The sequence below is a fragment of the Anopheles ziemanni genome, chromosome 3 (genome assembly GCF_943734765.1).
Source record: "Anopheles ziemanni chromosome 3, idAnoZiCoDA_A2_x.2, whole genome shotgun sequence".
Lineage (NCBI taxonomy): Eukaryota > Metazoa > Arthropoda > Insecta > Diptera > Culicidae > Anopheles > Anopheles ziemanni.
This window is the reverse complement of record NC_080706.1, coordinates 61487686-61595498: the sequence shown is the minus strand read 5'-3', so window position 1 is coordinate 61595498 and position 107813 is coordinate 61487686. Positions and strand designations below refer to the sequence as shown.

At 42.6% G+C, this 107813-nt stretch overlaps 7 protein-coding genes across 7 annotated transcripts; 5 read left to right on the top strand and 2 right to left on the bottom strand.

Moving 5' to 3' along the window:
• Positions 1–217: 217 nt before the first annotated feature.
• Positions 218–6825, top strand: LOC131285187 (zinc finger protein 383-like). The gene is made up of 5 exons (XM_058314048.1): positions 218–380; positions 449–565; positions 5903–6484; positions 6552–6692; positions 6769–6825. Exons 1-5 carry the CDS (start codon positions 279–281, stop codon positions 6823–6825), a joined length of 999 nt encoding a protein of 332 aa, XP_058170031.1. The 5' UTR covers positions 218–278.
• LOC131288707 (zinc finger and BTB domain-containing protein 17-like) lies at positions 1185–2800 on the top strand. Its single transcript, XM_058317877.1, has 3 exons — positions 1185–1914; positions 1981–2221; positions 2293–2800. Exons 1-3 carry the CDS (start codon positions 1207–1209, stop codon positions 2538–2540), a joined length of 1197 nt encoding a protein of 398 aa, XP_058173860.1. The 5' UTR covers positions 1185–1206; the 3' UTR covers positions 2541–2800.
• A 110-nt stretch (positions 6826–6935) lies between the features above and the next one.
• Positions 6936–16309, top strand: LOC131285186 (zinc finger protein 845-like). Its single transcript, XM_058314047.1, has 7 exons — positions 6936–7274; positions 7328–7568; positions 7638–7870; positions 14365–14625; positions 14896–15630; positions 15708–15948; positions 16018–16309. Exons 1-7 carry the CDS (start codon positions 7056–7058, stop codon positions 16263–16265), a joined length of 2178 nt encoding a protein of 725 aa, XP_058170030.1. The 5' UTR covers positions 6936–7055; the 3' UTR covers positions 16266–16309.
• A 1841-nt stretch (positions 16310–18150) lies between these two features.
• On the bottom strand, positions 18151–21810 carry LOC131289890 (kinesin-like protein costa). Its single transcript, XM_058319229.1, has 2 exons — positions 21762–21810; positions 18151–21699 (listed from the first exon to the last, which is right to left on the bottom strand). Exon 2 carries the CDS (start codon positions 21683–21685, stop codon positions 18374–18376), a length of 3312 nt encoding a protein of 1103 aa, XP_058175212.1. The 5' UTR covers positions 21686–21699; positions 21762–21810; the 3' UTR covers positions 18151–18373.
• A 3091-nt stretch (positions 21811–24901) lies between these two features.
• LOC131285185 (uncharacterized protein K02A2.6-like) lies at positions 24902–29041 on the bottom strand. Its single transcript, XM_058314046.1, has 2 exons — positions 28761–29041; positions 24902–28154 (listed from the first exon to the last, which is right to left on the bottom strand). Exons 1-2 carry the CDS (start codon positions 29039–29041, stop codon positions 24902–24904), a joined length of 3534 nt encoding a protein of 1177 aa, XP_058170029.1.
• A 13859-nt stretch (positions 29042–42900) lies between these two features.
• Positions 42901–99167, top strand: LOC131289530 (cell adhesion molecule Dscam2). The gene is made up of 22 exons (XM_058318809.1): positions 42901–42985; positions 43495–43824; positions 49314–49484; positions 56369–56518; positions 59614–59737; positions 69495–69931; positions 70014–70421; positions 70492–70653; positions 80910–81194; positions 81769–82053; positions 85285–85404; positions 85481–87839; positions 87915–88081; positions 90852–91049; positions 91319–91492; positions 94787–94909; positions 95430–95632; positions 95738–95839; positions 95917–96232; positions 96533–96544; positions 97618–97675; positions 98615–99167. The coding sequence occupies exons 1-22, from the start codon at positions 42901–42903 to the stop codon at positions 98697–98699; spliced, it is 6354 nt and encodes a 2117-aa protein (XP_058174792.1). The 3' UTR covers positions 98700–99167.
• A 5248-nt stretch (positions 99168–104415) lies between these two features.
• LOC131286543 (rab proteins geranylgeranyltransferase component A) lies at positions 104416–106486 on the top strand. Its single transcript, XM_058315508.1, has 3 exons — positions 104416–104582; positions 104664–105845; positions 105921–106486. Exons 1-3 carry the CDS (start codon positions 104534–104536, stop codon positions 106469–106471), a joined length of 1782 nt encoding a protein of 593 aa, XP_058171491.1. The 5' UTR covers positions 104416–104533; the 3' UTR covers positions 106472–106486.
• The last annotated feature ends 1327 nt before the right edge of the window (positions 106487–107813 follow it).

Below are 107813 nucleotides of genomic sequence, written 5' to 3'. Positions count from 1 at the left end.
ACACGGTAAGCTCCAGCCGCTCGAAAAAAACGATCTTTCGGTGTAAAAATCTTCACGTGTGGCACCTCGGTTTACTGAACGGATGCTATTCAGAACTGACAGCGAAGATGAAAAATTGTGTACTGAATTAAGTAGCATGCAGTGTAGTTTAGCCGCCGAAATGTCACAGTTTGACAGATGTGCATTGCAAGAATTTGTTTTCGTGAAACCGTAAACATTGTATAGTTTTCCAGTTCTAAGCTAAAGAAGCATAATTATATTATTTAAAGCTTGCGAAAATGGATTCTTTTTGTGTAATATGCGAAGAGAAGTGTAAGGTCGATCGGTTAAGCGATTTAGCAGATCTTGCGACCGTGTTCTACAACCTTACATCATTTCAGGTAGAGCCTTCTTTAATACAAACAAATGTATGAACAGCTAATAAGAGCTTGATTAATGTTTCCCATAGCTATCGGAAAGAAAAGACAAACATTCGCTGAAAATATGCAGCTTATGCAAAGAAAAACTGTTGCAGTGTGATGTTTTCCGAGAACTCTGCATAAAAGCTTGCACCAAGCTGACCCAGGTGAGTCGCAAAACATTTTGAGAAATTTCGTAAAATATAATATTTTGTACTTTCAACAGCATTTCTCACAGTCGTCGGTAAAACTGGAAGACAGCTCCCAATTACTTTCTGATGATGAATTGCTTTACGAATCGAAATCTACGGTGTATTGCAAGTTAGAGAATCCTTCCGGTATTTCGGATGTGATCGAAGACAGTTTCTTAAATGACCAAGGCTCTGGTGATGATCGTTCTTCCGACTTGACTAAAACTAGAAACGATCGATATGAACATCAACAAATTCGAACCAGGAAAACCCCGCTTGAATGTCATGTATGTGGAAAAAAGTTTCTCAGTCCAATTCGTTTCGAAGGTCACGTCAGGACTCATGAAGTCCCAAAGTCTGAAGAATTTTCATGCGACTTTCAAGAATGCAAATTGTCATTTGCTACGAAGCAAGGGTTGATAGTTCACCGAAAGATACATAATCCGGAATATGTTGCTTCTGAACAAATTCCAGTTGTTTGTGAAACATGTGGGAGAAAGTTCTCTTCTAAAGGAGCATTGAAGGTATGTGCAAACGTTGTGATTTTCTTGAACACAGTTTTCACCGTTTTTTAAAATCGTTTTTCTTAGAAACACTCCTACATCCACATCGGGAATATGCCGTTTCACTGTGCAGTATGCAATAAGGGATATCCTACTGCTTTCAAGTTGAAGCAGCATACCAGTCGACAAAATTGTAATCCCAATGTTCAAGCTGAATCAGAATTGTTCGTAAAGCTTGAACAAAGTGTAAACGATTCTCACTTCTCCGGAAATGAATCGTCCGATGATCCAAAACTGACCGTAGAATGCAAGCTTGAAAGCTCATACAGCAAATCAGATGCATTTGAAGAACATGTCTTAAACGATGACGAGACCGGCGAAGAAGATTACGGTTCTGATGTGGATTATTTCAACAATTCGACTGAATCTGAGGATGACTCACACCCTGGAAAGCAACACAGTGCAAAAGAAGGAATAGTAGAATCCCTTGAATGCCAGTTGTGTGGAAAAAGATTCCGTAATCCGATTCGTTTCGAAGGCCACCTAAGGACGCATCAAGGTCTAAAGCCAGGCCTATGCAAACTGTGTGGAAAGGAGTTCAGCACGTATCACAACCTCAAAATGCATATGCTTCATAAACATACCGAGATCCCTAGGAAGAAATTTCCTTGCGATTTTGAAGGCTGCGAATCACTATTTGCAACAAAACAAGGGCTGGTACTCCATCGAAGAAGGCACGATCCAACATATACTACACCTGAACCAAAAAAATTTGTCTGCGAAACGTGTGGCAAAACATTTTCTACCAGTGGAGCTTTAAAGGTAAAAATTGCTTGATTCGATTTGCTTCTTTGAAAGTGTAACATGTTATTGTTGTTGATATTTTAGAAACATTCCTACATCCACACTGGGAATATGCCGTTTCACTGTGGGGTGTGCGATAAGAGATATCCTACATCTCATAAGTTAAAAGAGCATACCATGCGGCACCAAGGAATAAAAAATCACACATGTCCTCAATGTGGACTCAAGAAGACGACAATGCATGAGTTGAGAGTCCACATGAACTATCACACGAAGGACAAACAATTTCCCTGTGAATTTTGCGAGCATGTCTTCTTAAATCAAGGTACATTACTATTTGCTAAAAAAAAAGTTATTTAAAAGTACTAACTTTTTGTGTAATTCCTCAACAAACAGGCAATCTGAAAAGGCACATCAGAATCGTTCATCGGAAAATTAAATCGTACAACTGTACACACTGTAGTCAATCATTCGGAAAGGCAGAGACACTAAAACATCACATCATGACTCATACCGGTGAAAAGCCGCACGCTTGTACGGTGTGTGGGAAGCGGTTCATTCAGCTAGTGGCCCTTCGTAAACATGCAAATGTACATGTTAAGAATGAGCGGCGTAAAATGAATCGCAGCTCCTGCACTGAATAGATTAGAGCGATAGTGTAATATCTTTCACAGAATAGGCAAACTTATCAAAACATATTTGTATGGTTTCAGAAGTTGGTACTTGATAATTGGTTGGTTGAAAATCATAGTTTTATGCCGGATTTTTCTTCGTGTAGCATTTCTAGTTTGGAAATTCTTTAATGTGACATTAGTTAAGAAACATTTCATAAAACAGGATATCCATGAATTTTCCAAATTAGTTGACCACACGAAGTTAATCCTTTGATTGTTTTGGTCAAAACCTTTTGGTTTCGTATATTTAGTCGTTAGTTTATTTTTGCCTAAGCCGCGTCAACTAATTATTCGATTCGATTGAAACCACCATGATACCGCTGCACGCGTTATGATTCAATGCAAACGTCTGTTGTATTTCACCCAGATGGATTTTACGTATTTAAGCTGCGATGTGCTTTATATTTTGAGTATAGAAATTTTATTTATTGCATTTCATTTCCTTCTCAATTCTTGAATAATTATATAGTGAAAATAAGGTCACTACTAGTTCAAGGATTGAACAAAAAACAAGTGCTGGCCATGGCAAATCAAATATTTATGTTGTTGCGGATTTTTTTCATTTCTCCGGTTATAATTGTTGTTGAACAAATACATTTTTTTGTGAAGCGGCTTTGGGTCATATTTGTGGTATTCGAACGACAAAAAATCTATAAAAGAAACACCAAATTAAAACATTTTTATGAACATATTAGACAGATAAAGCCAACGTACAAATCCCGTGTTTCAAATAAATTACAGGAAATTATCACGAGGAGAAATTTTTTAGCAAAAAACGCAATCAATTTGATTGATTTTAAATTTATAAACAACTGGTTGTAAAGATAAAAAAGAGGATTGGTTAATTTTTAGTTTTAATGCAAATAATATTTAAAAAAATGTCTGCTCGGATAATTGTATGCGGTGCATTACGAATTTCCGTTGTCCCTTCGCTCACTTGGTTTTGCTGGCTTAACTGTTGCATATAATTTATTCGTAGAAAGACCTAAAATGAAAGAGAAGTCTAGAAAATGATTAATGAATACTAGCAACTTTACACCTAATTTTTATGATATATAATAACAAGCATATACAAATCATGCTTGTAGGGGAAAGTGGGGCAACAGGCTCCTGTGGGGTAAGATGCATCGGCCTATTTTTAGCTGAATTAAGCCAATTAAAAATAATATAGAATATGTTCATCAACGTTTCTAATACAGCCTATGTAAATTTCACTGCACGGCATAACCATCTTATAAAGAAAACGAGAACTGGATGCCCATAACGCAGCGGTAGCGCGAGGAAACTCCACACCAGGTGTGGGATCGAATCTCGAGTCTGGCACCCCCCGGTATTACGAACGGCTGACCACCGATCTTTAATATACCGTTTTTCGGTCACTGAAAACTCTCTTCGGAGAGAGGCCTTGCCCCACTTGGGGATGTCGTGCCACATTAAAAAAAAAACTGAGGAATATCTAAGTTGACTCTAAATGATCTAATATTTTGTTACCATTATGTAAGGTATGGCATGTTTTGATATTATATTTTTAAATCATTCAGGCCTTCTGATAATGGTATTTAACGAATACTGAAGAGAAACTGTTTGAATATTTTCAAAATTTTAAATAAATATCAAAAAAGAATGGTCCTCAGATTGGGGCAAGGTCCACCGACCCAGGTGGGGTAAGACGCTCTAGCATTCAAAATGTAAACAATGGGGCAAGATGCACCATCAAAACAAGAGTAAATCAAAGTTCGGTAAACGGATCTACGCATTCTTGATTTATGTCTTATGTTGAACATGTAATGTGTGTTTCATAGTAATGAATATTTATTAGGTCTGAATACGAAATTTAGATACATTTATTGTGATTTTCATCTGTGTTTTCATATCACAAAATCATCTGGATTACAAAACGTTAAAATTTGACTCTGTCAGAGGCGCTACCTGCAAGGTCGATGTAAGGTTATACCAAGGCGAATTGTATAAAAGGCTATAAACAAATCCGTAAAAATATTCGTCTTGCCCCATGTTTACATTGGGGTGCATTCTGCCCCACCGTTCGAGCCATCTTGCCCCACTATTGTCAACGGAGTCAAAACCAAAAGGTCCTTCGAAAATCTTATTTAACAAGAAATTGGTAAGTTTGAAATGGTTTTTCTTATTTTTCGTACATAAAAAAGACGTTTGAGAATTGAATTAGGAAAAAAACGAATGGTTTTAATGAATGGAGGAGAAAAGAAAAATGTTTTTCGATTAAGGGGGGCGTGCTGCCCCACTTTACCTTATATAGACATTTATTTTACAATTTAAATAATGCTTAATTACATAGCCAGCAGTGTAAATGTGTTTTGATTCGACAAATGTCACTGGGCTGGAGGAAAATATATGAGGGTATTATGATCCAGTTCCGCGTTATTGCTCGAAAGTTTCCGCATATTTGCTCGAATAGCAACCTGGGTATTTATACAAGTATTTCAAGGTATATAAATATATAGTTTTTAACAAGTTTCGAGCACTTTGATTTTTAATCAATTTTCAAAACGATCGAGTTATTGGTGTGTTTTATACTATGGCTAAATGGCTAAATAAATCAAAGTGACTTGTCTAAACACAACGTTGATATGAAAAGTGCATCCCGAATTATCATGTTCTTGGTAAATACCAAGATCCATAGAACCCACATATGCTTCGGACACATACGGTCTATAGAGATCCATCGACCAGGAGGTGCTTGAAACTGCTCGACGATAACGACGCGCGTCGTTTCGTATCCGCGCATCGTCTCGACACGCAGGTGGCGTCGTTTTGGATCGTCGAGACGCCCAGCCATTTTTTCGCTTTTTTCAAAGTGTTGTTTACCTTTTGTATGGGCCAGCGTCGAGAAGTTTATCGTTTCCGCGCTCCCAATCATAATACCCTCAATAGTTCTACACATTTTGGAATCATAAGCTTTGAATAAATGACTGAAGTAGTGCAAATATTTTAATGGAAACTCGTGAAAATGGATTCTTTTTGTGCAATATGCGAAGAGAAGTGCAAAGTTGATCTGTTACGCGATTTAGCGGATCTTGCGGCCGTGTTCTACAACCTTACATCATTTCAGGTAGAGCCTTCTTTAAGAACAAACAAATGTATGAACAGCTAATAAGAGCTTCATTAATGTTTCGCATAGATATTGGAAATAAAAGACAAACATTTGCTGAAAATATGCAGCTTATGCAAAGAGAAGCTGTTGGAATGCGATATTTTCCGAGAACTCTGCATGAGAGCGTGCACCAAGCTGACCCAGGTGAGTCGCATACATTTTGAGAAATTTCATAATATATAATATTTTGTACTTTCAACAGCATTTTTCACTGTCGCCGATAAAACTGGAAGACAACCCCGAGGGTGAAATACTTTCCAATGATGAATCACTTCACGAATCAAAATGTACGGTGTATTGCAAGTTAGAGAATCCTTCCGGTATTTCGGATGTGATCGAAGACAGTTTCTTAAATGACCAAGCTTCTGACGGTGAAGGTAACAGTATAATGGTCGAAGCTGAAAATGATCCATTTGCACATCCACAAATTCGAACCAGGAAAAATGCACTTGAATGTCATGTATGCGGAAAAAAGTTTCTCAGTTCGTTTCGGTTCGAAGGACACATCAGGACTCATGAAGGTCTTAAGCCTGCTCAGTGTAAAATCTGCGGGAAGGAGTTTAGCACGTATCGCAACCACAAAATGCATATGCTTCATAAGCATACGGATATTCCCAGGGCAACATTCCCATGCGACTTTCAAGAATGCAAATCGTCATTTGCTACTAAGCAAGGGTTGATAATGCACCGAAAGAAACATGATCCGGAATATACTGGTCCCGAACCAACCCCAGTTGTTTGTGAAACATGTGGGAGAAAGTTCTCTTCTAATGGAGCATTGAAGGTATGTACAAACGTTGTATTTTGCTATCAGCTATGATTCATTTGGATAACCTTTTTTTCTTTCATAGAAACACACCTACATTCACACCGGCAATATGCCATTTCACTGTGCAGTATGCAATAAGGGATATCCTACTGCTTACAAGCTGAAGCAGCATACCAGTCGGCAAAATTGTAAACCCAATCATCAAACTGAATCGGAAACGATGGTAAAGCTTGGAGATAATGCCAACGATCCACACTTCTCCGGTAATGAATCGTCCGATGACCCAAAACTGACCGTAGAATGCAAGCTTGAAAGTTCAGAGTGCAAATCAGATGTATTTGAAGGACATGTCTTAAACGATGATGTTTCTTACGGTTCAGATGTGGAAAATTTCAATAATTCGACTAAAACTGAAGACTACTCACGTCCTCGAAGGCGACAAATTGCAAAAGAGGGTTTAGTTGATTCTCTTGAATGTAAATTGTGTGAGAAAAGATTCCGTAATCCGATTCGTTTCGAAGGTCACCTAAGAACGCATCAAGGTCTAAAGCCGGGTCTATGCAAAGTATGTGGAAAGGAGTTTATCATGTATCGCAACCTCAAACTGCATATGCTTCATAAACATACCGACATCCCTAGGAAGAAATTTCCTTGCGATTTTGAAGGTTGCGAATCACTATTTGCAACGAAACAAGGGCTGGTAAAGCACCAAAAGCGACACGATCCAGGCTATACTACGCCTGAACCAACAACATTTGTCTGCGAAACGTGTGGCAAAACATTTTCTACCAGTGGAGCTTTAAAGGTAAGAAACTCTCGAGTTGGAAGTATAACATGTTATTGTTGTTGATATTTTAGAAACATTCCTACATCCACACTGGGAATATGCCGTTTCACTGTGGGGTGTGCGATAAGAAGTATCCAACATCTTATAAGTTGAAAGAGCATACCATGCGGCACCAAGGAATAAAAAATCACACGTGTCCTCAATGTGGACTCAAGAAGACGACAATGCATGAGCTGAGAGCTCATATGAAGTATCACACGAAGGACAAACAATTTCCCTGTGAATTTTGCGAGCATGTCTTCTTAAATCAAGGTACATTACTATTTGCTAAAAAAAGTAATTTAAAAGTACTAACTTTTTGTGTAATTCTCCAACAAACAGGCAATCTGAAAAGGCACATCAGAATCGTTCATCGGAAAATTAAATCGTACAACTGTACACACTGTAGTCAATCATTCGGAAAGGCAGAGACACTAAAAAATCACATCATGACTCATACTGGTGAAAAGCCGCACGCCTGTACGGTGTGTGGGAAGCGGTTCATTCAGCTAGTGGCCCTTCGTAAACATGCAAATGTACATGTCAAGAATGCAAGCCGTAAGATGAACCGCATCGCCTGCACTGAATAGACTAGAAATTGTCATAATATGATTCACGGAACAGTTAATCTTATTTTAGGATAGAATATTACAGAACAGTTATATTATAACATTTTCAAAATTTTAATAACACGAAGTCTATCCTTTTGTTCTATATATTTTGATTTCATTCGCAAGGTAATTTTTCCTAAAGCCACACTAGCGAATACTGGTGCAAGCGTGTAGACGATTTTTGTCTTTCACCCAGCAGGATTTTATGTACATATTTAAGCTGCGATATGCTTATTCGATAACCGTGAAAATAAATGTATTACTACAAAATTGTTTAAAATGATCAAGTGGTCGGTCTTGGTGATGGTTTTATTTCATAGTCATATCATGATCCTGTTTCTTGGTTATAAACACCAAAAAGTTTGGTTGTAGATTTCGAAGCTGATGCTTTCGAACAAATATACACTTGTTTCCACTTAGGGTCGAATCTTCACTACGGCGGACAATGTAACTGCGGCTGAAACAGGTATATTTTCTGGTAAAATCCCAAATGATCCACCCTCCTCGTCGCATTCGCCATATTTTTCCACGTTTGCGCCAGAAGGTTGTTATAGAACTAGACAAGATGGTCAGCATAGACCAATCAGTTCGTCTGAAGAAATGAGTATGAAACGGCGTCGCGCCCGCAGCGAGCGGACTGCACTAGGTCTACCGAAAATGAAAATTTGATATAAATTTGTGGAATACTGCACCCCTAGGATGATTGCGTAACCGAATTTTCTTAAACTAATGCAAGTAATGCATGAGCGAGTTCATTTTGTACATACTGTCCAGCATAACCGTAATCTTTCATTTAACGGCATATTCAATTCAAACGTTTCACACAACGGCATTTGTATCACCCATTGCATACTTTTAGGTACATCCGCTTCCAAATGGTGTAGCCACGACAGCGATTTCGGCTAGGACTTCATTCGGATTTTTACGGTAAAAGAGTAAATGAGGCCCCGGGCTAGATTCTCCTCTTCCTACTGGTTCGCATTAAGCGCCTGAAGCTATGCAAAGCGCGACACATGCATTCGTTTCGAAATTTTGAACGCGAACGGTTCGCTTAAAAGACCATAACGGTTTAAACTAATCACGCTGTGGAGGTTGAATGCGGGTTAATATACTTTTACATGTTAAGTTACGGTGAAAGAGTAAATGAGGCCCCGGCCGCTCTTGTGGACGTTTAAACTGCATGTATGCAATAGGTGGTACATAAATTCGTTATTTCGATCAACGAGTATTTAAACCGTTGTGTGTACCGTTAATTTCGGTTACGCAATCAACCTAAGGGGCGCGGTATGAGCGGGGCCCACGGGCCCTCCTTATATCACAAAAGTATAACAAACTCCCTTTTTCGGTAGACCTAGCGCAGTCCGCTCGCTGCGCTCGCTGTTTCATTTCTTCGGCTAAACTAATTGTTACATGCTGTCCATCATGTGTGGTATAATTTACAAAGTAACTTAATATGTAATAGTATATTAATCTGCATTTAACCTCCACTGCGTGATTAGATCAAACCGTTATGTGTTTTTAAGCGAACCGTTAGTGATCAAATATTCGAAAAGAAAGCATGCGTCGCGCTTTGCATAACTTCAGGCGCTTAATGTGAACCAGTAGGAAGTGGAGAATCTAGCCCGGGGCCAAGGTGTATAAATATAGAAGGTGACTTAATGTCGCTTTGGAAGGGTTGGCATATTTGAGAAGACCCAGCGAACGGCGGTACACTGAAAATCGAGCAGTTTTTTGCCTTTTTCTTTCGGACCCCCCGATTTCCGCTTAACGGGCATAGCATCAATAGCAGCTATCTCGATCTTGTCCACAGTAGCGGGTCGTGGCGATGGGATTCTCCCAACCCCTCGCCTGTAAAATGAACTGATTCGAGCAACACCGTTCACAGGGAGGGTTCCCATCAAGATAAATACACACTATATAAGGTAGCGGAATCTAGAGCATTTTGACGTCTAGACTGCAAAAAATCAAAAAATAGCTTTTGACAGTATGCTGATACTCAAATTTGGCAGGAATCGTCCTTAGAAGATAAACAAACAACAACGCTTGAGAACCAAACAAACCGATTCTTCGGTAAAATCCCAAATGAAGCCCCCCCAGCCAAAATCGCTGTCGTGGCTACACCATTTGTGAGCAGATGTACCTTAAAGGTATGCAATTGGTGAAACAAATGCCGTTGTGTGAACCGTTTGAATTGAAATCTCGTTAAATTAAAGATGATTATTATACTGGAAAGGATGTACAACATAAACTCCCTCATGCATAACTTGCATGAGTGTATGAAAATTCGGCTACGCCATCAACCTAGGGGTGCGGTATGAGGGGGGCCCACGGGCCCCCCTTATTTCACAAATTTATAACAAACGCCCTTTTTCGGTAGACCTAGCGCAGTCCGCTCGCTACGCTCGCTGCGGGCGCGCTGCCGTTTCATACTCATTTTTTCACTCCGACTCATTGGTTTATGATGTCCATCTTGCTCAGTTTAACCGATTAGTTCAAATCATTACAGCTTCTAACGGAACATCAACGGTTCAAATATTCAAACTGAATTGATGTGCCACCTATTGCATAACTTTCAGGTGCAAACGTGGAAAAAATGATGACGATGCGGCGCCGGGGGGGCTTCATTTGGGATTTTACCGATTCTTCAATTGCTTTCATTTTGTTCGCATGGCAAATGTTTAAGAAGCCGTCGGCTATAGTGGGTCACCGATTTTTCGACCAAATGTGTCGAAGTTTTACCTTCTTCTTCTTCTTTCGCTATGCGAGTCGGGGTATATCCTCCTACGCTAAGTCGAACGTTTGTTCCCTTACTCGTAATCAGAGGCGTACCAACTCTGTCCGAACTCCTATGAAGGGGCTCGTCCGTTAGGACCGGCTATAAAAGCCATATGTCCACCCGCCGTCCACGGGAGGGATAATTCCTTCCGTTGTCAGGACACAAGAACTCGTGGTCCGCTTGATTGACTCAAACAGCACGAGATGTGCGGCAGCTAGGATTTGTCTGACCTGAGCTCCAGCTCGGCGTGACCACGCGGTCGTGCCGTAACCTTACTTTTCCGCTAACCCTTTCAGGAAACTTGTGCACTGCTAACCTCCGCTCTGATGCGACGCCGAACTGGAACTCGAAGTTTTACCTCACGTACCTTCTGCTTACTTGCATAGTTGTTTACATTCGATGCTGTTTATCACCATGCTGTCAAAAGCCACGGTCGCCATTTTCTAAAAAGATATCTCCTAAAAAGTCACCTATTCAGTATTTAATCATCTTGGTTCCCATACAAAACTGCTCGATGTTTGTTTCATTTTAGAACGTTTTTAGCACGATTGCTCGAAATCGCCTAGCGGGCGGTATCAGAAAAATTGGTTTCTGCCACCTAACCGGTGCAGTATTTGGTGTGGCGCGTTTCACTACACTACAGCAGTAGTCGGACCGGCTTGGGATTAATAACTGAAGTAGTGCACAATTTCCTATAGAAACTTACTAAAATGGATCCTTTTTGTGTAATATGCGAAGTGAAGTGCAAGATCGAACGGTTAAGCGATTTAGCAGATCTTGCACCCGCGTTCTACAACCTCACTTCGTTTCAGGTAGCGCCTTTTTAAACACGCTAACACGTCAAGTGCTGCGTCGGTCCCTTGGGGCCGACAGATTTCTTCCCATTGGCCGGCGTTGGTCTGCTCGGACCGGCAGAGCCCGTTAGATAGGCTGGCGTTTCTACGAATCGCCGGCAGAACGGAAAGCAGTGCGTTTGCGCGTAGCGCCTAACTGCTTTCCGTTCTGCCGGCGATTCGTAGAAACCCGATGGGACCCACGTAGCGCTTAATGAGTTAGCGACAAACAAATGTATGAACAGCTAATCAAAGCTTCATTAATGTTTCCCATAGATATCGGAAAGAAAAGACAAACATTTGTTGAAAATATGCAACTTATGCAAAGAGAAACTGTTGCAGAGTGATGTTTTCCGAGAACTCTGCATAAAAGCTTGCACCAAGCTGGCACAGGTGAGTCGCATAAATTTTGAGAAATTTCATTACATATTTATAATATTTTGTACTTCCAACAGCATGTCTCAGCATCGCCGGTAACACTTGAAAACGACTCGCGAGGTGCAATGCGTTCGGATGATGAATCACTTCTCGAATCCAATCCTTCTGGTATTTCGAATACGAACGACGTCGGTTTCTCAAATGACCAAGCTTCTGACGATGAAGGTAACATGAAAATGCCCGAGCATAAGAATGACCATCTTGCTCAAAACTATAGTCGGCCAGACATTGAGATGAAAAATTCCCATGAATGTCTTGTATGTGGCAAAAGATTTATAAATCCTATTCGTCTTGAGGGTCATATCAAGACTCATAGGCCTGCCCGGTGTAAAATTTGTAGTAGGGAGTTCAGCACTTACCACAACCTTAAAATTCACACGCTGTATAAGCATACGGATGTTCCAAGAAAAACATTTTTATGCGACTTTCAAGATTGCAAATCGTCATTTGCTACGAAGCAAGGATTGGCAGTTCACCGAAGGAGACATGCCCCGAAATATGCAGTTGCTGAACCAACGCCAGCTGTTTGTGAAACATGTGGAAAGAAGTTCTCTTCCAAAGGAGCTTTAAAGGTCAGTACAAACGTTGTGATTTGCTTATATTCAGCTTTCATCTTAATAATCGTTTTTTCTTTCATAGAAACATTCCTACATTCACACCTCCAATCATCCTTTTCAGTGTGCAGTTTGCAATAAGGGATATACTACTGCTTACAAGTTAAAGCAGCATACAAGTCGGCAAAATTGTCTACTCGATGGTCAAAATGAAGGTTATGGTTCATACTACACACTTTTATTCCCATGTGATTATTGCGATCGTCTCTTCTCGTATATAGGTACATTCATATCAGCTAAAGAAATTAATTTATAAGTACTAACTTTCTGTGTAATCCCCCTTTGAACAGGCAATGCGAAAAGGCACATGAGAATGGTTCATTAAATCTTACAACTTTACACACGGTAGCCAGTCATTCGGGAAGGCCTCACACCAGTGAAAACCCGTACCGTGTGCAGTAAGTGGTTCATACAGCTAGTGGCCTTCGACAACATGCAAATGTTCATGTCAAGAATTGAGCGGCGTAAGATGAATCGCAGCTCCTGCTCTGATTAGACTAGAACTAGAAGGATGGTGGAATATTATTCAGGGAACAGGTGGTTGGTTGACCATTATTGTTTTACACTGTTTTTCTTCGTGTAGCATTTAGGGATTTGGAACTCTTAAATATGAAATTAGTTATGAAACATTTTATATAACAGGATGTAATTGAATTTTCGAGATTGCTTAATCATACGAAGTTATTCTTATGCTTTTTTTTTTGTTAAAAGCCTTCTGTTTCGTATATTTTGATTTTAGTCGCAAGTTTTTTTTTTCCAAAACCACATCAGCCTAAACGTTGGATTCCATGGAAACCGTCACTATACCGATGGTTATTTCAGATTTGTGGTATACGAACAACAAACACACTTTAAACACTTATGAACTTATCAGAGAGATATAGCAGTAGCTTTCATCATGACATGTTCCAAATAAATTACAAGAAATTGTCATGACAAGGAATTTATAGCAAAAAAGCAACCAATTTGATTGATTTTCAACTTCGTAACGATTGGATGTACTGATAAAAAGAGAGGATCGGTTAATTTTTAGCTTTAATTTAAATAACAGTCGAAAAAAATGTTACCGCGTGACTACATTAGGCGTACCATACCAAAAACTTGGTACGGTCGAGCTCCAGCGTACCATACCAAATGCAACCCAGCACTTCTGGGTTGGCTGGTTTGACACTTGGAGCGTACCAGTTTTTTTGGTATGGTACGCCTAATGTAGTCACGCGGTTAGCTCAGATAATTGAAAGCGATGGATTACTGAATTTGAAATAAAGGTTTAATTCACCAACCCCAAAAACATGCCTATGCTCAATTATATAGCCAGCAGTGCAAATGTGTTTTGAGTCGACAAATGTCACTTGGTTGGATTGTAAAGTTGTTGCATTTCAGAATCGTAAACATTGGACCGGCTTAGAATTAATAACTGAAGTAGTGTAAATATTTTAATGGAAACTTGCGAAAATGGATTCTTTTTGTGTAATATGTGAAGAGAAGTGTAAGGTCGATCGGTTAAGAGATTTAGCAGATCTTGCGACCGTGTTCTACAACCTTACATCATTTCAGGTAGACCGATCTTTATGGACAAACAAATGTATTAACATCTAATAAGAGCTACATTGATGTTTTCCATAGATATCGGAAAGAAAAGACAAACATTTGCTGAAAATATGCAACTTATGCAAAGAAAAACTGTTGCAGTGTGATGTTTTCCGAGAACTCTGCATGAGAGCGTGCACCAAGCTAACCCAGGTGAGACACATAAATTTTGAGAAATTTCATAATATACTTTTGTACTTTCAACAGCATTTTTCACTGTCGCCGATAAAACTCGAAGACAACCCCGAGGGTGAATTACGTTCTGACGATGAATCACTTCACGGATCTACCATAAAGTGCAAGCTGGAGAATCCTTCCGGTATTTCGGGTGTGATCAAAGAAAGTTTCTCAAATAACCAAGCTTCTGAAAATGAAGGTGACAACAAAATGGTAGAAAATGAGAGTGACCCATTTGCTCAAACCTATAGTCGAGCAGATGTGCAGATGAAAAACTCCCATGAATATCATGTATGTGGCAAAATGTTTCATAAGGAGGATGCACCAAAGGGAGAATTTCCATGCGACTTTCAAAATTGCAAATCGTCATTTGCTACGAAGCAAGGATCAATAGTTTACCGAAAGAAACATGATCCGGAATATACTGGTCCCGAACCGATGCCAGTTGTTTGTGAAACATGTGGAAGAACGTTTTCTTCTAAAGGAGCATTGAAGGTATGTGTAAACGTTGTGGTTTGCTAGCCACCAAGATTGATTTTGATAATCTTTTTTCTATCTTAGAAACACACCTACATTCACAACGGCAATATGCCATTCCGCTGTGCAGTATGCAATAAGGGATATCCTACTGCTTACAAGCTGAAGCAACATACCAGTCGGCAAAATTGTAAACCCAATAATCAAACTGAATCGGAAACGATGGTAAAGCTTGGAGATAATGCCAACGATCCACACTTCTCCGGTAATGAATCGTCCGATGACCCAAAACTGACCGTAGAATGCAAGCTTGAAAGTCCAGAGTGCAAATCAGATGCATTTGAAGAACATGTCTTAAACGAGAACGTGTCCGGCGAAGAAGACTACGGTTCTGATGTGGATTATTTCAACAATTCGACAGAAACTGAGGATGACTCACACCCTGGAAAGCAAAATAGTGCAAAAGAAGGAATAGTAGAATCTCTTGAATGCCAGTTGTGTGGGAAAAGATTCCGTAATCCGATTCGTTTCGAAGGCCACCTAAGGACGCATCAAGGTCTAAAGCCAGGCCTATGCAAACTGTGTGGAAAGGAGTTTACCACGTATCACAATCTCAAAATGCATATGCTTCATAAACATACCGAGATCCCTAGGAAGAAATATCCTTGCGATTTTGATGGTTGCGAATCACTATTTGCAACGAAGCAAGGACTGATAATGCACCGAAGAAGGCACGATCCAGGCTATACTACGCCCGAACCAAAAACATTTGTCTGCGAAACGTGTGGCAAAATATTTTCCTCCAGTGGATCATTAAAGGTAAGTAAAACGATTGTTTTAACTGTCAAATGATTGTTCCCTGATTTGATGAAATTAATTAATTTATAACGTTTCAGACTCATTTATACACACACAACGGCAACATGCCGTTTCCTTGTACTATATGCGATAAAAAATATCCTACAGCCCACACACTAAAGGAGCATACTATGCGACACAAAGGCATAAAAATGCATACATGTCCACAATGTGGACTCAAGAAAACGACAATGCATGAGCTGAGAGTCCATATGAACTATCATACGAAGGAAAAACAATTTCCATGTGAATTTTGTGAGCATGTCTTCTTAAATAAAGGTATATTTATGTTCGTTAAAAAAAAGCCAGATACTAACCATTCAAATAAGTTCTGTTTTTGTACCACAGGCAATCTACAGAGACACATCAGAATCGTGCATCAGAAAATGAAGTCATACAACTGTACACACTGTAGTCAATCGTTCGGTAAGGCAGAGACCCTCAAACATCACATCATGACACACACCGGTGAAAAGCCGCACGCTTGTACGGTATGCGGTAAGCGCTTCATTCAGCTAGTGGCCCTTCGAAAGCATGCAAATGTACATGCAAAGAACGAAAGACGCATGACGAATCAAAGTCCCAGCACCGAATAGGAGGCAGCCATACAGTAGACAGATAAATGTAGATAATAATAATTAGGGAGAAATCAAGCAACAGCTTAGTTAATTTATTGAGTAGGTACATTGTATTCTTAAGACCACTTTTTATGTAAAATATTGTTTTTTTTGTGGTGTTTAAAGCGTGATTTTACAATTAAGAACACAGAAAATCCATCAGTTTTGGTACAGTGATTGTTACTGTCTTCTTATGAAGACAAAGCACACGCGAGAACATCAAGATCAATCACACGATTGTTGTTTCTAACGATGTGGATGCTATAGTTGGCGAAGTAACGAAGTATCATGATGGGCGTGCTGGTGCTCATTCCAGTCAGTGTTGGCCAGTATAGCCCCGTAAATGTGAACGATCCTCTGGCATGGATAGTTGGACGGAGCATTCACCCAATCCGGGGGGTTTCCAGCGCTTGCTGATGTGCTGCTCTCCCAGCCGCTGGCAACTTGTGTCGGTGACGTATCTGCTTGATGAATGCTGGTAATGACACTGCTGGTATGAGTAGTCCAATCGCGCTGAGGTCGAAGCGCCATTTGACTCAGCGGCACACGCAGGCCCCCGGCGCCGCTCCAGAGAAGGGAACTCATCAGGTGAAACACCTTTGCTATGTCCAGCGCTCGGACGCCACAAACGGAAGAGACGTACCAGAGCTTCGGTAGCAGCAAGGTGTTTAGAGGAACTACTACCAATGGCTACTACCAGTGTGATATAAAGCGAAAAAGTACATCAAAAGTATCAATATATAAAATATCGTCTATAAATAATATATAAAATACCGTCAAATAATGCAAGAAATCATTAGAATAATGTTGAATAAAGTATTTTTGTTAACTTTAGATTATTTACTTATTATGTTTTTAAAACCATAGTTCGTGAACCAAAAAATTCACAAGATATGGGTTTTATAAGCATTTGATCATTCAACTTTTTGACAAAAAAAGGCAAAGTGCAGCTTGGTGCTTGGAGTGCAACACGGAATGCTCTCAGTTTGAGGTAGCTTGTCTTACAGATGTCTTTCAAGGAAAAAAACTGACGACATGTGGCAAGTTCAATCCATCAGCTTACGCGTTATCGAACCACTAAAGACTTCAAAGTCCTTGCCGAGTTTATAATTCCTACCAGTCATTAGTTTTAAGGGAACAAAGGTTTGGGCTGCCTTCACAGGCCAAAGAATATGGATGACCGGACAATTCCAGCTACCATTCTTGAGAAATGGCTCTTTCATGTCGTTGCCACACGAGATAACATAACTCTAAGGGCATGGCGAATCCCCCAAATTATTAAAGATCGATTCTCTATCCTCTCTTCTACTACCAAAAAATAATAACACGACGTTAAATCTCTCAGTTATTAAAACGAAGATTTTAAGGAGTATTCTTTTCCAAGCGACATTTTAAATTGTATGGAAAAATGGCCAGGATAATGGAGCACGACGAACCCCGTAGATAATGTTAAATTAAAGCTATCTACGGTGGTATGATATTTTTAGTGTCCATAATTCCATGGCAATGGAAAGTTTTCCTAGAAATTTAGTCAAATGTGCTTCCAACACTTGTTACAGCTTAAACTATCGGAAAGCTTTCGTGATTTCATGCGTAAATAATAATGAGCTTTATCCTTTTTTCTTGTTTAAACCTTTTGCAGAGCCGTGCAATTCACATAGGATGCATTATATCATCATATCCTGTTACTTATAGTTTTTTTTTAAACTGCCTAATTCTACCAAAAACATGTCTGTACATTTTTCCGGGCATCTTGCCACATATGTTTCCCCTATATCTTCCAAAATATCATATTGTGTTTCTTTCTCCATTTTTTGTACCCCACATAATTGATTGAATTAAACTATGATTTTATTTTCACTTAACTCACTCTATTTGCCATTAAGTAAATGCATCAGTTTGTCAATGTGTGGTGCATGAAGAATTTCTGGTGAATATACTGTATAACGTGTTTTTACCGTGTGTATATTCTACACCGTATTTAAACGTAGGGTCCTAACATTTGCACAAACTAACACAGAAACGATGACACCGTTCTCCGGTACTTGTAAAATATTCCTGTTTTAGAGAGTCCGTCGATGTAAGATTCACTTGTTACCACCATCGCTTTGGATGATAATTTTGTTCTTTTCACGCGTTACTTTCGTCAGCGAGGGCCTCGATGCGCCCTGCAGCTGTTTGAGATTCTGCTGCGGAATGTCCGCCTGGAAAATTTTTCGCTTATCACTGCCATGGTAGCGCGACAGTACCTGCAGCTTGGAAAACAGTTTACTCTTTGGCCGGTGGTCCTTTTCCACAAGCGGTACCACGATCGGTGCTGTCGTTCCGCCAATGCCGTGATGGTGATGATGGGTAAGGAGGGCCGATGTCGTACCGGCCCCTGCCCCCGATACGGGAACTGTTGCTGCGCTGTGCTGTGCCTTGTAGTGTGCGAGCTGCTTGGAAGTGTGCCCGGCTAGCAGTGGCTCACTGCTGCTACCGCCGTCCGATTCGTACTGCACCGTGTGATGGTGATGGTAACGGGTGGATCCAGATCCCAGCACTAACTCGGCAGTTTGCGTGTGGTACGGCGGAAGCGCATTATCCGGGATCGTGCTCGAAATCGATGCTGATGTGTCGGCTGCGAAATGGCGCAGCATCAGGTTCAGTTTAGTCTCGTGTTGCTTCTGGAGAGCCACGATCGATCGCTCCTTCTCCAGGCGCGTTTGACGAATAGTGTTGGTGAGTATCTTCTCCTGCCACTCCCAGGCGTCCTTTTCCCGTTCGAGTGCGATGAACTGTAGCTCCAGCTTGCGGCTAGCCTCCTTCAAATCCACCACCTTCTGGAAGTACTTGTACAGCAGTGTGCGCATTTCATCCGGTGACAGCTTGTTAAGCCGTGCCATTAGCATCTGTTCACCCTTTTCACGCTGCAGGCTCTCGTCCGTGTCGATACTGCGACGGCCACAGATCAGCTCGTTCTTCATCTCGATCGCCGCGTCGATCGCTTCGATAGCCTCGTCACACTCAACCAGTTTCCGCTCCTCATCAAACGAGGGCATTTTCTCTTCGCGCAGCTTCCGATCTAGCTGGCACCGCTGCTCGACCAGATGGTCGCGCGTTCGGCGCAGATTACGAATTTCGCACCGCAGCGATTCCTTCTCCGAGCTCTTTTTGTTGACGTACTTCTTGAGATTGCTCGACTTTTCCTTCAACACGTGCTCGATGTGCGAGATGCGTTCGTTCATGTTGCGAATTTTGCTCTTGCTCTCTGTCGTAAGCTCCTGCAACGCCCCCGCACTGGTGTTGTTGCTATTCGAGCGAGCCACACGCGACTCCTTCTGAGCTGCTTCCAGCTCTCGTTCAAGCGTCTCCTTGCGGTCGAGTTCCTTTTTCAGCATGCGCTGCAGCACGTCCAGCTGCTTCTGCGAGTCCTTGATCGATTGCTGCAGCTTCTTCTTTTTGTGGCCCGATTCGCCCGCTATGAACCCGATCGACTCCAGGTCCTTCAAACGCTGCTCGAGGTGAGACGTTTGGCTTTTCAGTCGGTTGATTTCTTCCTTATCCGTCCCATTGACGACTGCCTTACGGAGCTGCTTTTTAGCCTTCTCGTAATCCGCCTCCAGCTTGTGCTTTTTCTTGCTAAATCGTGACTTTGCCACCGAGCGCGTCTCGCTGTTTTCGATCAGATCGGTGATGTACTTTTGCTTGAGCGCGATCGTTCGGCGGATTTCTTCGATCTGCGCGTGCAACGATTCGATGCTCGCCTGGCAGATGCGCAAATTGCTGCTAAGCGTGTCGATCTTTTTATCCATGGCCGTCGCCACGGCCGGTTGTGATTCCGCTTTCAATGGCAGCATAAGAGCCAGCTCGGTGCTGCTGACTGTTTCACTGTCGAAAATAGATTTTCTGCGGGCTGGATTGTGGAATGCGCCCGCACCGGCACCATTCCCGACCGTCGTACCATCAGCTGGACGATCGTTCTGCACTTGCTCTTCCGCTGTCGCCACCGCAAGTGGATGTGTTTGAAAAAAATCCTGATACTTTTCCATGATCAAGGTGTTCGTTTTCATTTGGAACGCTTTGATGTAGCCCTGGATACGGTCACTGACGTCGGTCAGATGCGTACCGATATCGGAATCACTTTCATTATCCGACGGAAAGGCGTGTTCCTTGCCGCTGCCGTGCAGCGTGTTACTCGTGTCTTCGACCTCGTCGATTTCCTCGATGGGGCCAAGACAGGCGCGGGCCGGTTGCGTACCAGCCGGAATACTGATGTCGGTAGAGCTGAAACAATCGTCACACTCCGCCTTCAGGTAGAGCCACTCCTCGATCTGACTTCGCTCCGTTTGGTTCAGCTCGCACGTGCTGAACAGCTTGGTGAATAAACATTCGGCATTTTTCAACAGTTTCGCCCACTGCTGGGAGGCAAAATAGAGTCCGTCCAGGTTGGCGTTCGTGCCACCGATCTCCTCGTTGAGAGATACAATCGGCACGTTGTTGTCGGAAAACGTGTTCATCACGACATGGTTTACGATTTCCTCCGCACGCTCGCCAAATTCGAAATCCCGCAGTGTGCTTTCCGATTCGGCGATGGTAGACGATGTAGCGCACAGCAGGAGTAGGGTTTGCGCCCGACCACCAAACGAGTCCTTCAAAAAGGCCGTTAGTACGGAATCGTTATACTGCTCGTTACGATGAATAACGATGTCCTCTAGCTTGCGCAAGCCGTTATCTGCCGGTACCAGTTCCCCATCGATCATTTCTCGATCCGTGCCGCACAGATCGCAAAAGCTGACCGTCGACTGGCGATGTTGGTTAAGGCCTCCTACGGAGGTCCACTGTTGTTCCAGCACGAGGCTGAGAATACTATGGTTTTCCTCATTACGGCGCTGTAAACCGAACCCCAGCAGTGCGTAGGTGTCTTCCGCCGAGAAACACTGTACCATGGCCGCGTTTTCCAGCACGTCGATTACGTCCCCCTCGGCGGTAATCTCGCTCCATGCGATGCTTATCGAAAACATTCGCTCCGGATGTGCCTTCAGACGGCAGAACAGATCGCGCACAAACCAAAGCACAATACCGTCGTTCGTTGCTGTGCGATTGTCATTCATACAACCGTAAAGGGTGAACGTTTTGCCCGTCCCTCTGGCACCGTAAGTGACGACAGAGAAGTCATATCCTTCGAGAACCGATTCCTTCAAACCAGCTATCGATTCAAAGTACAAGTCCTGATTGCTGATCGGTTCGTGGAAGATGTGTGAAAAGCGAAACGTTCGCCCTCCGGCGCATTTGAGACAGTTTTCATCTTCTTCCTGGTTTTGCGCGTGGTGGTTTATCGTTTGGGTGGACGTTTTGTTGTCCGCCTGGCCGAGCGTTGCTGGTGCAATTCGCACCAACACCTTTATCGGTATGTTCATGCTGTTGCTGAAATCTATCGGCAAACATTAGTAAGTTGAGTGAAACATTAAACTATTGCCTTAAAATGCTATTTACCATTAGATTGCCCTCTGCGTTCTACAAGAAGTGTGTTGTTTATTTTCTCTGATCCTTTCTAGTGTTGGCAGAATCGGGACTCGGAAGATTCGAAGATTCGATCCCTAGAGGGGTTCTAAAGATTCGAATCCCATTTGACGGATTCGAATCCCAATTGACGGATTCTAAAGATTCGAATCCCTTTTGACGGATTCTAAAGATTTGATTCGATTAGGACTCGAATCAGATTTGATTTGTTTGGGATTCGAATCTGTTTTGATTTGTTTGGGATTCGAATCTGATTTGATTTGTTTAGGACTCGAATCTGTTTTGATTTGTTTGGTACTCGATTTGATTCGATTCTCAGTTCCAGTTCGGTAGTGCATCAGAGCGGATGTTAGCAGTGCATAAGTTTCCTGAAGTAGTTAGCGGAAAAGTAAGGTTACGGCACGACCGCGTGGTGACGCCGAGCTGGAGCTCAGGTCAGAAAAATCCTAGCTGCCGCACATCTCGTGCTGTTTGAGTCAATCAAGCGGACCACGAGTTCTTGTGTCCTGACAACGGAAGGAATTATCCCTCCCGTGGACGGCGGGTGGACATATGGCTATTATAGCCGGTCCTAAAGGACGAGCCCCTTCATAGGAGTTCGGACAGAGTCGGTACGCCTCTGATTACGTGTAAGGGAACAAATTGTTCGACTTAGCGTAGGAGGATATACCCCGACTCGCATATCGAAAGAAGAAGAAGAAGATTCGATTCTGACTTGATCCTAAACTGTTTGAATCGACTCACAATGATTTGAGTCGAATTAGTCACATAACTAGTCGATCTAGAGACAATGTAATTGATTTAAATTTACTCAAATCGAACGCTGGGTAGAATGTCCAATGGACATAGATTGAGTTTTTAGCGCGATTTGCAAGTTTTGCTGTAAAAAAATTCCTGGAACCTATTTTTTACAAAGAAATACAGTAGAATGTCTATTATCCGAGTTGTTCTACCCAACCAAACCCATTTCATCAGGACCAGACCATTTTTACCGAATTCTAAATCGGATTCTGGGGATTCAGATTAGGATAAACAATTTCCAGACCAACATTGATTTGTTTACATGAAGATGATGATGAGTCCCACCGCTTACCCCTACATAGGATTGAGAGGCACGAAAGTATATTTGTGTTCCTTCCCATGGACGAAAGGTAAATTGCCGAGTCCCCCAAGGTTTACGAGGCACCACTTTCCGGAGTGTAAGAGGATATTTCTGCTCTGTTTGTAGTTCCCCCCGCCAATTACCATTAGTTTATAATGTGGTGCGACTATCAAGAACAGAAAGGGACCCAACTACAGCGAGATGTGTAGATACTATTAGTTCTTTTCGTACAGCCATGACCACCAATTGTCCTCGTTTACGCGCGCGTGTCTCAAAATTATGTAGACTCATTCATTCTATTCAGTTAAATTAAATAATAAAAATAAAAAGTCCCTGTTCATTTTTTTACTCATCATCATCATCGTCAAAGACCATGTTGACAAATGCAATACTACGGGCTCAAAAACTACAACATTTACTAAATGCATTGCAAGCACATCGTCAGACTACCCGCTTCACGCATACGGCACATAGGCGTTTGAACTCCCTAAGATTTCACGCTTGTTTAATCTTTCTTGGCATCCTGTTGTACCATTGTCCTCCTAAAAACAACGAACTTCGAGCGTTCCCAGACAGATAGCCGGGAAGTCTTGGCTCACCGACATTAGGAGTGTGAGTCCTAACTACTATCCTTTCCCCCAAATACGCTGGTACCAGGCATTTCAAAATTTTGCACACAAAGACCACAGTTCCAAAGGAACACTATCCGCTGCTTGGACCGACTGTTTCTTGGATTGGGATTCGGATTTGGAGATTCGGTTTACCCACCACTAGCATAAAGCTGCGCGCGCCATGTTGGCTTCAAAAACTTGGTCGCAGCTTGAAATAATAACTGAAATAGCCAAATTGCTAATAACTTTTTAGTGCCTAGGTCAATTTCAGCAACATACACCTCAAATGAAAGGTCTTTTGAAGGCAAACAACTTGATACAACAAATATTTTACCTCGATTCTTATTTTATGAAATAAACATTTGAATGGAATTTAGACACAGATACCTTCAAGGTATTTTCTGCTGAAATAACAAATTTGTAAATAATTTTTGATTCTTTCCACCGATTTGTACATGTACAGTGCCCGGCAGGAAAAAGTGCCCACTTCGAATTTTCTTGATTTTCGCTCAATATTTTTTTCTCAATCCAACTAAATATACTGCAAGTATTTTTCGTATATTGATTAACATATTTCATATAAGATCCACTAATGAGTAAGCGAAAACAAACATATTTTGATTTTGAGAAAAAAATAATAAAAAAAGTATCTAAAAAAACCGTGACAAGAAAAAGTGCCCACTTCAGTTATTCATTATTATACATAAAAATAAGAAATAATAAATGCATTTTGATATTTTATGTGTTCTCTTTTAGCTTTTAGAACCTGCTGCGCTTTGGCATGCTTTCTACTAGGATTTTTAGTTTTTGGGGATTTTATTCTTCTCAAGCGCGCATTAGAGCTTCAAAATTGTCGTTTTTATTCGATACATCAGTTTTGTCCACCCTGGCATCGAGAACTGCCCACAAATTCTTAATCTCCGGGCTCTGAGGAGGCCATTTCAACAGTTTTGTCCGACAAGATGGGAAGAAAGACTTCGTCTTCTTGGCAGTATGTCGAACTTGGCCCCGCCGGGCTGCGTGAAACTTGCCCCAACCGGGAGAACGAACTTCTCTTCTTTTATGTTCTTTCGTGTAGCTCTGGTCTTTTCAATCAGCACACATAAATTACATAATTAACCATTAGAACTATATTTACTATGACGATCACGTACACTTTAAAAACAGAGGTCCTTGGCCTAAAACTTAACGGTAATTGACGATACATAAAACGGACGCCTCGCGCGGCTCGTCCGTGCCCGATGCTCTAGCGATCCCCAGTCGAAGGCAACTGATCGACGGACGCTGCGCATTGACCCCGATGGATAGCAGGAACCCACATCAGCTGATAACGGCGAGTTATCAGTGAGTGGCCCAAAGCTTATCCATCGGGTCAGGTCCTATCACAACATCTCCCCCTTTTAATTGAGACGATACTCGTCGAGCCTACGTGGGGGTCTTCTAGGCCTAGAAGACCGGCGTGGCTCTTGTATCGGCTGCCGTCGTCTGCTAGTCACGAAAGGGACTGGACGTGGAGATGCAACCGTACCCGATGTGTTGATTTGCTGCCCTGCAGGAGAAATCGGCCTTGTTTCCTGCGGCGCCGGATCGATGAGCAAATCCAACGGCAATCGGTTCGGCTCTACGGTATTACTAGGTGCATTAATTGGCGTGGCAGCACCGCGCTCTCTAAGCTGATTCAGGTGACGTCGATGCACCTTGCGATCCTCGGTCTCCACCTCGAACATCACCGTACCTAGTTCTCGTACAATCCGTGCTGGAACCCACCGCCAAGAGTTTCTAGCATACATCTTGGTATAAACGGCGTCACCGCTACCGAACCGTTTATCGCCCACTGGCGGTGCTTCCTTTTCTGCGGAGGGAGGTTTCAATAGTTCTAGGGCGGTCCGAACCTTTCGCCCCAGCATAGCCTCCGCCGGAGTTTGGCCATTTCTTACAACCGGGTTGGGAGTCATCCGATAAGATGCAAGGAAAATATCGAGTGATTCCTCTCGTGTGGCTCCACCTTCGTGGATCTTTTGCATTTTTCTTTTTAGCGTGTCCACGAAACGCTCAGCTTGCCCATTCGATTGAGGATGAAACGGCGCGGTTTTCACGTGGTCTATGCCGTTTCTACAACAGTAATCCTCAAACTCGGACGATACGAACTGGGGCCCATTATCGCTGACCAACGTTTCGGGATAGCCAAATCTTGCGAAGATGCCCCGCATCATCGCAATAGTAGCCTTTGTCGTAGTGCTACGCGTCCTTACCACCTCTGGCCACTTTGTATGCGCATCAACCATTACCAAAAAGTAATCACCGTCAACTGGACCGGCATAATCGATGTGGATGCGCTCCCAGGGCTTCTTGGTAGCTGGCCAGGAAACGGGTTTCTCACGCGGGGAGGACTTCGATGCTACTGCACAGGCGTGGCATGTTTTCACGTACTCGGCAATGTCTCTATCGATGCTTGGCCAGTACACATAACTGCGAGCCACCGCCTTCATCCTTTGGATCCCTGGATGTCCTTCGTGCAGCTGCTCCAAGCAACGCCGCTGTAGCTTTCTTGGGATGACCACCCTCTCCCCGAACAAAATACTTCCCCGGAACGTGGATAAGGCCTCGCTTCTGTGGAAAAAGCGAGCCAAATCTTCGCCGTATGATTTGTCTCGCGGCCAACCTTCCATAATGTATTTTGTTACTTGCCGCAGTACCGGGTCGGATTCCGTTGCCTTCGCGACATCTCTAAAATGAAGCGGAAATAGGTTAATACAGTTTATTACAACGGAACTCACGTCCTCTTCCAACTCAGCGCTTGCAATGATGTACTCTGGATCTGGTTTTGCGTGCTCCCTTATTAGCCTTGAGAGCACGTCCGCGTTGCCAAATTGATCCGTTTTAACATATTCGATGCTAAAATCGTACAGTTGAAGCTGCAGAGCAAAACGCTGTAACCTGTTGGCTGTGTAAACAGGTATACCCTTGTTGGAGCCGAAAATGCGCAACAGTGGTCGATGATCCGTCTGCAACCGGAAATGGCGTCCGTACAGCATTTTATGGAATTTCTTAACGGCAAAAATGATCGCTAGACCTTCACGATCGATCTGACTGTACCCTGCTTCTGCCTTCGTTAGGGCTCGTGAAGCATGCTGCACCACCTTCATCGATCCATCAGCAAATTTATGGCTGATCGTTGCGCCTAGACCAACCGACGAAGCATCCGCAGAAACCACTATTTCCGCGTTGGGGTCGTAATGCGTCAGGAGCAGGTCGGAGGCCAGTATCTCTTTAAATTTCCGAAAGGCATCTTCGCACTCGCGTGTCCATTCAAATTGTGACTCGTTTTTCAGCAGCACATCCAGAGGGTACCGAAGGTCTCTCATCTTTGGAACGAACTTCCCGTAATAATTCACGGCTCCTAAAAAGGATCGTACTTCACTCACATTCCTTGGCGCCGGCAACTCGTGAATTACTGCTATCTTTTCGGGATTCGGTCTGAGACCCTGGCTATCAACGATGAACCCCAAATACTCAATTTGAGTCATTTTGAATGCACACTTTTCCGCGCGGATGGTAAATCCGTAATCTTCGATGCGCCGGAAAAGGTTTAGCAGGTTCTCATCGTGCTCACGCTCCGTTCTTCCTCCCACGACTACGTCGTCCATGTACCCGGATGTACGATTCAATCCGGCGAGCATTGCATCCATCAGCTGCTGGAATGCCGCTGGTGCAATCTTTATCCCGGGTGGCAGGCGGTTGTAATGGTATAGTCCGCGATGCGTATTTATCGTAAGTAACGGACGATACTGCTCATTTATTTCCACCTGCAGGAACGCGTCCGAAAGGTCAATTTTGCTGAAAAACTGGCACTGAGCAAGTGTTGCAAAAATATCCTCTGGAAGTGGTAGTGGATACTCATGGGACTGGAGAGCTGAGTTCAGGCCAGTTGAATAATCTCCACATATTCTTATACTGCCGTTCTGTTTCCTCACTACCACGATTGGGGCTGCCCAATCCGAATAGTCCGTTCTGGTGATAACACCCAAGTCTTGCAGGCGGTCTAGCTCTTTTTCCACAATAGCTTGCATCGCGTATGCAACCGGACGTTTGGGACAAAATACTGAACGGTGATTATCCTTCAGCCGCAGCTGAATATTTGCCTTAGTGCACAATCCACTTTCACTGAACATTTTAGGGAACTTGCTTTCCCATTTTAGCGCTTCTGTGCTTATCGCGTTACAAAAGTGGTCCATTGGCACCGACCCGAGCTGGAACTGCTCGATCGCATCTGCTCCCAGAAGCTGCAAGTCTGCTGGTATGACGCGAATAACGATGACCTTTGTCCTGTCGCCAATCGTTACCCTTGCCGTAAATTCCCCATCCAGCTGAAGCTGCGAGCCAGACGCTGTCCTCGCGCATACTCCTACCGGCTTCAATGTTGGCCTACCCAACTGGTCCCATGCACTCCGTCCGACCACCGTGATGTCCGAACCGGTGTCGAGCTGCATGCGCACCTTCTCGTTGCCGATCAGAAGGTCGACGAATTTTCTTGTTTGCGTCACCTTGCAGACGTTGATCGTTACAAACCGTGTCTCAACCGGAGTGCGCCTGTTCCATTTCTTGGATTTTCGCCGCTGGCGCCTACCGTTTTGTTGGTTGCAGAAACCCTCTCTATGGCCCGTTTTGTTACAGTCACGGCACTTATGTTGGGCATAAGAACAGTTTCTTGCCCAATGGGTACCTCCACACAACCAACAAGGCCCAGCCGGCTTGTCGCGAGTTTCTCGATACACGCCACGTTCTTGCCGCCATTTTCCTCCTTGATCTTGACCAGGCGACTGGTATCGCGGTCCTCTGGCCCTTAGCGCCAGGACGCGATCATTAGTTTTTGCTGCAATCATCGCGCTGTCGACTTTAAGACTCGCGATCCGTTGACATTCCGCGGAAAGCTGCTCCAATGTCACGTCGTTTCGCTCCTCGATTCGAGACAGAAGCCTCGTTCGCACTTCAGCGTCGGCTTCATCTTTCAAGCCGCAAACGAGCATTAAACATTTAAACTGCTCTTCGCTCATTGCGGCAAGTTGAAAGTTCACGCAGGAGCGGTTCACTCTGCAGACAAATGAAACCAAATCCTCGTTCCGCGACTTTGTAAGCTGCAAACACGTGTATCGCTTACTAACGAGCGACTCTGCTTTCCCGAAAAGAGCTGTTAACCTTTTCGTAGTATCGACGAACGACAAGTCACGAGGGACACTCGGCAAGATAAAACTAGTGTACCGCGCGTACTCGGCGGGTCCCAGCTTGCGTATCAGCAAACGCACTTTAGCTGCATCGTCGAGGCGAGAGGCATCCTGCGCAAACAGATCCTCGTATCGTGCAAACCATGCACCGAAAGTTACGTCCGATTCCGCCTCGTAACGAAACTCCGTGATGCTACTCGATAAAGCATCCATAATCACCTCGGGATTGCTGGGAACACTATTTGTCGGCTGGGAAGGCTGTGATGCGGATTTCGGCTGCTGCAGCAATTGGGCGAATAACTGATGCTGTTGTTGCATCTGCTGCTGCTGTTGTTGCATCTGCTGCTGCATCTGCTGCTGCTGTTGCTGCATTTGCTGCTGCATCATCTGCATCATTTGGGCCAGCATCGCAAAATCAAAATTCTGCCCAGGCGCTCCGGATGACGCGGCAAAATTATTCTGCAATGGCTGCGCGGATGCACTTTGCGATGGAGGCTGCGTCCATGGCGCTTGGTTTTCGTTGGCGGGCTGCGCGGATGCGCTTTGCAATGGAGCCTGTGGCCATGGCGCTTGGTTTTCGTTGGCGGGCTGCAAATGATGTTGCCCGGGAACAAAACCACCAGAGCGGATCGCGGATGATCGACGCTCGTCCCCTTCCACTGGAAACTCGGATGCACCGCTTCCGTTAACGCTCATCCTTCGCCTTTTTGCCCGTGGACGCGGAATTTTGTCTTCACTGTGCACGCTCGTACCAAAAGTCTTGTGTCTTTAATGCACACGTTCACAAAAAGCGATTTTTTTTTTCACTCGTCGCCACTTTTATGTTCTTTCGTGTAGCTCTGGTCTTTTCAATCAGCACACATAAATTACATAATTAACCATTAGAACTATATTTACTATGACGATCACGTACACTTTAAAAACAGAGGTCCTTGGCCTAAAACTTAACGGTAATTGACGATACATAAAACGGACGCCTCGCGCGGCTCGTCCGTGCCCGATGCTCTAGCGATCCCCAGCCGAAGGCAACTGATCGACGGACGCTGCGCATTGACCCCGATGGATAGCAGGAACCCACATCAGCTGATAACGGCGAGTTATCAGTGAGTGGCCCAAAGCTTATCCATCGGGTCAGGTCCTATCACAACATCTTCAAGGCCCGTCAGGATCAGTGAAATCTCCAGATTTTGTTGCAGGATGTTTATGTTTATGTTGTAATCTGCAATCTTAACACCGTTAATGTTCCCAAGGCTCCCCACTCCACTGGACGAAAAACAACCCCAGACCACCATATTGCCTCCTTCATGGCATACTGTGCCCTGGATGTGGCGAACCTGCAGCATTGCCTCCTTCGATCTGCACTGTATACGTTCATGCCATCTTCGATTAAAAAGTTCAAATTTTGATTCTTATGACCACAGAACCGTTATCCAGTAGTCTAGAGGCACAGCAGCATGTTCCTCAGCGAGCTTAAGACGCTTGGCCTTATTGGCCTTGCTGATATAAGGGCGCCTCCTATCAAATCTGCTCTTGAACTCGTATGCAACAAGCCGACGACGGATAGTTCTTTCGAAAACTGATGAGTGAAGTGTTTCCATGACCTCTCTGACAGTTACTTTTGGATTTTTTTGATCTCACGAATGATCTTAGTGTCCATGCGTGCATCTGTTTTGCACATGTCTCCCCTACCAGGGCGATCCGCCTACGTTTCTTTCATTGTGATTTTTCCTACCGCTGCCTTGTGGATTTCGTGCTTTGAATGAATTACTTCAATGAAAATGAGTGTCATAAAACATATTTTATGCAAGGTAATTTCTTGTAACACTCAAATTAATGAGATACCAAAACCTGATATTAACAAATTGTATATCTACAACCAAATATGAATTAAACACGTGATCATACATGTATAAATATCAGAAATGGTGCTAACAAACCTAAAAAATATTAAAACACAATAAATTGGTTAGCCCTCAATGGAAAAGTTTATGCAAAGCTCTAATTTTAAAAGTGGGCACTTTTTCTTGTCACTGTTTTTTTAGATACTTTTTTTTATTATTTTTTTCTCAAAATCAAAATATGTTTGTTTTCGCTTTCTCATTAGTGTATCTTATATGAAATATGTTAATCAATATACGAAAAATTCTTGCAGTATATTTAGTTGGATTGAGAAAAAAAATATTGAGCGAAAATCAAGAAAATTCGAAGTGGGCACTTTTTCCTGCCGGTCACTGTAACTCCATAAATGAAAAGGATGAACAATCGGAACATTAGGCTGATGTGCATTTTTTCCATACTTACTGGCCTGGCAGCAATGGCAGTTAACATCTAAAGAACGATGACATGCGGCAGCCTCCGGCGAGCATTTTCGGGCCCATAGATTCATCAAATAGATGATATGAAAGATCATCTAGGCGACCATGTAAGTAAAAACAATGTATTGAAGAACAGTGCAATTAGAACAGTGAGCTAATCCTTAATTATTTCTGTATCATACTTACCGGCATGGCAGCGATGGCAGTTGAACAACACAGTATGACTATGAGGAGCGTGTATGTAGGAAGGACTTCGCGGGTAGCAAGCGGCAGTAACTGGTAAACTTTTAGGGGCAAGAGGATCCATCTATTTTGGGTACAATTCAATCATGAACATGGTGTTAGGATAGTTTGTTTTTTTTCCCCGGTACCCGAACTAGTTAGCAAACACGTTGGTGCGATTGTTGCGTGTATTCTACGACAGCTAGTTTGATTTTTTTTGTTAAAGCCAAGAAAAATGCATTTTACGCACTCCGTGGGCACCCAAAGAGGCGGGCGGTTCCTAAGAACAGACTCGAAGGTGTCATAAGAGCATCCCTCACTACTCCCTAAAAAACTCGGCAAAAAGCTGTTTCTTACACCACCAACCTCGCATGTTACCTGTCCTAACTAAGATATTAGCCACGCAACAGCTACTGTTGATTCCGTTCAATGATAGTGGTCTTAATAGATCCTGACATCCCTGGCGAAACATTCCCTAATCAAAATTTGGAGTGGCCTGTCGCTAAGCATGAAAAGGTGGTGGTGGTACATTTTTACTATTCCTATCTCCGTATGCTCCGTACCTGACCAAGGAAAAAATAGGCGGCATACCAAAATTGACTATGTAAAACTCTTTGAAGTAACTAAAAGAGCTCGAAAATGCTCGAACCTCCTAACTAACCTATTCCTAACGAAATACATAGTACACTATCCTTGCCTAAGTAGCCATAATTACGCATCTCCTACACTTCATCTAGTGCCGCATCCCTGACTAACTATGCCCTATAACAGGGATTGGCACACGTTTTTCAAAAAGGGCCAGATGATTAAAGAGAAACCGAAGGCGCGGGCCGGATACTTTAAACGATGCTTCAATGTTTTCAAAGTAAAACAATTTGTAATGGAGAGTGGAACTTTCTAAAAAGTAAAGTTGCATAAAAAGTGGTAAAAGATAAAACATTTAAAATGTTATCGATAAACATATAACAGGAACACCTGGTTAAACAATTATCATCTTCATTTTTAGGAAGAAAATAAACCTGACATCGTGAACAAATCCTATAAAAATTTGGAATGGGTTTTTAGTATGTAGCACCTAAATATTCTTACGGGCCGGATAAAATCATTTGGCGGGCCGGATTTGGCCCGCGGGCCACACTTTGCCGACCCCTGCCCTATAATGACACACGGACGTTGGCTGGCTGGGTGACTGGCTGACTGGCTGGCTGGTACTGCAGACGTCCCTACGAAGTCATCTTATGTAGTGTCTCCTGGCTAGGCTGAAATAGATACTGAGTGAATGCAATTGTAAAATATAGTATAGGATTGCACGAGGAAGGAGTACCAACCGTGTTTCAGCCGTGGGACGTTTCGAAGATGGGCTCAACTATAAACATTTCATAGTGTTGTTTGGGGCATTAAATTATGCAGACATAAAGAAGTCATATTCTCAAACGATACATCAACAGGTCATCTAACAGACAGTCACCACTGTAGCCACGAATACTACTGAACGTGCCAGGACTGAATATCTCAATATGTTTCTTGCAAGAAAAGACACTCCAACAGAAATATTGGCACCTCATTAAAGGAAGAAAGACACCAGAGTAGCGAATGTTTATCAACAAGCCTTCGACAAGTGATGGAAGTCAAGACACCAGATACCGCAGATTGCAAATCATAAAATGGCAATAGAATATTAGTTATAGGAATTAGAGCTTGAAGTTACTGTTACTTTATACTGAACTTATTGAAAAGAAACTACGTTGGATTGAAAATTTTGAACGAATAATTCTCCAACTCTTTCGCCTCTTTGTAGGCGCTCATCTTCAGTGATAATGTGGCGCTCATCATCGGGAAAATTAACGTCTTCTAGAGTTGAAATATTATAGATAAATTCTGTTAACCGGTCTGCGTGGAACTTGCATTTACCGGCCGCAATTAAAAAGTTATGTAAAACAACACAAGTTGTTACAATGGGAATTTTTTTTTCTGCTGGTAAATTTTTGTCGCTCATTTTCATAATTCGGAATCGGTTGGTGATTTGGCCGAACGTACGCTCCACCACTTGCCGCGCCCGAGAAAGCCTCTTGTTAAACATACGCCGTTCTGGTGTGTCCTCAACTTTAAATGGGACCAGCATTTGTTCTGATCCTTGGAATGCTTTGTCTCCAACAAGAACATACTTAGAAATTCCCTCTGGTCCTGGCACGTTAACAGGTGGCATTCGTTTCACAGCAGTTTCCAAACTACTGGATCGATAGACCCGACCGTCCGCCATCCGACCTGGAGCACCGACATTTGAAAACAGAACTTCACAGTCTGCATTCACTAATGCCAGCCAAACAATACTATGAAATTTTTTATAATTCTCCAGCATCTTCTCTTCTCCTTTCCGGCCAGCCACTGGTACGTGTATTCCATCGATGGCTCTCACGCAGCATGGAAAGTCCCACTTTTCTTCAAACTTCGCTGCAATTGTGTCTTGTTGAGTTTGTGGGAACTGAAAAATGTGTGCATTAATAAATTTGGCATGCAATACAACAGACTCGAAATGAGCACTTACGCGCAGAAATTTGTCCATTAGGGCCGTTTGGATTGCTTTGCAGCAGCTGACGATAACTTGGTGCAGCATGCGTCTTTCAATGAATGTGGACGTCTCCAAGTCCGGTACCGTTCGCCCGGTTATTAGATAACGCAAAGTAGCTGCTAATTGTTCCTGTGTGGACAATTGTATTCCACCTGATGTTTTTCGTGGAATATAAGGCGCGCAAAGATTGCACAGCAAGGCGAACACAGATGGCGACATCTTCAGATAGCTTAAAAATGTTTTCGGATAAAGACGAGCCGCCAGCTCCACGTACCGCATGTGGGACAGATGCGGCACTCTCGGGGTAGCTTGGCTTAACGTTATTTTTAGCGGAAGCGCCCGTCAACCAAGCGTTAAGTCATGAACAATTTTGAATATGATAATTGTCGTCGAGGGAAGCGAAACCGTAGACGAGGCGCAGCGCCAGTAGTTCGGTCAGTAGGGATCGCGAAGCGGTTACCCGGGAAAAAAACGATAAACAAGTAAGTAACCTAGTTACAGGTTTATAATTTGTAAAAAAGCGTATCGAACGAAAAATAAAGTTAGTATTCTACAAGCGACAACTCGCCTCTTAGCTCCTACATCGATGGAAGTGCCACCTGGGAGCGCATCGTGCGCAGATTATCCTATGGGTGGAGTTGGCGGCCGCTAGGGGCCTCGCCGGTCAGAGAACCCCTTTAAACATACTACATAATTGAGACTTAACCAAGATCGTGTGTGCAAACGACCGATAGAAGTGAAGAGTTCTTGCAATTCTTACTAGAAATTCTATATTACTATGTTCAATTTGGAAATTATTAGCGACATACAAGTTAATTAACCACTATAAAATTACGCAAAACAAGCGACTTAAATGAAGCGGTTTGAAAGTGGAGCAGTAAACCGTTGAAAATTAAAAAAGAAGAAGAATTTATTCATTTTCAAGAAAATGGTTTGGGTAAATTTATAAGATTTAAAATGGTTCGAACTTGGTTGACAATGAAAATGCAGACTCCTCAACCGTCTCTAGGAGCACCGGAGATCCTGGAGCCAGAAACAACTACCATGTCTTAAAGCCAACAAGAAACTGAAATAATTGTTTCAACTTCAAATTTTGATTTTGAAACTGTTGCAACATGAAAACTAATCTTTTCCGATGTTTTCATTGACCACGTAATGAAAAAAACCTGCAGATTATGGCAATATCGAGAGTTCTAAAACCTCTTTATAAAGATGAGGATGACGTTTACTGCAGAAAGTTCAATACAGAACATTTTTGACGAAAAAAACCAACGGAGCATGAGAAGAAAGCACTTGGTTGTTATTTTCGGAAACTACCAAAGGTGTTAATTATTACCCATGGATCAAAAGAACACATCACATCTATATGTAACTTGTACAAAAGGTTTAGTATATCGTATTTTATCGAGTATGGTGCGCAGACGAGTATAGTGCGCACCTAAACTAAAACAAAAGTATTGAGAAGTTCATCTTGGTTACTTGCTAATGGGTAACTTCCGAATATAGTGCGCAGATAGTATTTGATCGATCTTTTATTTGAGAAAAAATGCGCACTATATTCGATATAATACGGTAACCCAAACTAAAGACACAAAGTTAATAAATGAAAGGGGAAAGAAACACAATTATTGGAGAGAAGTACTAAGATCTTATAAAAAACTGAAAACAAGAAGTAAAAACACAATAATTATGGATATTGCAAACTGTAGAGCACAGTCATTTGACGTTGCAATATGTCTGCTAAATATTTGAGCCTTCGCGCAAGCATTAAGCGGAACAGTGCAGGTGCTATGAGTGGAATATACCATGTGCAAATCACTCATAAAATTCAATATTTAATTTTACAGCTACAAATTATAAGGCAGCAGTGCAATTTTTTCAGCTAAAACGCATTTTTACCTCTTCAACACATCGTTGGAAAATTGTAACAAAAAAAAATGAAAAGGAAAACAATCATTCAATGACTCGGTGGTCAACTAGAGTCGACGCAGTCTTAGCTTTAAAACCCGGGTTGGGAGAAATCAAAAATGCATTGCTAAAAATTTGTAACGGTAAAGATAAAAAAGCAATAACAATAGATGAAACAAACACGCACGCCGTAATTTGGAACACGCTGCTTCAGAAAATAAATGCTACAAGCAAGACGCCTCAAACAGTTGAATGTGAACTATTGCAAGGACCAGTGTTGTTGCAATCGTTAGTAACATTCATCAAGAGTTTTCCCGCAGATTTTGCAAATGTAGGAATACCAGCTAACGAGTCATCTTATAGTTCAGTTCAGAAGAAAATCGTGTGCGTAAGCGAGACGAACACAAATTTTCTATCAATTAAGAATTTGTAATTAATACATTCTATGTCATTTGTGATAATGTAAAATCTCTAACATTACAAAGGTATATCATACAGTAGATATTTAATGCTGGTTAATATAATGTTATATACTAAGGTACCTTGTAAATTATACTACACAGGATGGGCAGCATGAACCAATGAGTTTGGCCGAAAAAATGAGTTTGAAACGGCGGCGCGCCCGCAGCGAGCGCAGCGAGCGGACTGCGCTAGGTCTACCGAAAAAGGGAGTTTGTTATAAATTTGTGAAATAAGGGGGGCCCGTGGGCCCCCCTCATACCGCACCCCTAGGTTGATTGCGTTGCCTAACTAATATATCACCAATTGCATAAATTTAGGTATATCATCGCACAAGAAAACGAAGGCAGGGGTCTCATTTATTCTTTCATCGATAAAAGTTTGACACGACACCTAATACAAACAATTCACATAACGGTATTTATATCACCCATTGTATACCCTTCGTCGCAGAATAGGTGTAGCTACAATCTAAACCAAACCAAATCTGCCAAATGCTCCAAATGCAAAGAAAATTATCTCACCAATTAACTCCAGCATTCAAATGCAGCTTCTGCAAAAACGAGTGTCGCGAGGTTACCACTTGAGCATTCTACCGGGTAAAAAACTCCGGGGAAAATAAAAAATTCCAATATGCTCGAGCTACAAGGAGCATTCACTAGCCAATTCGAGCTCCTGGAAAATAATACAGTTGCCCCCTCACATATTACACCTTCCTATCACTAGAAAAATTATGTATGGAAACACATACCAACCTTATTTCAGACCCAAAACCGACAAACTAACTACTACTATCACTCTACTACCATCAAAACAGACAAACTAACTACTACTATATATCTCCCAAAGGACGAACCCCTATATAGGAGTTTGGACAGAGTCGATACGCCTCTGAATACGTGAAAGTGAACATAGTGTTCGAATCAACGTAAGAGGATATACCCCGAAATCGCAAAACAGAAGAAGAAGAAGAAGTATATGTGGCAGCCTTACAATTTCGTACAGCACTGCACGATTTAGATAAATGTGCGTCACCTCAAATCGAGAGAAATAATATTGAATTTTAACTTTGAAGAACACGTTAAATATATAATTACGTGAGGCACACATGCAGAGGCGGATCATAGGGTAAGCAGCAAACTAAGCAGCTGCTTAGGGCCCCGAGTTATCGAGGGCCCCATCATTTACCCACCTTATTTTTTTGAAATTTTAAAGTTGAAATAATTTTATTATTTTTCAAAAAAAGTTGCATGTCTTATCAAATGTGTGATGAATTTGCGAATGAATTGGGCTTTGATTACGAAAAGGTGATCAAACGTTGCATTTTTGAGTTTTTTAAAGTTAACATAAAAAATACTGATGAACTAACATATATAAAAGCGAACAGTGTAAAGATCATTTTGCAAAAGAGGATAATCCTCAGAATAGTTTGAAGATAATGCACATGGGACCGGCAGTACATTGAGTTTCTTAAAAGAATATGGTCGGTTCGCGTTATTTAAACCTTTTGTTAAGGAGGCGTCGGGACATGAACAAAAAATTGACAAAAGGGATTATTTTACCACTTGGTCGATGGTCTATGACGAATTAACGACTTAACGGAAAGTAGTGAAAATGAACGGAATTTAATTAATTCGGAATGTCCAGTTAGTTCACAACATAGATCAAAAGGCGTTAGAGACAACCTTTGACGAGAAAAACGAATCGTTCGATTGCATGAGTCTACCAACGAGATAGCAAAACTTGTGGCCAGACCTCGTTTTAAAGCTCAATCGGCAATTGATCGATTCTTCGTTACAAAAACATTCGACAGTAAGCAACGAAAAGGTGGAGCCACGAGCTTTAACCACATAAAAAATGCAATACTGAGATGCAAACAAAGAATCTTATTTCAACGGTGAAATATGGTGAAAGTTCCGACAAGGTTTGGAGATGCATTAGTGCAGCAGGAGTGGGGCAGCTGCACTTCATTGATGGGATAAAGGATCACAAAACCTACGTTCAAATTTTGAAAGACAGTTGTATAAAAAGCGCCGAGAAGTTAGGATTTCAAGTAAGATTCCTATTCCAACAAGATAACGAGCCTAAGCACACAGCCGTAAACAACTCCATTCGCTTCCCACAGAGTCCAGATATGAACCTGGTAAAACACCTATGGAAGATTTTAGATGATTTCCTTCGTAAACGGACAATCTCTAAACACGCATGCAAGATGATTGGAACAGAATACAACCCACCGGCGGCACCGCGTGGCAAATTGTTAATAACTATTGATTCTTTCAACCGATTGTCACGATTGACCCCTTAAATGAAAGGTCTTTTCAAGTTAGTTGTTAAAAGCTGATCTATTCGAAAATCCTCCTTTTGGAATTTTAGGTTCCTGTCGTTTTTATTTAAAGTATATTTGTGCCTATCGCGCTTCAATTGTAGCCTTTTTTCGTAGGAGGGCAGTTTTTTTTATACAAATACTAGCTGATTAACCCGATTTCATCTGGGTAGAAAGAAATTAAAAAACGAAAGAGTGTTTTCATTCAGTATCTTGAGTTTTGCAATCTTAAATTTAGCGTTTTGGGGATAGTGGTATTTTTTAGTATTACCTTTAGTCGACGAAACCATGTTAATATACATTTTGCATTCGCTATCTAATTGTGCTTCCACCTTGGTTCAACCATTTAAAATTAATCAATTGAAGCAAGTATGAGAAATACCCCAGTAAAACCGTCACTCCACGATATGTACGCTTTTTTTAAATCCGTCGCTTCCGTAGTAATGTGGCATTATATTGTTTTACTTAATTTCTATCGTCCAGGTGATAGAAATCTGGGATGTCTGGGTTCGATTTAGTTCGAGAAAATGAGTTACACTCCAGCCAAGTTTGGCACAGATACACTTAGTAGATTTTGCGTTGCATACTTGTGATAAGAATTAACACTTTTCATTTTGAGCTATGCTTTTGATTTGCTGAAGAAGAGGAGGAGGGAAGAGGGAGTTTGGGCTAAGATTGAACATTAATAGTGAGGTCATTCGATTTAGAAACCATAAATACTGCGAAATTGATACCCATATTGCATTTTAACCATTTTTAAGGTAGGGAGTAGTAGGGAGCCCCCCTTTCCCTTTCCTCTAGAAAGATGAAATTTTAAACCATGGTATGTCCCTATGTGAGCAGTATGTGTACTAATTTTTGTGAAAACTCGTTCAATAATTGTTGAACTATAATTGTTTTTCATTAATTTTAGAGGGGAGGTGTTCGGGAGGGGTAGGGTTATATATACACAGACAACGGTGACTTTTATATATTAGATTAATGTTTCTATTGATATGACCACATATTACAGTAAGCAATATAGATTAATTATATACGTTTTCCAAACGTTTTTCATACAAAAAAAAACGAAAACTTAAACATTCCACACTTACCACAGGTTCCGAGAATGTGACTGTTGGTGCATCTTGGCACAATATCCCGTCTGGCACACTGCTTTCACTATTGTTACAATTGCATTGCAAAGCATTCACCATTTGAGACATATTTACACCAATTAAACTTCACTTTGCTTTGAAAACGATTTACGTTACGAAACGTTAACGTTCGTCTGGCTACCACAATGGTTCGATTCTTAGAATGGCCTTTAAGGCGACAATTTTACGCTGTCACAGATGGTTTTGTCAACGTGATAAAGTTGGCAGCTGGTGATTCGTCATTGTCGTGAAATTCATTCAGAAATCAAAGATTTCAAATTGAAACAACCAAGCTGCCTTATGATGTGACCCCTTAAATGAAAGGTCTGCTCAAGACACACAACTTTGTGTAACGAAAGATCGTTCAATATTGTCTAGTTTTTGAGAAAGTTTATTTTTCGAAAAGCTTCGGAAATCTCCGGAACAAGGTACTCAATATTTCGAATAGCCATTTAGGCAAAAATTTGCCAATTTGTTAATAACTTTTGATTCTTTGAACCGATTTTCACGATTGACCCCTCAAATGAAAGGTCTGCTCAAGACACACAACTTTAACGATAGTTAGATTTTCCAGGCTACTTAGTTTTTGCGAAATGATTTTGTATGGGAAAATGGCCGAAACAGCCAATTTGCCTATAACTTTTGATTCTGTGGACCGATTTTTACGACAGACCCCTCAAACGAAAGGTCTTTTGCAGACCAACAACTTTGTCGAAGTAAAGACCTATCCATCGTTTCCAGTTTTGGAGAAATTAATTCTGCGACACATTGTAAACATGGCCCGGTCGACCGAAACTCTTCGAAAACCTCCAAATGTCATTTTCATATAATCCCAGGCCGGCAGAGTTCGAAAGGTCCCGATGCGCAATCTCTCTCTTCGAAAGAGAGATTTTGCGATGTTGCGAGAGCATTTTCAATTCTCTTTTCTCTCTCAAATTGTGCGCATAGTGGTGGGTAGTTTCCTCGGAACTGAAATGAAACAGCTCCCTCTGGGAGCGGATAGCGATAGCGATCCAGATGGTACTGGGGACCATTCAAAAGCTCGATTTAGCCTTTAGATCAATTCAACCATTGATTGTACAATTGTTAAAGTAACACATCATATGAAAAATCGGTAAATTAGGTAAGCACGCATGATATGACGGATTGGGATTCGGATTCAAAGATCCGGATCTCGGAATGGATTTGAATCGAAAGATTCGAATCCCTGTAGGGATTCAGTTTCCCCATCACTAATCCTTTCCAATAGTTGTCAAATGTAGTGATGGTGTTAACCAGGGTGCTAGGTTCAAGCCGTTCCGTACAAACAAATGCAGAACCCGCTGGGTTCGTCACAACCACAGATCACTTTTTCATGCTTTTTCATTTTATGCATCTATCTATTCATTTGTTATGCTTCTTAAAACAACGGTAAACCAAAATTCTTTAAGGTCATTGAGGTCATAATACATTAAACGTCCGTTTAGTTAACATTTTTCCAAACGTGGCTATCTCCGGCCCGTTCACAAACCCTGCATGTTGCGGAGTTCCAAAACATATGTCGCACGACAGCTGCACTCGTTTTGGGTCGTTTTTGGATTTTTGGAACACAATCTGACAGCTGTCCGCGCTGCGGACACAAAAGTAGTGTTGGGAAAATTCATTACCGGTTGGGATCCAATCTTTCGATTGAAATTCATTTGGAGATCCGGGAGCTCCGAATCCGAATCCCAATCCGTCATATAATACATGTACATCAAACTTGCGAATTTTTCATATGATTTGTTTAACTCATTCAATGATTTACGTAAGAATATAAGCATATTTTGCAGGTAAGGAAACTGGTACTTTGTGTCAATTTTTAAGGATATTACATTTAACGTATTTGAGACATTCAAATCCTAAAGCCGATGAGCCATGACCCCATGAGAGCTGTTTTATTCACAGGTTCAGGTTTGCATGACCCGCCACTAGCTCACCCTTTTCGCCGATCGTTTTTGGCGCGAAAAGGCGAATTCTCTCCCAAATTTTGGAGAAAATCCGGGCGAAATTGCTGCCGATCGAAGCGATACCGCGGTCTGTTCTACGAACCGGTAAACCGAACCGGGAGAGCATTGTGTCTGTACACAGATGCACATGTGTTGGTGCGCATAGTGCAAATGTGTTCGTGACCCGGTTCGTTCTCTCGGAGAGGAAATTGTCTGCTCTTCGCTCGGCGAGAGCTGATAGAAAAACTAGAAAAGATGGTCAAAATATAATATGCTGCTTGAAACAAAGTTACGCGTCTTGAAAAGACCTTTCGTTTGAGGGGTTATTTGTAAAAATTGGTCAAGAAACTAAAAAGTTATGCGAGAATTGGCTTTTGCAACCTAAATTGGAAATACTACTGATTTACCTTTTCGCCCCCTTCGAGCGAACACGTTCCCACCGCAGGCTTTTAGAAAAAAACATGAAACCGTAGCGGTAAAATCTACCGTCAACAAAGTTGACAGCGCTCTGCGTCAAACACAACACAAAAGTCCGTGACGGACTCGGGAGGGTTTTCTTGTCTTGTGCTAGGCGTGAAATTTTCCACATTGGGAAAATTGGTATTTGTCCTACGGCAGTGTTTGACCAGGCTCATCCCAAAGAAGCAACGTGCAGGATTATCAGCATTAAGGTGAAATATTGAATCGAACAAGCTGTGCGGGCAAGTAAACGCAGGAAAAACAATCGCAAATCTCCATTTTCACATCCGACACATCCTTTTTTTTCTTTTTTTTGCTCGTGTGTTTTTCCACCCATTAGCCGTCGCGTTGATGGCGAACGTGAAAATTTTCTTTTCTTCACCCTATTCCGTCCGCTCATGAGGTGTGCGTTGTAAAGTTGCGTTTTAAGCGTAGAATGTATGCTTGTATGGATGAATTGCCTGGAAAAAATGTGTTTTGTCCCGCGAGTTTGCTCGCCAACTAATCGATTATATTTCCCATACGTCAACCCGTATCCTTGTTTTACATTGCAGGCGTATCCTTCGCTGACAGCGGAGCGTAAGGAAGCCTCCGTACACAGTTGGCCCTCGAGGCGGTAGGGCTGCTCCTGGTTTAAATCTTACCGTAAACCGAGAAAAACGCAGTGTGCAGTGTGTAGAGCGTACGATTACTTGTGCAGTGTGCCATTTTACCGCGTGCGTAAAGGACGAAATTTATCATATTTAGTGTCGGATTCGGCGAACGGTGCGTGATTTCGGAGCTGTGCGAAAGCAGAAAAGCACAGGAAAAAAAAGCATGATGCTGATTCGCGACACATCGCGTTCCGCGGTGATTGCATTCGCGTTATTCTGCCTACTAAGTGGATTCAATTGTCTCAATGGTGAGTAACATTTGGTTTGCCAGATTGTCGTCCGTTGTTTTATGCGTAAATTGATTGACGGAGACCTTTTCGACAAGAGATAGCGAGCATTTCGGACAGAACTAATTGATCAACTGCTTCAATTTCCAGACCCTTCGGTCGTGGAGAAAGTCCACAGTTTAGGGTCACCTGTTCTAAAGTGCTTCAGTCCAGTTCAATAAGATAAATTATTCACTTCGTAAATACGTAAAGATATTTCGTGTGTCGGCGCAACTAGAAATACACGAAGCGAAAGCTACAACAAGTATCACGCACATGTGCACTGGTTGCCACCGTCATTATGTGAGACAAAAGTCTAGTTCTCAATTCTTGTTCTATAATTAAATCAAAATGATGTAAAAGAAATATTATTTCGATCATGCTCAGATTTTTGCTTTGGTGCCATTATTTTTCACCAACTATGCAATACGCGTACCAATTCTAACCAATTCGCTCTCTCCTCCTTTTCCCTTTTTCGTTTTCCAACAAAGGCGCCATGGCCGCCGGCAAGGTAGACGACTCGAAAGGGCCCGTCTTCCTGAAGGAACCGACGAACCGCATCGATTTCTCCAACTCGACCGGAGCCGTGGTAGAGTGCAGCGCGACCGGCAATCCACCACCGGAAATGATCTGGATCCGCAGCGATGGCACGGCCGTCGGCGATGTACCCGGGCTGCGTCAGATCCTGCCGAACGGAAACCTTGTGTTTCCGCCGTTCCGCGCCGAGGACTACCGGCAGGAGGTACACGCCCAGGTGTACGCCTGCATGGCCAAGAACCAATTTGGATCGGTCATTTCGCGCGATGTCAACGTTCGAGCCGGTAAGTTTACGGTGCTTCTCCTTTGAATGTTGCCAGTACGAAACATCTGCCTGCGACGAGTCGGTCTGCGGTTGCCATCACGCACCTATACCACTATACCACAGGCCAGAGAAAAAATACGCGAAGGATAATCCCGATGCTCGTCCTGTTCTTCGTCGAGGCATCCATCAGTGTTTTTTTTGTTCGGTCCTTCGTACTGTAGCTTGTGCAGTTTTCCGTTGTATGCAGTGCATTTTCGTTCGGGTTTGGGAATGCCTATGGCAATGTGTTTGTGTTTCAATCATCTTTCCCCGGAAGAGTGTGTATGTGACCAGAGTTTGGGAAGTGCATGTACGAAGCGAATGGCTCGGCCGCAGAAGGTCAATGTGGAAAAGCAGAGTAAGAAGAGGAAAGGCGGAAGAGTGCAATGGGGAAAAAGGGGAATAAAATGGTTCGGTATTAGAGTGTACGCCAAAGAATGCGAGAAGCTGTTGAAAGAAGTATGGAAATTGCTTCGATGTGGTCTGTCTGTCGCTACGTTTGAAGTGCATTCAAGTGTGCATTGTCATCGGCGGTGAGGGTGTGCATGTTCGTACGATGGAGATGGTACCTATGATGAAGGAAGTAACAAATTGTGAAAGAGTGAAATGGCCTGACAAGGCACGATCGCAGCATGTGTGTGAAGAAATGCAATGCAAATTGAATGTTGATAGCCGTCTACATCGAGTATGGCCCCTCGGCAGCTGTGTTTATTTTGTATAGTGGTTGTATGAGAAAATAAGCCTTATTTATAAATCCAAAATATCAAGAAGGCCAAGGAATGTAACGCAAAAATAAGGCAAATGATGGGTGTGCAAAAGCGTAGTATCGAGCTCATCCGGGAAATCGCTAACAAAGGCCAATACAATGTGTTCCGTGCACGTGATGATAAGGATATCAAGCGGATTAACGACCGAAGCATCACGAGCGCCCCCTTTCGTCGGGGAAAAGGAGAACGTATCATCCGTCCTCATCGACCATCAAAGTTAGCTCATCCTCTAAAGATTCGTCGATCGATTGTGGTGCAGTGCTTGTTTACATGCGTTTCCCATACTGTACTTCCGACTCAGCAGATGTTTCGTACCGGCTATTTACACATTCAAATGATACCCAAATTTCAGCAATGGTCTTCTACGAAAACTGAAACAGGGCGGGTTGATTGAGAAAAGAGGGCTGCTCCTTGCCAAACACGGTAGTCGTTTCGTCAGTTTGAATGGTTCAGTCCAGTTTTCACTTTGTGTCCCAGTCTCCCCTTCATAACTGTTATGCGATTGCGTTTTCCACTCAGTCGTGTCCCAGTACTACGAGGTCGATGTCAACAAGGAGCACGTGATCCTGGGAAACTCCGCCATCTTCAAGTGCCTGATCCCGTCGTTCGTGGCTGATTTTGTCGATGTCGTTTCGTGGACCACCGGTGGCGAACAGGACGAAACTTTCGTGTATTCAGCAGACTCTTATGGTGAAGATACGAAGCTAGCGACCGTGATGACATGGCTCGTTTCAGAACTTGTTTACTGTAGGATAAGCTGCTCCCGGGATCCTCTGCCTTTGCATCCTACGTCCATTTGTGCACCTTGAAGGATTAGTTTTCCACTTTTTAGATTACCTCCTGTAACAGCCACGACAGATTCTCCTGAAGCGCTTTGTTAGAAATATTTGAAAAAAGTTATCTGAGGTTATTGCCTACCATCTGTTTCGTTTTGGAATTGAAAGACAGCGTTATTTTTTCCTTTAGTGTGAAGGCATTAGTTAGGAATACTAAAATTCTTGTGTCACCGCCCCTTCAGTGATTGCTCAGTACTATGACGTGGACGTAAACAAGGAGTATGCCATTCGCGGTAATGCGGTCCTGATGAAGTGTCAAATACCGTCTTACGTGGCCGATTTCGTGAAGATCGTGTCCTGGCATACGGACACTAACGATAGCTTCTATTCCAATTCCACGGATGAGGGTTCGTTCTGTCTGGTGTTGTTAGTTGGATTAAATTTTCTTTTCCTCCAGTTTCCATCCATATTATGATTTGTTCCTTTTGCCACTTCAGATGAACTTTCTCTTCCTTGTTAATTACGATTAGTTATTGAATTATGTTGGTCCGTTCGGTTTCATCAGTGGTCCAGCAGTACTACGACTCGGAGGTAAACAATGCTTACGTTATTCGCGGCAATTCAGCCATCCTCAAGTGCTCCATACCGTCGTTTGTGGCCGATTTTGTATCCGTTGTGTCCTGGAACGATGATGCCGGCAATGTCTATCAGCATATGGAAAATCGGTCCAGTCATGTCGATCAGCAGGATTTTGAAATCGGTTTGTCTCCCCTAGAGCTTTCTACTTCTCGAGTCAATCAAATTCCCTATTCCTTAGTGATCCTTCCGATAACTACCTTACTCAATGCTCACTCCGATTGTAAATTTCGTTTCGATAAGCATTACAAAAAATTAAAACATACCTGTATTTAAAGTCCCACTTGTCTTCAGTTATACGATGGATGTTAATTTTCCTTCATTTGCTCTTAGTTGTCAACCAGTATTACGAGGCGGAAGTTGTGTCCGAGTATGTTATTCGGGGCAACACGGCTGTGCTGAAGTGTAATATTCCCAGCTTCGTGACAGATTTCGTGAAGGTGGAATCGTGGATCGGTAGCGATGGTAGCATTTACAATGCGTCCACATTCGAAACTGGTACATTTTGCTTTATCAAAGACCGTGCGGCGTCCCACGTCCCGTCCCCAGATTCTTTTCCTTGTTCCTGTTAAAACGGGCTTTATTTTAGTTATCGACTGAGTTCGTCTTGCAGAGAATTAGGGGTAAACTTGTTTGACAAATTATGTAGCTCATATTTAATTTCACCTGGCTTACCGGTTTCCCATTCGACAGTCATAAATCAACATTACGGTGCAGACATTCTGATGGAGTACGTCATACGTGGAAACAGTGCTATTCTTAAATGCTCGATACCCTCATTCGTATCCGATTTCGTACGAGTTGAAGCATGGATAGATGAGGAAAATAATGAGCTGCTTCCATCGGAAAACTACGGTAGTGTCCACCGATCCCCGTTCAACGATCACTCCACCAACTTTCCTTAATCCTCCATGTTTCGCAAACGGGTGCATCGAATTTTTGTACCTAACTCTGGATGATTTAGTCTTTGATTAATTAAGTTTTCTTTCATTTTTGGTTCCACAAACTCTTGACATTAGGTTGCAATTATCTTCTCCACTTTGCCTTCTTCAGTTATCAATCAGCACTACCAGCCGGAAATCCTTACTGAGTACGTCATACGGGGGAATTCCGCCATTCTCAAATGCTCGATACCATCGTTTGTGGCCGATTTTGTTCGCGTGGAATCTTGGATCGACGAGAAAGGCGTCGAATTGGTGCAATCTGAAAGTTATGGTTAGGACAGAGGGGGAGCGAATACGTTGTCTAGTAGAGTTATGTTCCTCATCCTATCCCTTGTTCCTAAAAAAACTTCAGGGACCTGTAATCTGATATCTTCTCGTCTATCGTTTTAGATTTTTATTTTGTAACTCTTGATTAGGCTCATACGTTTTTTGTTTTACGATCAATTCGGTTTATTTTGCTAGAATTCAAATACAATTGCATAATCGTGTTTGTCTAAAATTTTCCCCTTCGTTTTTCTCATAATTTCTTTCGATTTACTTCCACAGTGGTCAACCAGTACTATCAAACGGGCTCGGAAGATGAATACATTATTCGGGGCAATTCAGCCATCTTAAAGTGTAAAATTCCCTCGTTCATCACGGATTTCGTTTTCGTCGAGACGTGGTTAGATAGCGATGGCAATGAGTACCACTATCACACAGATCACGAATCCAATGGTGAATGTTCTCTCAGGGCTGACAGCTAACTGATACATCTACTCCTTCTCCTTCTACACATTTGTCCTGTTGGCTTCTACTCTTCTCATCGGGTCTGTTCGGTTTTAAATCATAGATTAGCTTTCACTTCCAGATTATTTTATTTAAAAACAATTTTATTTCTTATTTTTATTACAACCTTTTATTGACCACTTGTTGTTTCTCGGTTCGCCTGGTGTAAAATTATTTCAGTGGTAAATCAGTTCTATCAAACGGACGGCGAAACCGATTACGCCATTCGGGGGAATTCGGCGATCCTGAAGTGCAAAGTGCCATCGTTTATTGCCGATTTCGTTCAGGTTGAGGCATGGATTGATAATGATGGCAACGAGTATCACGGCGACGAACAAGACTACGGTTGCTATAATCCTAATGAGATGTTTCTTTTCTGCTGAGAATTTTGTCCCTTTCATTTTCCCATCCATGCGCCCGGCGACCTTTTGTCCTTATTCTGGTGGTCTTGTTCGAACAAAATGATGTGCGAATGTGTTTTTTGATTTGCATGGTTTTCTGGTTTTTGAAGAGTTTCTAAAATTTCAATTAAACGTGTACTTCTCTACATTTTTATCCTTTGTCATGGTACGACATCAATCACTTGTCCGCAATATTTACCATTTTTCTCTTGCGTTCTTCTTCATATCTTACTTTATAATCAGTTTTGTGGCGATAGATTTTTGAAGGATATAGTTGCAGGTTTCTAGATTTTTCTTGTAAGGTTCGATTTTCCTATTGTGAAACTATTAAAAAGGCTTATATTTAATTAATGTGTGCTTTGTTCTTGTGAAACAATAGTTGTCAATCAATATTACGTCACCGAAGCCGAAAATGAGTACATTATCCGAGGTAATTCGGCCATCTTAAAGTGCAAAATTCCTTCCTTCATTGCGGATTTCGTGACCATCGATTCTTGGATCAACGATTCTGGCAACGAGTACAGTCTGTCCACTAACAGTGATGCTTCGGGTACCAGTTGAAGATAATTTGATTGGGGAAACATTCTTGAAAAACGTGCTTAGTTATTAGCTTCCCAAAGTACATCCCAACAATCCAGTGTTTCACCTCCTTTCGCTGAACGGGAATGGTTTTTTTTTGTTTGGTTATATCCGTTTATTTAATGGTCACAATAGATCGTACGCGCACTTGTGATTGGTAGAATATTCACCTTCAGAGACAGTTTGAGGATCTTCTCTACATTCTTTCGTAATTTCGTGCAGTGGTCATCCAAAGCTACGAAGCGGAAGCGGATAACGAGTACGTCATACGGGGCAACTCAGCCATCATGAAGTGCGAGATTCCTTCGTTCGTGTCCGACTTTGTGATCGTCGATCAGTGGTCCGATTCTGACGGCGGTGAATTTTATCCGGGAGAAAACGAACATTACGGTGAATGATAGTAGAGCATCGTTTTTGCGCTCCACGTTTTCCTTGTTCCATGGTTTTCTCTTCGTTACTTCTATTCTATATAATGTGTATACAGTTGTTTTATTTACTAAACAGAACAAGACTAGCATGGCATATTTTTGAGTCGGTATTAATCTCATTATTGTCTATAGTATTAATTTAATTTATTTTGTTCGTTGGTCACATGCAGTCGTTCATCAGTACTACCAGATTCGGGTTAACGATGAGTTCGTACTGAACGGAAATGCCGCCATCCTGAAGTGTCTCGTGCCATCCTTTCTGCAGGACTTTATAACAATAGACTCCTGGGACATTGACGACCAAACGATCAGTATGAATGCCGATGAGGCAAACGGATTCGGTTCGTTAGGGAATTTACATTCACCTCGAAGCACTATAGTATTATCCCTTCCCTTCGTTCAATAAGTTCCCACCCCTTGACTTTATTACCCACAAATAGAGAAACGGTTCGCCACAGGAATCATCATTTAAGTTTCACGCGTTCCGATTAGTAAAAAGTCTCACTCGGTGCCAGTTGTTATTATTTTGATGCTGCAAAGGTTTTATTTATGTTTACCAGTTCGGGTAATCTGATTTACTTGTTTGTTCCTTCCGTAGTTGTTCACCAGTACTACCAGACCCGGTTGACGGACGAGTTTGTGTTGAATGGCAATGCGGCGATTCTGAAGTGTCTGATTCCGTCCTTCATCTCCGACTTCGTGTTCGTGGACGCCTGGGTGGCGGACGATGGCGAAGAATACCATCACGTTACGGATGGTGCCTTTGGTAAATTGACCGATGATACTTTTTCACCGGTCACTGTGAACTCTCTACCAATGAGTTTCTTCCACTATCCTTCAAAACAATCCTGTTTAACCCCCTCTTTCGTATGTCCCGGCGTTTCGCTTCATTGGTCTTATGTGTTTACAATGTCGAGTAGATCATATGCTCTCCCTAAAATTTGTTGGAAAATTTAGTATTTTAAAGGCAACGATTGTTTTCCTTCTCGCCAAACCATCTGAAATTTAGTCATACATCAGTTCTACAAAACGCGCGTCATCGACGAGTACGTTCTGAACGGCAATGCTGCCATACTGAAGTGTCTCATACCGTCATTCATCGCGGATTTCATAAGTGTCACATCGTGGGTAGCGGACGATGGCACAGAAATCGAACTGAATGCGTCAACCGGTGAGGAAACGGGAAATCATTACCTTCTGCCGCTGATAATTGAGTCCGCTGATGTCCCAGTCCACTCTGCCCTTCTTTTTTCTTGTGACTGGCAAAAGATCCTCTATCGTGCCAGTCCATCAATCAACCATTGGCTTTGCTATTCTTTTATTATTCTACCAGCAGTACTGAACGGTTGCAACTCATTATTTCCTGCTAAATCTATCGTGAGGAATTCCGGTTTTGCTTCAGATTAGTTTGTGCTAATTTTACGTTTGTTTGGTTGTTTTTGTCCAATATGATTCCGGTTTCAAAATTTGTCTCCCCGCTTCTTTACAGTCGTAAATCAATACTACGAGGCGCAAGTGTACGATGTATTTGTGATCCGCGGAAACACGGCCCTGTTCAAATGCCAGATTCCGTCGTTCGTTGCCGACCATGTCGAGATAATCGAATGGACCGCAACCGATGGCACCAGCTTCAAGAAGGACGAATTGTTCGGTAACGAAACAACGCCAAATTTCTCTCAGTTACTTTTGTGGACTTCCGCTAGCGTTCCCTCGCCAAGAATCTCTTCGAATATTCTTCGGTTTCCTTTTCCATTTTCGCTTTTCAGACGTTTGAAATTAATTATAGTACAGAATTTTTTGGCTAGCCTTTGGTACATCTTTCTTCTAGAATCGTTGAGCGCGAAACATTCGAAATTTGCTGCAGCATCTCTAAATAGCATAGGTGGATCTGTTGTCGACTGTTTTCAGCGATTATGTCTTTTGGGTTTAGCTTTTTGTTGTTAACAGGATTTTACTATCATTCATTGTGTTTCCTGTTCTTTTTAATTTGGTTTTTACGGTTTTCACTTATACCTCTTTTACTCAGTATGATTGATTTGATTGGTTTTAGCATTATGAAAATTCGATTCGCACTTTTCCGTTCGGTTCTGATGACCTTATCCTTCTCCAAACTTCCATGGGCTTCACGGCCTACCTTTTCCCGAACAATCCTCCTTCCCGCTAGTTTGTAAGTTAATCACAAGGAAATTCATTTACTCTAGCGTAAATCATCCGCTCGCATACAGGATATCCAATCCTGAAACGTGAAGATAGAAAAACATAAACAAACAGGTGAAACGTTTTGGTTTTCTGTTAAAGCGAACAGATGGTGGTTATGTTCGTTTTGATCCGGTTCGAAGCAAGAACCAGTTCAAAGGTCTGCTGGAAAAAAAGGTGGCAATGGCGGCAGGTGTTTTTGTGTGTTGGTCCGTTTTGTCTTGCTTTCGTAGCGTTTTTGGTCCATACAGTGAAGATTTGTGAATTTTCTTCCGAGACCGGCAGCGATCGCGTGTGGATGCATAAGGTAGACGCAGAAAGTTGTGATGGGTGTTGATCGCAGTTCCCGCAGTCTTGCGTTGGTGATCTTCCCACTGATGGCCTCGTTTATTCAATCTACGCAATCATCGCAGCTGTTACTCTTATTTTGGCTTGGTGATCTCGGCCCAAACTACTATGCTTGTCCACCCAGCATGATGCGCTGCGCGAGATGGGTGCAGAAAAAACATCACTTTCCTAAAACATCGTTGGTGCAAAAGATTAACCGTCATTTTTGAAAGAAGGACAACATCAAGCTCAAAAATGACTTTATCAGATGGAGTCGAACAAAAAAAAATGCTTCCGATTTGTAGCGAAATGGTTGGCACATTTGGCTAACACATGTGAGGAATTGTTTGACCTGATGCCGCCTCAGTGTCACCCATTCGTCCGTTAGTAAATATGTTTCATGCGCTTTCGAGAGATTGGAGTGATAATGTGTGTGCCTTTTTTCGTTAGCTTCAATAGAAAACAGCGTGCATAAAGAAACAAAAATACTTGGAGGAGATGGAAACATCAAGACTTAATTTATGTGTAGCGTTTGCGTGCTGAAATTTCAATATACCAATCCTTTGTGTTGGTGTGGACACAAATATGAACTTCGTTAGAAGATTCCGAATGGTCGTTAGAAGATTCCGTCCGTTGAATAAATTTAAAATCGGTAGCATTTTCAGTTGGTGGATTTAGCGTATACATGTGTTTGCACGAAAATTAGCTTTAATTAATTGAATTTGTGTAAACTTGATGCCTTGTAGTATTCATGTTAGTATTTTTGCGATTTATTTGTTTCCATAACTTCTATAATTTGTGTTTACAAACCTTAACACGTTGACTGCCATGGCTATCAATTTTGATAGCCAGCTGTCATTAGTTCTAAAAAGTTTTTCCCCATAAATAAATGAAAATGCAACATAAAAATTATAGTAATATTTAATATCAATTCTTTGGGAAGCTAAGTTTTTGCTTAGCCTTCAACAATCGTTGGTTTAATAAATGTTACAAAAGAATTTTATTAAAAAATATTTTACTAAAAAAGTGTGCTAAAACGCTTGACACTCAACGTGTTAAATGATTTTATTTTTTAGGGGAATTTAGTACAATCATTATTAAGTATTTATTATAAAAGATTTCCCGTAGCTTGCATTCTGCACTCGGTGTCAGAATAGCAGGCGGTATATGCAAATGTGAAGTTTACATTTAAAACAGGTTCACAATTTTGACAGAAACTTTACTGTACGAAAAAAAAATTTTTAGAAAATAATTGTGGACAATCAATGGAATCAAAAAGAAAGTTTTAAGCATTTCAAACCTTCAAAATAATATAAGCACTACTTGTATAACGGTATATGTTTTTACTGTATTTGAAAATTTGTTGTTTTACAATACCGCTTCAATTTCGAGTGAGAAAAGTAAAACGTCGCTTGATTGCGCAACGTTGCCTGCATCCTTGTTGTGCTACAGTGTTTGCAAATTTTGACAGCTGGAAGTCGTGTTCCAAACGCCTGCTTTGGACTATTAGCCATCCCCACCATGGAGCACCTGCACCCCATTCATAACCACCCTTATTCGCGATCATGAGAGGGGTTACTTCCATGAATCGGCGTGGATGGCGGGAGCGATTTATTTACTGGTGGGTGAGGCCGTTGAGGAGTTTTCGCGCGTAAACCTGCACCGTTTGCGCATGTCCAGAGGGGGTGGGAGTAGCTGAAGGTAGCCATTCCGACCTCGGTTTTGTTTTATGTACAACCGTGTGTACTGGAAAGGACTCTATGTGCGTTTCTTTCAATACCTTGTGGAAAAGAAAGTGTTCAGAAGGTGGCGGTGGTGGTTCGGTAACTCACGTTGGTAAGAACACGTGGTTGCCATGGTATCCAGCTGTTGAGAGTATCTCCCGTTCAAACCAAAACACCGTCAGTCCTACCTCTTATCTAACGTCCTTGCCGCCTCCGAGCAGGTTGATGTCGTTCAACAGGTTGTGAAATGCTCACTACTATTTGATAGTGCTCTCGTGGAGAGCGAAAAATGTGGTAAGGCAGGATGTGCTGCGCCAGGTTGCTCGTAGTTTCTGTACCACCAACCGGTCCCTTTTACCTCACATTTGAACCACTTTCGTTCTCGGTGTCTGCACATGCTCGGGACTGTGTTTGGAGTCGATTCTCGACATCCGGCTAGCGATGACGGGCGCGGTAAATGCGTAGGAAAGGCGGTGGTGTTTTCGTTGGAGTCGCCGATTGTGTGACGCCACGCTCGTAAAAGCACGTGCTTCTCGCCACCGTGGCATTCTTTGAACACTCGGACCACGCGGTTCTCGACGCTATGTGTGTGCCGGTTGCAGTTCATTGAACGAAAATGGTTTCCGTGCCGAAATGAACTGCACCGGATGGCGATGATGTATGTAAGCTAGTGTGGGTACGGATCAAAAAATAAATAACCCCTCCTCGTCGCGTCACAAGCGAAACTCGAACTGCCATGATGGTCGACCCACGCGACCTCTTTAATCTCGAGACGACTAAACTTATAGGGTGATAATTCAACGCCGTTAGAAAAATTGTTCGGTACTTTCGTAGCGTGAAAAAAGACACCAACGCCACCTAGAATTGCCACTTTGTTTACTAACAACGAGGTGTCACTGACACACGAATAAATGCAGCTGTTGTGACAACAAATCGAAGCGCTTTTAATGTTGTATGATGGAACAATTTCTTTACCATCTTTGGTTATACAAAAATTGTGAAAAACAACCAAGCCAACTTCCACTGTTTGTTTATGTGTTATAGATTTACGCTAGAAATAATAAATGAAAATCCTTACGTTAGGACTAAGAGAGGGTACACCGAACCCCTACCGCTTTCGTTATTCTCGAAAATATTGACCCGATTACTAATAGAGCCCAAATCAAGCAAACTATTTTTAAATTTTCTCCTCCAAAAAACACCATCCCGTTTGCGTGACGCAACGATTGCATTGTTTTATATCTATTTCGGGACAGCGGGCGGTTTGGGTTTGGGTCCACCCAACACTAGGGCAGTTATGTCGATACGAATCGAATGGAGCAAATTGTGTGTAAATTGCGATTACTCGACCCGCTGGGAATTTAGAGTGAATCATATTATCGATATCGTCTGGTTTGTAATCTGTCCGATTCGTATCGAGTCCATCGAGTTTATGTAACTAAGGCATATAAGTTTCGATGCACTACTTCTTATTGCATTTCTGCTGCTGATGTGGTGTGAAAAAGATTTCCATTAAATAGCAATGAATTGCGTTAAGACATATCTGAATGATGAAAACATTGATATCAACACTGTCTTATAGTTAATTGGAACTACAAAAAACTTGAAATAGATTATTGTTTTATAAAGTACTGCGAATGCATAAAAATAAATATCATACAAGCTTTTATAAGAAAAGAATTCGATTGTCGATGTGTTGCAAACCTTTGTAGGTTTCCTTTGTTTCCTTGAAATTGTATTGAAATTATCAATATTGCAGGACAAAATTTAGAAACAGATAGGTATCTGAAAAGATATAATTTACTTTTTTTCTTTTTAAAAAGAGGTTACCAAACAAACCCACTGTAAATAAGACCAGTTTTTCGTCTATACCAGCTAGCCCTCACATCATTCAGTGCGTGTACTACAGTGCAAGTAGTTGTAGGAAGAAGATGCATCGAAGCTTAAAAATGCTCATTGCCCCTAGGTTCTCCACACTGTGAGGGTGAACCCGGTTCCGGTTCGACCACGACTATGACGTCTCATTTGCATACACAACCAGCTAAAACAATGGACAGACCTCCGAAAACGACGAGGGCAGAAGTCTGCTGGTTCGCCGCCGGAAAGACTATGTGCGGTGCTGCTTCAAAGTGCTGCTCGCCCCAAAATGGAATGGTAATGCCTGCACGTCGAAGCGAATCGAATGATGATTTCAGTCAAATTTGACCACGGTCATCAAGTGGTAGCATCATTTCTTTCTTCGGGGGAGTAGCACAGTAGAACCAGTACCTTAATAGAGCTGGACGAGCGGCGGCGCTGTGCCAATGAGTCGTCGTAGCTGGTGGGGGATGTCCGATGTCTTATTTAGCAGCGGAAAATACCCTCTCAGGAGTCTGTGGGGGCAATGTGACAAACGAATCGTCAGTATGTGACGCTAGATTCCAATGACTACGATGACAACGTGGTTGCGAGTGTGACATGAGGTGGCACGGTAACGGCAGCAAAATATAAATCCTACGACTTCCAACCGCTGGCGGGGGTGAAGTAAACGAGCGTTGAATAGATGTCCGTTGACGCAACAATTCATGACAAACCTCCGAGAGAAATTTGTTGTATACGTTATCTTGATCTTATCTTTCTTGCTTTCTTGTTATTTTGTTTCAAGACAACCTACAACGAAAGAAGATGGAAGAGTGGGTCCAGTCTACCCCATGGTTCAAATTCTCAGAAATAGATTAATTAAAAAGCGCGCTCGCTTGCTTTCACCTCCTTCCAGTTGGGGTGTGTGTGGTTGACACTGATTTTTATCAGAACAAAACGCTTTACTGTTTATCGTCTCCCGTGCCACTTTTGAACACTGCCTCGAACGTTGTCTTGCGTGGTATGCAGTAGAATGCATGTTAATCTGTTAGTTGGGGTTGGCCGAATATGCTGGGTCTGTATTTGACTAATGTTTGTCTATCTTTCTTCATCATCCCTCCGTCCGGCCGCCATTGCAGACGGTAAATACATGGTCCTCCCATCCGGTGAGCTGCATATTCGTGAAGTTGGACCCGAGGACGGTTACAAGAGCTACCAGTGCCGTACCAAGCATCGTCTGACCGGGGAAACGCGACTGTCGGCCACCAAGGGACGCCTGGTAATTACAGGTAATTTGAAGTGAACTCTTCGCGCCAACACACGCACAGAGTCGGCACAAAGGTAGTAGTACTACCTCGGTCCGTCGCACGCCTTTAAATCAGCACCTTTTGCCGCCACGATGTGACGAAGGGTGGGATGCACCCGATGGTGTGATCTTCTTATTGAACGCGTACAGAACTTTACTTCGCGGCATCTGAAATTCAAACCACGATCGGTCCATGGAAGATTTGGGCTGATTCTGGTTGCTTCCTGCCTCGTCGTCGTCATCGCATACGGCTTGAGGTTGCTGTTTCTCATGTATAATGTAAAGCATATTCTTGTATAGCGCGACACCATCATCTCTTGTACACTAACCCCTTTTTGTGGAAATAAGGTGACCCTTCGCAACTCATTCACACCACGTTACGCATTTTATCACTCATTTGAGCACAATTTGGCCTAGGCCTTGTCAGCTACTTCGCTCCCGCACTGTACTACCAATAACTGCTATCACTACCACCACTAGCTTCGCTTTGTAATTATTTAATCTCCCTATAATAACACAAGATATCTACCGAGCGTGTCATTGTTCCAAGTGGTGTTAGATTACCAACAAAATGAAACAACAATGGAACGACTGACCGCCTGATCCGTTCCAGCGTGTAATGGAGAAATTAAAACCGAAGATGAGAGACAGTTGATGTTACATATTTCTTGATACAGTTTTACAGTAATATTTTTAGTTTAATTGAAATCCTTTAAGTACTGTTATATCTTCACGTTAGAATAGGATTGCTTTAGAAAAAAATATTTAATGCGATATTTTGGTATACTGATATCTAGAGCGCTCTTTGTGTCAAACTAAAATTGACAATTCCATAGTTACTAAAACAGTATCTCTAACAGAAACAACTGAAAGTGTTTGCTTATAATGCTCTACAAATAAATCCAACTTGAAAAATCTCTTCGATGGACCTCGAATGATCTACCACCATGACAGACTCAGACTCTTAAGATTCCCTACAAGATGATGAATATTGTCGTGCGTTTAGATCACGAGAAACTGCTTTACATTATTCCTAGAGTGTCGTGCGATCCTGTGTTCATTGTTTACCCTTTTTCTCAAGTGTTTGGAACGTGCTGGTGATCGCAACCCGTGTAAATACCCATCACATTCGCGCGTACTGCTTCTCAGTAGTGATGTTGGGCTGCCGCAAAGCTACTTTCGGTTTTTTTGTGACGCCAATCATGCTTCCAATCACTTGCTACTAATAATCGTCAGTCATAAAAGTAATAAAACTTTTTCCATCGATCCTTCAAAAGTGCAACGACAGTTAACTTTATTGTTTGCACAAGTTTGTTTGTAATCATTCTATTTGTATGTGTGATTCTGTAGTTTCATCAATTAAGAACTTGTGTGTAACTAAATTATAATGAGACATTCGTTTTGCATTCATTGGTAAATAACAAATGTAATCCATAGCAGAATTAATTTTATCGATTACATGTTCAAACGTTGTAATCAAACGTAAATCGTGGAACAATCGCTTTTTTCATTCACGATGCGTATAAATTCAGCTTTTCATCGTTTCTCTGTTTGCTTAGTGCATATTTTGAGTTTCGTCAGGTGTGGAATTATGTTATTTCGCCTTTGTGCGCCCAATAAGTAAATAAACAGCATTTTTTTCATATTTTAACAACAGATTGTTTGCTGTAAATTTTATTCGATTCAACATTTTTGAGTATGCCGGTGACCATGGCTGAGAACTTACGAGATAGAATACTATAAATAATTTAAATCTGTATAAATATTCATGAATTACATTAGAACTCAACCAAGTTTGTTTATTCAACCTATTTTTTACGTCATTTATACTAAACGTGCATACTTTAATCATAATCGAGTTCAATGAATTAAATTGTTCACGATGAGGAGTATAAGAGATAATCTGAGACAAATCGGATAGAACACCGCATGGCATTTCAAGGCTACATGTTGCTTTTTTTTATTCACGCTCATGAACTGAATTCAAATGGAGCGTTTCAGATTATATTAAGCCAATAACAACTGACCGATCTAGCGTTGGTGTTAGTATTGATGTGTTCGTGAAATGCATATTTTGTGTGATAATTACTCCACTTGTTGACGACAGTATTGATTTGTCGTACCGTTTTCAGTAATTTTGTCGTACCGAAATTTTAATACAAATTATGAATTATGTTAGAATAGATTCGATAAAAAAAATTATATATTTTCTTAAGAGAAAAGCTGTATGAAAAGCTGAAAAAATAGGCATCGTTTCTGTAGAGTGAGTTTTATTTTACTTTTATGACTGTAGCATTCAATCACGACCAAATAAGCTTCCGCTCGAGGACAACTACTATATGCGGTTGGCTTATTTTGTCGCGAAATAAATAACCAAAAATCAAAACAAATTGCCTGAATGTTGGGATAGGGTACCCTGTGTTGCGTGTAGAAGAACGTTGAACTGTCCGGGCCGCTTTGGGCCCGTTTGACGAAACCGAACAGAGCAGCTTGCAAAACATAACTATGAAATTTGGAAGAAAGGAACAACGGAAGTAAAAATGAATCCAAATCCAGATCGTCCGAAGGGTGTACGGTTTACGATAATCTTGTTAGTGTGACGGAGATTGAAATCGAGTGTGAGTCAGTGAGATGTTCTATTTGTGGTACTAACCATGAATATGTGTGTTTTTTTACAACTGCATGGATCAACTCTTCCTAGTTCCAATATGACGAGCAGTGTAGAGAATTATTTTACGCTTGCACTGCATTCCGCGAGCACAAGGACAACGTTTCAGAAATATCGGTCACTGTCTATATCTGCCAACGGATGGTTCTTTTGCACTAATTATTGGTGCCTTGGGTTTTGCACAATTAATATTAACTAACATTCACCTATACACAGTTACACACACAACGTGCTAAGCCATGCTAGAGGTCAGAATGAGATGTAGAGTGTCGGACCAAGAGAACAAGCGATCACAAACCACAAACCGCTTCGGCCACTGTAACACGCAGAAGAACAGTCCAGCTAATTGAGAGAGTACGTGACACAATTATTTCGCTCTTTTTTATTTTTATTTTTTATTTCTTCACTAGAACCACTTGGTCGAGTGGCTCCCAAGCTAGACTTCCCTTCCAAGATCGTGACGGCAGACGCGAGGCGTAGCAATACGATAGCTTTGCTCTGCTTGGCCCAGGGCTACCCGATAGCTGTTTGTAGGTAATACCATCTGATCCTCAGTGTCGCACGCAACGAGTTCATTGCGATGCCGCCATCTTCTTGCCGGAGATGCACAGGGTTCGCTATACCAATCCCATCAGAGAACTAAACACTATCGTGCGTGATCGGTCGTTAGACATGCCGCCACCGACACGGGGACATGTGAGGCCGCGGATGAGATGATATGACATTAATCCGCAATAATTTCTTTTTTTTAACGTGTTTTTTGTCACTTACTGTAGAGCCCCTTGCTAGCGTTGCGCCACGCCTTACGACCGGTGATAAAAGTCGCAACGTGGATATCAGAGTAGCGCACAAAATAACGCTTTTGTGTCCGGCGCAGTCCTTTCCGGTACCTGCGTTTAGGTGAGCCGTGCCCAGAGGTTTCTTCTTTCAGAATAGTAAACATGTTATCGAAGGTTCAAACTACTCCAGGAATGTCCTTAGTTTTAGAAGAGTTATTCATTTATTTTTTGTCAATGTTAACTTCTTCTGTTGCTGGCTGGTTCTGAATTAGTTCCACAATAATACCGAATTGGCATCTTGAAATCAATTTAATTTGTTTATTACCTTTTATTAATTCTACGTGATGAAAGACCAACCTATTTGGAGGTAGAAGAAGTAGCTTAAGTTGTACTTTGATACTAGGAGTGTTTGTGGGCATAAGGCATAAGGCCCCAATTGTGTATTTTTATAATATACATAACACATAGACTTGTGCATTACCAATGAAAAACTTAACATGTCCAATTAAATAGATTAGAATAGGCATTCTTATCTGAGATTTGAAATCTTTCGTATAAAATGCTTAGATCAGCCCTCCTTGGTATAGATTACAGATCGTGTATCAATTCTTCTACCATCATTAAGGTACCCTTTCAAGCTTGGGTCATGAGAAGATGTATTGACGATCAAATCATTGTCGATTACCTTCCCCTTTAGAACCCGTTGGCAGTGTCGCGCCACGGTTAACGTCGGGAGATGCGATGCGAGTGCAACTGGAGCACTTCACGGCCAACATTACTCTCTTATGCCCGGCACAGTCGTTTCCGGTTCCCGCCTTTCGGTAAGCTCGACGATGGTCATCGTAGCTCTTCTATCCCAACATTTGGTGAGCAGGGTTTTTGCGGGAGAAAACTGCATTTAAATTCTTCGGTTGAGAAACCAGGGTAACACAAATTTTTTGTGAATTTGTCTGTATATTTGACATTTGACAGAACCGGTTGGCAGTGTGGCACCGAGATTGACGTCCGGTGACGAAAGCCGCAAGCTGCTCGTACAGCGGGAGGCCAATGTTACGATGCTCTGCCCTGCTCAGTCATTTCCGGTACCAGTGTTTAGGTAATCTAAGATTTTCGAACCATTATAATTTCCCGAAGAAGTGTTCCTGTGCCAACATTCATTAATTTGGAAAACAAAAAAAAAATGGTACTGGTTAAAATATGAATCTGTCATACTTTCTGAAAAAAAAAAAACTCAACTTGCAGAACCCGTCTCCAGTACCGCCCCCAAGACTCCTTCATTGACCCAGAAACCGATCTTTGCCGAACCACACACTGATCTGGCACTGTTGTGTTTAGCTCAAGGGTTTCCCGCTCCGAACTTTAGGTGAGAAGAAGTTTTGAATTGTTCAAAATAGTATTGAGAGACGAAAGAAGCCTTCAGCTTGATTGTCTCAAGCGTCAAGGATTACTGAATGTGGTCATGCATATCTCACAGGCAGATAATTTGTTTTGATGTGTTTCGTTTGACACGACTGGCGCGGAGTTTGATTGATGATCCGATGGATCTCTTTCTTTGTCCTTTAGAACCTATCGGTGCAAAGCCTCCAGTTCTTTCGGTGGATAGTAAGAAAAATTGGATGGAGCGTCGCATGAACACGAGTGTGGTCTTTTTCTGTCCCGCCCAGGCGTACCCGGTAGCTTCATTCAGGTTAGGTTGGGTTGTTTACGGAGACTCTCTGGTTACTATATGAGAAGTATGTGTGTACTGATGTGTGTGTATGTATTTTAAACATCTAGAACCTATCGGTAGCAAATCTCCCTCCTTCTCGAACGACGCCGTTACCGTAGCGGTCAAGACAGCAATGAACTCAAGCACTGCCTTAACATGCCAAGCTCAGGCGTTTCCAGTTCCCGTGTTCAGGTACCTCTACCATGCATAGGCTTTCCTAGTCCAACATTTACGGGGTAGTTTTGTAAGCAAAAGAGCATAACGATAGATTTGATTCACGGTTTATTTCCTCCGACGATCCTAGAGCCGATCAGCAGCAAAGCTCCTTCTCTGTCGTCGGAAGCGATAGCGGTGGTACGAGCCGCCTCGAATGCCACGATGGCGCTGTTGTGTCAGGCACAGGCTTTCCCTGTTCCAGTGTTCAGGTACTTTAAAAGGCGTAGAATTTCCTCTGATCGTAACTTATTTGTTTTTTGCCTCCTACTAGAACCGATTGGTAGCAAGGCACCATCGTTCTCTACTACCGTCATTACTATTATGATGACGCGGTTGAATACTAGCGTCGCGTTACTTTGCCAGGCTCAGGGATATCCTACGCCAGTGTTCAGGTAGGGTCAAGATTCACTTATCCGGAGATTCTTTCGTGTTCATACGACATAGGCATACCGTTTCCCGTGTTCAGAAATTTGTTTTGAAACCTTTTTTGAAGTGAGTTTCCCCAGGAATACTTTCGTTCTTTCAATGGTTTGTGATTTTATCCACTTTTTAATTAGAACCTATCGGTAGCAAATCACCCTCATTCTCCACCGACGCCATGGCATTTGTTCGAAGCTCTTTAAATGGAACCGTAGCACTGCTATGTCAAGCACAAGCCTTTCCTGTTCCGATTTTCAAGTAAGTGATCCTACACACGGTTATATAAAAAACAACGGGAGACGACGGGGTTCCCTATCCCGGCCAATTGTTGTATGTGCCCAAGTTAAGTTGCGCACCACGGGAGGGCACTCTAACTGTGTGGAAACCCGCTTCTGTTTCTAGAACCAATCGGTAGCAAGGCACCATCATTTGGGTCCAATATTATGACATACTTGGATGTTAATGTCAGCTCCAGCGTGGCGTTGTTGTGCCAAGCGCAGGCTTACCCGGTGCCCATTTTCAAGTAAGTGCAGATGTTTACTCTATCCCAACTTTTCTGCAAAGGCAAAATCGTAGCACGGGCACGTAGTTTTGGGGTTGTGAACTTAGAAGGCTTAATTTAATACGTTTATAGAACCGATTGGAAGTAAAGCGCCGTCGTTTGCCACGCACTCTATGAACTACGTGGATAGCTCGCTAAATCGGACCGTTGCCTTACTCTGCCAGGCTCAGGCATATCCAGTTCCAGTGTTTAGGTAGGCACCGACCAGGGTACTTATAACCAAGGGCGTTTCCGAGGTTTTGGGTTGTAAAAGTGTTATAAAAAGTAATGGATATTGTTTTGAATGTACATTAATCGGTAACTACGCAGAACCGGTAGGATTTAAACCTCCAAGCTTCAACAACGACGCATCACAGTTTGCGCTTTCGTGGGAGATTGGGACACGGATTACGCTTCTGTGCAATGCTCAAGCATTTCCGGTTCCGGTCTATAGGTAATTTGGAGACATCTTTAGTGATCTTTTTGGTGTAATATAGTAATATTTTTAGTTTGTTTTGTGGAAATTATATTTGTTTTCGTATTGACGGTTTACCATTACCGAGACATCATTGATAGGAGTATTTCTGTTTCAAGATTTCGGATCTTTGTGTATCTGGATTGGATCAATTGAATTCTATATTACCATCACCTTGTCTGTCGTTTACTATATTTAATTCTGAACCCTTGGGTACCCTGTCTCTAGGTGAATTGTTCAGGTAAACGTGTTGTTGATGAATTGATCAACTGAGCAACATGATTTGATGTTTTTCTAAACCTAGAGCCGGTCGGCTTTAAGGCACCTTCGTTCAATAATGATGCCGCCCTGTTCGTGTCCAGAGTTGGCGCTGGAGAGCAACTAACCCTCCTATGTAACGCTCAGGCATTTCCAGTTCCAGTGTATCGGTAAATGTTAATTTTGGCATTAATTTCCCTCTCGTTACCCCTTCCTTCGTCATCTTCCTCCCCCATGACATCTGTAGAGCCGATTGGATCGAAGGCACCAACTTTCGCATCAGACGAGAACAGTCGATCGTATACAAAGATCAGTAATCACAGCTTGGCGCTTTTCTGCCAAGCTCAGGCATTTCCGGTTCCGATCACTAGGTAGGTGTTAGCCATCGCGGACGCAATGCAGCAAAGGGTATCCCTGTTTTGATTTTTATACAGTGATATGTTAGATGTAGCGATTTCATCCGGTTATTTTGTTTTGCAGAACCAATTGGTTCGAAGGCTCCAACGTTTCCATCCGATGCACGGAGCATAACTTATAACAAGCCTAGCAATACAAGCTTAGCACTGTTTTGTCAGGCTCAGGCGTTCCCTGTACCGATTAGTAGGTACGTGTATAAACATAGGAATGGGTTTCCGTTTTCTGGAATAATAGCTTAATACGTTTTATTAATTACCTTCATCGGTGACATAACTATGGGAATAAAAATTTGTATATTTATGACAAGTCAGAAACTTCGGATGACAGCGTTTTTGCTACAAACACAGAAGGCAATACTATCCTAGCATAACAAAGGTTTACAAATCCTCTACACGTTCGACTCACTTGATCCTATCGCATCACATTTTGTTTGCAGAACCTATTGGCTCTAAACCTCCTACATTTAGTTTTGACTACAAGAAGCTTTACTTCGTAAAACCAAGCAGTACAAACATTGCTTTGTTCTGTCAAGCGCAGGCATTCCCGGTACCAGTAACAAGGTAAAACTCTATCCCTCATAAAACATTCGGGCAGACCAGCATCTGTGGTTAGAAGCTGCAGGGTTCTATGAATTTTACAATTTTGTTTTCAACGAATTTCTTCTCTAGAGCCTATCGGTTCTAAAGCTCCGACGTTCTCATTCGATTCGAAAACGTTCACGTTCATGAAGCCGAGCAACACGAGTGTCGCACTGTTCTGTCAGGCGCAGGCTTATCCGGTACCGATCACAAGGTAATCCCATATCCGGTTATCCTCCACACATCAGGCACTTTGTTGGTCGCAGGGTTTTGGTTTGATCCATTATGTAGTGAAAGTATTCCTTGTTACTGACTATATCTGACCCGTCGCGGGTGTGTTGTTAAAGAACCGATCGGATCGAAGGCACCCACTTTTCCGTCGGACTCTGGTACCAGCTCGTTCAAGAAGCCGGCTCACTCCACAATCACGCTCTTGTGCCAGGCGCAAGGTTTTCCCGTTCCTATCACCAGGTAATCCCATACAGGCAATTTGTCTTACTTTTGGGGTTTAAAGATTAATAGAAAATGTAACTAATCCTTGTTGCCGCGCCCTTCCTAGAGCCGATCGGTTCTAAAGCGCCCAGCTTTTCGTCCGCATCTCGCACGAGCTCCTTCGTCGAACCGAGCAGTGCCAGTTTGGCGTTGCTTTGCCAGGCGCAGGCTTTTCCCGTTCCCGTCACAAGGTAGGCTTTGAGGCGCGCAATATTCAGGCAATTTGTTTGTTGACATCTTTCGCTCCATGGTGTGGACGTGGTGTTCTTCAAGTATCCCCCATCTTATCATGTTTACCAGAACCCATCGGTTTGAAGGCTCCCTCGTTCCCTTCGGCCGCCCTCAGCAGCTCATTTAAGCTCCCGAGCCGCTCGACCATAGCTTTGTTTTGTCAAGCTCAGGCATTTCCGGTGCCCATCACAAGGTAACCTCATAGCTATAAATTGTTGTTCCCTAAACCAACATTCAGTGCGTAACAGTTTCGATTAATAATAACCACCGAAACAGGAGATTCTTTGCAAAATCTAAAGACTGTTTTTGTGCATTCCTTCGATGACCAGAGCCTATCGGGTTAAAGGCACCTTCGTTTGCGTCGGCACTGCTTAGTGGCTCCTTCAAATATCCAAGCCAGACAACATTTGCCCTGTTCTGTCAAGCACAGGCTTTTCCGGTTCCAATTACTAGGTAGGACAGTTGACCATTTGGGTTACAATATAGGATTCGGTCCAATCTAACATCCGAAACAAATAATTTGGAAACCCAATTGAACAGCGGGTTTAAGTTTATTCTTAGCTATTTACCCTTCCTTTGCTTTAAGCGTGTTTTCTAAAAACACTTGGACCTGTATTACCATAAACGAAGGTTGCGGTACACAGCATTCTAAGGCAGTTTGTTTGTTCAGTCAAAAACCAATGGATAACCTAAATTGTTAACCTTATCTGTTTATTATACCCTTGCATTAGAACCCATCGGACTTAAAGCTCCTTCATTTTCAACCTCCGCCCGAAGTAGCTCCTTCGTTGAGGCCAGCAACCGGACGTTAGCATTGTTTTGTCAAGCACAAGCTTATCCTGTGCCTATCACAAGGTATGGTTGGGACCCTCTAATCTGTTTCCTCGTTCAGGCAAATGTATATCTTCTTGTTTTGATTGCGATTTCCTAGTTTAACTTATGTTATATTTGTATACCCTCCCGTTAACAGAGCCGATCGGTTCGAAGCCACCGACGTTTTCAACTGATTCCAAAATTAGCATGTTTGTCAAACCGAGTGACTCGACAGTTGCCTTATTTTGTCAGGCGCAGGCATATCCGGTACCGATCACAAGGTATGACTTCCAGTCGTATTTGGTACCACCAGGCATTATTCCCAACATTCGGGCAAGATTAACAATGAGAGGGTGGGTTAATTTATGCATTTTTTATTATACCTCGCTAGAACCGATTGGGTCGAAAGCTCCCACGTTCTCGTCCGATTCGATGGGAAGCATCTTTCGGCGGCCCCAAAATACTACCTTTGCATTATTCTGTCAGGCTCAGGCGTATCCTGTGCCGATCACCAGGTTGGTTTGTGAATTAATTGTTGTTTAAAGTTAGCTTTTATTCAGGCATTGGTGGACATTATACTGTTCCTATTTTCCGATTATCAGATTATGTTTTGGAAGCGCACGGAGTAGAACATATGCTACCCAACATAAAGCAACATCCCAAAAGTAAAGTGCTCAACGTCTTAGAGCTTAGCATACAATGCGTGAAGTTAAAGGTGATTCCATTTACTTTCCCGCTCCCTCCCGCCCGATAACAGAACCCGTCGGTTCCAAGCCGCCAACGTTCTCGTCGGAATCGAAGGGAAGTATTTTCGAGAAGCCGGCCCGAAGCAGCTTCGCGCTGCTCTGTCAGGCCCAAGCGTTTCCGGTACCAATAATGAGGTAAGCCAATTTCTGCAGGATGTCAGCACCGTCGGTCGTTATCGTCACGATTGCGTGCGTTCCGGCGATCATTGTGCATTAGAACTGAAACAAGACACGACCGAAATAATAGTGCACACATTTGAAAGTAGGAATATGAGCACGAGAAAGTATATGTTCTCCATATATACTTAAATTTATCTTGATGGCTTTTAGACATAGTTGCTAAATATGATAAATAAACTGAAAGTACCAATCCGCGAGGTTTCGTTCTAGGCAGTTTTCTTATTACAACCATCTGCTTGCGTCTAAAACACCATCAAGATCGTTAGATGCCCATTCTCTTCGGTTTAACGAAAGTATAGAGCAGAAAAACCCGGTACGCTGCTTATTATTATTATTATCCTTTCGACCTAGTTTGCTTGTACACTACCGTCGCCTTCTCTCACACTTTCTCTCTTCTCTCTTTTCCCCGCAGAACCTGTCGGCAGTGTTGCACCGAAAATTTCCGGAGATCGGCTTCAGGAAATGAGTGTAACAAGTGCGCAGGATTTTGCAATACTCTGTCTTGGGCAAGCCTTTCCAACACCGGCCTTCAGGTGATTGCTGATTGCGCTTTGTTTTGATTGAGTTTGTGTCTTGTTTCCGTTCCGTACATCTAATTGGCTTTACTGGCGTACGCTTTGAATTTCTAGCCAGCCCATTCGAAGTACACGCACACATCGCACAAGGATGAGGAGCTTTTTTTAACGTAAACCATTGACCGTCGTACAACAATCCTTTTTTAACGTTGGCGTGCTGGTTTTATGTTGGGTGTCATAGTTTCTTCCGTTGGTTCGTATTTGATTTGCGCTACAGGAAAATCCGTTTATTTAAACAACATGATAGATTCATTCATCCCACATTCAGACATTTGTTTTTCATTAATCAAATTGGATGAACTTATTATTTTTCCACAAACTCTCTAGAGCCTGTCGGTAGTGTAGGACCGAAAGTGTCCGGAGGGCGGCTGCAGGAAATGATGGTTGAAATCAATGCTACTTTCGCACTCCTCTGCTTGGCACAATCATTCCCTGTGGCTGTGTTTAGGTAACGGATTAGGAAAATACTGTAAACAACAACAAACAACTAAACAGGGATTCACACCAATTTTCGGGCAATTTGTTGTAAAAAACAACACTGCAAAATTGATTGTGTACATTTTTTTTTATCTGGTGCTTCACTCTACTTGTTTCACTGCAGAGCCGATTGGCAGTGTTGCGCCGAAGATTGCCGGTCATCATCTGCAAGATTTAAATGTGAAGGCTGGTGATGACTTTGCGATTCTCTGTCTCGGGCAGTCCTATCCCACGCCCAGCTTTAGGTAATCGTACACAGGACTCTAAGAAAAGTAATTCAAATAAGTTCAACAATCCCAACATTTAGGTAACGAATATGTTCGTTATCTATAAAGTGTGCAACGCTATATACTATTGTATCTTGTTCAATCAGAACCAATTGGAAGTGTGGCGCCTAAAATTTCCGGAGGCTTACTGCAAGAAATGAAGGTGAAATCAGGCGAAGATTTTGCAATCCTCTGTATGGGTCAGTCATTTCCGATGCCTAGCTTTAGGTAAGGCACGAGGATATGGTTTATGAGGCCATGATTGAATGAACAAGTACTGTATAGGTTGGTCAGGAAAAGATGGTTTTGGGATATCTACATGCTTGGAGTTGATCAGTTAGTTTTTCAAAAAAAAAAATTATGTGAGACAAATCTATGAAATTATATGCAGTTTGGCAGTAGGGTAAGTATTGAGTAATGAAAGTAAGATCACTAAAAGCAAAACTTTGTCACAAAAAGTATTATATTAGTGTTATACAAATCAGTTGAGTTAATTTAATGCAATCAATGCTATTAATTCCATACTAAAATATTTTTTTTAATAAAATTTTGATACATGATTAAAAGAGAAGCTAGTTTTCATTAATTAAATTATGTTTTATTTAAAATTTAAGTTAAATAAAATGTTGATATCAAAAAATAATTTGTACAGTGACATAAACTAAAACAAAGTAAAACCATAGTTTTTGCTGTCGAGATTACTTTCATTCTCTACCAGGTAACAGTATAATGTGGGGACAGGAAAAAGCAACTGTTTCGTCAAAATTTTACATAAAATTTCTCCCTTTCATATTCCCTCATATGAGCTATATTCCATAGTCATTATAATGCTTTAGTTCGCTTTCATGTGTTTTGTTTGATGCAACATTTGCTGTTTGTTTGTTAAATTTTCTTCCGTTAAATTTTTATGTTTGTTTTTACTCTGTTTTCTTTACTTATTTTCTATTTATCATTTACTTTATTCCATCGTCAACCGTTGCAATCTTTGGCTTCTTTATTTGGTTTTATTTTTGTTTTCACGACTATGGATAATGCTATGTGAATCCTCTTCTCTCAGCAATGTTATCCCCCATACTTTAACGCTCGTTCGTTTTCATCTTTTTCCTCAAACAATTCCAGATGGTACAAGTACCTCGAGGGAACTCAGCAGAAGAAAGCCGTTGTTCTGGATGAGCGCGTGAAACAGGTATCGGGAACGCTGATCATTAAGGACGCCGTCGTAGACGATTCCGGCAAGTATCTGTGCGTGGTTAACAACTCGGTCGGAGGCGAAAGCGTCGAAACGGTTCTGACTGTGACAGCACCGCTAGCGGCCAAGATTGAGCCTCGCACGCAGACAGTAGATTTCGGGCGTCCGGCTGTGTTCACGTGTAAGTTCTCCGGCAACCCCATCAAAACGGTGTCCTGGACGAAGGACGGCAAATCGCTGGGCCACAGTGATGCGGTGTTGCGCATCGAATCGGTGAAGAAAGAGGACAAGGGTATGTACCAGTGCTTCATTCGCAACGATCAGGAAAGCGCACAGGCCAGTGCGGAGCTCAAGCTCGGAGGACGATGTAAGTGTTACGGAAGAAATAAGATAGACAGGAGGGTGTGAACCGTTATGCAACTTTGTGTTCTTTGGATTTCTTGCTATAGTTGATCCGCCAATCATTCGCGAAGCTTTCCCGGAGGAAACGCGTCACCCAGGACCATCCGTGTTTCTGAAGTGTGTTGCTGGCGGTAACCCGACGCCCGAAATCAGCTGGGAGCTGGATGGCAAGAAGATCACCAACAGCGAGCGGTACCAGGTTGGACAATACGTAACCGTCAACGGCGATGTCGTGTCGCATCTGAACATCACCTCCATCCATTCGAACGACGGGGGTTTGTACAAATGTATGGCTAGCAGTAAGGTTGGCGTCGCCGAGCATTCCGCCAAGCTGAATGTCTATGGTTTGCCGTACGTACGTACGATGGAAAAGAAGGCTATCGTGGCTGGCGAAACGTTGATAGTGACCTGCCCGGTTGCTGGCTATCCGATTGAGTCGATTGTCTGGGAGAGAGGTACGAATTATTTGATACTGTGAGGAAGACCGTGGAGTCAATATGAGGTGTGTTTCCTTTTCCTCTTCAGACAACCGTCAATTGCCAATCAACCGTAAGCAGAAAGTGTTCCCCAATGGAACCTTGATCATCGAAAACGTCGAACGAAACTCCGACCAAGCTACCTACACATGCGTCGCTAAAAACTCCGAAGGATACACTGCTCGCGGAACATTGGAAGTCCAAGTCATGGGTAAGTGGAATGTTTCGTTATTTTGTTGGGCGGAAAACTGTCCAAATTTTTCTATTAGGCCCGAGATATCGACGAAGAATAGGATTGGTCGAAATACGATGATAAACCATCTGGAAATTCTTGTCGGTATCTGGTTGGCCCAACTCTTTTTAACGTAAATAACACAACGAATGTGATTTATTAAATGTACATTGAATATGGTGGACAGTTATGGCTAATTTGCGGTCCGAGTGAAGCTGGCAATTGGGTTATTTACTAATTCGTTAATCGCAGAAGTTCCGTGTTTAACCACAATACACCTCTTTGGCAGTTTTGCCCCAAATCGTTCCCTTTAGCTTTGGCGAGGAACAGAACAACCAGTTCGATATGGTGTCGACGATGTGTACCGTGAATAAGGGCGATATGCCTATCGAAATCGGATGGGTGTTTACGCCATCGTTTCCGAGCCCGGGCAACCCACGGAAGTTGTACACGAACGACGGTGTGTTGCTCAGTCGTACGAGTGGCCGGATCAGCATGCTCAGCATCGACTCGGTGCGGGACAGGCACAGTGGGAACTACACCTGCCACGCGAAAAACCAGGCCGGCGTGGTGGAATACACCGCAGTCCTGTTTGTCAATGGTGAATGCGACCTGTGGACCGATTTGATGCATGCTCTAGTGCAATGTCGTTTCGAGTATCTCCCTTGCTTTTTTCTGTTTCGTTCCGATCTCCATCCACATTGGTATTTGTCACAGTTTCTCCACAGCTAGTTCCGTTCGATTTCGGTGAAGATGCCGTGTTCGCTATGGACATGGTGTCTGCCACGTGTACCGTCAATAAGGGTGACCTTCCGATCGATATCGTGTGGCTCTTGAACGGGCGCAAAATATACTCGAACGATGGCATCCTAATCAGCCGTCCAAGTCCCCGCTTGAGCACGCTCAGTATCGAATCCGTGCGCGACCGGCACAGTGGCAACTACAGCTGCATCGCCATGAACCATGCCGGAAGCATGGAACACGTCTCGCAACTGTTGGTGAACGGTTTGTGAAACAAAAACTGAGGGCTTTTTGGACCTTAGTTGCATTTGCTTAGCGCTTGCGTTGTGCCGTCCCTTACCTGATCCCAGTTTTACAATTCCTATTCGTCTTTTTGCGTCGCAACAAACGTTCGCAGTGCTGCCGCAGATAGTTCCGTTCGATTTTGGCAGCGAGGAAATCTTTTCTCTTGACACGGTATCGGCCTCGTGTACGGTCAGCAAGGGTGACTCTCCAGTCGACATTCGCTGGCAGTTCAATGGCAAGCACCTGATCACCAGCGACGGTATATTGATATCCCGACAAACCCAGCGCACCAGCTTCCTAACAATCGAGTCCGTACGCGATCGACATTCGGGCAACTACAGCTGCATCGCGGAAAATCGCGCCGGCCAGGCCGTCCATACGGCGTCGTTGTTTGTGAACGGTTCGATTTAGACATTTTTTGCTATACCTCTATATCTGCTTTCCCTTCCTCGTTTCATTGGTCCTGTGTTCCCGGGTTTTCTTGGCCACAATGTCTGAAAAGTGCTCCCTCAAATGCTCCCGTTCGATTTCGGGAGCGATATAATTTTTTTAAACGACATGGTAACATCGTCGTGCACGGTAAACAAGGGTGACTTCCCGATCGACATCTTCTGGAAGTTTAACGATCGTCGAATCGCGTCGGAGGATGGTATAACGATAAGCCGCACGAACCAGCGAATGAGCGTCCTGTCTATTGATGCCGTACGAGACCATCACAGTGGAAACTACACGTGTGTTGCCCAGAACCGAGCGGGCCAGGTACAGCAGACGGCTCTGCTGCGAGTGAACGGTACAGTTCCCGGTTGCCTTGAGATACATTTCAACTCGTCCTTCCCAATTCAATACAAAACTCCTAAAGCAGTGATGTGAATACCTGCCCGAACTTTTCCTCTCTCCCCAAGTTGGACCGTCCGTTTTCCCGTTCGATTTTGGCGACGAACCCGTGGACATGATGAACACGGTGTCGATCAACTGCGTTGTTTCGAAGGGCGACACACCAATTATGATCGAGTGGCTCTTTAACGGGAATCGAGTGTCGACCGACGATGGAGTTATCATCATGAAGAGTGGCCAGAAGATCAGCATCCTTTCGATCGAGTCCGTGCAATCGCGGCACGCCGGAAACTACACGTGTGTCGCTAGGAACAAGGCCGGCGAATCACAGCACACATCGGAGTTGAAAGTGATCGGTATATCGTCTGTAGTAGGGGTTATTCGGTTTTCGGTTCACATTTGCCTCCCATCCCTACACTAGTTCCTTTCTCGGTCTAATCGGTTAGGTTATCTTATTTTCGCGCTAGTACCTGATTGAATAAATTCTCCCGTAATAAGCCGTTCCCCAGATAATGCCATTCGATTTCGGCGAGGAACCGTTTGATTCATCTAGCACGGTTTCGGTGCAGTGCGTGGTCACGAAGGGAGACGTTCCAATCGACATCGGCTGGCTGTTCAACGGTCGTCGTATTTCGAGCAACGATGGCATTACCGTGTCTAAATTGGGCCAGAAAATGAGTACACTTTACATCGAGTCCATTCGTTCCCGGCACGCCGGCAACTATTCCTGCCGAGCGAGCAATGCGGCCGGAAGTGTTGAGCACAGCTCGGAGCTGAAGGTCATCGGTAGGCAGGACTCACCTATCGACACTAGATATACATATTTGTGTTTGTTTATTTCCCATCCTCCCTTCGGTTTGTCATTGGCCTCTCCTTGAATCCTCCTACGAACAATATCAGCGGTTCCTATCATCCTTCCGTTCGAGTTTGGTGAGGAAGCGTTTGATAGTGGTAGCACGGCGTCAGTGAGTTGCATCGTAACGAAGGGCGACATACCGATCGACATTAGCTGGATGTTTAATGGCCGCCGCCTTAGTGTAGACGACGGTGTGACGATCACGAAGAGCGGTGGAAAAATTAGCCTTCTTTCGATAGAGTCCGTCCTATCGCGACATGCAGGAAATTATACTTGCTCTGCTAGGAACACGGCCGGCAGTGGTCAGCATACGGCAGAACTGCAGGTCATGGGTAAGAGGTGGATTGGTTGCTAACACTAGTCTTCTTTCATTCTTTTTGATCCCCAAACCCTTCCAATGCGTCCTTATTGCTGTTGGGTGATTTGTTCTTGCAATGTTTCATTGCGAAATTGGCGTCGCGTCTCAGTCGTTCCCCTTATCCTCCCGTTTGAATTCGGCGAAGAAGCGTTCGATACGGGCAGTACGGCCTCGGTAAGCTGTATTGTCACGAAGGGGGACGTCCCGATCGACATCGGGTGGTCTTTCAATGGCCGTCGGTTGGCAGCAAGCGATGGTATGATGATAACGCAAGGTGGTCCCCGAGTATCGATTCTTTCGATTGACGCGGTCCATTCGAGCCACGCCGGGAACTATACGTGTCATGCGGGAAACCGTGCCGGGCACACGAAATACACTGCCGAGCTGCAGGTGATGGGTAAGCCGATCCACTCCGTTTCACTAATCCTTGTCACTTTTTCTGGTCCTTCCATGTCCGCTCTGTCCGCGTTCTCTAGTCGTCCCGATCGTTTTCCCCTTCGAGTTTGGCGACGATGCTTATGACACTGGCAGCACGGTGTCGGTGAGCTGCATCGTCACGAAGGGTGACGCACCGATTGACATAAGCTGGTTGTTCAATGGCCGCCGGTTGTCGGCCAGCGATGGTGTGCTGATTAATCGTAGTGGCAATAAGATTTCCATGCTTTCCATTGAGTCCGTCCTGTCGAAACAAGCCGGAAACTACACCTGTAGTGCCCGCAATCAAGCAGGAACTGCCGAGCATACATCCGAACTGCGAGTAATAGGTAACAGGAGAAATCTTTGCATAGGCATTTATGGCATTTCGTTCTGCCTTTTTCTTTCCTTCCTCGAATCCATTTCCACTTATTTTCATCGATACCATCCAAACCTTGTTTGTTAGCCGTTCCAATCATTTTGCCCTTTGAGTTTGGCGAAGAACCGTTCGATACGGGTAGCACGGCTTCGGTTAGCTGTATCGTTACCAAGGGTGACACACCGATCGACATCGGTTGGCTCTATAACGGACGACGCATTGCTACGAACGACGGTATACTGATCATGAAGAGTGGCCACAAGGCCAGTATGCTTACAATCGAGTCGGTCCATTCTCGACATGCCGGAAACTACACCTGTCATGCGGCAAACCGCGCCGGTGAAGGCACACACACTTCACAGCTGCAAGTCATGGGTTTGTGGATCTTCTGGTTATAACGTTGTAGCTTATTCTTTTTTACATTTCCCAAAAACTCTTTTGTTTCAAATTACAAGTGATGTCTTTTCAATCCATTCCAATTCGTCCGTGAAAGTTCTACCAGTAATATTGCCATTCGAGTTCGGAGAAGATGCCTTTGATGAGTCAAGTATGGCTACGGTGCAATGTGCCGTCACGAAAGGGGACACACCGCTCAGTTTTAGCTGGCTTTTCAACGGTCATGATGTGGTCCTAGGAGAGTCGGGTATTCTGATCTCGAAGAGTGGTCAGCGTATTAGCATGCTTACTATCGAATCGGTCCACTCAGTCCACGCCGGCAACTATACCTGCATGGCAAAAAATATTGCCGGACATGCTAACCATACGTCCGAGTTGAAGGTGATAGGTAATTAGGTTCTGCTGGAGTTGGAGTTGTGCCAAATATGTTTTTCCCGTTCCCTATTTATTCCCTTGGTATCTCTGATTCCTCACTCATTCCGCCTTATCCATTGCCAGTAAAACCCTTCATAATGCCCTTTGAGTTCGGTGAGGAGCCGTTCGATATGCTCACTACGTCCACTGTGAGTTGTGCGGTTATTAAGGGTGATACTCCGATCGAAATAAACTGGATGTTTAATGGAGTTAACCTTGCGACGGGTGACGGTATCACCATCACCAAATCCGGCGTCAAAATGAGCATCCTCTACATTGAGTCCGTGCAGCCGAGGCACGCTGGTCGGTACACGTGTGTCGCACGGAACAAGGCAGGTTTTGTAGAGCACAGCTCCGACCTGAAGGTTATAGGTTAGAATACACAAAAAAATGTTATATGCAACTAACCTGTTCCTGCCATCCACTAAATATATCCCTCCTCCGACGTTCAACTGTTGCGGTATAATGTGTAGTTGTCATTTCTGTTCAGTTCTTCCAATGTTGCTCCCGTTTGAATTCGGTGACGAACCGGCCGACATTTTGAGTACAACGATGGTCAGCTGTGCGGTTGCGAAAGGTGACACACCGCTTGAGATTGAATGGCTTTTCGAGGGGCGCAAGATTACGCAGAGTGATGAGATTTCCATCACGAAAAGTGGTCAGAAGATCAGTATGCTCTCGATCGACTCCGTGCATCCACGGCACGCCGGCAACTACACCTGCCTCGCGAGCAATCGTGCGGGTACTGCAGAGCATACTTCTGAGTTGAAAGTGATCGGTAAAGATAGTACATCATGACGTGCCATTCTATTTTCACTCTTTTACATTATCTACCTGACCTATCTTAAATCCCAAATCATTTCTTCTGGTTCCTTACCACAACAGTCCCCCCAATTCTACTTCCATTCGATTTCGGCGAGGAACCGGCGGATGTGCAAAGCACAACGTCGGTCAATTGTGCAGTAGCTAAAGGTGATCCACCGATTGAAATCAACTGGATGTTCAATGGCAGTAAGATCTTCACTTCCGACGGCATATTGATTACAAAAAGTGGTCAAAAGATTAGCTTTCTCTCCATCGAATCAGTACAAGCCCGGCATGCCGGGAACTATACATGCGTTGCACGTAATCGGGCCGGTTTCGCCGAGCATACATCAGAACTAAAAGTGATGGGTAAAGATAGTACATCGTGACGTGCCATTCTATTTTCCCTCTTTTTCATTAATCCTCCTGTACTATCCAAAATCTAAAATCCCTGCTTTTGGTTCCTTACCACAATAGTCCCCCCAATTCTACTTCCGTTCGATTTCGGTGAGGAACCGGCGGATGTGCAAAGCACAACAACGGTAAGCTGTGCAGTAGCCAAGGGAGATCCTCCTATCGAAATCAACTGGATGTTCAACGGCAGTAAGATCTTCACCTCGGACGGTATCTTAATTACGAAAAGCGGTCAAAAGACAAGTTTTCTCTTGATCGAATCAGTACAAGCCCGACATGCCGGGAACTATACGTGCGTCGCTCGAAACCGCGCTGGTTTCGCGGAGCATACATCGGAACTAAAAGTGATCGGTAAAAGACAGGGATTTTCTCACAAAAAGTATTTTTTAACTCACCTGCCCTATCCTAGTACCTCCGATCCTTCTACCGTTCGAGTTTGGTGAGGAACCGGCCGATATGTCGAGTACAATGACAGTCAGTTGTGCGGTAGCAAAAGGGGACACTCCAATCGAAATCAACTGGATGTTTAATGGTAGCAAAATATTTTCCAACGATGGTATACTTATCACAAAGAGTGGCCAGAAAATTAGTATCCTCTCGATCGAATCCGTGCAGCCGCACCACGCGGGAAACTATACGTGTGTCGCCCGGAACAAGGCCGGATTTGTGGAGCACACGTCGGAGTTAAAAGTGATCGGTAATCGGTGTCTATGTTCATTTAATTTCGTTAATGCCAAACCCTGTCTTCCTCCCCATTCCAATATGTTTACAGTTCCTCCCATACTGTTGCCGTTTGAATTTGGTGACGAACCTTCCGACACTCACAGTACCACGACTGTTAGCTGTGCTGTTGCGAAAGGCGATACGCCGATCGAAATTAACTGGATGTTCAATGGGAGTAAAATCTTTTCCAATGACGGAATAACAATCACGAAAAGTGGACAGAAGATGAGCCTGCTGTACATCGAGTCGGTACAAGCCAGGCACGCCGGAAATTACACCTGTGTCGCGCGAAATAAAGCCGGATTCGTAGAGCATACATCGGAGTTAAAAGTCATCGGTAGGAGAGACTTGTTTGATAGGTTATATTGATGGCATGCTAGATGAATCGTCTGTTTGTGATCCTTTTATCTTCCGTCAAAATCATATCCCGTCCCTGAAATCTCTTCTCTTTGCTAGTGGTGGTTTAGCTTAATTGGTACTCGTTTTGTTCCTCTCAACCTTTCGCTCGAAAGTCACGCCAATTATCATGCCCTTTGAGTTCGGAGATGATCCGTTTGATGTCTACAGTACCACCACGGTAACGTGTGCCGTAACGAAAGGTGACTCGCCCATCGAGCTGATCTGGTTGTTCAACGACTATCGGCTGCGCACCAGTGACGGTGTTCTGATAACGACGAATGGCCAAAAGATAAGCTTCCTCTCTATAGAGTCAGTCCAGCCTCGACACGCTGGAAATTATACCTGTATTGCGAAAAATCTCGCAGGGGAGGCGCAACACTCATCGGAGCTCAAAGTGATGGGTTGGTGGATGGATTATTCAATGTTCAATCTTTCGTTCTATTTCTTCCTGCCATACCTCCTCATTTACACCATGTGTCTCCCTTAGTCATTCCAATCATTATGCCGTTCGATTTCGGTGACGAACCATTCGATATTTACTCTACGACCACCGTCACCTGTGCTGTCACCAAGGGAGACTCACCTATCGAAATTAGTTGGTACTTCAACGCATATCGCCTGCGGACTAACGATGGCGTGTTAATAACCCCCGGAGGGCAACGGGTCAGTATGCTTTCCATAGAGTCGGTTCAACCAAGACACGCCGGTAACTACACCTGCATCGCAAAGAATCCTGCCGGCGAAGCGAAGCACTCTGCAGAACTGATGGTTATGGGTGAGCCGAGGCGAAATTACTTTTATGCCGTGGCAGATATATTTATCCTTCCGTCCCAATTCTTGAAGCAATCACAAATACGCAACAAATGAGAATCCAAAGTCTATTTATTTCCGTCGTGTAGCTGAGGTTAACCATTTTCTATTCTGTTTGTTTCATAGTGCTTCCCATTATACTTCCATTCGAGTTTGGTGAGGAACCGTTTGATATATACAGCGCCACCACTGTTAGTTGTGTCGTGACGAAGGGCGACCTTCCCATCGAAATCTTATGGCTTTTCAATGATCGCCAGATTCGTACTGGCGACGGGGTACTGATTACAAAAAGTGGGCACCGTATCAGTATGCTTTCGATTGAGTCGGTTCAACCGCGCCATGCTGGTAACTACAGCTGTGTAGCGAGCAATCAGGCCGGTACAGCCGAATACGCTACCACCCTGAATGTTATGGGTTAGTCGGTGATATTTAAGTTTGCAGTTTTATTCCATTTATGTTTTCCCTGCCCTAATCTTCATTGACATCTTATTCCAATGCTTCCCGTTCTGAAGTTCTTCCCATAATCCACCCGTTCGAGTTCGGAGAGGAACCGTTTGACATCTACAGCGCGGTGACGGTTAGTTGTACCGTCACAAAAGGTGATCTTCCGATTGAAATAAGTTGGGCGTTCAATGGGCGTATGATCTACACCAGCGATGGTATTCATATTACCAAAAGTGGACAGCGAAGCAGTCTATTATCTATCGAATCTGTGCAACCTCGCCACGCTGGAAATTACATATGTGTCGCACGCAATCCGGCCGGCACCGTGGAGCATGGTTCCGAGCTGATCGTTATAGGTTAGCCGATGAGTTGTTTTTAATGCGTTATTCTTTTCATCGTTCTTCATTCCTAAACTTCCTTACTGGTCTTCTGCTGAAAGTTGTCCCCTACATTATGCCGTTTGAATTCGGAGATGAACCGTTTGACACGTCCAGCATGACAACGGTCAGCTGTGCGGTGACAAAGGGTGATATGCCGATCGAAATATTCTGGTCGTTCAATGGGCAACCGTTGTACACGACCAGCGAAGATGGCGTCATCATCACCAAGAGTGGCCACCGGGTGAGCATGCTTACGATTGAGTCGGTGAACTCGAGACACGCGGGAAACTATACCTGTTTGGCGCGAAACCAGGCCGGTGAAGTGCGCCACACGTCGCAATTGAATGTGTTGGGTTAGGTTCAGCTTTATATTGCAGATATTTATACAAGTCCCTTTCTCCCTCTATACATCGTTCCATCTTCAGTACCACCTTCAATAACACCATTTTTCTTCGGAGAGGAACCACTGAATTCCGGCGAAAGTACCGCCGTTAACTGTATGGTCTTTAAGGGTGACGCCCCGTTAGAAATTCGATGGTATTTCAATGGAAATCAGCTTCCAACGAATGAGAATGGGATTGTGATAGCGCGAATGTCGGAGCGACTCAGTTCGCTCAGTATTGATCCGATTGGGGACTTCAACCGTGGAACATACGAATGTCGGGCCAAGAATCGTGCTGGTGAAGCCATCCAGTCAGCTGAATTAGTCATAAACGGTACTCTCTAGAGTAGATGTCTGATTTTAGGTTTTATTTGTTTGCTTATTTTATTCCTGATTCCCATCCTGGTTCCAAACTTCGCCAGTCGTGCCAACGATCATGCACTTCAGTTTTGGAGAAGAAATCCTTAACACAGGTGACAGTGCCGCTGTTAACTGTATGATCGCAAAAGGTGACGCGCCATTCGAAATTCGATGGTATTTCAATGGAAATCAGCTTCCAACCAATGAGAATGGGATTGTGATAGCGCGAATGTCGGAGCGACTCAGCTCGCTCAGTATTGATCCGATCGGAGACTTCAACCGTGGAACATACGAATGTCGGGCTAAGAATCGTGCCGGCGAAGCTGTACAATCAGCGGAACTAGTGATAAACGGTATCTTTTCGAGCATTTTCTTTTTCCTACTTTAATTGCGGTTTCCTTTTCCATTTCCCACGCTTTATATTCGAATTTCTCCCAGTTGTTCCAACGATCATGCAGTTTAGTTTTGGAGAGGAAATCCTCAACACTGGTGACAGTGTCGCCGTCAACTGTATGGTCGTAAAAGGGGACTCTCCATTGGAGATTCGTTGGTACTTGAACAACGTCCCAATATCGTCAGAGAACGAGGGCATCATGGTAGTAAAACTCTCCGAAAAGCTTAGTTCACTGAGTATCAATTCGATCGAGCCCCAACATCGAGGGGTTTACGAGTGCCGTGTAAAAAATAAGGCTGGCGAAGCTACTTCCAACACCGAGTTGGTGATCAATGGTTTGTGCACACATTTCTTAGAGGTTAATGTTAGTTTGTTTTCTTTGGTTCTCCTCATACTCCTCCTTCAATTTGACTTTTCTCGAATACCGTGAACTCTGCCATCTCTCAAGCCCTGCCGGTTATAAATCCATTCCATTTCGAGGACCATGTCGATTCGGAGGAAAGCGTCCAGGTAACATGCCACGTCTCAAAAGGTGATCTTCCGATCGAGATCGGTTGGCTGTTCAATGGAAAACCGATGCGCATTAGTTCCAACATTGAAATCACCTCAATTGGCAAACGTTCAAGCTCGTTGAACATTCCGTCGGTAGGCGCCGGCCATTCTGGAGTGTACACTTGCATTGCGAGGAATATCGCCGGGAGCCGCAACCAGTCGGCTGAACTGTTCGTCAATGGTACGGGTTGTGAGCTGTAGCTAACCGCAACTGCATGTTGGATTTTGTTTTTCGTTAACTCCAGTCCGGTGTCCTTTAAATGCATGAATGATCTTACCCTGCGTATACCATATCATTTAAATTATTCGTACACGTTTATTTTTGTTTATTTTCGCCACGTTGGTTGGCACTAGTACTTCCGAAAATATTCCCTTTCTCCTTCGGCGAGGAGCCATCGTACATCGAGAGCTTCGTGACGGTGCAGTGTGCTGTGACCATTGGCGACCTACCGATCGACATCGAGTGGCTGCACGACGGGCGACTCGTATCGAAGGCCAACGACTACGGCGTGTCGATTGTGCACTCGGGTCGACGCGTTAGTACGTTAACGATCGAATCGATACGAGATCACCACGCTGGCAATTACACCTGCCGGGCACAAAATCGGGCTGGCATTGTTGAGCAGTCTACCGAACTGATTGTGAACGGTTTGTGATATTGACCACTGCTAATGATATGGAAACTTTCCTTTCCCCTTTTCAACTTTTCTCCCCCTGCACCTATCGGTTCTCCCCACTGCGCGTCTGGTGAATAGTTCCTCCGAAAATATTTCCCTTCAGTTTTGGCGAAGAACCGATGAACGAGGGTGATTCCGGCTCAATCCAGTGCAATGTACCGTCGGGTGATCTTCCCATCGGTATCCGTTGGTATTTCAATGACGCGTTGATTGAGGATCCTGCCACAACGATCACCAATATTGGCAAGCGAGCCAAGGCGCTCACTATCGACTCAGTGACGGCTCGGCATGCAGGAAACTATACTTGTGAGGCATCAAATATGGCCGATGTAGTACAGTTTAGTGCCGCACTATTGGTAAACGGTAGGCGATTGTGTGACGATAATTCATATTATGTTCACTCTTTGACTTTATCCACATATCCCATTCCACCCAGACCGATCCCAGTCAGGTTTTCTAAAATGATGAAATTCTTCGCCTGGCATATTGGAATATAGTGTAGTTAATAATAATAATGCATAATATAATTATGTATCAGCTTAAAAGATAAACATCAGCGAATCCAAGATAACTTCGGATTCCATATTGGCGAGCTAGTCATGAGTCCATATCCTGCCATACTTTCATGTGGATTTTATTTTCTCTTAGTACCCCCTAAGATTGCTCCCTTCACGTTTGGTGAGGATCCGATGAACTATGGTGAATCAGCATCCGTCTCCTGCAACATAATTTCTGGTGATTTGCCCATCGAGATCGAATGGTTTTTTAAAGGCAAACCTCTCACTAAATACCACCATTTAGATAGGCTTAATATAGCCGACTTTGGCAAACGTACCAAAGCCCTGTCGATCGACGGTGTTGATGAACGGTACGCGGGAGTGTATAGCTGCAAGGCAACAAATGTGGCCAGCTCCGTGGAATACGAAAACGAACTGATAGTGAACGGTAATCAGCAATGAAGGCTCCTTAGACACAGCTTATTTACTTTGTTAAGTTCCGCCTTTTCCTTCACTTCCTCAACTTTTCAATTATACTGGCGCAATTAACTAGCTTAGGGAAAAACATCGTTGTTTCGATTTATAAGAACCAATGCCTTTACTTTTGCTTTTAGTTCCGCCCAAAATAGCACCGTTCACCTTTGGTGACGAACCGCTCAATTATGGTGACTCGGCGCTCATTTACTGCAGCATAACGTCTGGGGACTTCCCAATCAAAATCCAATGGTACCTGAACGAGATCGCTGTCGATCAACTCGATCCGTTCTACAACATCAACCAGGCGGACTTTGGCAAAAAAGCTAAAGCCCTGTCGATCGATGGCGTCAACGAGCGCCACGTCGGGAACTACACGTGCCGGGCTACGAATCACGCCGAAGTTACGTCCTTTTCAGCGGTGCTTAACGTCAACGGTTAGACACCATGGCTTGCAATTCTATTTTGTTTTGTTCATTTTTACCTTCCACTTCCACCATCATTTTCTTGTTTTCTTCTCACAAAAAGGTTGATAGAAGTGTTTTTTTCAAATGTTTTTTTAAAGCTCCGCCAAAGATCGCCCCATTTGTTTTTGGTGAGGACGCACTTAACTATGGCGATTCTGCATCCGTTCAGTGCAGCGTCATATCCGGCGATATGCCAATCATGATCGAATGGTACTTCAACGGTGCTTCCATTTCGGAAGCGTCGTTTAGTGAGAGCGTCAGCATCGCGGACTTTGGGAAACGCACCAAAGCCCTGGCAATCGATGGCGTTGATGAACGATATGCTGGAAACTACACCTGCCGGGCCACTAATCGCGCTAGTTCGGCTTCCCACACTGCTGAGCTTATAGTGAATGGTTTGAGATAGTTTTACCCTGCGCTAAATGGTGTTTTTGTTTTGCTCTTGTACCTCTTCTTCCCATGTTCCTTTGCCAACGTCCTTTCCCCGGGTGCGTTAACACACCCCACCGGTTCTCCTTTCCGATTTGTAGTCCCACCAAAAATACTTCCGTTCAGCTTTGGGGCGGATCCTATGAATCACGGTGATTCGGCGTCGATCCAGTGTAGCGTAATCTCGGGAGATTTCCCCATTACGATTGACTGGCTGTACGATGGGCGTGCGATCAGTACCATCGACAGTTTGCACGGCATAACAGCGTTAGCCTTCGGGAAGCGCGCCAAAGCGCTCAGCATTGAAGGCATCACCGGTGGTCACGCTGGAAACTACACATGCCGTGCGACTAATGTAGCCGGAGTCGTGGAACACACGGAACAACTGATTGTGAATGGTACAGCGTAGTTTCTTCCCGGCACCCCTTAGATCTAACTTCTGGCTCCCTTTTTTCGGTTTCTCTTTTCTGTTTTCCCCCTTTTCCGACTTACAGTACCTCCCAAGATATCCCTCCTGTACACGGGCGACAATCCGACGTTCGTCGACGAGTTCTTGCAGATCATCTGCACCGTCGTGCACGGTGATCTGCCGGTCAACTTTGAATGGCTGTTCAACGGTGAAGTGAACCTACACACCAAGCACGTTCCCGGCATACGCATCGAAACCCGGAAGCGGGCCAGCACGTTGAGCATCGAGGCCGTGCGCGGTGATCATGCTGGAAACTATAGTTGCCATGCCAGAAATGAAGCTGATACGGCACAGGCCACAGTTGAATTAAATGTCAAGGGTTTGTTCTGGATTTCTTCTTACAGTTGTTGGCACTGCGGAACCTAGAAACCATCCTCTATCAGTTGTGTCCCTTTACTTGTTTGGTTAAGTTCTTTTTTTATTTTCAATGTTTCAAAATCTTTTTGAGTGCTTTGTAACGATAAACTCTAAACTTCGGGGATGAAACAGAAGTGTGGAAAATCTTTTCAAAAATACCAAAAGTTTGAAGTAACAAGTTGCAGGGACACTGTGAACCCACACGACGTTGTACACACTATTTCGCCGCAAAAAAGTGCTTTCGCTATCCTCTCCACAAATCCCACGAAAATCCTATCCCACCTAGAAAGCACTTCACTCTTCGCTGTCAAATATCTGAGCACAGGGCGTATTCGGGGCTGTCCTACTTCCCATCCCAATCAACTCTATTCCACATCCTGCTTCCTTGATTTTTATTTTGTAGTTGAGAGTACATTTCGAATGCATCTCCGTAATTGCGCGCTTACGGTAGAGCTGACGCATTCGCAATCGTGCTATTTGTGCATGCTTTTCCCCTACCATCCCTTTTTTTAGTTGTCCCAATTATTGCTTTGGTTTGTTTAAAACGACCCACAATGTGCCACATTTGGTGCATGAAAGATGTTGCAAATGACGAGAAGAGATTGATGAGTGCGAAAAGAACTGTGATTTTCTATTCTAATAACTAATCAAATTCTTCTGAATTCATGTAATACTTCTTGAATGAGTAAATAGAATTTTATGGTTACAAACTAAGCTCAGCCGCACATGCTTTTCTCTCCAATGGCGCGATTGGAAGGAATAGCGAATCATCTTGAAATGCAACATCGATTCATTTTCAACCAAACTAATGCACGTGGGAAAGAAGAGGAAGGTCAATACTAATTCATCTTTTCTAATTTCACCCGCGCGACATAATGCTTTTGATTGGCAAAACAAACAGTACCTCCCAGGTGGATTCTGGAGCCTACTGACAAAGCGTTTGCCCAAGGTTCGAATGCCAAAGTTGAATGTAAAGCAGATGGTTTCCCGAAACCACAGGTGACCTGGAAGAAAGCAGTGGGTAAGTTTTCGTTCCGTAACTAGTTTAAAACTGAACCGAGCATGATTACCGTTCTAATTTGCTTTCCTCTACTTAGGTGATACTCCTGGAGAGTACAAGGATCTGCGCTCGAACGATTCCAGCATTCGCGTAGAGGAAGGCTCACTGTTTATCCAGAATATTCAAAAATCGAACGAAGGCTACTATTTGTGCGAGGCAATCAACGGTATCGGATCTGGATTGAGTGCGGTTACTTTGATCACCGTCCAGGCGCCGCCAGAGTTTGTGGAAAAGTTGCGCAATCAAACGGCACGACGTGGAGAACCGACCGTCCTGCAGTGCGAAGCGAAGGGGGAAAAACCGATCGGCATTCTGTGGAACATGAACAACATTCGTTTAGATCCGAAGTCGGACAACCGCTATACCATTCGTGAGGAAATCTTGCCCAATGGAGTGACTTCGAGCCTGTCCATTAAGCGCACGGAACGCAGCGATTCGGCGCTGTTCACTTGTATGGCCACGAACGCGTTCGGAAGCGACGATACGAGCATCAACATGATCATCCAGGAGCCATCAGAGATGCCGTACGCACTAAAGGTGCTGGACAAGTCGGGACGTACTGTGCAGCTGAGTTGGGCCAAGCCGTACGATGGAAACTCACCGCTGAAACGGTATATCATAGAATTCAAGCGGTCTCGTGGATCATGGGAAAATGATATTGATCGTGTGATCGTCCCTGGTGATACCAATGAGGCGCAAGTGCAGAAGCTGAGCCCGGCAACAACATACAATATCCGAATCGTAGCGGAGAACGAAATCGGTGTATCGGATCCTTCGGATGTGGTCACGATCATCACGGCTGAGGAGGCACCTTCGGGTAAACCACAGGCTATCAAGGTGGAACCAATCAATCAAACAACCCTGCGCGTAAGCTGGAAGGCACCACCGCGCGCCGAATGGAACGGCGATATCTTGGGATACTACGTCGGCTTCAAGCAAACATCCGTGAACTCGTCGTTCATTTATGAGACCGTCAACTACTCGCTTGAAGGAGGTGAAGGCAAGGAACATAGCCTGGAGATCAACAACTTGAAGACGTACACGCAATACTCGATCGTCATTCAGACTTTCAACAAGGTAGGTGCCGGACCGATGAGCGACGAAGAGAAGCAGTACACCGCCGAGGGCACACCCGACCAACCACCAAGTGATACGATGTGCACGACATTGACCTCGCAAACCATCCGCGTGTCTTGGGTGAGTCCACCATTGGAGTCAGCAAATGGCGTTATCAAAGGCTACAAGGTAGTGTACGCTCCGAGTGACCTCTGGAACGACGACAAAAACAAGGACTACAAGAAGACTGCTTCAAGCGACACTGTGCTGCATGGTTTGAAGAAATACACCAACTACACAATGCAGGTACTGGCCACCACATCAGGTGGCGATGGTGTACGTAGTGCTCCAATCCATTGTCAAACGGAACAGGACGTACCGGAGGCCCCAACTGCCGTCAAGGCACTGGTTATGTCGGAGGGTTCGATTCTTGTTTCCTGGCAGCCACCGGCGCAACCGAATGGCTTGATCTTGCAGTACACCGTCTACATCAAGAGCGGCGATCAAGAACCCAAGAGCCACAAGGTGCCATCGTACCAGATGAGCTACGAGGCTTCGGGATTGGAGAAAAACCAAAAATACGAGTTCTGGGTTACCGCATCCACCACGATCGGCGAAGGACAATCGTCCAAGACACTTTCGGCCATGCCGAGCGACAAGGTACCGGCGAAGATCGCATCATTCGACGATAAATTTACTGCCACCTTCAAGGAAGACGCCAAGCTGCCGTGTTTGGCCGTCGGTTCTCCGACTCCCGATATTACATGGAAGATCAAGGGTGTAGAGTTTGTACCCAACGAACGAATCCGTCAGCTGCCGGAAGGATCACTTTTCATTAAGGACGTCATTCGCCAGGACGCTGGTGACTATACCTGTACGGCTGAAAACTCGATCGCCAAGGATTCCATCACGCACCGGCTTATCGTATTGGCCCCTCCGCAGTCCCCACAACTAACCCTAACGGCTACGACCACGGATTCGCTGTCAGTAAAACTGAAGCCTCATGAATCCGACACTGCGCCTCTGCAGGGATACACGCTCCACTACAAACCAGAGTTTGGAGAGTGGGAAACGATTGATGTCGCACTCGAGGCCCCGAAGTATACCATCGAAAAGCTGTTTTGCGGCTCGCGCTACCAGGTTTATGCTACCGCTTACAATACCATTGGCGCCGGAGAACCATCCGACATTCTGAATACACGCACGAAAGGCTCGAAACCACTGTTGCCAGAAAAATCTCGCTTCATCGAAGTTTCATCGAACTCGATCACGCTGCATCTACCGGCCTGGAAGGATGGTGGCTGTCGCATGTCGCATTTTGTTGTTGAACACAAAAAGAAGTATGTGAAAGCTTCGCGACTTTAAGATTTGGCATGACTAACGAGTCATTTCTTTTCTTTTCCATTGAATAACAGGGATCAAATTGACTGGAACCAGATTTCCAACAATGTGAAGCCAGGCGGAAACTTTGTAGTACTAGATCTTGAACCGGCAACATGGTATAACCTTCGTGTGACCGCACATAATAATGCTGGGTTTACCGTGGCCGAATATGAATTTGCTACCCTCACCATAACCGGAGGTAAGTGATTAGGGTTTTGTATTTCGTTAAAATTGATTCTCTGCTTTATTGAAGATAAACAAAATGGAAGAAAACTGAGCTTGTTTGGTTCACTTTTAAACCAATTCATTTTTTTATTTCAACACATTCAGGTTTTACATTGTTTACTTTTGTTCTTGAACCAGGAAGGACGCTTGGACTATATAACTTGCCATAAACAGCAATACTTTATATCAGGGGTCGGCACATCTTTCACAAAAGAAACCAGATTATGCAAAAATGTCTCCAACCACCACGGGTCATTTACATCAGGCGATATTTCATTGTTTTTTAATTACGGAAAATATTACGGCTTTTAAGCCAAATAAAATCAGTTGCCGACCCTCAACCGATCTTATACTGTTTTGTTTTTTAAGGAAAATACTGAGTTTTGAATTTCAAATTAATCATCGCTCAAAATCATCCTCATCGTTCATGTTATTGTTTGCTGCAGTTGCACTTTTTTATATTCTTTTTGTTTTGTTGCGCTCTGGTTACTTTATTGACAATTTGATTTGAATCATTGAAAATTTTCATTTATCTTTCTATAATTATAATATCTTTTAAGTTAAGAAAATACAGTTCGTAAAAAACTTACATGAAATCGTTAAATTAAGATGCAAAATAGCTAAGAACGAATGTAAACTAAAGGTTACATAACGGATGGTGGATGTTTGATCGTTACGTTTTCTATTTTGCATCATATAAACGTACAGCACATACAAAGTAATCGTAAGCATAATTCATAATTTGTTCTCCTTTTCGTTTGTGATGGGAAATTAAACACAAACGTCTCCATAAATCTCTGAAACAACCATCAGAAAGCATATAAAAAGAGTACCAAAGATTTAACATTCTGCAAGTAGAGTCTTGAAAAACTAATAAACAATTATTATTCAATCGATTTATGCACAAGCAGAACGAACGATTTGATAAACCTTTATCACGTTTTAGAACGGAAAAAACTACCATAAGTGAAAAAGGAAGCACTAAATGTATATACTGTATCAGCCGCACGAAGTCAAACAACAATCGAAAGCGATCGTAATTTGTATATACATTTTGTGTCTGTAAATAGTCAGGTTCCAGTAAGCAATACAAGTTATCTCACTAAAACGGCCAACACCTGCTTGTTGAAACACTGTGTATCATTTAATAAAAAACAAACAATCGCATTTAAAATACAATTTTGAATCAAAAAAGGATTCGTTTGAGTAGCTTAAAATTTGGTAAGAGGTGATTGTGAGTGTGTGTCACAAGGATAGCTTTAGTCGTGGTAATTAATTACAAACTTTGCTGCCCCTCCTATTCCCCTTTAGTCATTGTCAATCACTTTCGCCAAACTTACGTAATATCTCCCAGTAAAAGATTCTCACTCGTTCACTTATCATAGTTTCAGCAAACCTAACGCAAAAGATTCTCATGCATTTTATTTTCATTTCAATTGCGTTTAATTTAGTTTCTGTTGTTTATGTTTGTTTTTGTTCTGAACTCGGCGAACTCAATCTGGAATTGGATCGAAAGAAACAATATTTGAGCCGAATTCGCCGGTTACTATTTTATTATGTGTGCGTTAGAGAATAATAAGTTTTGTGTAGCAGTTCTAGTAAAGGTGGATCGAGTCAAGAGCATTTTTTATTTGATTAACGTACCTGCTATATCATTCATTCATCATCAATCACTAAACGGAATACTCTTGTGCTTTTACAATATGCAATTTATCGCGTAACTTTCGTAGGTTTGTACCTGTTTTTCATTCCTAGCCCTTTTCTTATATCGTTAGTTGTTAAATATGCACACCGTTTATTTGTTAGACCTTTTGACTGATCACATCAAATGGCTTAGATTTGGTCACCGTTTCCTGTAAGTTTATTTTTTTACCAAAACCTTTACCTTTTTGTAGTGGTTATTAAAATAATATTGTTCTATCTGAACATAGTGTAATTTGTTTAATAGCTCGATGTCTAACTTATTTTGATTTTTTGTAGAAAGGTGTATTACTGTAGCTGCGTTTGACGTTATACTCATTTTATTTTTGCTTGAACAGCACACGCACACTCTTTAACTCGTTCTCAAACAAACAGTTAAGCGTTTAGAAACGTGACAAGTTTTTAATGCCACTTACCTATCAAAAAACGGGACAACCGTCTTTAATCTGGTTGTAGGAAGTATTCGATACAATTCAATCTAATCATTTTTTTAATTGTCTCCAACGAACAAATGGAAGTTAAATGAACAAAGTAATCAAAAGAACAGAAAAAGAAACTAACTTATTAATGTATCCCTTAAATCTCTCTCTCTTCTTTCTCTCTTTCTGATTGGTTGTTTCAGGGACTATCGCACCCACTCGCGATATACCCGAGTTAACGGCTGAGGACACGATCCGTATCATCCTTTCCAATTTGAACTTAGTAGTGCCAGTCGTAGCCGCTTTACTTGTTATTATAATTGCGATTATTGTTATATGTATTCTGCGTAGCAAGGGCAACACTAGCAAAGGTATACTGACTTTTGGAATCTCTTTTTCTTTTCTTTTTTCTCTTTTTCTCTTTCTCTTTTAATCGTTCCTTCCTCTTCCCTCCCCCCTACGAATGGTATTACAAAATCTGTTCGATTTTCGTTGCTGTACGCGCGGATCGGTCGATTTTATCAATTCATTAATATAAATATTGCTAAAATTTTCATGAAAATCGACCGCAACACCAACAAAACAAACAATAACACCACATCAATAAATTGCGACGCAATGTAGGCACTATTGCGCCGAGCTTCGGTTCCGCACAACCAGGCAGCATGTATCCGCCATGGATTCCGCACTGGATTGACCTGAACGTCATGGTACCGCTGATCGCGACCGTGATCGTGGTGGCAGTAGGTGTGCTGGTCATTTGCGTGGCAATCTCCCGACGCCGAGACGACGATCCCCGATGCGGACCGAAGGATGTATACTGTAGGTTTCAAGCTGTTATTGTTTGTGGAGTTGAGTGTTTGGGTACCTGTACCTCCGGTTTTCCTATGGCCGCAACGACGATTTGCCGATATTCACGGACGGTTTAGCACGGAGGCCATGTTGGGCTCCTGTGATGTGCCCAACGATGTACCACAAACACAATTCCCATCCCATTTCCTGTGTAGCAATTTTGCAGTAGCGAATGTAGCGTTGTGTTCTCGAATAATGTTTGTTATTTTAACCTACCCACCCCATGTCCTCCGCGACAGACGATGTCGTGTACAACCAGTCGATGGGACCGGCAGGTGCTGCCACTCTGGACAAGAGACGCCCGGACATTCGCGATGAGCTTGGCTACATTGCACCACCGAACCGGAAGTTGCCACCCGTCCCAGGATCTAACTATAATACCTGTGACCGAGTGAAGCGAGGAACCGTTATCAGTAAGTATAGGGATTGTTCATTGAAAACAATAGGATTGGGTAGTCGGTTGATGGTTGAGGTTATTCCCAATCCTCAATATTTATAGAAACTTTGTATCAACAGTAAACGTAAGTATATCAAAGAAACAGGTGTGACCCTTAAACAAATTTGACTATTACTTTAAATGTTCTCTTCTTGCTGTAATCCATTTTACGTTGCTAATTGCTTATTATAAATGTAATTTCAAGTAGCAAAGATTTCCGTTACCTAAACAATCATAGTTTTCTTAATGTAGGCTTCTTCTGAATTTTGTTTCTGGTCTTAATGTATTAGTGCTTTTGCATTAATAGTTTTTTTTTTAAATGTTTAGAATGTTCCTAGAGCTATTTTTAAAAGTTTATCAGATTTATATGTTTTAATTGAAAAACATACAGTCGGCCGCAATATTCAGTATACATCCAAACCAGCACTGGTTGTTCTTCTATAACTCGCGCAAACATTGACCTAATTTAATTTCAAAGCAAATTATCAGACAAATAGCAAATTTATCAGACAAAAGAAGTATGCACTTTCTTTATACATAACTTCTATGCATTTTTTGTAATAAAATAATAAGTGAAAAAAGGCCATTTTCACCAATCATGCATAACTGAGCATACAGTTCTGTGTACATAATAATCTGAGGCCTCAAGTGTGGTCAAATTAAAAAAAACATTTAGTTAGAATTTCGTATGATTTCTTTTGGTATCCAGTACTGCCTGCAACCAATTCGGCATCGATTCTACTGATTTTTTTATCACCAACGACTTTTACCACCAACTTTATACTATTCCATGTACCCTGCAACGCGATTTTCAGTTCTCGTTTATACCTTGACATTCGATCATTGTTTTTCGATCACCACCCTAAATGTGCCATGGGATTGAAGTCCATTCATCCGGGGAAGTATTTTGAGTGACTTAAGGACATTATACGATGCCAGTACCGCACGACGTAACAAGTGAGGTTTGTATCATTGCCCTACTGGAGACAGTAGTCACAAAGTAAAATTATTTTTTTAACGATGGGTTATTGGTCATGTCTCAGATTATTCAAATAACTCATTTGTCTATGATGGTTTCTCTAAACTACATAGTTTACGTTCTACTAGCTGCCATTGAAATTAATAGCAAAACGCAGTCTTTAGCGTGTTTGACTGTTAGGGTGAATCTGTGGCATCGAAGCAGGTTGCTACCAAATCATCTGCCTATTTTATGCCTCGAATAGATCGGTTTAAGACTATTCGATGAACAAAACGTTTTATTTGAACTCTTTTGACATCACAACATGCTTCATTTCCAAATCACAGTTCCTTCATCATGTACACTTTTCGACACAAAGGTTTTTTTTAAGTAATTCGACATCGTAAAGTATTTTTGTGAGCAATTCCTCAGTTGATGTTATCACTGACGTACCTTCTAAGAGTGTCAAGTAATTTCTAGACCTGTTTCGGAATACTTTTCGGAATTAAGGATTCATTCTTAGGCTTCGAGCTATTCCTCGTACGTGGACTGTTATAAAAATCAATTTTGTCATCTGTTGGTAATGTTTTTATGTGTCCCTTTATTTTTCATTTGTTCACCTCTGTCAGTATTACAAATCGTGACCATTTGACCGCTAGTGCTAGTCTCCGTAACAACTTTGCGTGGAAATCATATCGATATCTTTGGTACAAGTTGCAATAGCCGTTTAGGTCCCACTTGGGTAAAAAAAAAGATGCCAAAGTGCCTACCTTACAGATTGTCTAGGCTCCTGAATGGTCAAACTACTAAATAAACATTTGAGGGTATTACAATTGGGAGCGCGGAAACGATACACTTCTCGACACTGCCCCATACAAAAGGTAAACAACACTTTGAAAAAAGCGAAAAAATGGCTGGCCGTCTCGACGATCCAAAACGACGCCACCTACGTGTCGAGACGATGCGCGGAAACGAAACGACGCGGCTAGCCATTTTTTTCGCTTTTTTCAAAGGTGTTGTTTACCTTTTGTATGGGACCGCGACGAGAAATCTGACAGTTCGTATCGTTTCCGCGCTCCCAATTAAAATACCCTCAATTGTTTGGCACATTCTAAAGTTCCTGTAGTCAAGTTATGCTTAGTAAAGATGAAGGTTCAAATTTGCGATGCTGTTTTTACAAATTATTTTTTTTTATAAAAATAGGAACTACTTTTTACTGCACTACAAAGGCCATTTGTACTTTTTATTTGTACTTCAAATAAGCTACAAAAGTAAATGTAAAAGACTGTATTTTTTCAATTTTTCCTTGAGTTATGATAGAAAAACGAATTCTCATTTAGATGTACTACTGCTCAATTTTACGTCCAATTGTATAATCGTATATAAACATTGTTGCAAAAGTAAAAAATCTGGGACACGCTAAATTTCGAATTACCGATATCGTGAATTAAAATAATCAAAGAAGAAGAATGTTCTATGCAAAAAAAAATTCTACGCATTTGGCATCGTTGAAAACAAGGCATGCTTTGTTATTTACAGTCTTATTTACATAAAAATTTCGGTAGTATTTTATGTGGAAGAAAATTCACACTACCGCAGAATACGAAGAATCTTCTTCTTCTTGGCGTAAACGACCTTGTTGGTTATGCCTGCCCGTTAAGGGCTTACAAGACTTGTTTCCCTGTTGTACGTGGATAGTCAGTCCTCTCGTACAGGGGAGGGTCCGGTCTCGGTTGGGATTCGAACCAACGCTGTCGAGGTGGCGCTCATGGGCCGATTTTCTGACCAGCGTTACCGCTCGGCTGTCGCGGACCCTTTACGACAAAATACGAAGAATATTGTTATGAAAAATCTTTTGTTTGTGGAATTGCGATTCAAGTTGTTTTTGTATTCAGGATTTAAAAATATATGAACTAATTTAAAACCTACCCAAACATTCCGCAACACGAGGTTCAAGTTAACAGCCTACAATTACTTGTTTTGAAAACAATTAGTTGTTTTGTATTTGCAAAGAAATAGCCAGTTGCAGTCAAATGTAAAAGGCGCATTGGAAATAAAATGTTTCGAGTCTCTCGGCGTGACTCCTGGAATTTTTTCTCTGGGTTTTAAAATAGCCTTGCTGTTTTTGTTGTTTACGTAGATGTTGAATTTTTTCTGGCTCTACAAATATATTGTACTTATGAAATCATCCATATTTTCATGATATTATAATTTGTATTTTGATGGATTGCTCCATTTATATTAAGTTCTATCGCCAAGCTTTACTTTTCCATCACTATAAAATTGAATATGATTTGTATTGTGTCAAATTAGGCCATAATCCCTCCATAAAATCCAATCATACCACTTGGGATCCACGCCGTCCGCTGTACGAAGAACTGAAGAAGGCACCGCCACCACTGCCAAGACGTTTCAACCATCCACCGGCGTGTTATGGTAAAGTTGTAGAGGTCTTCTCTAGTAGCATTTAAGTTCACCCAACCAAGTTGATATCTCACGCATAATTTTAATTTTGTTGTATATTTGTTATTTTATTATTGTCGATTTGTCTTTTTTCTGTAATGCTTGCGAGTTTCACAATGTTTATCTAACTGTACTGTACCTATGTAATAAAACTTGCTCTATCTTTTTCTTTCAATATACACTCTATTCGATTGGATAATGCAATATCGAAACAAAATTTCATCGATCATATTTACTCACTAACACTGTGCACTAACTCATTGGACGTATTCTATAGATAAGGGTAAGACAGATTATCAATTCGATTGGAAATATTGTGTGCCACTAACCGCCGAAGAATTGCGTAGATTATCTTACTAACAACATCTTCTAATAATAGAATCTGGGTATAACAACTTACTAATAACAAAAACAACTGCGTGCTTTATAGCGTGTCATCATACCCGTGACTTATTCTTCACTTTCAACGTCTTTATTTTCGCACCGCCATTAGGCATGGAGGATGAAATTTGCCCGTACGCCACATTCCATCTGCTCGGATTCCGTGAAGAGATGGACCCGACGAAGGCGATGAATTTCCAAACCTTCCCACATCAGAACGGCATGGGAGGCCCGGGTCACATGGGCACGATGGGCTCCAACATGGCGATGCAGGTACCTAGCCACGTCCACTCACGTTCCGGATCGCAGTCAATGGTAATGTGTCTACATCCAATCGGGGCGGGTACAGCTGGTGGTTGAGCTGCCCCTACCCTTAGCCATTCGAGAATAATGAGTTCCTAACGTTTCTAGCCACGCCAGAATCGCTATGCGCGCAAGAACAGCCAAGGTGGCCAGAGCAGTATCTACACACCTGCACCGGAATACGATGATCCGGCGAACTGTGCCGAGGAAGATCAATATGTAAGAAATGTTTCCTACTTCCAACATACAGTGTTCTTCACATTTCATTTTCTCAACTGTTGCATTCTCGCTTGCAGAGGCGCTACACTCGCATCAACTCGCAGGGCGGCTCATTGTACTGCGGTCCTGGTCCCGAGTATGACGATCCGGCCAACTGTGCCCCAGAAGACGATCAGTACGGTTCACAGTACGGAGGCAACTATGGCACGCCGTACGAACACTATGGATCGCGAGGATCGGTAGGACGCCGTAGCGTTGGTTCGCCGGAACCCCCACCACCACCACCGCGCAACCACGACACGAGCAACTCGTCTTTCAACGACTCTAAAGAAAGCAATGAAATATCCGAGGCTGAATGTGACCGCGACAATGGACCGCGTGGAAACTACGGAGGTAAGTACACCATGTCGGCACTTTTGATGATTTTTCCTACCGTTTAATACTGAACGGTATTCGATGTTGATGTTGCTTGAAAATACGAACAGAAAATATTAAACAACCCGTAACTGTAAACCAACCACATTACCTCTGTAAGTGCCGACAAGAGAACCACGTCTAATGCTAGTCTATCTGTTTCTCTTCTCATTTTTGCTACGCGTTGTGGCTCGAATATTCTTTCACACTTTCGATATTGCTATTGGTATCCGTCCCCGACTTGCCTTGACTTCCGTTGTTGAACCGTAATATTGACAGAACCATCCGAGGGTGAGTTGCTGGCGCATTAGTTATGCCTGCATTAGCATTTCACCAGTGCCACCTCATGATCACATTCTGTTTCCCCATGATATCTAGTATAGATCGATTTCTTTATCACCGATCGTCATCTCACAACCCTGCGCCTATATTTCCAAAGCGTTTCCCCACCCCATGTCAATATTTTCATCTGCATAGCGTACCATTTCATAAATACATTCATCCGTAATTTTTCGCTGGCATTTCTTCATTCCATCCATATTGTACCGTTAGCCAGAGAATGTCACACATCCAATGCTTACCTCTGCATTCTGTGTGTGTGTAAATTATGTGCTTGTTATTTACCCTGATCCTGCGCGACCGTACGGATCAGATCAGTTGATCAGTTGAGACTAAGAAACGGTTCATAGACGAACGTGTCATTAAACCAGATAGATAACCTTGAACATGAAGCTGGTGTTTTGCATCAACCTAGCATCGAGTACAGATTACAGATTTAACTTGTGTCGTTTTTCTTTGAGTGCTTCATCAATTCCAAATTTTACTTGGTTTAATCATCTGTGTTACATAATATTCAAGTAAAATTGTTTTGCACCGTTTCTGATTGTTGCAGTTAACCAATTCATTTTTAAGATTTCTTCCATTGTTGATCGTTTATGATGTTATAGTTAAAAAGTGAATAATTTATACTTTAAAACCCCCATATTAATACCCCCTAAGGAGAGGATATGTTTTGTAATCCCTTTTTCTTTCGGAATTCTATGTGTTGCATGCATGTCTTTCTTGTGTGTGTCTGTGTGTAGATGTCACATTCGATTGAATGTTCGGTGCGGATAACGAATATGATTTATTTGTTTTATGTTTTACTTACCCTCCTCATCAACGTCAGCAAATGTATTGCATGCACATCGCCGTGGCAGCAATCGTTCGTTCACAATTCATGGCCTTAGCGAGTTCCATTTTTACTTTTATTCATTTTGTGTCTACCATATATTGTATTATTTCTCTTTCTTTTTTTTTGTTTCCTATTCTCGTCCAATTGTGACCGTCAATGTATATCAAACAAAACTATTAAATCAAAACAGCCTCATCCAAATCCAACGATGCTATTAACGGTGACGAAACTGAGAAATTGTTGAAAAGGTAACTATTTGTTTTATGTTTTAGTGTAGTGGTTTTTTTAACGTTCTGGTGTAAAAAGTCTAAAGTTTGTTGTTTTATTTTTGTTTTAATGTTCTGGGATGGTTTTCTTACTTCTTACTCGTGGAATGTTTATGTAGTGCGTAGTGAAAATTTCTTTGAACATATGATTTCGGGTCTGTTCTGTTTGCTTTTCCAACAATCTTATTAAGTTATTCAAAGAGCAATCCAAAATAAAAAATATTACCTAACTAACCTCACATGGTGCGTGGATTTCGCTTCATTATTTGTGACTAAGTTTCGTAAGTAATATAAAATGATGATTTTAGCTTTTCAAACGGGTTATTTATTACTCTGAGCTTACTTCCACTGTGATGAATTTGTTTTCTTCGTTTTTGCTCAATTTGATTGTTTGTATGTTATGGAAATTTATTCACTCTTCTGCAGATTTCAACTTGGATGACTTTCGCTTATTTAAACTTAAAGGTTATTTTTTTTTTGGTATCATTCGAACAATGCCAAAAGCATTATGTTGAGATGAAAACAATATTGGAATTGATTGGTGTACGTAGTACATGAAGTTTTTAAATTATTGTTTGTGCAAACGTTAACTGTCCAGTTGTACGCTCCTTTGAAACTGTTACAAATGCAACGGTTATATAGGACACCATAATATAACAAGAAGACATTACATTTGTGAACATAACCATAACCACCACAAGCACTTAGAATAGAAAATTATCTATTCGCGGCTAACGATCTTAAATAAGGCTAACCACTGCGCGAGTGCAACGTTTATATAACTCAGTTTTCTTTTGCAGCACCATATTACCTCCTTTCTTCCTAGGGATTTAGTAGAATCTCCACGAGCAAATATTAATTTTTCTTCTCTTTGTATCACGTCTCTCATTTCTCGTCACCGATCGTGACGCCTTTTTCCAGAAACGAAGTCAAACCCAAGTACACCAAACAAACAGCAGCCGCCGGTAGCACCGGACTCACAGCCTACGATACTATGGCAGTGTAATCTGTAAGTCAGTAAGACAAGCATAAGCTGTTCCCCCCGTCCAACCAACGGACATGGCCATTTGTCCACGGGGAAATGGAAGTCCATAGATGCTCCACAGTGAGGTGTGTGGTGTTGGCTGTTTGCCATCGTCGTACAGCCTTGCAGCGAATGAGAGTGATTTGGCATGTGCTGGCAGGACGTGGGTTACATACGTTGCCGGAGCTGGCGCGATCGACACATGCGTTTCTAGTTATTTAAGTAATGCCCTTCAATCCGCGCGTAATGGATTGCTCTGATTTCCTTTGTATGTGTGTGTATATGTATCGCTTTTCCTGGAACCAGGATAATGTAGGATCGAACCAACTAACCAGTTGCTTTTTTGACTTGCGTAAACCCCCATGTTAATTGCGGTACGCTTCTTGTGGATAGTTTAAAAAATCAAAGGATAATACTATTAGGATTAGTTCTCTTCGCCTGGATATTAACTTTTATCAACTAATAATGATCGGCGCAAAGTAGTGGAGAGGAGGGCGGAAGAGTGATTTTAACCCATACACCGGCACGCACATGCTCAGTCACCAGTACGGTAGTCGATAACCGGTAGTTTAATGCTATCGAACATAAAAATATATAGAAGCCATCATCAACTCGCAGCGTAGGGCCGCGTTCTTTCCTGCTGTTGGAACGATCCCAGACACCAAATCAGAAGGTATAAAGTTAGCTTTTTTATTAGACCTACATGTCACTACTATTCGTTTGCTAAATAAGATAAAATCAGACTTTAAGATAAAAGAAGCACAAAGAGATGAGACGAAGCTAGTGATCCTCGATCGCTATGACTGCAGCGAAACGAGCAAACACACCTGACAGGCACTTTATCTTACCCACCGCGTTTTATAGCAGTATATCATCGAACAGTACATTTGATGATCGCGGAGGATCGAGTGTTGCATTTGCTATGCTGATTGGAACACACCGTTGGAACTGAACGATGGAGAAAAACGAAACGCGAGTGTCGGGAAAGCCAACCGTCGGTCGTTGGTTCTAAACATAAAGCTTATTCAAATTCTTCTAAACTAATCGAATGTAGGCATCGTCGTGGATCGTTCCGATAGAAGGCGGGGCAGTAATAATTGATACCAATCTTGATATATATGAAGTTTATAAAAGACTCACCTTTTCGATTAACCGCCCTTTTCCCCCACCCAATCCGCATATTGCATTCTCTTATACATAATTTACCACCTGACGAAAATGAAAATTAGATTTAATCTGGTAAGGCTAAAACGTAGTTTAATAAACTAAGCATAGGATGGAATCAATTGTATGTATGGAAAGAGTCTGCAACCAGCTAGCAGCAGATCGAAAAAATGGACAAACGGAAAGTAGTTGATCTTGAAACGTGTGCAGTCGGTAAAATGTTTTCCCATGCAGATCACACTCATAACACCTTATCGGGAATACTGGAAGGAAGGAAATGCTCCGATTCGACGCAACGAAGATACACAGGGGGACTTCAGAATCTTAGTTCAATCCTCTGTGCAAGATTTAGAACAAGTTTGCCTTCATACGGACGACTCAATGGTTTATTTTAACTAGAAGAGCCTGTGCGTTTTATCAGACTTCTTTTCACTTCTTTTTGTGTTAGGTTTGAAAGCACAACCGGTAGCAAGAGATGTTAAGCGTGCAAAAAATCCACCATAACCCCAAAACGGTAGCTAGGTTAAAACAAATTGAACACCGGCCGAAAGCCGCGGAAATGCTTTTAGTCTACACTGCATTTTCCTGTTGGCCACGGCTCGGATGATGTTTGCTCAATCTAGTGCGAATGGCTTTAATGTTGTTCTGCTAAGTCTACTTCCATGATTTTAGCTACGTTTGAACTGTGTTTCCAACAAATAGAGGACGAATCTAGCAAAGAATGAAAGCTCTTCGAAGCCGAGTATGTCTCTGTTACATCGTCGGTTCCCGAATCTTATTCAATTATCCGGTGAAATTCGAGCAAATAGCTTTGCTTTTGAATTTTCCTGGATTTCCATTGCTTTAAGTCCTGCGCCTGGGTCGGTATGATTTTTATCTGTGAATTTAAAACGTTAGCATCACATTACGTACTTGTATTCTGTAATGGTTAGGTGTGACCCGTGGGAAAGGGTCAACTGCGTAAGAACTGCGCAGAAAGCAACCAAAAAAGAAAAGGATATGGGAAAACATGAGGTAAAGCTGTAAAAAAAACCGCAAGATCTCTGGGAATATTAGGAGATAGGCACGAACAAACCAATTTGCGAGTGTGTACCATAACGTACGCCAGAAGCGTTCAAAACAAAATGAGGTGGTTTCAGAACGATGGTGTATCCTTCCTGCTCCGGACTTGCCGTACCGGCGGGTTTTGTTCGCGAAACATAAACTATTGGTTTGAGGTGTGACGGAAAGAAGGATACTGCGCTGCAAAGCTGGACCGAAAATGTGTAGCTTCAACAAGTAAATGTCGTGTTTTCCTTGTCATATAAAAATGCGTCAGTATCGGTGTTACATAACTAATGAAACTATCAGAAAACCAACTATAGCGAACATTTACTGCATTTGAATGCGATGGATACGAAAATGTGACGAACACAAACGATGGATAGGAAACCGAATTAGCGATAGCATTCAAAACTATAACTATCACACCGTGGTGGTGCAGTTTAAGCAATGATTATGCAAGCATGTGTCAGTTGAGATTATTTTGATTATTTGAACGGTAGATACTGAATGAAGTGCATATATCAAAGAGAAACAACCCTGCTAGTTTTTATTTAGATTTTTTTTTTCGTAAACTTCTTTAGAGACAGCGAATTGGCCATGAATGAGCTTATGTGTAGAAATGGATGGTCACGGGACAACCGCTTTAACGAAATTAGCTTCTAGTCACTCTCTCTTCCGCTTGTTTCCGCTCAGGCTCATTGATTTGGGCCGGCAATGTACGATTCACTGTTCAATATTTGTACCAAGTGCCATATTACTTGTTTACGGTAGAATCTTTGCAGTTTCTAACCTAAGCATATTTGAATCCTTTTTTTATTTTTTTTTTATTAATTTCCAACTAATTTTTCTATTTTTGCTCCGATCATAATTCCTTCTTGTTTCACATGCTGAAAAACAAAGCAAAATTAATCAAAATTATGCAACAATTGTTGTACAAAACAAATAAGCAAACATGATACAAACAAACATGAATATTTCAAATCTTATCAAGAGTATATAGATGGTAAGGCAATAGGATACATGCATTTATTTACACTTGTTTCATAAAATTGTAAATCCCGTATTGAGATTTGATTAATTATTTCTTATCTGTATTATCATTGATTGCGGTGTTTAAAATTGTTTATTACTTTCTTTTCATTTCATTTTGTTTGTGCTGCACAATTTCACGTACAGTATACTGATATTTTACGTATTTCCCATCGATTTAACCATTCCTTTCATTTTATGTTTCTCTTTTTCCGACTAATGGGTGTGTTTCTTATTTCAAATCTTATCTCGTAAATTATCCGATCGCAAATATCGTGATGAAAACTCAATTTAGTCTAATCCCTATGATACATGCTCGCATCAAATTAATCACAAATGTAATCACTTTTAGAAGAGTGTGACACTATGTTTAGTAATATGAAATAGAGCTGATTCGTTTCGTTAGGTAAGATTTGCTAAAATTAACAAAAAAAAAACAATGTAACGTGAACACATGGAAAAAATCCAAAACAATCATCGTTATAAAGTAAATTCTGCAGCATTACCCAATGAATGTAGTGATATAAAACTGCTTGCTTGATATTAAAAAAAAGAACAAAGAAGAAGAACCGAATGAAAGTTACGTACTGATGTACTACTGAGAGATAAGTGAAATGCAAGGTGTAGGGGAAAAACTACGCAGAATTCATACCATTTTGAATAATAGTAATGAAACAAAAAAACAATTCAATAACAACCATGTACTCCTTATTCTTAAATAATATTAATTATAATAGAACCACAAAAAGCGATAGCATAGTAACAAGATACAACAGTAGGCAGCCAAAAACCAACTAAACAGCATAACAATATTGCGTTAAACCAACTGAAAGGTAATGGAATGCTGGCGATACCGATCTTCAAAACTACTCCAAATATTCATGATAAAAACATAAGAAAATCCAAATAAAAATAGTAAAATAATTTAATACTTGTGTGTTATTTTTACTACTATGTTTTAAACATATTTAAAACGTATGAAAAAACTACAAACAAATAACTCCATGTGGATTCACCAGGTGTAGAAATTGTTTCACTTTTCAAAAGTATGAAGCCAAGCTAAGCTGTAGGCTTTCAATCTGTTCACAAAATACGTCGTTAGTGATTCAACTGCAACCATATGTGAGTTTGCCTTTGTTCATCACATAAACTTGCTCAGTATTCTGATCCGAGTGCGATATTTTCAAAACATTCATCTACTTGCGTCGCGTAATGTCGCAGTTTCTACGCGGCATTGTCGAATGTTGCTATTTACAACGCCAATGCTTACACCACGAACGAAATACAAAGAAACCCCGCCAAACAAGAGTATCGTGCGGGCAATTCGTTGGGAATCGCGCTTAAAAACAAGTTAACACAGATGAATTTGCCATGAAAATAATGTAAATGTCGCATTAGGTACGGTCACACGAGACGAACCCTGCTCGAATTTGGACGCTCGGCGAACCTTTTTTTAAATGTGTTAGTGAAGCGAGCAGAGTTCGCGAACCTTTTTCGAGCAGAAAAGGTTAGCCGATTTTGGTGGATAGCACGAACCTTTGCCGCGAACCTTTTTGACAGTTCCGTTCCGAGGCGAATGTAGCTGAAAGGCTCAAAGCCTCTATAAAAATAAACCAAACCAGTTCCGTTTGGTTTCCCCATTTGTTTACAATGCTTGCTTTGATTTATTCTTACCAACTATCAATGAAACTACATCAAAGATTCGTTACGTGTGAACGCTAAAAGGTTCGGCGAATAATAAAAAAAAGCGCTAAAAGGTTCGGTTGTAATAGTGTGCGAAAGGTTCGCCATCAAAGGTTCGTCTCGTGTGACCGTACCTATTGAGTTCTAATCGATTTGATTAAAGTCCGTATCGAGTTCCAAACCAATCAAATCAGGTCAGAATTAATTTAAAGCTAATCGGATCTAATAAATTTAAATCGAATCAAATTGAATAGAGTCTGGTCGAGATGTTGCAGGAAAGCTTCCCGGTTGACAAAAATTCAAATTTTTTGCAGCTGTCATGTAGTACCAGCAAGTTTTTCCATGGCAGCTTGCTGGGACTCTTGCTGGAACTACATAGTACCAGCAACAATGTCAATTTCTGTCAACCGGGTTTTTATAGCGAACGACATTTGTCTCCTGGAGCTAACGGGAGTCGTCGAGCAAGTCAAGCCTATCTGTTGAACATGCTTCCCCTTCCATATACGAGTAAAAACACCGGACCTTCTGGTATAACTATATTATACAACAAACGCCGCACAAAGCTCGGGATAAAACGTATTTTATACGCGTTTGTACGTCACGTTAAGCTTCTCGATGAAACGGATCGAATATGATTCAAATCCATTTCTGACTGAATCCGTGAAGTGATTCTCAAAACTTCAAAATCGAGATTCGGCCACCACTAGTACCCAGTAGGTGCACCGCTCACTTGGGAATCATCTACGACATTCGAGAATCCCCTCTCTAGTGTGGAAAAATCAATCGGTGTTTTGCGTAAAAGTTGGTTCCTTTTTGTGCTATTTGTTGTATTCATTTGCAGTTCGGTATTCTGCTTGCACCATATCCTTCCTAATACCCGAAAAATCTTTAGTAACATGGAAGAAGAGCTTCCTACGGAGTTTGACCTAATAGTGATTGGGACTGGTGAGTCATGCTTGTATTTGGAAAGAAAGGCTCGAACATGTCGAGCGTAAATCATTGTTTTTCTACCTATCTTGCGAACAGGACTGACGGAATCAATTGTTGCTGCCGCTGCAAGCCGTATCGGCAAAACGGTTCTTCATCTCGATACCAATGACTACTATGGGGGTTACTGGGCTTCCTTTAACTTGGATGCATTTCGCAAGTATTTGAACAACCCGCGGTCAGCTTCAACACCTTGTACGATCGAAAACAACTTTCTTCAACTTTCCCCCAATCCAACGGCCGTTCAGAATGGGCGTGAAAAATGGAATAATCTTATCGAAAGTGGTGACGTAGACGGGTGGAATAGGGAAAAGATTGAGCAGGAATTCCGACGGTTCAATATCGATCTCACACCAAAGCTGCTGTATGCGCGGGGTTCGATGGTGGAGTTGTTGATATCGTCCAACATCTGTCGGTACGCCGAGTTCCGGGCGCTCGATAGAGTTGCTACGCTTTGGGAGGGCAAGATAATGACGGTTCCGTGCTCTCGCTCGGACGTTTTCACCAGCAAGGATGTTAATGTGATCGAAAAGCGTTTGCTGATGAAGTTCCTGCAAAGCTGCGCATCCTACGATGAAGGACAGGATGTGGAAAACAAACCAGAAGAGCTGGATGGGAAAACGTTCCTGGAGCATCTGCAGAGCCATAAACTGACGCCGAATCTAATCCATTACGTGCTGTACACGATAGCGATGGGAAATGATCGTACGCCGGCTCGGGAAGGCTTGGCTGGCGTGAAAAAGTTTCTGATGAGCCTCGGTCACTACGGTAACAGCCCATTCCTCTTTCCGGTTTACGGCTGCGGCGAGATTCCGCAGTGTTTCTGTAGGCTGTGCGCCGTTTTCGGTGGCATTTACTGCCTCAACAAGGCAGTGGAAGGTATTCATTTTGATACGCATTCCAACCCGGAGGGAACGAATCGGTTCGAATCTGTCAAGTGTGGCAAGCAGAATATCCGGTCGAAAGATTTGGTAGTAGGGCCGGGCTACTTGTCGCAGGATGTCTTCGCGCAAGGCAGCAAGACTGAGACCAAAAAGGAGAATTCATGCGGAGGGCTTGCACGTGCCGTGATACTTACCAATGTGCCTTTCGGTGGAGCGTCACAGAATCCCGGAGGTGGTGGAGTTGCAATCATGAAGCTACCTCCCGTTAGCGGCCACCGCGAAGGAGCAACAATACTACAAATGTCTCACTACAGCGGGACATGTCCAAAGGAAATTTGTAAGTTCATTCATGTGGCCCCTTTTATTATTTTCCAAATTTTATATAATTTTCTTAACTCCTTTGTCATTTTAGATCTTATCCACGTAACAACTCTCGCGTTGTCAGCAAACCCAGAAGATGATCTCAAACCATACATTGCACAAATATTTAGCTATGATTATTGCAATACGGCACCAGCAACGACAAGCGGCGAGGAGCATATTGAATCGGCCGAAACACAATCAGCAAACACAACTTCCACCATACTCTACGAAGCGTATTTTAACATTCCTTCTTGCGTTGCGTGTACGGTGACATCAAATTCGGTTGTTCCCGCTGGTATTCGTTTGACTTGTGGCCCATACCACGAGCTAGACTACGACCAGAGCATCGATCAAGCCCGACGCATCTTCCAGGACATGTTCCCCGACGAAGAGTTCCTTCCGCGTGCGCCAGATCCTGAGGAAATCATTATCGGCGAAGAGGAACCGGTGCAGGAACCCCGTGGGGACGTTACGGACGCCAACGACGAGCCGGTCGATAACGCCAGTGAGTGTCGCGATACCGAATCGGACTCAGCGCTTGCACAAGAGGCCAAAGAAGAAGCGATCGATAAGGCCGAAGAGTGCACCGAACAGAGGTAAGATGAAAAAAATAACAGAAGACGGTTCTGTAAACTGCCAGCTACAAACGTTTGAAAAAATTATCAATCGTAACATATGCGATCTACTCTGCCTAAAGCTTTTGCAGCATGACGAATATTTCAAATAAAGTGACCATTTACGCTTTGTGCAATGTATAAGGATTTTTTATCCGTGTTTGGGGTGCTATTATACTGATTTGGTTGGAAAACTGTAACAATTAAAGATCAATTGAGGTCATCATGATTGGAAGGACCGAAAACGACGGTACTTGTCAGTTTTCTCGACGCTGTCCCGTACAAAAGGTAAACAATACTTTGCAACCGTTAAAAAAGCGAAAAACGGTTAGCCGCGTCGTTTCGTTTCCGCGCATCGTCTCGACGTGTAAGTGGAGTCGAGATCTCGACACGACCATTTTTTTCGCTTCGCTTCGATCTAGCGATCCGTCCATTCGCTTTGCCATTTTTTGCGAGATAGCAAAATGATTGTATTTATGTCCGAGCCAAGAAATTACAGGATATATTTATACAAGTGTGTACATTTTTTATTCGAAAAGCAAGTAGCATAAAATCAGTCAAAATACTTATAACAATAGGCAAGTTTATCAACAAGATATTATCCTGCGAAATATCTACTTCTCTCATTTGCTGTAGGCTTGTAAATTTGCATAATTCTAAGTTACCCCTTACTACCGTTACTTTCACTGTTCTTCTCTGCCCTGAATAAAATAGCTGTTTAGATCAAGGTTTTTATTTTATTTTATGCATTGTTTCACCTAATGCGTTCATTCCATTGTTTTCGCTCAGATAAATGGACGGATTAGTATTTTAATACGTTTACGTCCGCATAATTCACGGTGTCGCAACGCTTCACGACCGGCGCGTTTGCACCAGTTTCTCCGTATCAGCAACGCGGTCTAGAAGTTTGCTTACATTCCATTTGATGTTTGTTTAAGTCCAGTAGGATGTGTGTCAGGTGACACCGTTGATAGCACACCAAAATGATGTGATCGGATGATAACCGATACGGATTCATTACACCGTATCCGGACGGCAAGCTGTTGATAGAATTAGGCCTTCTACAATGTAGGCATTTGGTATGCGCGGCAGTAATTGAAAATGAGGTTAAAAAGTTCCCTAACGATTCCATCCACCTTCAACTATTTCATATTTTTTAGTCTATCAGAAAAAAAACCGTTGCGAACGTTTTTATTATTAATCTGGGATTACGGCGCAATTTCCTGCTTCTTTCCTTTGTCATGACTCCTAGACGTTAACCTATTAACGAGTCATGAATAATCCACAAATCTCGAATTTTACTTAGAAACAAAGAAACGGTATGCTCT

Coding starts and splice junctions, on each gene's coding strand:
- LOC131285185 (XM_058314046.1), bottom strand. CDS start 29,041: ATGCAACAACAGCATCAGTTATTCGCCCAATTGCTGCAGCAGCCGAAA. Junction 28,155..28,760: donor GGACCCGCCGAGTACGCGCG/GTACACTAGTTT, acceptor AACGGGCCATAG/AGAGGGTTTCTGCAACCAAC.
- LOC131285186 (XM_058314047.1), top strand. CDS start 7,056: ATGTATCGCAACCTCAAACTGCATATGCTTCATAAACATACCGACATC. Junction 7,275..7,327: donor CTACCAGTGGAGCTTTAAAG/GTAAGAAACTCT, acceptor TTGATATTTTAG/AAACATTCCTACATCCACAC. Junction 7,569..7,637: donor GCATGTCTTCTTAAATCAAG/GTACATTACTAT, acceptor TCCAACAAACAG/GCAATCTGAAAAGGCACATC.
- LOC131289890 (XM_058319229.1), bottom strand. CDS start 21,685: ATGAACATACCGATAAAGGTGTTGGTGCGAATTGCACCAGCAACGCTC.
- LOC131285187 (XM_058314048.1), top strand. CDS start 279: ATGGATTCTTTTTGTGTAATATGCGAAGAGAAGTGTAAGGTCGATCGG. Junction 566..5,902: donor CTTGCACCAAGCTGACCCAG/GTGAGTCGCAAA, acceptor TACTTTCAACAG/CATTTTTCACTGTCGCCGAT. Junction 6,485..6,551: donor CTTCTAATGGAGCATTGAAG/GTATGTACAAAC, acceptor TTTCTTTCATAG/AAACACACCTACATTCACAC.
- LOC131289530 (XM_058318809.1), top strand. CDS start 42,901: ATGATGCTGATTCGCGACACATCGCGTTCCGCGGTGATTGCATTCGCG. Junction 49,485..56,368: donor CGATGAGGCAAACGGATTCG/GTTCGTTAGGGA, acceptor CCGCCATTGCAG/ACGGTAAATACATGGTCCTC. Junction 95,633..95,737: donor GTTCCGGATCGCAGTCAATG/GTAATGTGTCTA, acceptor TAGCCACGCCAG/AATCGCTATGCGCGCAAGAA.
- LOC131288707 (XM_058317877.1), top strand. CDS start 1,207: ATGCCGTTTCACTGTGCAGTATGCAATAAGGGATATCCTACTGCTTTC. Junction 1,915..1,980: donor CTACCAGTGGAGCTTTAAAG/GTAAAAATTGCT, acceptor TTGATATTTTAG/AAACATTCCTACATCCACAC. Junction 2,222..2,292: donor GCATGTCTTCTTAAATCAAG/GTACATTACTAT, acceptor CTCAACAAACAG/GCAATCTGAAAAGGCACATC.
- LOC131286543 (XM_058315508.1), top strand. CDS start 104,534: ATGGAAGAAGAGCTTCCTACGGAGTTTGACCTAATAGTGATTGGGACT. Junction 104,583..104,663: donor CCTAATAGTGATTGGGACTG/GTGAGTCATGCT, acceptor TCTTGCGAACAG/GACTGACGGAATCAATTGTT. Junction 105,846..105,920: donor GACATGTCCAAAGGAAATTT/GTAAGTTCATTC, acceptor TTGTCATTTTAG/ATCTTATCCACGTAACAACT.